We start from the raw sequence: 144,179 nt of genomic DNA on the forward strand, positions 1-144,179 counted from the left end.
TCAAGTAGTAAGAACCAACAGAGCACTGCTGCTCATTCATTGTCCCTTAAATGTTTCATATATAATCCCTAGGTACATGGGTACATTTTAAAATGTTAATCATTATATTCAACTGTGAATTCAAGAACTGCTGTATAATATAAATTTTTCTCTTAAAATACCTTTATTTAGGAAGAAAAAGTGAGTTAATTTAAAGAGAAAATTAAATAATAGAATAGGTGGATAAGCAAATCCTGAAGATGGCATGTGAATGACTGAAGTTTGGGAAACACTAGACCAGAGGCACAAGAGATCAGAGGCAGAGGACTGGTCAATAGCCATTGGATTGACCGTCTTTGCAGTCAGCTAGATCATGACCAGTATTTGTGACCTGTGGCATAACAAGTGTGTAGTACTGAGCCCATCCAACATTTACATTTTTAACCTTTAACCTTTTTACTTTACTGTGCATGAAAAGCTCTATTCAACTTAAAGGGATTTCTAAAAAATCATATACAAAAGCTTGCTAAGCCTGTAATTCTACTTCTGTAAATATTTTGAGCATTTCCTTCTAGACTTCTCTCCACTTACCCATGCATATATTTGATAAAGTTGGGATCATACTTTGTAAACTGTTTTGTATCTTCTTTGGCCATCTATGATAGTTTCATGAGCATTATCCCACGTTACTCTATATTCCCTCAAAAAAGATTTTTTCCATTTGGAGGAATGTACCATGATTTAATCATTCCTAATGTTAGACTTTTAGGTTGTACCCAGTTGTTTGGACAGATAACAAAGTTGTTAGAAACAGTCTCTTTATGGCCATCGTCAAAAAAATGTACAAATAGGGGCTTCCCTGGTGGCGCAGTGGTTAAGAATCTGCCTGCCAATGCAGGGGACACGGGTTCGAGCCCTGGTCTGGGAGGATTCCCGCATGCCTTGGAGCACCTAAGCCCGTGCGCCACAGCTACTGAAGCCCGCGTGCCCAGAGCCCGTGCTCCACAACAAGAGAAGCCACCACAATGAGAGGCCACCGCAATGAGAGGCTCGTGCACCACAGTGAGGGGTGGCCCCTGCTCACCGCAACTAGAGAGAGCCCGCGCAGCAACAAAGATCCAACGCAGCCAAAAATAAATAAATTTATTAAAAAAAAAAGTACAAATAATAAGTGCTGGCGAGGGTGTGGAGAAAAGGGAACCCTCCTACACTGCTGGTGGGAATGTAAATTCATAAAGCCACTGTGACGAACAGTATGGAGGTTTCTCAAAAAACTGAAAATAGAGCTACCATATGATCCTGCAGTCCCACTCCTGGGCATATATCTGGAAAAGACAAAAGTTCTAATTTAAAAAGATACATGCACCCCAGTGTTCACAGCAGTACTATTTACAATAGCCATGACATGGAAACAAACTAAGTGTCCATCAACAGATGAATGAATAAAGATGATGTGGTGTATATATATATATATATATATATCACTCAGCCATAAAAAAGAATGAAATCTTGTCATTTGCAGCAACATGGATGGACCTAGAGATTATCATACTAAGTGTAGTAAGTCAGATAAAGAAAGACAAATATTATATGATATCACTTATATATGGAATCTAAAAAAATGATACAAATGAACTTATTCACAAAACAGAAACAGGCTCAAAGACATAGAAAACAAACTTATGGTTAACAAAGGGGAAAAGGCAGAGGAGGGATAAATTGAGAATATGGGATTAACAGATGCATATTACTATATATAAAATAGATAAACAACAGGACCTACTGTCTAGCACAGGGAGCTATATTCAATATCTTGTAATAAAATATAATGGAAAAGAATCCCAAAAAAGAATATAGATATATACATATATATGTATAACTGAATCATTTTGCTGTACACCTGAAACTAACACAATATGGGAAATCAACTATACTTCAATAAAAAAGAAATAGCCTCTCCTTCTTAAAATGTACAATTAGAGTTTTTTTTTAGTATAGTCACAAAATAGTCCAACCATCAACATTCATTCCACAACATTTACATCACCCCAGAAAAAGACCCCATAACCCATTAGTGGTCACTCCCATTTCCTCCCTCCCCCACACCAGCCCCTGGCAATCACAAATCTACATTCTGTCTCTATAGATTTACCTGTTCTGGACTCTTCATATAAATAGAAGCATATAATACGTGGCCTTTTATGACCAGCTTCTTTCACTTAGTATAATGTTTTCAAGGTTCATCCACACTGTAGCATATATTAAGAAAGCATTAAAAATCCACTTATCTTCCTTATTTAAAACACAACAAAACTTCTAGTTAGCTTCTAACAGAAAGGTGTCTCCTCTCCTCTCCCCTCCTCTCTTTTTCTTTCCCCATTCCTCTTTCTCTCATTTATATTCTCTCTCTCTCTCTCTCTCTCTCTCTGTCTTATGAAAAATAATTGTCTGCCTGCTCTGGGTTCTCCTGATTTTAGCACATCTTAACTATGATGTCCTTCACCTCTTTCCCCTTTTCTGCTCCAGTCTCCATTTCTTCCAGGCTAATTTAAAGAAACAAGAAGGAACAACCTCTTCTTTTAGCTACAGCTTTCTCATCTGTATCTGCTGACTGATCATAAGGAAACTTACCTTATTCTGGGAATGATGGTAGAGGACTTCCTTTCCGGACAATGTTGTATGAAGAGCAGGCAAGCACTATTTTGCAGCATTTTCTTAACCTAGAACACGCATTTACTCAGTGCATGGCACAACAGGGGATGCTCTGCGGCCTATGAAGGTGGGAAAACCAAAGACCTGCTTTAGGTAGCTTGTATTCTAAGAAGGGATCTAAGACGTTCTTGATAATTCTGCTTCATAGTCATCCACTGGACTACACTCCTTCATGGGTTGGACCCACGTTCTGGTTCCAGAACACCTGCAGTGCTTTGCACAAAGCAGCCCTTATTTTTGTTAGGATGTCTTAAAAGAGATACACATAAAGTGCTGAGAAAGGTCAGGTGAGGTAGGGGTTAATTCTGGCTGGAGAGACCTAAGTAGGCTTCATGGAGAAAACGGTTTCTGTGGAAGGCAGTGAAGGAGAAGTAGGAGTCAGGCCTGTAGAGCTGGAAAGAGAATTCTAGGAAAAGAGGAAATGTGCAGAGGTGAAGTGGTGTGAGGCATGCAAAGGGAACCATGAGTCAAGTTAATGAGGAGTTAAGTTTGAAATAAACAAGAAGGGGGCGTCCCTGGTGGCGCAGTGGTTGAGAGTCCGCCTGCCGATGCAGGGGACACGGGTTCGTGCCCTGGTCCGGGAAGATCCCACATGCCTCGGAGCAGCTGGGCGCGTGAGCCATGGCCACTGAGCCTGCACGTCCAGCGCCTGTCCTCTGCAACGGGAGAGGCCACAGCAGTGAGAGGCCCGCGTACCGCAAAAAAAAAAAAAAAAAAAAAAAAAAAAGAAGGAAGTTCAGAAGCTCACATCAGATGTCTCAAACTTCCAAGTAAGGAAAAAAGCAAGAATGTCTTCAAAACATGAAAGGAATGGGGGTAGAATTTGGGTCCAAAGGAGTGTGGAAAAGGGTCTGTCTGTAGGATGTGGGTTGGAAACTCAAATAGACACAAGACATGAGATCTTGAGGTGTTTGTGGGTCATACGTATGGAGATATCTACAAATATTGAACCATCTAGATCATAATTCAACCAGTATCTTAAATATATTGGTGCACATATTTTACATTTTAATAATTTACTTTCTATTAAAAATTAAAGTATAACATACATTCATTTATTCATCATCTAGCAACAAATGTTACTAAACACTGTTTTAGACTCTGGGGACATAGCAGTGAACAAGATAGACAAGATTCCTGCCTTTTTGAACATTTACATTCTAGTGGGGAGTGGGGAGACAGCAAAAACAAAACAAAGCAAGTAACAGAAAGGTGTATAATAATAACAGAGACAAGCATAGTTAAACATCATTAATTCAAAATGATTTATTCAAAATAATACACAAACATTAAAAGGCTGTTTCCTAGCTAACTAATACCATTTCTTAATATAAATATTAGAAAATCCAAACATGGTTCATTTACGTGTATTTTCTCAAACACTTCATATGTCAAATTCACAGGGTTTTATTGTACCAAAGCAAAAAAGTTATTCAGCACAATATGAAAGGCAATTTGAAAATGTCTGGGACATTTCAACACAGGGTATATCTGTAATTAATATCCAGAAAATCATGCTAAGAGTTATAACATCTTGATAACAATAGATAACACTAAGTTTTTCCTCTTGAATGTATTTATGTACATATTTAGATGCATAAGATGCAAAGATACATAAGATACCATTCCTACTTTCAAAGAGCTCCTAGTCTGGAGGAGGAAAGAATCCATTAGAAAGCTAACAAAATACACTGTAAATAACTGGTCCAAGTCCCCCAAGGGAGGCAAGATGGGCCTTCCCTTGAACCTTCACTAACATCACAACCTGGCCTTGAAGGATTCGGGGAGGGGGTGGGAAAGGTCTGCTTAGGTAGAAAGAACTGCATTAACAAAGGTGAGGAAGAAGCAGGTGTAGAAAAAAGGAACTAATATTTATTGAGTTCTCAGCTCAACCTTAGGTACATAGTAGACACTCTCTAAATGTTTGTTTAGTGCCCAGGCATCTTTGTTGAAAAAGGATCATTAGAGCCATTTTGGAGATAAAGACACTGAGCGTCAGAGAGCTGAGATCATATTTCTAAAGTCACATAGCTAGAAGTTGGGAGATTTACTTATTGACCCCCAGGCTGTCTGCCTAACAAACTTCTGTTCTTTGCCCTGTCCAGATGGGTGGCTAAAGTCTAGGGTGTGTAGTGAGGGAGCAGAGTGGGCATTGTAGCCTGAGGGGAACTTAGACACACAAGTTGGGACTGGACTGCAGCCATCCCTAAATGACATTCTAAGGAATATATGCTGTTCCTAGTGGGAAGCCACCAAAGATCTTAAGGTATGAGAATAATGTCATCAGTCTTTATTTTAGGAACAAAGTAAGTGTGATAGAGTGGAAGTTAGGGGGTGGGAATGGGGACAGTGGCTATGAAAGTAGACTGATAGACAAGTTAAGAAACGCTATTGTACAGAGCTGATGAGGATGAGTAGATCTGAGACTGAACAGGGGCCGTGGAAATGGAGACCCAGGGGAAAGAGGCCTGGAAACATGTCACCACTATTCACTGACCAGACGGATCTGAGGGACGGGAAGGGATGCACGATGGTGCTGGGATATCCAGTTTCGGTTTGGATGATGTCATTAACTAAAACAGGGTAAATAAGAAAAGGAATGCAGTTGGTGGGCAGAAGATAATATTTTGGACATTTTGAGTAGAGCCATCCAACGAAAGATGTATAATGGACGGCAGGAAATATGAGATGAGCACAAAGGAGACTGGCTGGAACAAGAAAGTGTTGGAAACCACTGGTCTCTAAGAGACAGGGCCAGATGATGGGAGAGCCAAGGAGAGGTGTAGAAGGAGAAGAGAAGAGAGGAGAGGGGCAAGGCAGAGGAGGGGAAGTCAGCAATGGAGGCTAAGGAAGGAAGGCAGAGAGGTACCAGGAGACCCAGAGAAGGCTTATGGAGGCCAAGGGAAGAGTCTGGGGGGAGATGGAGTTGGCTGATTGAAGGTTTTCAGTGACCTCACTGAGATCAGCTGCCAGAGAACGGATGGGGCAGAAGCCAGGGTGAGGAGTGAAGAGTGAGTGAATGATTAGGAAAAGACAGTACAGTCGATTCTTTCAGAGTTTCACAGCAATGAGACGAGAGACTGTATAACTTGAGGGGAGTACAGAGTAGAGAGAAATCTTAGTGTGGTCCTGTGGGAAGTTTGTGAAGTGGCATCTGCCTTCGTCAGTCACCAGAGGAGAAAAGTGGGTGAAGCACAGTTCTCTCTCTTCCACTCGTGGGCAATGCAGCTTTCCTAACATGGAGCGGAGAATCCAACTTAGTAGCAGCATCCTTTCTACCACTTTTAAAAGACCGGAGTATTGCAACATTGCTGTTCTTGGGGTATGTCCTACTGATCGCTTTATAATGATGTTCTCTTCGGGAGGGAGAAAGATAGGCCTGGACTTGTAGCAAAAGGCTGTAGCAGGTGGCCAAGTGCCTCAATTCTGAGCCAGGCTGCTGAGACTCAAAGCCCACCTCTGTCATTTGCTGTGCAACCTTAGTCAGTGGTTTAACCTCTCTGTGGCCCAGTTTCCTCATCTGAAAACAAGAGTAGTAATAGTGCTACAATAGTGATGGATTGTTGTGAGCATTACCTGAGTTAATAAGACAATATGAAGAACTTGGTATAATGCCTGGCATAGAGTCAGCCCCATGGAGGTATTAGCTGTTATTGTGAATAGTTACGCCAAGGATCTTGGGCATCAGTGTTGGAAAGGACCCTGGGGTTTAACTAACCATGACCTTTCCACCTGCCACCAGCCCGTGTTACTGCTATGATTGCTTTGTCTGTTCTTCACCAACATGAAATTCTTTTAATTTTGCATGAAACAGACCTGCAAATTAATATTTGCTTTTTCAAGATTAGAAGAGGCAGTTCTTAAGTAGAAAAACAATGGACTCTCCTGCAAGGTAATAAGGAAGAAGACACTCTTTAGGAGAAACTCATTTTGGTGTAGTAAAATTCTGAAGCACAGTGCTCATAACAGTATAACCAAATAAATAATTATAATACTGGGGATGGAGGGGTGTCTTCATGCAATTAATTATCTGGCTCTTTTGATTTATTTTAACTGTATAGGGAAGCTATGTTTATGCTTCACATCTTTCTTAAAACATTTGTCCTCTAAAATATTCCAAAGCACCAAAGTAAAACCTCTGGCCCCAGGCAGTATGCAAAAATAACCTTTTATTTTGTTGTTAGCTTTGATGGCAATGCAGTCTGTTATTTGGAATTGCTCTACTTCACTGTCCCCTGCTGGTCAAGGCCCAGGACAACCCACAGCTCCATGACCACACCGGTCAGCTTCAGATTTTGTGCTCCCCAAAGGCTGCAAAAAGATAGCCCAATTTCTTCTAATTAAGAAAATACATTGCTATTTTAACTTACATCCTGGCCAAGTCCTGGTTTTGTGCGACCTGTAACTTATTCAGTTTGGGGGACCCTCTTTAAGATGAAAGAATAAAAAATTAGAAACACAAAATCAGATATGGAAGAGAATATCTGTTTTTGAATGAGAAAAGAAATAACAGGTTACAAATTTCAAAATGCTGACACCACATAATCCAGGAAACTAAAATATTTTTTATTAACTAGCTCTCTCACACACCTCCCTAACAATCTTTTTCCCTGCATTAAAAAATTCTTTGTCTCTTAGTAAAAAAACCGATTTTGTAATATTTTCTATGGTGGGAATAGAAAGATAATTCAGATTTTCCTTGACCATGGTTCATCAAATTTTTTTACTGTTGATAGTTGAGAAGAATTTCTTTCAACTTCACAATCCATTTGTAGTGTTGTGTGCATTTTAGGCTGGTGGTCAAATTTGGGGAAATTTCTATGATCCATGTATGAGATTTCAGGACATTTTCTAACTTTCTTGTATAATGTGTAATCTTGAGTACTCTTTGAAACTGATAGCACTTATTAACCAGTTTATCTCTATGTCCCCCTTGTAGTGGTATGATTTCTGTTATTTTTTTTTTTTTAGATGGCAGCACTTCATGTCAAATTGGCATGATATCTAAATATTGTTCCAATTAAAGGTATTTTCGCTTCCCTCCCTTAATGGGATCATCAAACAATCCAAAAACCTATTTATTACTTCTATTTGAAATTCGTCTCTTCCTCTTGATGAATTACTGCTTTTGGTATGATCTGAAATTTTTTGGTCACAATTTGCTTTTCAATGTCAGACTAATTTCTCTTGGTTTCATTCTTCATAGTAACCACTTTTGTTCCACTAATTTTTTAATCCGAATTTTCTTTCAAAGTGGTAACTATGTGAGGTGATGGGTGTGTTAGCAAACTTTATTGTGATAATCATTTCACAGTAGATATGTATATTACATCACCATGTTGTACACCTTAAATTTATACAGCTTGGTCAATTGTACCTCAATAACGTTGGAAAAAAATCTTTTCTTTCAGTTCTTTAATAAAATAAATGACAAATCAAATGATGTTTGTCACTTCTCATTTGTTTTACTGAAACTTTGGAAAACAACTTGCAAAACTGCAGCTGATACATTCCCCACCCTCCCCAATTTCTCCTCAGCAGGAACCATAACTGCCTGCAGTCACTCTAATGCCTTCGATATGAGGGAAATGTGATAGACACGAAGTTGGAGTGGAAAGGGACAGCTATCTAAAGCAACTGTGGTTAAAACATCTTACTTTTGAAAATTTTGTGTAAATGGATGATCACGTGAGCACAGTGCTGGGGCCCCTTGCAGGGGTCCTTAGCTGCATGGAGACTCTTCCACATCTCACTGTAATCCCTTCTGTTTCCAGGAGGTGCCAGAGTTTGGGGACAACTCTGTATTACTTATTGATTCCTTTCTGCTGTTCCTGTCCATGCAGAAAAGTGTTTTAATTTAGATCAGGTTGATGGAAAGTCAGTCTAAAAGAGAGAAAATTCAGAATTAGGAAATATTTTTAAATGTACATTAAAAAAAGTAGATCCACAATTATATTTGATGATTTCACCTCTCTCAATAATTGATAGAGCAAGTAGACAGTCAGTAAGGATATAGTAAACTTGAACAACATTGTGAATAAACTTGTCCTAATTGATATTTATAGAGCACTGCATACTTGAAAGTGTACATTTTAAGGCATGAACTAGAAATCAAGAGACTGGTCTAGTTTTGTCCGTGCAATAACTTGACCTTGGGTATGTCACTTACTCATTTGTAAAATGAGAGAACTGGGGGAGCTGCCTAACTAAATAACTGGATCCCTTGGGTTTCTAAGATCCCTTTTAATTCTAAAACTCCATGAACTTGATATACATATGGAACAGACACTAGGCTGATTGCATGAAGAAGGCAAATCAGACCTTTTTTTTTTTTTTTTTGCTGTACGCGGGCCTCTCACTGTTGTGGCCTCTCCCGTTGTGGAGCACAGGCTCCGGACGCACAGGCTCAGCGGCCATGGCTCACGGGCCCAGCCGCTCCGCGGCATGTGGGATCTTCCTGGGCTGGGGCATGAACCCACGTCCCCTGCATTGGCAGGCGGACTCTCAACCACTGCGCCACCAGGGAAGCCCCAGACCTTTTTTGTTATTTTATTTATTACTTTTTGGCATATGAAAATTTATTACTATTGTGCTTTCACCATCAAAATTTATGAGCTTGGTCTTTCCTTCTTGCCTTTGTATAGGGCCAAAAGAGAGATGTCGGCTACTTTGACAACCTTAAAGTGGACTCTAGGAATGTCAACAACAGCATGACCTTTGCGACCAAATCCAGCAACTGAAACGTCATCATTTTCCTCGATAAAATTCAAGCAACCATCATTGGGTACAAAGGCTGTGATTTTTTTTGCCATTCTTGATGAGCTGAACCATGACTTCCTGATGGTAGAAATTGGCTGTTTGGCTTCAACCATTACGTTTTCAAGTGCAATTCCCTTGGCGTGAGAAGCGCCTCCAAAAGGGTTGGGCTTCAGGGCTGTGTCAAAATGGGCTTTCTTGTACTGTTTATCATGCCACTCCTGGTCTTTTCGGTGGCTACAGAGCTTCCTGACAGTACAGAAACCACGACACTTGACCATCCTGCCGGCACCACGGGTCTGAGTGAAAGAGATGCAGCACAGGAAGGAGCCACAAGCCACCTCGAGCCCAGACCTTTTTTTTTTTTTTTTTTTTGCGGTACGCGGGCCTCTCACTGTTGTGGCCTCTCCCGTTGCGGAGCACAGGCTCTGGACTCGCAGGCTCGGCGGCCATGGCTCACGGGCCCAGCCGCTCCGCGGCACGTGGGATCCTCCCGGACCGGGGCACACACCCGTGTCCCCTGCATCGGCAGGCGGACTCTCAACCACTGCACCACCAGGGAAGCCCGAGCCCAGACCTTTTTTACGTGTAATTAGTGTGATTATTTCTTGTGTGCTGTTAGGCTTGAAAACTTTGGTTTTAATAAATGGGCTAAGCGTTTGCTCTCTCTATATTATTATATATATTATATATTATTAATTGGCTTAGAATCCCACATTCTTCTGTTATAGTATACAATTTACTTACAGCCCAGTTCTATAGTGATTACCACTGATTTAATATTGTCAAATTAATATTTATGTATATATTTCTAGACAGATCATTCGGTCGTTAGACTTTTTATTGTTGAAAATGTGCCACCTTCTAGGGAAAAAGTAGTTTTAAAAATAATTTAAATAAAAAATAAAAGTCTTGTTGCTATAATCTGCTTTGTATTCTCAAATTTTATTGTCTCTTGGAAAGATCGATGCTATTTCCATCTGACCAGCCAGTTTGCAAGTCTGAAAACAGGTATTGAGGCCCAAAGTATTGGGTCCCAGATTCATTCTCTCCCAGGAGGCCCTGGGCTCCTTATGAGAATTCCTTCCATCCCTCCCTGGCAACCTACTTTACATCCTAGAGACCTCCAGGAGGAACAGTGCCAGAATTCCTTCTGATACACCCTCTGCCCTCCTCCAATGTCTCCTGGACAATGCATCTATCTCATAAGTAAGAGGGACTGATCAACTGATCTTTTCCAGGACAGACGTTACGCTGCAGTTTCCACCACTGGACACAGGACCAGCTGGAACGAACATCTTTGCTCAGTGGGCCTCTTGTTTCAAGTTGGCCTTAGCAAGGTCCCCATCACATAGACCACCCAGTGCACACATGGTTAGTAATGCCACGTATGGCACAGACGTCTTGGCCTCTAGGGACACGTTTTAAGATAACACACCTGTCCTCTCATGCCACCTTACTCCAATTACCCCCCAGGAGATGCTGGTGGTTTGGGAAGGAGTTGTTGGCATACAACCCTCAGGTCCTCCTCCTTTTCTCTCTGGGATCGCTGCAGAAAGCACGTGTCATGTCCTGCAACTGACCACCCAGTAAAAACTCAGCCTGGTGGGGTGAGGCCTGTGGTTTTCTAGGCCTGCCTGTGGCTGACTCCCTCAGATCTTACACTATGTGCCAAGACACGGGAACTAAGCTAATCAAGACACGGTTCCTTCCCAGGACATCTAGCAACTATGAAGATGTAAAAATTAATACAAACTTGCGTATTGTATTACACACCCAAATTAATACAAAAATTAATACACACCCAAAACTGGGCGATCCCAACACTTTCCCAATTTATCTACCCGCATAAATTATTCCACCTTTGGAGAGTCATCCCACAGGAATACTCCTGACTTAATTGCATATAATGGAGTGGGTAGTACTGCAGAATGTTTTCTGTTTGCCTATTGGAATGGGAGAGAATAGACAGGGAGGTGAGGAAAGAGGAGGAGGGAGCAAACTGGAAACATTTCAAGCAGACTCCGGTGCTGAACTCGTTTTAACTTGCCAGGACACTGTAGAGTACATCATCACACATGCCTCGTCCTGTTTGTGTTAAGTCAGTAAGGTTCACTTGAGCGTGTCCTAAGTGGCAGGTACATTTCACATTCTTTGTCCTTGGTTTCAAGGTCCCTTCATTAGGCCGCACTGGTATGTTTGGGGAAACTTCTGTTTTAGACCAAATGATTACTCCCTGAACCCTAAATACAACTGCACTTTTCCTGACTTTGTTCCTTTTCTAGATGTCACTGCATTTACCTGGAATGGCCTTCCCCCAATTCCTGCCCTTTGTAATCTTCTGCATCCTCCCAAGCCCACCTGCCTTGGTCACCTTAGCAGATGTGAGCTTTTGCTCTGTGTAAGAAAGACCCATCCTTTGCTGTTTCTGAATCTGTTTCCTTAGTGAGCTCCCTGCAGAATTTTATTTTTTTCTCCAGTTTTCTCTAGTGGGGACCCTGAATTGGTTTCTCACAGTTCTGTCATGGCTGGAGTCTAACATATAATGACTTCACAGACACAGAAGCAATTTCTCATACTTCTCAAAAAAGACACACGTATGGATATCTACTTGATTCATTTGTTCATGTGTCTTGTTTCAGTTCAGATTATATACTTTTGGAAGGATGTATGTTTTGTATCTTCTAAGATACTTATTTAACAACCGATGTTCAGTTAATGGCAGAAGAGAAGGAACACATTCCCCCTGAATTCTGGAAGACATAAATCAAAGAAGTCTACCATGAGCCCCCAAAGCTTTACCCTAAAACTTTGTATGCATTTTACAATCCTGTCTGTAACATACCCCTGTTTGTTTTAACATGAAAATGTTATGAACTGCTTATACTAGGTAAACTTAATGCTTTGAAAAGATCTGCCATGTTGAATTTCTGAGCCTATATATCCTCTGATCCACCGCTGCTCACCCCTGCTGTGTATTCCAGTTAAAAAAGCATGGCGGCTAGAAGTTAAATCAATGTTTACGGGATGAATAAACGAATAAAAAAATCTGATAACACTAATGGAAATTTTGTATTTAGGCAACTCCTTCCAGAAATTTATATATTGGGTCACAGTCTTCCAAGGGTGTTAACTCACCAGCAGGAGTATGATCTGTGTTTCTTTCAAGTCCGGCCAGCTAGTGCACAGATGCAATCATTCCTTACTATAATTAGCTTCACTTTACAGGTGGGAAAGTGGAGGCTTAGGCAGATAAACAAGCACCACAGTAGCCGTGAGTAAATAGACCATAACACCCCTGTCTCTCAGGGCACCCAGGCCAGCCCCCTCCTGCAGGGGCCCCAAGCGCCCCCAGTTCAGGCCTTCACGTAGCACTTTTCATGCTGGGTTGAGATTACTTGAGCACTTCAGACTCCACCCGTGGGCCAAGAGCTCCTCCTTGCTGGGACTATGTCTTGATCATCTCTGTGCACTCAGCTTCCCACACGGAGGGCTCCTAGGAAGTGTGAGAATGAATCAATAAAAATATATAAAACCAAAAAACTGCTGAATGATCCTTGATTTTCCAGGCCTGTCTTCTAAGTAGGCCCTTGTGTTTTTAACTTGTGCTAAGAGTACAAGTCTAAATGAAAAAGAACCTAATGCTTACGTTAGAACACGAACTCAATGTTTCTCAAGACTTTCTTATTCTATTTTTACTGTATTGAAAATGTTCACTCAAGCATATCTTCTTTACTCTGGATTGATTCCCTTTCAACTCTTCGGGAAACCCTAGTGGACCAGGCCACAGCGATTGTTTTTGTCTCTGAGAACAGGCACTCCCTGCTCTGCTGCTGCAGGAACACAGCTTGGTTGTCTTCTGTGGGGATGACATGAACAGTCTTGGTCACCACTCTTACAGGACCCTGAGTTAAATTGACTTCAGACAGATACAAGGAAAATTCCTTGTTAACTATTTTATAGGTACAGATGGCAAATCTACAACTTGTAATGTTTTTTTTTTTTTTTTTCGGTACGCAGGCCTCTCACTGTTGTTGCCTCTCCCATTGCGGAGCACAGGCTCCAGACGCGCAGGCTTAGTGGCCATGGCTCACGGGCCCAGCCGCTCCGCGGCATGTGGGATCTTCCCGGAACTGGGCACGAACCCGTGTCCCCTGCATCGGCAGGCGGACTCTCAAACACTGCGCCACCAAGGAAGCCCTATCTGACTTTTTTGATTATAGCCATCTTAGTGAGTGTGAAGTAGTATCTCATTGTGGTTTTGATTTGTATTTCCCTAATGAAATGATATTGAATATATTTTCCTGAATATACTTTGCTTATTGGCTACTTGTAGATGTTCTTTGGAAAAAGGCCTATCAAATCCTTTGTTCATCTTTAAAGTGAGTATTACTGAGTTATAATTTTATTTTATTTTTTTTAAAAAATAATTTTTATTTATTAATTTTTGGCTGCATTGGGTCTTTGTTGCCGTGCACGGGCTTTCTCTAGTTGTGGCGAGTGGGGGCTACTCTTTGTTGAGGTGTGTGGGCTTCTCATTGCGGTGGCCTCTCTTGTTGAGGAGCACAGGCTCTAGGCGTGTGGGCTTTAGTAGTTGTGGCTCACAGGCTCTAGAGCACAGGCTCAGTAGCTGTGGTGCACAGGTTTTGTTGCTCCACGGCATGTGGGATCTTCTTGGACCAGGGCTCGAACACGTGTCCCCTGCATTGGCAGGCAGATTCTTAACCACTGTGCCACCAGGGAAGTCCCTGAGTTGTAATTTTTAAAAATATATATTCCAGATACCAGTTCCTTACCAGATGTATAATTATAAAATATTTTCTCCCATCCTGTACATTGTCTTTTCACTTTCTTGGACTGTGTCCTTTGAAGCACAAAAGCTTTTAGTTTTGATGAAGTCCAATTTATTTATTACTTCTTTTGTCATTTGTGCTTTTGCTGTTGTATTTAAAAATCCATAGTCTAACTAAAGATCATGAAGAGTTACTCCTATGTTTTAAGATTTTTATAGTTTCATCTCTTACATTTAAGTCTTTGATCCATTTTGAGTTAATTTTTGTATATGGTATGAGATTTGGGGGGGGTGTCCGATTTACCCTTTTTCCTGTGGAATTTCAATTGTTCTAAATCCATTTGTTGAGAAGACCACCCCTTCCCTCATGTAATTGTTTTGGCAAGCTTGTTGAAAATCATTTGTGCCTAAATGAGAGGGTTTATTTCAGGACTCTCAATTCTATTCAATTGATCTCTATCTGGTGACAATGAGTACTAGTAAGTAATTAAGCGATTTGGAACTCTTTGCTCAAAACTGCTCTTAACTGTTTTACACTTTTACACTTAGGCAATCCATCATTGTTTGTTTAATTTCAGAGCAAACCTTCCGAAAGTGGTAAATGACAAACTGTTCCAAAAAAATTAAAGCGAATTAAAATAAATTGTTTGAGAAGGTTCTAAAAAACTCAAAACATCCTGGGGTGTGGTAATATTTGAATGAGAAATAACTGGCCTAGTTCACTCGCTCCATTGTTAGAACGTCTCTCCCTTTCTCCTCAGGGACGGGCACTCTCAAAGATCATTATCCATAAAGTGGAGGAAGGCAGAACTTCCACTGCCATCACTGGTTTTCTCTCCCCTGAGCAAGTGTTGCGACGTCTCTAAAAGCCATAGAAAATTCTGTAATCTCTAGAATTTTTCAACCGCCTTCCCAGAATGCGATTTGTTTACTACCAAAGCTGAGAAGGAGAAGCGCACACCTGGCCATCGCAGGTGCCCGCTCGCCCGAGAGCGTCTCCCAGGCCTTAGGAACGCCAAGGTCCTGTTCGCACCTGCTCGCCGGAGGCGCTAGAGCCCCTGGCAGCTCAGGCTCCCCACCTGCGTCTAAGCCTTCCCCTCGTAACGCGCCCCTGGGCCTCGTTTAAAGGGCACCGCGGGTGCAGAGTTGCAATGATGCAGTCCTCTTGGGCGCTCGCAGCGCGCCATCCCCGGGGCCGCTCTGCCGGCGAGCCCGGCCACCTGGTTTCTTCTGGGCGGCAGGTCGGAGGCCCCCGGGTCCCGCTCGCTGCGCGGTGGCGTCGGCGGAGGCGGTGGCGCCGGCAGAGGCGGTGGCGCGGGACCGCGGGCCGCGCAGAGGCGGTGGGGCCGGGAGGGCGGCGCTGGATGGGACGGGGCGGGGGCAGCGGGCCCCACCCTCGCGTGGGCGCGGCTTGCGGGTGGGCGGGCGGCTGGGCGGCCGGCGGCAGACTTGACGGGAGCCTGAGGCGTGGATGGCGACCCCGGAGAACTCAGCGGCCGGCGCAGTGCGGCGGGTGTGCGGGCCGCGCGGCTTCCCTCGGCGGCGCCGCTCCGGGCCTCGGCCATGCCCTCGCTGTGGAGAGAAGTGCTCCTGGAGAGCCTTCTGGGTAAGCCGAGGCCGCCCGCCGCGCATTCGCCGGTCCGCTCCCCCGGCCCTGCCCGGAGCCGCGGTACTCCGCCGGGTTGGCTGAGCTCCTGGAGGGAGGAACGCGCGCTTGGTGCCCGGAATAGAGATGCTTATCGTCCCCTGGCAACTTCTGCTGCTGGAGGAGTTGAGAGAGAGAGAGAGCTCCCACGCCACCCTGGTGTTGCGCCCAAGGGGCCCGACTTCTTCACCTGTCGGCCTTGAACCGCGAAGCTGGTACCAACCCCGAGTCCCCTCACCCGTGATCTTTAAGTTTAACTGAATAAATTTCAGCACCGAACTTTACCTTTCAGAAGGAAAGGGGCACCCGTTTCCCCCGGTAGCTGTAGGTGAGCACTCAGCGTGGTGGCTACCGCGTGGGTTGACCCCTCACAAGTGGCCTTGGGTAGTGGCTGCACATTTGAGTATTTGGCGGAAAACGTCGAACTGGAGCCCCATGTGCTCACTTAGCAGCTTTGCAAAAAGTCCCAAGAACAATTATTGTTGTAATATTGTCGGAGTTGTATGGTTGAAATCAGAATTCCCAGACAAACGTTCGGGAGATTGCTAGCATCTCGCTGTTCACGATGAAGGGGAGGGGTGCCTTCCTAAGAACTTGATTTTCTGGGAGCTGGTAATGCTCGGGCTGGGGGGCGGGGCTCATTTTTTGGCCCAGTCTGTATCTCACAAGTACGCGATGTAAAGCGAATTACATTCAGTGAGTACCTAGGGTACTAGGTACTGTGTGTACTTAATCTTTTTTAATCTTAATAACTGCGAGGTGGTTAAAAGTACTGCTTTCGGTGGTTAAGGATGGTTTGGAACCAGACCGCTCGCTTTTAAGTTCACTCTGCCATTTGCCACTTTTGTGACCTTAGGCAATTACTTAACTTTCTGTGTCTAAGGAGTTTTTGTTGTTTGATTTTGCATTTGTAAGAGGGGAGTAGAAATAGTGTCAATTTCATAGGATGCAGAAGAAGAGAGAGGATCAGGGTGAATACTTAGCACAGAGCCTAGTGCATGGTAACTGCCCATTGGTTAATTATCATCATTGTAGAAGATTGCACAGTCAGTAGTTGGCAGCTGTGAAAGTAATGTCAAATCTGCGTTTTCCACTACTCTACACTGTCTCCTAAGGGTTAGGTTTAAAATAGTTTGCTCACAAGAAAATGGTTATTTCCTAACTAATGTGCCTTTGGCTGTAGTCTGGAGTGGGAGGAAGGAGTTCTGCCGTTTGTTACTCTTTTTGATTTTCACGATATTTCTCATAAAAGAAGGGTCGATTTAGTTAAGGAAATTTTATCAATCAGGGTCCTGACAGGAAACCAGATTTAACCTAGATGGTCCAAATGAAGAGCCTTTAATAAAGGGACTACCTACCTACGGGAGGTATGAACGAGGTTAAAGGGACAAGCAAGGGATGTTGAGCCATTCTCATTCTGGGCCTGACAGGAAAGGGGAGGAATTCTGTTACTGGAACCCAGTTAAGGCCAGGGTCATGAAGGAGGGCGGCCGGCCGGAGGAGTTTTAGTGGAGGGAAGGGCTACTGTTTGAAACAATGAGAAAGTTATACTTTCTCTCTCTCTTAAAAACTTTTGTTTTCCCTAGGATATGTTTCTTGGTCTCTCGGCGATGGCCTGGGACCGATGATCTATTACTTTCCCCTGCAAACACTAGAACTCACTGGGCTTGAAGCTTTTGCCATAGCATTTCTTTCTCCATTATTCCTCACAATTCCTCCTGTCTGGAAACTGGTTAACAAGAAGTGGATGGTAGCCCTGCTGTGGATAATTACCGTTGGTAAGATTTAAAAGTGATTCCTTAAGTTTTTTGGTTTTTTTATTTTTAGCTAAAAATGAAATGAAAGTGAAAATATGTAGACTGTTCTTTGAATGCTAAATGATTAAATAAAAAATAAAAGATTTCTCTGTCTCTTACTACTACCTTGAAGAGTTTTAGTAGAATTGGAAGTCTAGACCAAGAGTCAGCATATTTACGTGTTTAACTTTTCCGTCAGTTTGGAAGAGCTTAAGGATCACTGAGATGAAGAGGGGAAAGATACCTTGGAGAACAGCTTAACTCTTGAACATATTTTTGTTCTTTTTTCCAACTATGACATGAAACTCCAAAGCCATTAAAAAGTTGTTAAATGATACTGCCTAAAAATATGAAAATTATGCATGATGAACACCGTGTTAAGCAAAGGCAATCAACAGGTTAGGACAGCTGTTGCAGCTCTTCCAGTCAGAGGGCTAATTTCATTAATATATGGAGTTCTTACAAATCAATAATAAAAAGGGACCAATAGTTCAACAGAAGAGAAAGCAAAGGATATGATCAGTTTACTGGAAAGGAAATATAACTGGTTCTTAAAAAGATACTAAAATGTATAGAATACAAATCATACACACACACATATATGCATAGACAGTCTCACATATCAGGTTGGCAAAGAACAAACTCTGACAACACTGTTGTAAGCGTGGGAAAGCAGGCACTTACGCATTGCTGGCAGAGCTGTAAAGTGTCACAACTTCTGCAAAGGATCAGTTAGCATTGTTTATCAAAAGGACAAATATGTATCTTTCACTCAGCAATCCCCCTTCTGGGAGTATATCCTATAGATAAACTCACATATGTGTAAAATGATAAAAATAAAAGGTTATTTAATCATTGCAGCAATGTTTATAATAATAATGTTAGAAACAACCTATATGTCATTTGTATGGGATCGGTTAGGTTAAATAAGTTATGGTTCTAAAACTTGGAGTACTATAGAATACTATGCAGCTATATTAAAGAATGAGAACATTTCTGTAAGGAAATGGAATGTTCTTCAAAATATGTTGTTAAGTGGGAAAAAAGAAGCGCTAAACAGTATGTGCAGAATACTAGCATTTGTGTAAAATAGGTTAGATGAAAATATATTTAATAGTTAATTGGACATGCATTAAATAGGTCTAGAAGTATTTTTTAAAAACCTGATACCATTTTAGTTGCTTCCAAGGTGAAAAATTTGGTACCTAGACACAGGTATGAAAGGGAAACTTTGCACTGTATACCTTTTGTAGTTTTCGAATTCTGAAGTTCAGTACGTCACATTGCCAAAACCCAGCAATTAGAAAATGTACACTTACTATCACAGACACTTGAGGTTATTAACATTAATAAATATTGAGAGACCTTGGAGAAGTACTGGTAGTAAAAAAAAAGTAAGGTGAGGTCATGGAGAAAAGGTTTTAAAAAACAAAAACACCAGACTCCAGTCTGGTGGAATCTGTAGCTGAAAAGTCTGCCTGTCTTGCCCTTCTGCTATTACACAGTTGGTTTCTCTGAGTTTTCCAAGGGGCATTTGTTCTTGAGCCACGCTGTGTATATCTTCTGTCTAGGAACAGTCACTTGACTTTTTTCAGAAACAGTGACAGGAATCACTAGGGAATTGCCTTCTATTTTTCTGTGCATCAGTCCCTGAAGAAGGCAGAACGTGGTTAGTGAGTGTAGTGAGTTATGTGGTTACCCACAAAGGTCTAGAGCTCAGAAATAGCTGTGGTCAAGACCACTGGAAAATGCATCCTTTTAAAAGATGATGTCTATAGGAATGAAATAACCATGAAATTTTCAGCTCTAGAAATAATAGAAATGAAACTTTCTTCTTTTTGAGCATGTATAGTAACTGAGTTAAGCTGGCCTTGGCTTACAGAATCCTTCTATGAATGACGATGGCCTCATCACACTCCTTGGTTGGCTTTACGAGAGGAATCTGCTCAGTGGCCCTTTTTCGCTGCCTTTGCTCAATGCTGCCTGTGGCAGCTTTACCTACAAAGCCACCCACCGAACAGTTACTGGGACAGTTTTGTATTTTTGAGTCCAGTTCTGGCCCAGGAACTTCTGGAGGCTATAATGTAATAGGAAATAACTTCGACAGGGGGTATGGGATTTGAGATGCTTCTTGTTGCTCCCCTTTCATCTGCTTCTTCCCTGAAAACCCATCACCTTGAGTAGAGGTAGAATTGTATTTGAGAAAGGGCAGTGGGTAGGAAAGTGACTCAGAGTTGAGGATGAAGAAACCAGTTTTTTTTTTTTAACACCTTTATTGGGGTATAATTGCTTTACAGTGGTGTGTTAGTTTCTGCTTTATAACAAAGTGAATCAGTTATACATATACATATGTTCCCATATCTCTTCCCTCTTGCGTCTCCCTCCCTCCCGCCCTCCCTATCCCACCCCTCCAGGCGGTTACAAAGCACCGAGCTGATCTCCCTGTGCTATGCGGCTGCTTCCCACTAGCTATCTACCTTACGTTTGGTAGTGTATATATGTCCATGCCTCTCTCTCTCTTTGTCACAGCTTACCCTTCCCCCTCCCCGTATCCTCAAGTCCATTCTCCAGTAGGTCTGTGTCTTTATTCCTGTCTTACCCCTAGGTTCTTCATGACATTTTTTTTTTCTTAAATTCCATATATATGTGTTAGCATACGGTATTTGTCTTTCTCTTTCTGACTTACTTCACTCTGTATGACAGACTCTAGGTCTATCCACCTCATTACAAATAGCTCAATTTCGTTTCTTTTTATGGCTGAGTAGTATTCCATTGTATATATGTGCCACATCTTCTTTATCTATTCATCCGATGATGGGCACTTAGGTTGTTTCCATCTCCGGGCTATTGTGAAGAGAGCTGCAATGAACATTTTGGTACATGACTCTTTTTGAATTATGGTTTTCTCAGGGTATATGCCCAATAGTGGGATTGCTGGGTTATATGGTAGTTCTATTTGTAGTTTTTTAAGGAACCTCCATACTGTTCTCCATAGTGGCTGTACCAATTCACATTCCCACCAGCAGTGCAGGAGTGTTCCCTTTTCTCCACACCCTCTCCAGCATTTATTGTTTCTAGATTTTTTGATGATGGCCATTCTGACCGGTGTGAGATGATATCTCATTGTAGTTTTGATTTGCATTTCCCTAATAAGCTTAAAATGGATTAAAGACCTAAATGTAAGGCCAGACACTGTAAAACTCTTAGAGGAAAACATAGGCAGAACACTCTATGACATAAATCACAGCAAGATCCTTTCTGACCCACCTCCTAGAGAAATGGAAATTAAAACAAAAATAAACAAATGGGACCTAATGAAACTTAAAAGCTTTTGCACAGCAAAGGAAACCATAAACAAGACCAAAAGACAACCCTCAGAATGGGAGAAAATATTTGCAAATGAAGCAACTGACAAAGGTTTAATTTCCAAAATTTACAAGCAGCTCATGCAGCTCAATAACAAAAAAACAAACAACCCAATCCAAAAATGGGCAGAAGACCTAAATAGACATTTCTCCAAAGAAGATATACAGACTGCCAACAAACACATGAAAGAAACCAGTTTTTGTCAGATGCTCTTCCAGGTGGCCATTGAGCTTTGTTGATGCTAAAGAGAGGCTGAAGTAAGCCATGATTTGCCTTAAAACTCCCTTTTCAGATGCTTCTTAAGGAAACAAAACAACTTTGTTTTTACAGAGTCCTAAGGCATTCTTACATAACTACAAAGAAGATCTGAGTGTTCTGTGCTATCTCATCGCTGACACCTCAGATATTTTAGGTTGATTACTATGTAGTTAACTATTAAACTAGTTCATACTACCAGTGATTTAGGTTATTTTTGACCTTAAATATCTTGACCCACTAAAATGGCTATGTTCAAAATCATAGACAATAAGTGTTGACAAGGGTATGAAGATATTGAAACCCTCACACACTGCTGGTGGAAATGTAAAATGGTGCAGCTGATTTGGAAAACAGCTTGGCAGTTCCTCAAGATGTTAAACATAGTTGTCATATGACCCAACACCTCCACTCCTTGGTATAGACCCAAGAAAAATGGAAACATATGTTCACATAAGACCTGGTACACAAATGTTCCTAACATCATTATTCATAGTAGCCAAAAAGTAGAAACAACCCAGATGCCCATCAACTGATGAATGGATTAAAAAAAGGCAGTATATCCATGCCATGGGATATTATTTAGCCATAAAAAGGAATGAAACTGATACATGGTACTACATGCATGGACCTTTTTTAAAAAAGATTAAAAAAAATTTTTTTTTGCGGTACGCGGGCCTCTCACTGCCGTGGCCTCTCCCGTTGCGGAGCACAGGCTCCGGACGCGCAGGCTCAGCGGCCATGGCTCACGGGCCCAGCCGCTTCGCAGCATGTGGGATCTTCCCGGACCGGGGCACGAACCCACGTCCCCTGCATCGGCAGGTGGACTGTCAACCACTGCGCCACCAGGGAAGCCCCTAAAAAAGATTTTATTGAAGTTTAATTGGTTTACAATGTCATGTTAGTTTCAGGTATACAGACAGTGATTCCGTTTTGTATATCATATAATATAATATATTTTTCAGGTTCTTTTTCCCTATAGGTTATTACAAAATACTGAGAATAGTTCCCTGTGCTATACAGTAGGTCCTTGTTGGTTATCTATTTTAAATATAGTAATGTGTATATGTTAATCCCAACCTCCTAATTGTCCCCCTCGCTTACTTTTCCCATCAGTAACCATAAGTTTGTTTTCTATGTCTGTGAATCTCTTTCTCTTTTGCAAATAAGTTCATTTGTATCTTTTTTTTTTTTTGGTAAGATTCCACATGTAAGTGCTATCATATATTTGTCTTTCTCCATTTGGCTTACTTCACTTAGTATGATAGTCTCTAGGCCCATCAACGTGGATGAACCTTGAAAACATTATGCTAAGTGAAAAAAACCAGTCACAGAAGGCTGTGTATTTTATGATTTCATTTATATGAAATGTCCAGAATAGGAAAAATCCATACAGATAGGAAGTAGAGAAGTGATTGTGGGGGCCTGGGGGTCGGGGTTGGGGGGAAGAGGAGGAAAGGGAGGGGCTGCTAATGGGCACAGGTTTCTTCCTGGGGTGATGAAAATGTTCTGGAATTAGATGGTGGTAAGAGTTGCACAACTTTGTGAATGTATTAAGAACCATTGAATCATACACTTTAGCAGAGTGAATTTATGGTACGAATGATATCTCAATAAAAATTTTCAAAAAGATTTATGCACTCAGATAATTATATATTAATTCTACCTTCCCGAGTGTAACCATGGTATCAGACACAGCAGTTATCAAATGCAGATCATTGAATACCAATGCATGATTGCCAGAAATGTTTAATTCTCCTTCATTTGCAGGCAGCATAGCCTCCTTCCAGGCTCCAAATGCCAAACTTCAGCTCGTGGTTCTCGCGCTCGGTCTGTCTTCCTCACTGGTAGTGCAAGCCGTGGCATGGTGGACAGGAAGTGGTTTGCAAAGGTATGTTCATATCTTGTGCCTACAGACAAACAAATGTGGTCAATTACCAAAGGGAAGGTTGGGACTAGGAGCTGCAAGATATAGTCTTTACCTTGCATAAGGCCTTGTAGAAGTCTCACTTTTCACAAAATCGGGATGTGAATATTTGCCATCAGTCTCAATAACGTTGTGAGAATGAAGGCATTATAACAAGTTGCCTAGGTAACGGCTATACAAAGGCTAAGTCATGTGCCAACGAGGCTAAGTCATGTAGATTACCAACAAGACTACCTCATATACTCCTTCTATGACACTGTGAAATTCACAATGGACATAGTACATTGAAACCACATAAAAAGTTGTTAAAGGGCTTCCCTGGTGGCGCAGCGGTTGAGAGTCCGCCTGCCGATGCAGGGGACACAGGTTCGTGCCCCGGTCCGGGAAGATCCCACATGCCGCGGAGCGGCTGGGCCTGTGAGCCATGGCCGCTGAGCCTGCACGTCCGGAGCCTGTGCTCTGCAATGGGAGAGGCCACAACAGTGAGAGTGCCCGCGTACTGCAAAAAAAAAAAAAAAAAAAAAAAAAAAAAAAAAGTTGTTAAAAATACTTCTGTACTTACAGGTACTTCGGAATCTGGGGATTCATTTTAGGACAGATTCTTCTTCTTGTTCTCCACATTTGGTACACTTCACTGAACCCAGTCTGGACTTATCAGATGTCCAACAGAGTGATACTGACATTAAGTACCATCGCCACACTCGATTGCATTTACACAGGTAAGTGTAGGCCCAGTTTATTTAGGGATTTTCTCTTTCTTATCTGAATGTAACACACCTTGGAAAGATAAAACTAGTCTTTCTGCATCTATCTCCATTTCTACTTTTTCTCCCTCTGCAAGAGTAGCCGGCGCAGGTAGTGGACTGTTATCTAAGCAGAAGGCACCTTTTCCTCGCCAGCATAGAGGGTGACGATAGCAATGCGTCTCTGGCTTGTCTCAGCGTGGAGTGCGAGAGTAGACCCAGGCCTCATACTCCCTGCTGGCTTTCAGCTCTGTCTACCTCCTCTTTCCCTCTGGACAGGACTTTCCAGGACGAGGACTGTGGGAACTGCATGGGTTTGTTTGGTTTCTTTTGGTTTGTTTGTTTTTTGCTTTTGTTCCCGCCCCGCCCCGGGCCCAACTCTGAAGATATTTAAGCTCCAAATATGAAATTTAAAAAGAAAGGAAATCCTACATATTCATACCACCTTTCAGATCACCTGTCTGGAGCTGACAAACAAACTTGGACATTTGCTTCACATGCTAACTCGAGACTCTTCTGAAAAGAAGGAACAAGTGTTACTAGATTCTACATAACTTGCTCCTGGCTTTGTGTGTAACTCTCAGTGAGTCGCTGTTCTTTTGTAAATACAAGGAGAAATCTCACAGGTTAATGGAAGTTTAGAGGGTTTGGCTCACCGTGAACAAAGGGCTTGTATAATTCCCCCTTGGCCCCAATTTTGGCATGAAGTGGGGTTAGTGAGAACAAGGGAACATCATGCACGTAAATTGGTCGAGGGACATTGATATTAATTAGAACATTTAGAACTCGGTCTAGTGCCCTAGTATATGTCTTCTATTTCATAAATCGCTAACATGAAGTAGAAACTCAGGCAGCAGATTTCACAGGTACAGCCTGATAAGGATATTCAGGGTATCGCTTACATTTCCCGACTGGAGTTTTCTTCTTTCTCACCTCTGTTTTAAATTTATGTGACCCAGTTGTTGGTCCCTTCCTGTTTTTGCACTGTGCCCCATTTACAAAACTTGACTCCCCACCAGCTTCCCCAGGATGTCTGATCATCCCAGGCATTTTTGGGGGTTGCTTTGTTGAAGATTTGCTGGGTCTTGGGGGAGGGTCACCCACCATAGTATGAAGCAGTGTTAATCAGCAAATTCAGCTTAGGCTTCTCTCTTCTCCAAAGACTGTCTCCTAGCCTCCAGGCCCTGGCCTCCTTCCGTCTTCACATCTTCTCTCCCTCATCCCTGTAGCTTTCAGCTCTGCTTCTCCTTCCCCTCACTCCTTTATTGGCAGAATGGCTTTCTTCCTCTTTGTGAAATCGGCCTGTCATCCTCACAGGCAGACCCGAAGTTTTCTTTCTATCCTGGAGAGGGCTTCTCAGTGTCATGAAGCATCTACCCAGCAGGTTCTCTGTTCCTACAAAGAAATTCTCCTGCCAGCATTTTCTCCAGTAGTTACATTTCTGTATGTGAAGTCATTAATGCAACACACTGAGACCTTGTGGTTAAACAGTCCCGGGAAGTATAGTATAGTGAAGTGCACAGGTGCTGCCTAAGTTCTCTTTACCAGCTGTATGATCTTGGGCAAGTTACTTGTTTTCTCTGAGCCTCAGTTTTTTAATCTGTGAAATGGGATTAGTAATAGAGCCTACCTCGTAAAGTGGTTGTGAAAATTAAATGAGTTCATGTAAAGGGCTGGGCATAGGGCCTGGCCCATGGTAACTGCTCAGGCGATGCCCTGTTATCACTCCGGGGACACAGAGGGTTAGATGAGAGCCCTGTTCTTCTGGGGAGAAGCAGCCTGGTATTCTGAAAGTGTTCCACTCAAGGTGGACTGCATTTGTTCCCTGAACATACCTTTCACTTTTCGTACATATATTTTAGCTCATACTCTTAATTTCACTTTAATGAAGTAAATAAATTTCTGCATTTTCAGTTGTCAAATTCCAAAATGATGGGTTCTCCCTAAATCGTTCCCGATCTAGCCTGCCTGAAATAACCCCTCCCACTGACTACCTCCCAGCACATTCTGCTTTGGACTGGGTCTCATCTCCTCTTCTGAAGTCAGCTCCTTGAGGCCAGGTACCATTCTGTTAAATACAGAGGGTAAATTTCCATGTAACGGATCCTTTTCCATTTTTCATTCTAGATGGTGCCTGCTGTAGACCTGAGGGGAAGAAGTCTGAGGAGGCAGCCAGGGTGATGGCTTCTAGACCGAACTGGTTGTTGGCAGGGGGCTGCCTTTGGCAGTCTCATGTTCCTTACCCACTGGATTTTTGGAGAAGTCTCTCTTGTTTCCAGATGGGCAGTGAGTGGGCATCCCCATCCAGGGCCAGATCCTAACCCATTTGGGTGAGTTTGGGTGTGGAAGCAATCCAGCAATTGGCTAGTATTGTTGAAGAAATTCCTCCTCTGTTTGAGCAGGTAGACCTGCACCAGCCCGATGTTTCGTATTCCTCTTTCCCTAGATGTCAGAAACATTGCAGGACGTTACTGCAGTAGGACAGTACTGGATCCACTCTGGAGATGACGGAGCTGGAGGGGTATTTGCCCCAGTGCTGAAGGATTGCTGGGAGGTAGATGAGGGAGGACTAAGGATTGTGCACGGCTAAGTGAGAGGTCCTGGGAGCTCCTGCGTGGGCACGCTGAGGAATTCCTGCCAAGAAGAGCATTCTCAGTGGCAGGGAAAGCATGGCATTTCCTCCAGATCCCCCTATTACAGTTTTGGGCACTGGGTAGGACGAGACAAGAGGGCCTTGGTGAGAGAGCGGGTTGGCAGCAAGGCAGAGAGCTATAATCTCTGCAAAGGAGGGAAGCCTAGGGGAGCTCTGCATCCTCTGTACTTTGGGACTTGTTCCAGCCATGGGGCTCCCAAGGAGTTAGCAGTCTTGAGCTTAAGTGCTGGTTCCTGTGCTTGGTCCTCACTGACCCTCTCTCTACTCTTCCTGACACCTCTTTTCTCCCATGGTCAGGTCCAGCCTTTCACATAAAAAGATGGGAGGAACCCTTAAAACATCTGCCGCAGATATCTGTTTTCTCCTAAAGCGCTGAAATTCCCACATATGGAGACACACTGGCTCTTTCCCCAGAGGATGTCTGGGCACATCCCACAGTTGTCTCACATGCAGTGTGTCCAAGTCTGGCTCAGTAGTTTTCACTACCCAGACATGTCCTTCCTCCTCTGGGCCTTGGTTTACTCTGTCTGTCCCTCTACCGTCTAAGCTGGAAACCAGGAATCATCTTCGAATTGTGTGTCTTCCTCATTTTCTGCATCTCACTTGGTATTAAGTCCAGTCGATTCTACTACTTCTCTTAAAGCACCTATCCCTCCCTCGCCATCCCCCACCATATCTCCTTAGTGGATCCTCCCATCTTTCATCAGGCTACTGCTCTGGTCTTCTAATGGCCTCTGTGCAGTGTGGCCATCTCCACACTGAGAGTGCGATCTCTAAAATGTACACCTGACCCCATCACTCTTTTGCTTAAAACCTTTCAGCAGTTTTTCTCCCCCAAACCAGGTCATATGAGACAGGATCTGCACCCTCAGCCTCACTTAATGTTTTAAAGATGCTCCCTGCCTTATCCCCAGGCTTCACCTGGGCTGAAATCACTTTCAGTTCCCTAGACGTGCCAGATTGTCCCAGCCCCCCATGTGTATGTACGTGCTCTTCCCTGTGTCTGGGCTACCTTCTCTGCCTTGATGTCTCGGCAAGCTCTCACTCACCCTTCAAAACCCAGGTCATGCATCTCCTCTGTGAAGTCTTCTCTGATTATCCCACAAACTACCTTGAATGCCCATCCCACCCCCACCCCCTTGTACATCTCTTATTATTATTCTGTATTACAAATTGTTTATACTACAGTTATTTTATGTCCTTCATCCTTTCTAGACGCTAAACTCTTTGAGGGCCGGGAATGGGAAAAGGAACTAATACTTATGAGTTCCTCTGTATCCGGCCCTGAGCTAGGAAGTGTACATATGTGATCTCATCCAGAGTCTATATCTTTTTGATCTTGGATGCTCTGGCATATTTGGGAGGAGGAGAGAGAAGGAAGAAAGGCACAGAAGAGAGGGGGAGGGAAGGAGTTTATTCTTATGTGTTAAAGCTTCATTTCCAAAGCTCCCATGAAAACAAGCATAAGATGTGAGGAAGAGCGACAGGAGAACTGGACCAGGAATCCGAGGCCAGTCTTGAGGGTTGGAGTCCTGGTTGGCCGACAGCAATTCACCATTCAACTTTGGACCAGTCGCCTAACGTCCCTGGCCTTGTTTTACTCACCTTTAAAATGAGGGTTTTCATTTTATGATTTTGTGTGCTGGAGTGACACATTGAAGATGGAGATGCACCGCCTGAGACCAGCATTTCCCAAATCGTGTTGTGTGGAACACTGGTTTCTTGAGATGTTAATGGGTAATCTGAGAGAAAAAACAAGCAAAACCAAAACCTCGTTTAGATCAAGTAGGTTTTGGAAACACTGTACTTCATCTTCCTTTGTGATTCACAAGGCACATTAGCATCACAGAGTCACTCGGGAGTTTCTCCAACTTACTCGAACATGGAATTCCTTTGTTAGAACACCTATCAACATATCATAAAATTGGTGTTTCTCAGAACCCTGTCTGAGAAGTGTTGCATTAGATCATCATCACCTATGACCGTCATAGTAGGAATTGCTCTCTAAAATTCTCTAGTTTCTACTTAAGGGGATGGGTCATAAATCTATTTTGATGGGCTGAAGATGTGGGAGATGGGAGGAAGCTGAGAGAGAGGCACAGATGGTGCTGAGGGGACTTTGGGAAACCAGAGGATCAGTGCAGACCACAGAGCCTGGGAGGATGAGGGAGCAGGACACTTTCTTAGCCACATGTTCCAGCTTCCCATTAGCCCACCCCAGCACTCCTGACCCCCAAACTCTCCCTCTTTAGTGTCTTCTACCTTCTAATATCCTGTGCTATTTTCTAACTGTGTTTATTGTCTGGCCCTCTCCGCCACTGGAATGTGAGCGCATGAAGGAAAGGGATCTTTGTTCACTGACGCATCCCAAGCCCCTAGAACAGAGCCTGGCACACAGTAGGTCCTCATAAACATTTGTGGTTGACTTGGGGATAGACAGTGATCCACAGTGTCCTCGCCAGCCTTTTCTCTCTTCTGTAGACCCAGGACCACCCTTAACCTTAGAAGGTGGGGATAGGCAGGAGAGCGGCTGAGAGCCTCACTCCAGAGCTGGAGGGCCTTTTTTGGATTCTTAGTCCTACGTGGGCGACTGTGTACAATCTGTGGCAGGTTTCTTAGTGCTCTTTCCTGCAGTGTCCTCCTCTGCAAAATGGGGATAATTATCGCATTTACCACAGACTTGTGAGTGTTAGATGAGCTAATATATGTAAAAATCTTCAAACAGTGCCTGGTATGTAGTAAGTACTATGTTTTTTAGTTTATTTATATTACAGCTATTTTACTGAGTGCCATGTTGTAGCTTTTATTGCTGCTGGATTTTCCCCTAAAGTTTAAATTCTTTTTTTTTCTCCTCCTCCAAGTTTTTGCCAAAGTAGCAACAGAATGAAATAGTTTGTGGTTGTTTTTAAAAACACACAACTATTAATTATTTACCAAACTCACATCAGTCCCAGGAAGGCAGAGACTTTTTTTTTTTTTTTTTTTGCTGTACGCGGGCCTCTCATTGTTGTGGCCTCTCCGTCGCGGAGCACAGGCTCCGGACACACAGGCTCAGCGGCCATAGCTCACGGGCCCAGCCGCTCCGCGGCATGTGGGATCTTCCCGGACCGGGGCACGAACCCGTGTCCCCTGCGTCGGCAGGCGGACTCTCAACCACTGCGCCACCAGGGAAGCCCAGGCAGAGACTATTGATAAAAGCAGTACTGAGGTTGAGAAAAGAGTGAAAAGAGGCACACTAAATAGAAACTATTCCCAGTGTCTTTTTCTTTTTATCTTTGGCAGAGTCATTTAAAATGTCACTTGGCCAGTATGAACTATAATTTAATAGTCTGAGAAAACTCAATTACTGTGTTTACACTGACCATGAAAGACTGCAGATATCGTTTATCTCAAGTCAGAGGTGCTTTTATGTCAATGTTCTGAATGTATATAATATTGGTTCCCAGTGGGCTTTCATTATCTCACTGGTTGTTTCACACTCATACTATCTCTTGGATGTGCCTAGAGGTAGTAGATACATATCTGTTTTATATTTGGGACAATGGAGTAGTAACAATGTCAGATGTCCTATAACGTATCATTTTTTTACAGAGGTGCAGTTCTGCTGGGCTTGGCGAGTGGATTGATGCTTTCGCCTTGTTCATGGTTTCCTGGTTCCAGTTTAACCTGGTGGATGACAGGTGTGTGGTTTCCCTACAGAAATGCTTCGTTGTCCAATTTACTTGCAGTTGTCCAATTTACTCCATGTGCCCCTGGAGTGGAAGGAGATGACCATATAACATGTGCTGTTGCCCGGTGGGATAGTCTCACCAAGTGCAGCCACTAAAACCCAGATATCACCACGGTTACCAGTGACTACTGGTTCCAGTTCCCTGCTTTCTCCTCCTTCACTTTCCCTCTCCTCCTTAGCTGTCTTATCCCCTGACTGTGCTGATATACTCTCCCCTGCCTCCTAAATGACTTATCCAGGCACAGATGTCAGGAACAGTTTTACTGACAGTCTGCGGAGATGGAGGGTCAGACATTGCCACTTTGCCAGACCTCTTCCCCTCTCCAAGCGCTTCTCTGTTTTCAGGAATACCTTCCTTTGGGACTCGACAATGAAGCTCACTTTCCCTTTCTCTTTTGTGTGTAACAGTTTTGGCCCTCCTCTACCCAGCCTTGGGGTCCACGTTTGCTTATTCAAAGGCTTGGACCCTCTCTGCCCATTCACACCCTTCAGGAATATAGAATATCAATGGAGACTATCATACTTCTGGAGCAATCTACTTATTTTTATGATTATGACCATTTCATTACTGTGACTGAAACTGAATTATGCCACTCTGTTCCTTTCCCCTTAAAAGGCAGGAATGGTGAGAGTCAGTTTTAGTGTTAAATAAAAGAATTCCCGCTCTGTGACAGGGCAAATAGTGTGTTTGGTTTCTGTGAGATGTCCTTATACATTTTAATTAAGCAGGTGATTCAGAGTTTTGTACTAGAGGCTGGCGTGGGTTTCTGAGACTACACGTAACGGTAATGGAAGATGAGGGTTAAATAACCTCGTAGGTACGTTTCTGTGCACCCTCAGTGCCATCATCCTTGCATGAAGACGTGTATGTCATCCAAATAGGCTGCTTAATTCCTAAGGTTAACCAGGTCGTCATCCTCCTGGAGCTGTGTGAGCAAACGGTTGCGGTCATGTTGAGCTGTTTTTACTTGCTTGTGTATTTTCGGGTAGACATTCCATATGGGGATGCTTGTGTGAATATAATGTAGGAGGAACTTTTCTTCTCATCAGAGAAATGCCTCCTGAGATTCCGCACAAAAATGGCCAGGTAACTTTGTAAATGCGGAGTGTGCAGTGAGCATATATAGCTTCTTAATCTCTATGCAATTAGGAAAATGAACATGAAATACATTGAAAGTTGTGCAGCATTTATATCATGTCTTTTCTTACGGACTAGGAGCAGAAGGCTTATTGGGCAGGTAATTAGCAGCTTCATTTCAAACATGGGAACACTGAGGTCCACAGAAACATAAACTTAAAGAACAGAAAAGCTGTGAACTTGTTGTTTTATGCTCATGCTTATTTCCCCAGATAAGTAAACATAGCCTCCAGAGTTAAAGCTAATTTAGTTTGACTGTCTCTCTGAAGTGTGAAATAAAAGGCCCTCGGGGCAAGCAGATTCCGGGCTTCTAATGGGCTGTTTGCAGTAGAGAGGAAAGCAGGGCCGTAATTAGTGAGCTCCATCTCCCTCTCTGATGGTCTCCTCACCTGAATTAAGTAGGAGCTCACAATTATCTAGAGATGGTGCCCACTTTTCACTGTGATTCGTCTCTGGAAAACACCTCATAAAGCAGAATGCAGATAAAGAAATCATATTTTTTTCATTGTACAGTTAAAGTCCCAACTGGGTCCCAGTATGAAATTAATTATGGAAGTGACCAATAGAATTTCCCAAATGCAAAGATACAGGAACTTTAGATCTTGATGGCGATTAAATTAGTAAAATCAAAGTTCTATTTAAAAAGACATAAATGTACTCAATGCACTGGTAGGACCCCAGTGTGCTATACAGTGTGCTTACAGTTTTATTGTATAAGAAACTTGATCTGTTTAAAGTGAACGTGTTAGTTACTATAAATATCATTGGAATATTCAATTACCATGAATTCTGCTTGGTGTCTTAGATGTTATAAAGATCTGTGGGGGGATTATTTGGGAGGACTCAGTCTCAAACAAAAAATAGTTAAGCTGTATAGTTAAGAGAAAAAGGTAAAGTAACAGTGTATCATATGCTACCACTGGTGTTCAAAAAGGGAAATGCACACACATGCCTTTTTCTTCCTGTGCACAGACTATCTCTGGGAGGATGCAGAAGAAAATGCTAACATTGTTGGCCTTCGCTAGGGGAACTAATAGGTGACAGGGGACAGAGGGACTCTTTTTTACCTTTCAGAGTTTGGATTGAATTTATAGTCTATTTAAAAGGACAATTTTAGGGGCTTCCCTGGTGGCGCAGTGGTTAAGAATCCACCTGCCAATGCAGGGGACGTGGGTTCGAGCCCTGGTCGGGGAAGATCCCACATGCCACGGAGCAACTAAGCCTGTGCACCACAACTACTGAGCCTGTGCTCTAGATCCTGCGAGCCACAACTACTGAGCCCACACGCCACAACTACTGAAGCCCACGCGCCTACAGCCTGTGCCCCACAACAAGAGAAGCCACCGCGATGAGAAGCCCGTGCACCTCACCGAAGAGTAGCCACCGCTCGTGGCAACTAGAGAAAGCCCGTGTGCAGCAACGAAGACCCAACGCAGCCAAAAATAAATAAATAAAATAAATAAAAAAAATAAAAGTACAGTTTTAGTGGACTTAAAAATATGTAGCCTGTTTAAAAATAGAAACTAAATTAAAAATGAAAGTGGTAACAGTCGAGGGAAATTTGAAGAGATGTTTTCTTTCCCTTCAGATAATTCTTTGTAGTAAGACAGACACAACAAAGTCATTTTGATATCTTTAGATTAAAATATCAAACTAGGACTCATTCTTTAGAAAAATAGGCATTATAAGCTGGTAAACAGGAAAAATTCCCTCTCCCTAATAATCAAATAAATGAAAATCAAAATATGCTATGACTTAATCATTAATTTCGTAAAGATTTTTAAAAAGAAATGGTTTTGGCAGGGTCCAAAAGGCTCACCTTTTGGACTTCTGGCAGGGTTTCTGGAGGAAGTGAGAACTGGTATAACCTCCCGGGAAAGCAGTTGACCACAAGTATTGACTCTTTAAAATGCTTTCGCCTCTTGACATAGTAGTTGTACGTCTAAGAATCTTTTTAAGAATTATTTTAAGGAAATAATCAGAGGTGTAGTAAGAGATTAATTGACAAAGAAAGATGTTCCTCACAGGGTCAGAAGCTTCCTAAATGGCCAAGAATAGGAAAATGGTTGCTTATTTTTGTGTGTATTTATCCAGTGCAAGAGTGTACGTACATAAACATGTTTTAGAAGAAAAACATTAATAACACGAAAAACATGTTCTTGATATAATGTCCCACAAAAAGCAGAATAGAATCCTCACTATGTGGTACGATTCCATTTATGTAAAAATACTTCTTCATATACACAGAAAAAGACATAGGGGAAATACATAGGAGTATTAGCTGGGATCATCTCATCTCAGTCCTAGGCGATCCTTAATTGCTTGTTCACAGCTCTGTATTTTTAAAATTTCTGCAGTGAATAGGCATTATGTTTGTTCATTTCAAAATGAAAAAAAACTTTTGTCATTAAAATAATTGTTGTTGGATCTAAGATTTTGAAGGTCTAACTATGGAGTTAAAATCTGTGGGTTGTTTTTGAAGTGGGGAGGAATAGGCAGTCACATGGCATTGTCCTGTGATGGTGCAAGTAGAACTTACTGACGGGTGAGCGCCATGGGGCACTAAGAAGCTGGCTGGATCCTCTTCCCGGGGTTCTTGCCGCAAGCAGTGAGGAGGCTGCTGTAGACATACTTGAAGGGCGGCTCACTGTTATACAACATTGACTGAAATGTCCAATGTCTAGAGGATGTCATATTCTCTGCAAAGGTGTTATACTGATGGCTCCAAAATGGGGTGCTGTAAGCCCCTGCTGTGCTGCTGTCTCACAGCGGATTTCATAGGACTATGGAGAAATGTTATATTCCCTCAGATTTGGCTCAACGAATTAGCAGACATTTACTAAGTGCCTGCTGCGGACCAGGCAGATTGCACAGCCCCCAGCACCTCCGAGGCTGTTGTGTGAATGAATGAACTGCCTGCAGAACTGTAAACTAGTGAGTCTACAAATGCAGTCTCAGTCACAGCTTCTTTGGGGGGGGGCTATGGGGTTGGTAAAGCCAACTTATATATTGTGGGACGAGGGGCAGCATTTAAACTCCTTTAGAAAGTTTCTTAACAAAAATGTTCTACAAACATGACTCTCCATGTTTCCTAATGTCCTAGATCTGGCTGGTTAAATTAAATTAACAAATTTTGGTATTACAGGTAATTTCCTTTTTTTTTTTTTTTTTGCTATGTTTGCTATGAAGATCTTAACACAAATAAACTAAAAATGCCTTCTTCTCTCCTGCTGTTCTTCCTGAAGAAATAGCACTGGACTGAGATTTACTGGACCCACATTCCACCTCTAGTTGTGCAAGTAACTAGCTGCATGACCTTGAGCAAAGCATATTAACCTTGCCAAGACCTTAGTTTCTCACCAGTCTAGAAACTGAACTAGAATGGCCCTGAGGTCCCTTCTGGCTCTAAATAGCTATAAATCGGTCATCCTATATAAGTTTATTATTCCTTTTTTTTTTAAGAAAACGGAAGAAACTATTACTACTTTCCTGTCTGATTGTTTTTCTTTCTCTCTCTCACAAACAGGAGTGACCTCGGCTGTGGGTCTCCTTTACCTGCCCACGTGGGCAGCCGCTCTCTCTGGCTGTGTGCTCGCCCTCTTCACGGCGTCCATGTGGCCTCAAGTGCTTGGACACCTTATCAGCTCAGGGTCAGGCCCTGGGAAAGCCATGACCACTGCCATGATATTTCATCTTCTAGAAATATTTTTCTGTGCACGGTGCACAGCTTTTAAATTTGTCCCAGGAGGTGTGTACGCTAGAGAAAGATCTGATGTGCTTTTGGGTGAGTACATGTGAAAGGTCTGGATTCAAGTAACTACTCAAAAATCCCCTTCAGGACTGACTAGGATTTAGCACTTTACATGACTGATTAAGATAAATAGGATGGGGCTTCCCTGGTGGCGCAGTGGTTGAGAGTCCGCCTGCCGATGCAGGGGACATGGGTTCGTGCCCCAGTCCAGGAAGATCCCACATGCCGTGGAGCGGCTGGGCCCATGAGCCATGGCCGTTGAGCCTGCGCCTCCGGAGCCTGTGCTCTGCAACAGGAGAGGCCACAACAGTGAGAGGCCTGCGTACCGCAAAAAAAAAAAAAAAAAGATAAATTGGATGATCTTGCCTTTCTTATTGAAATAGACTCTCTTGGTTAAATAAAAACAACCTGGAGAAATGTCTAAATTACTATTTAAAAAGAAATTTCTTAATTCATTAATGAGTTTCAGTAATATTTATTACTGCAAAGGCCTTGGAAGTGAATAGCTGTGAAAAAAACAAGTTTAATCCATAATAAGTTATAAAAGAGGTCCCCGTAACCCCATATTATATGATATGTAAGGAAAAAATACGATCATGGTGCTCACATTGCTATTTTGGTGGTAGGCTTGTAGATATATATAGGAAGTGTGATTTTTTTTGGTTCCCTTGAATTTTATGTATGGTTGTTTGTTTTTTTGTTTGTTTGTTTTTGCTGTACGCGGGCCTCTCACTGTTGTGGCCTCCCCCGTTGTGGAGCACAGTCTCCGGACACGCAGGCTCAGCGGCCATGGCTCACGGGCCAGCTGCTCTGCAGCATGTAGGACCTTCCCGGACCAGGGCACGAACCCATGTCCCCTGCATCGGCAGGCGGACTCTCAACCGCTGCGCCACCAGGGAAGCCCCTATGTATGGTTTTTATTTACCCTCTTTTTACCAAAAGATCTTTTCATATGTGAATCTTAGTGTAAATGGTAAATTCTCAAATCATAGAGTACATATCTTCCATTTCAGTGGTTATGAACTTATGTACCAAAATTCAAATAGCATAAACTTAGTTCAGTTTAATATTTCAGAAATTGTCTTCTGGCAATAGTGAAATTCCTGATGTGTACCAAGTAGACACAGATCAAATATTGCCTGTCATTTTAGTATAAGTAAAACATGTCCAAAGCCTCCAGGATAAAATCTTTGAAAAACTGAGGAGACAAAACATGTTAATAGGGGATTCAGTTTTTGTTTGCTCAGACATTTTTCCATTTGTTCACTTACTCATTAAAAAATTATTGACCTACTATGGTCCAGGTGCAGTGCCAGGTGTAGGGGATTTTTTTTTTTTTTTTTTTAGGTATAGGGGATTTAAGAGACATAGGGTCCTACCCACCTGGAGCTTCTGTGTAGTGGGGGAGATACCACACATCAGATTAGACAAATTCTTAGGGGGTTATAGCTGGGGTAAGTGCTGCACAAAAGTCTGGGCTTCTACTTATGTTCGTCTGCAGTTCCCCCTTGTGCCCTTGGAATATATCCAATCACCCTGTACAGTTTCACATAAACTTTTCTCCTCTATGAGCTAGACATCTGTTAGGACAGGCTGATTTGGAAGAGGTATTTTTCAATTATGTGAGATATTTTTAAAAACTTTTGAGGATTTGCTATTTCTGGTGGGACATCCAGGCTGTCAGCTGATCAGAGACATACATCGCTGCATTTCCTCTGTGATAATCTCGGCTTTGCGACCTTTGTATTTCTTCTGATTTCTTTCAGGTGTGTGTGTACTCTCTCCTGCTCTATCTTCCTATCCAATGCCCTGCTTTTTTCTTACTCCAGCTTGTTTGGGGGTCTGCCATGTGGAGCAAACGAATGAAAGTAAGAGCCATTCTAAGCATATATTTCTTTCTTTAGAATGTTATGAATGAAGGGTGTTTTTAGTTCCTTCTCGCTACTTAATGGAATTGCAGAAATCGTGCTTTATTCCAGCTTCAAACAACTAAGAATTCTTTTTAGTAAGAGTGACATTATGTCGATAAGGCCACAAAAACTAAGGAACATTAGTAATGTTCAGAGTAGCTTTGAATAATGATTGAAAAGAATCTGTATTAGATCAGAAACTAGATATAAATGTATTGTCTAGGTTTCTCCTGCTATTTCCTGGAAATTGCACATAACTCTTTTTTTTTAGCCTTCCACCTAAGCATAACTTTTACTTGACATTCTCTAATTTATATATTGTTCAACCATACCTCTGTTTCCATTCTCATTATATACAATGTTAGAAGTCTGTAGACTTCACGTGTAAGCTACATTGGAATGCACCCCAGTTAAGCTCATCTTTCTTGGCCCAGTGTGAGTTCCAGTATGTATCCTCTGTGTGGACCCACAATCCAGGCCAGAACTGTTGCCACAAACACTGCTGTATCAAGAACCTACAAATCCTCCTCTTGTGCTCCTCAACTCGGTGCCTGTGGTCCCTTCAGTGGAGAAGACTGAGTCCGTAAGGCAGTCCAGAAGGCTGCTTTCTCTTCTCCCCACCCTTCCCTGCATGACCAACAGTCAGTGACTGACATTATTACCAACCTAACAACTAGGAAACACTCAGGAAATTCAAAGAAACCCCTCATCAGAAAAAGTACGGGTTTTTTTAATGTAAAGCGTAATTTCTAGAACCCTACCTGATTTCTTATGATCATCCTAATTATCAAAAGTAACACTGGAGTAATTAATTAGGTACTGAGATAACTCAATAACTGATTTTTCAGGATATGTCCATTTAAATGAAATCGAGGCTCCTGGAATTTACCATTAGAAGGATTTTTGGATTAGAATGTAATATATTCATCTTTCTTTTTTTTAACAGTGACAGTGATGCTAATTATTGGACTGAATATGCTATTTGGTCCCAAGAAAAGCCTTGATTTTCATCTTCAAACAAAAAACAGTCCTAAAATGCTTTTCAGAGAGAGTGGAAAATACATGAAACTTGGTGAGTATAGTTTTGCTTCCTTTTTAAAACCATTTTATTATCATATATGGCCTTTATTATGTTGAGGTTCCTGGACTTCAGACTATACTACAAAGCTACAGTAATCAAGACAGTATGGGGACTTCCCTGGTGACGCAGTGGTTAAGAATCCGCCTGCCAATGCAGGGGACACGGGTTCGAGCCCTGGTCTGGGAAGATCCCACATGCCACGGAGCAACTAAGCCCGTGCGCCACAACTACTGAGCCTGCACTCTAGAGCCTGAGAGCCACAACTACTAAGCCTGCATGCCACAACTACTGACGCCCACGCGCCTAGAGCCCATGGTCTGCAACGAGAATCCACCGCGATGAGAAACCTGTGCACCGCAACAAAGAGTAGCCCCAGCTTCGCAACTAGAGAAAACCCGCACACAGCAACAAAGACCAGTGCAGCCCAAAACAAATAAATAAAAATTGAAAACAAAACCAAATAAAACTCTAAAAAAAATAAAGACAGTATAGTACTGGCACACACACAAAAATATAGATCAATGGAACAGGATAGAAAGCTCAGAGATAAACCCATGCACATATGGTCACCTTATCTTTGATAAAGGAGGCAAGAGTATACAATGGAGAAAAGACAGCCTCTTCAATAAGTGGTGCTGGGAAAACTGGACAGCTACATGTAAAAGAATGAAATTAGAACACTTCCTAACACCATACACAAAAATAAACTCAAAATGGATTAAAGACCTAAATGTAAGGCCAGACACTATAAAACGCTTAGAGGAAAACATAGGCAGAAGACTCTGACATAAATCACAGCAAGATGCTTTTTGACCCACCTCCTAGAGAAATGGAAATAAAAACAAAAATAAACAAATGGGACCTAATGAAACTTAAAAGCTTTTGCACAGCAAAGGAAGTCATAAAAAAGATGAAAAGACAACCTTCAGAATGGGAGAAAATATTTGCAAATGAAGCAACTGACAAAGGATTAAGCTCCAAAATGTACAAGCAGCTCATACAGCTCAATATCAAACAACCAAACAACCCAATCCAAAAATGGGCAGAAGACCTAAATAGACATTTCTCCAACAAACACATGAAAAGATGCTCAACATCACAAATCATTAGAGAAAAGCAAAGCAAAACTACAATGAGATATCACCTCACACCAGTCAGAATGGCCATCATCAAAAAATCTACAGACAATAAATGCTGGAGAGGGTGTGGAGAAAAGGGAACCCTCTTGCACTGTTGGTGGGAATGTAAGTAAAAGAAGCGAAATTGAGTTATTTGTAGTGAGGTGGATGGACCTAGAGTCTGTCATAAAGAGTGAAGTAAGTGAGAAAAAGAAAAACAAATACTGTATGCTAACACATATATATGGAATCTAAAAAAAAAAAAAAAGGTTCTGATGAACCTAAGGGCAGAACAGGAATAAAGACACAGATGTACAGAATGGACTTGAGGACATGGAGTGGGGAAGTGTAAGCTGGGACGAAGAGAGAGTGGCATTGACATATATACACTACCAAATGTAAAATAGATAGCTAGTGGGAAGCAGCTGCATAGCACAGGGAGATCAGCTTGATGCTTTGTGACCACCTAGAGGGGTGGGATAGATAGGGTGGGAGGGAGACGCAAGAGGGAGGGGATATGGGGATATACATATGCAGATAGCTGATTCACTTTGTTATTCAGCAGAAACTAATACAACACTGTAAAGCAATTATACTCCAATAAAGATGTTTAAAAAAAAGCATTTTATTATGAAACATAAATTTTCAGACATATGAGATTAAAGAGTATGATGAACTCTCATGTACCCTTAAACCAGTTCCAACAATTATTAACATTTGCTAATGTTGTTAATACCTATCTTACATTTTTTGGTAAAATACTTTAAAGCAAATCTCTGATATTGTGTTTTTTCAACCATAAATACTCTGTATTAGTTTTGTTTCACTTCTAATGTAGATTTAACAGGTAGGATTTCCAAAATATTTTGTTGTAATAGTTGAGACCATTTATTTCATTTCTTGTTCTTTTTTGGAAGATTTAATATGTTAATGTTTGGAATATTGATGAGCTGGAAACTCAGGCATGAAATTAGTTTGCTATTCAGTCTGACTCATCTCAAAATATACTAGATTAAATAAAAATGTTTATTGAATGTTTAACATTTGCAGATAGAGTATTAGGATACAACATACTGCATAACTCCATAGCATTATGTAGAATACAAAGATATATAAAATCTGGTCTCTACCGTCAATGACCTGATGCTTTACTAGAGAAGACAGAATCTTATGGTGTAAAGAGCTAAAACACAATTAAGAAGCTAAATAAAATTTTAATATATTTCTAAAGGAAATGTCATGAAGCAGTAAGGTCATTATATAAACACTTTCATATATGTTCCATCATAATTTGAAAAAGATATTAAAATTTAGGGGGAAAATTTAAATTTAGGTGTTTTTTTGTTTTTTGTTTGTATGTATTCTTATACTTTAGGTCTGTCCCTTGAAATCAGGATCTGGCAGCTTTTGTTTGTTTGTTTTTAGTCCTGATAATCTTTGTCTTTATTATTACTATTATTATTAAATTATTTAATTCATTCATCAAATTGAGGCACTTGAAACAACTTATTCACAAAGTTGTTTAGATAGCTTTGTATGATTTTCCAAAACAAGCTTTATTTTTTGGGCCCATTTTTGGTTCACAGCAGAATTGAGCAGAAAGTACAGAGATTTCCCGTAGGACCCTCTGAGCCCACTTATACACAGCCTTCCCTGCTAGTGACATGCCCTACCACAACTGATGAACCTACAACGAAACAGGACTATCACCCAAAGCCCTTTGTTTACATTAGGACTCATTCTTTTTTTTTTTGCCGTACGCGGGCCTCTCACTGTTGTGGCCTCTCCCGTTGCGGAGCACAGGCTCGGGACGCGCAGGCTCAGCGGCCGTGGCTCACGGGCCCAGCCGCTCCCTGGCATGTGGGATCTTCCCGGACCAGGGCACGAACCCTGCGTCCCCTGCATCGGCAAGCGGACTCCCAACCACTGCGCCACCAGGGAAGCCCAGGACTCATTCTTGATGTTGTACATTCTGTAGTTTTTGATGAATGTATAATGATATATATCCACCATTGTAATATCATATGGCATAGTGTCACTGCCTTAAAATCCTCTGTGCTCTGCCTGTTCATCCCTCCCTCCCCTGCCAATTGCAATGACTGTCTGCTTTTTAAAAAAAAAATAATAGATTTTATTTTTCAGAGCAGTTTTAGGTTTACAGACAAATTGAGCAGAAAGTGTGGAGTTCCCATATATCGGCTCACACTCCCACCTCCTCAGTTTCCCTCATTATTAACATCTTGCATTATTGTGGTGCATTTGTTACAATTGATGAGCCAATATTGATACATTATTATTCACTAAAGTCCACAGTTTAGAGTTCACTCTTTTTTTATATGTGTTCTTTGGGTTTTGACAAATGTATAATGACATTTATCCACTATACAGTGTCATACAGAATAGTTTCACTGTTGTAAACATGGTAATGTGCTCAACCAATTCATCCTTCCCTCCTTCCTCCAGACCCTGGCAACCACTGACCTCCTTACTGTCTCCATTGTTTGCTTTTACTAGAATGTCAATCTTTGTCTTTTAACTTGAAATGTAATTTATTTTTGTCGTGATTTCCCTTGTGTTATGATTTATTTCCATACTCTTACTTTGCTTTTTCTACTTTCTCTAGGTGTATTTTTCCTCTTTTTTCTTCTTGCTTTTGCATTGACTGAGTTTTCTTTTTCCTTTTTTCTTATCCTTCTCCTCTCCACTTCTGTTTCTAGGTTGGAAATTATACCTTCGATTTCTTTTTTTCAGTAGTTGGTTATTTTTTTCTCAGAACATTAAAGATAGTATTCCCCTATCGTCTGACTTCCATTTTTTGCTTTTGAGAAGTCAGCCATCAGTGTAATCTTTGCTCTTTTGAAGATACAGTGGCTTTTCTCTCTGGCAGCATTTAAGATTTTTCTTTGTTTTGGTGTTCTGAGTTTCACTGTAATACATCTGGATGTGGATCCAGCCCCTCCCTTACTTGTGAGTGTTTGGGCTTTTTGAATCTGAAGAGTCATTTTTTTTATCAATTCTGGAAAATTCTCAGCATTATTTCTGCAAATATTACCTCTTTCCCTTCTCTCCTTTTTTGACTCCAGTTAGATATGTGTTGGATCTTCTTATTCTCTTCTTCATGTCCCTTAACCTCTTTCATATTCTCTACCTTTTAAGGTTTTTAAAAAGGTTTTTAAACCTTTTTAAGGTTTTTAAAAAACCTTTTTAAGGTTTTTAAAAAACCTTTAAACCTTTTAAGGTTTTTAAAAAACCTTTTAAGGTTTTTAAGCTGCCCCTTGTACTAATTCTCCATTAAGTTTTGTCTAATCTGCTTTTTATCTTGTCCATTGAGTTTCTAATTTTAATTGTTATAATTATCATATAATTTTATTTCTAGAAGTCTAATTTCTTTACAAATTTTCTTGCCCATTAATTTAATCTCATATTTCTTAGTTATCCCATTGAATATCCTCTTTTATTTTTCTAAACATGTTAAGCATGCTTATTTTATATTCGATTCTAAAATTTTTAATATCTGAAGTATTTTGGGTTTGATTCAGCAGGGTGTTTTTGCTGTGATTCCTGCTCATGGAGACTTGCTTTCTTGTATATTATTTCTTGTATATATTTGTGATTTATTTTTATTTTAGTTCATGGTTCTTGGAACGTTTTTAGGGAAGCTTCTTTGAAACCTGAGTTTAAAGTATGGGTTATATATGCATGTCACACATGAAAATTAACCCAGGAACTAGACATTGCCCCTTTACATACAATCTTGGCCAATAAATTCAATATTTTCATAAAGTTATTTTTTTAAAAAAGAAACTTAGTTTCTTCTAAACAATTATTTCAGTTTCTGTTTAGTTTTGTGGCTGCTTGTCAGTGTGAAGTTGTTGGGACTAGGACTACGGCATAAAACCTATGAGAAGAAATTGGGAAGAGGGGTAAGTCATTAAAAGTTTTGATATAGAATTTTATATGATATATGGCCTACAGAGCACAGAAAGGAGTTCTGACTTTATTTTTCTTGCAGTGGAAGCCACCAGAATATTTCAAGCAGGAGCAGGAAGAAATAGGATATATATTAACTTGGCTGCTCTGTGAAGAATGGATTGTAGAGTAGAAGCAGGGAGATAAGTTATGAGGCTTTTTCAGTTGTCCAGGAGAGAGACCCTGGAAGTTTGGATGGGAGCCGTGGCCCTGGAGTTGGAGAGGAGTGGATAGACTTAGAATATATTTTGAAAGTAAAGCTGATAGAAGTTGCTGATGGATTAGATGACACTGAATGAGAAGAAGGAAAGAATCAAGGATGACTTCTATGTTTTGGCTTGAGCAACTGGATGGAGGGTGGTGGCATTTACTGACGTGGGAATAACAGGTTTTGGAGTGATGAGAGCCAGAGTTAATCATAGGTATGTAGTTACGTGAAAAGCTATAACTTGATGAATATAATCATGCCTCTCAAAGTCTCTCTTGATGGTTCTGTTCTCTTTATAGGACATTCAGTAAACTGAGTAATATTTCTTGCATAGAGATGCGATTCACACCTCACTGCTGTAGCACAATGAGCTGTTTAGGTTAAGTGGTGGCCCTCCTATGCAAAGAGGTGGTGCTTACCCTTCTCTCAGCTTGAACTTGTATGTTCCACTTTGAGTTGTTTTTTTCAGTTGTGGTGATAGAGTTGGTCTAATGTGGCCATACTCTTTCACAGGATCCCTGTTGTTGATCCGTTGGTATTAGTTTGAAATAGATGGTTAGTGTTGGGCACTGCATTCTCTGACTGGACCCATGGGCTCAAAAGAGGACTCTTCAGAGGGTGCTGTGCTCCTGAACCTTGGCCTTGCCAGCGCAGTGGGGAGCAACACCACGTATAACGCAGAGTTGGCAGACCACTCTGTAAATATGATAAAGGACTCTATGTATCCCTCTGTGGTCTCATTCTCTGATATAAGGGTAACCCCTTCCTGCATATGCTTGTTATCATATTCATGCATTTCTTTATATTGTTATTACACATGACACACCTCTATACAATATTGTATTTTTCCATGTTTTTAACTTTATCTAAATAACATCTGACATATATATTTTGTAACTTAATTTTTTTTTTTTTTTTTTTTTTTGTGGTATGTGGGCCTCTCACTGTTGTGGCCTCTCCTGTTGCGGAGCACAAGCTCCGGACGCGCAGGCTCAGCGGCCATGGCTCACGGGCCCAGCCGCTCCTTGGCATGTGGGATCTTCCCAGACCAGGGTACGAACCCGTGTCCCCTGCATCGGCAGGCGGACTCTCAACCACTTGCGCCACCAGGGAAGCCCTGCAACTTAATTTTTTATTTAAAATAATCCTGGTGAGATTCATCCATATGGAAATATGTAGCCCTAATTCATTTATTAGGGCTGTGTAGTATTCCATTTTATGTATGATCGTTTTTTTATTCATTTTCCTATTGAAACAACAGCCAGGTTGTTTCTAATTTTTTGCTATTATAAACAGTGCTTATCAGAAATATCACTTTCTAAACATTCTTCCTAACTTCCAAGCCTAAGCTAGAAATTCACAGATTATAAAATACCTACTAGCAAATATCTCCTTATTATTATGCATTAGCTGTGGGCAGATGCCTAAAAAATATCCTTTGCTGAAATATGAATTTTGGTGGAGAGAGGTGGAGAAGAGTGGATCACTGAAACTGCCATTGTTCATTCATCCTAAATTATCATTAAAACAATTCCTCAGGCACCAGCCACAGAGGTCTTTGCCGCCATCTGGCCTTTCAGGTTTGGCTTTGACAGTGAAGGATGGTCTAATTTAGAAAGATCAGCTCAACTGCTCAGTCAAACAGGTAAGTCTTACTGAAATTATTTCCAGGTTTTGAGAAACTCCTACTGTTACGTTTATTTTGAGCAAGATCATAAGTAATAGGAGGAGGGTTTGCTGGGTCACAAACTAATCTCTTAAAAGGGCTTTACTTTGGTGGGCGGCTACAGGAGGATTAAGCTTCTGTAACCACATCTGTGTTTGCTTGAGAGCAATTAATTCAGTTGATTCTGAACAAAGTCTCCTACTGGGTATCTGCAGGAGAATCTTGTCATGCCTTTGCTCTTGGAAATGCCCCTGCTAGTGGCTCCTGTCACTTGGGAACCCACTGTTGGGGACCAGAAAATTGTCAGATGAAAAGGCAGAATGGGTTGGAGTGATACTCATTTGCAAAGCAAATTGCTTTCTAGAGCCTGAGGGCCAATTTTATTTGTTTCCGTGCCCTGGGGTACTCATCTTTGGATGAAACATCCTTTAAAATATGTGGGTGTTTTGTTCTTAGATCAACTACATGGAGAATGGAGCAAGAGACTTAAAGGGCTAAACTGTTCTAGTTATTCCTAATGATAAGCATGTCTCCTGAGAAATAGCTGAGGGTCTGTATGATTCTAATGCCATTAAGAAATTTCTCTGGCCCTTAGTCCTTTAGTCCTGATTACAGGCCTCTGGGGCACATCTGACCAGGGTATCTGAATAAACTGACTTCTGTGTCAATACGATGGAGGTGTTTGCCCAGGAATAAAACACTACTGTATACTCTATTGTTTCTGAACATAAATTGGATATTTGAAAAAGGTATTAAGCTTATTTGAAATTTGGGGAATGATGTTAATATTTGAAAATTTAGAAAAGTTATGTTTTTATCCTTTCCTACTTTTCCTCAAGGTGTCCCATGTTTTAATTACATTCAAAATATGGTAAAAAAAATTTTACAGCCCAGATTTGAAACAGTTCACTTTAGTAACTCATTAGGAATTACTTTGGTTTTTGATTTACGAGTAAAGGCAGGGGATTAAAGAATCAAGTTTTGCTAATTGTTTTTACATTGCTATGGTTAATCACCATGTGCATTTTTTTTTTCTGAACAGGTGCAGATCTCATAACAATTTTGGAGAGCGATGCTTCTAAGCTCTATATTGGGAACAATGACCTGACCATGTGGTTAGGGGAGAAGCTGGGTTTCTATACCGACTTTGGTCCAAGCGCAAGGGATCACACTTGGGGGTGAGTGTCCCTTCGGAGTTAATCCCAAACATATCCCTGAAAGACTAGGCAGCGTGGGCTTGGAGTGGAAAGTTGATATTGTTATACCTTAGTCCTATGAATATGTCCCAGTGATGCTTCTTGGAGGATGAGGAGGTGCTGAAGATATACATATTCCATCCTGTTTTAATGGCTTCCCTTTTGCTGGATACTTTCAATTCTTCACTCTTATAAACCATTTAGTGTAGGAGCTGAGCACTAAACGTGTCTGTCCTGGACGCTGTCCTCATGGAGTTACATTATAGTGTGAAGAGACGGAAACTAATCATGGACACACAGAAATAAATAATTTAAGACAATGGTAAGTGCTGTGTAGAAAAGGAGAGCGGCTGGGTGGGCAGGGCAGCAGGGGATGCTGCTGTAGGTAGCGTGGTCAGGAAGGTCTCTCTGCCGACCTCATGATGGAGAGGACCCAGGACCCACTGTGGGAGGAGCCAGTGTAAAGACTTGAGGCCAGGTCAGTCTTGGTGTGCCGGAGCACAGGGTTTGAGGGGGAACAAGTAAGAAAGGAGGTCAGAGGTGGGCCCCTGATCTTACAGGGCCCCATAAGCCATGCTTAGCACTGATTTAATTCAGTTTTTTAAAAAAATACATTTATTTATTTAATTTTATTTATTTATGGCTGTGTCGGGTCCTTGTGGCTGCACGCGGGCTTTTCTCTAGTTGGGGTGAGCTGGGGCTACTCTTCGTTGTGGTGCGTGGGCTTCTCATTGCAGTGGCTTCTCTGGCTGCTGAGCACGGGCTCTAGGCACGCGGGCTTCAGTAGTTGTGGCTCACGGGCTCTAGTTGTGGCTCACAGGCTCTAGAGCGCAGGCTCAGTAGTTGTGGCACACCAGCTTAGTTGCTCCACGGCACATGGGATCTTCCCGGACCAGGGCTCGAACCCATGTCCCCTGCATTGGCAGGCGGATTCTTAACCACCGCACCACCACGGAAGCCCTTTAATTCAGTTTTGATAGGAAACCACTGGAGGATTGAAAACACGGGAGCAATCTGATCTGATTTACATTTTTGAAAGATCATTCCGGCTGTTCCTAGAAAAACAGATTGTCAGGGGCAGGAGTGGGAGCAGGGAGACAGGTGATGAGGTAGAGGCATTAGCACAGGTGAGAAATGACAGTGGGAGGCGTGGAGATGGAGAGAAGGGGTCAAACTCAGGAGCTATCTTGGAGCAGGGCTGACAGGACTTCCTGATGGTTTAAATATCGGGGCTGGAAGTGACAAGGATAGCACCAGCGTGTTTTACCTGAGTCCCTGATAGGAGATGATGCCCTTTAATGGGACAGGAATGACCAGGTGAGCATCAGGATTGTGCTAAACTGAAGATGCCCCTGGACGGTCAAGTGACGTCCATAGGTGCTTGTGTGCAGCCTGGAGGGCCGAGTGGGACAGCACAGGCTGGGCCTGTGCATTCAGGGATCATCACTGTGGGCGTGGTTCTGTCAGAGGAACTTCGGGAGGAGGCCAGACAGTGCGCCCAGCCTGAGGTCTGATCATATGTAGTTCTTTGACTTAGAGTGAGGCGGAACCGGTTTTCCTATCTTTATCGGACCATTTGTAATTTCTAATTTTGTAAATTGTTGCACTGTGTCCTGGCTGGCAAGGTCATACATTCTCAAATGCGTTGATTAATATTAGAATTGTTTATGCAGATAAGTTGCCAGAGTAACAGTGCTAGTAAAATGGAGTTTGTGTATCCTAATTCTGCTCTTTTCATGTTTCCATAGCACTTATTATTTTTTTATTAATTAATTAATTTATTTTTGCTGTGCTGGGTCTTCATTTCTGTGCGAGGGCTTTCTCTGGTTGAGGCAAGCGGGGGCCGCTCTTCATCACGGTGCGTGGTCCTCTCACTACCACGGCCTCTCTTGTTGCGGAGCACAGGCTCCAGACGTGCAGGCTCAGTAATTGTGGCTCACAGGCCCAGTTGCTCCACGGCATGTGGGATCCTCCCAGACCAGGGCTCGAACCCATGTCCCCTGCATTGGCAGGCAGACCCTCAACCACTGCGCCACCAGGGAAGCCCTCCATACCACTTATTAAACAGAGTTGATAGTGTTGTTCTTGGTGACACAGTGAGACGTGCTGAATAGCCCAGATGCAATGAACAGTCCGGCAGACTGCCCCATACCTCTCCGCCACATTAGTGCTCTCAGTGCCCCTCAGTGGGATGCTTGAAGTGTGCACATCCCTCTTGAACACATATTCTTAGTCCCGTTTGCATGATATGGTGGGACCAATAGTGACGCACGTGTTTCTTTCCATTGGAATACAGGATTATGGTTTTGTCAAGATACCGCATTGTGAAATCAGAGCATCACCTTCTTCCGTCACCAGAGGGCGAGATTGCACCAGCCATCACTCTGACTGTTAACATTTCTGACAAACTGGTGGTTTTTGTTGTGACCCACTTTGGGAATCACGAGTGGGTTTCTTTTGTCTTTCTCGAACTACACAAATGCCAAGAAATATTATTAACACATTACTTTGACTTCCATGCCTTGACCTTTCTTACTTTCTTCTTCATTTTTTTTTTTCTCAAAGTATTTTTCTCTGTGTTGCTGGTTTTAAAAATCAGGCATAGAGGGAGTTCCCTGGTGGCCTAGTGGTTAGAACTCTGGGCTTTCACTGCCGGGGCCCGGGTTCAATCCCTGGTCCAGGAACTGAGATCCCACAAGCTGTGTGGCGTGGCCCAAAAAAAAAAAGAAAAGGAAAAAAAAATCAGGCATAGAAACCTTTGAGATGCAGGCAGTCCTTAACGATGGCACAAGGCAGCATGATGGCCATGTTAGCCAGCAGTTACTGAGCAGGTGCTGTGCTAACTGCATTATTGTATTTAATCTTCATTTCGTATAACGTTATTACTATTATAGCTCCATTTTACAGATAAATAAACTAGACTGAAGGTTAGAAGACTTGTCCAACCTGGGTCACACAGCTAGGAATTAAGTAGACCCAACTCAGAGCCTGCAAGTGCTTGAAACCACATGGTAAACCAGACTACGGAAAGATGAAATTCCCTTTTCCTACAGGATTATTCCAGTTGGAAGTACTGCTGGGATTTGAGAGTACTAAATAACGTTTCTTTTTCCCTCATGTTTTCAATCAACTGAGAGATAGGCAGAGGAATCTGGCAGGAAGATCAAAATAGCTCTTTTGATTCTGATAAACGTATTTGGACAACGTGGCTTAAGTGTGTCCACATGGACCTGCTAGTACATTCGCCCAACAATACATGATGCTGGCTCCCCCAAAGCAGCTGGCCTACCTGGCAGGGGCAGAGTCTGCCCTGTCAAACTCTTCCCTTAGTGGAGAAGATAACACAAGGGAACACCCTTTCTGCAAACCGGCAGATTCCGGGAGAAGAATGAGGAAGTGTTTGAGACAAGCATGCCCAGTTTATTCTTACAAACTTAATTAATTATAAAAATCCTCCCAAGAAGTAAAGGGTGAGAGGGAGAGAGGCCAGAGATGATTTTCTGAGTCGGTTCCCCTCCAAGGAGACATGAAGAATGGGGAATGAATTTTATCCCCAAAGAATAACATTCACAACCAGTGACTTAGTACTGAATAAATCACGAATAATGCCAGCAATATGTTGTTAAAGCAAAGATAAAAGTATATAATTTATACTCTACCATACTAAACATTCTCTAATAGTAATTGAAAACACAAATGCAAAGTGCTTAGCGTTATAAAATACAGCATATGGGCCCTGTCCACATTAATGATACAAGAGGCCACAGAGCTTTACAGTGACATACAGAACATTAGAAAAACAACAAACAAAATACGGGTAGCAGACATATTCGTTTTGTTTAGGTGAAACTTACAGTATGACAGAACCCAACATTGTTGTACTGTAAGTTTCACATAAGCAAAATGCGTATGTCTGCTACCCATATTTTCCTATTACTTCCCTTTTTCTCGCAGTATTACATGGATCTGTGAAAGCGTACTTGACTGTTTTCTGAAATAAGTCAGAGCATAAGGAATATAACCCAACCATTCAAATGTAATTAATGTGAACTGTTTGCTAATCAGACTCTTGCTGGTCTTCTTAGAAGTGGGAAGGGTGTTTGGAGGACGGATGGTATAGACAGTCCACATCTCTGTAAAAAGATGTTTGAAGAAATGCTTTCTGTTTCTCCCAGCAATTTTCAGGTTGCAAGTATAGACATTCAGAAATCATTCTGCTGAGCTTAAATTGCACTTGAATTGGGTTTATCTTTTTAAAAATAGGCACTTTTGTGTTTAAAGGTTGCAAGGTCTCAACCTAAGAAACAGTTGAGTATACTCCATCCTGTTTTCCTTTGCTTTTTTTCCCCTGCCCCCTTTAACTCCCTCTGACCTCTAAAATGTGAAGAAGAGACTTGTGAGGGAAGAGAAGACTAAAAGATAGCCCTCAAATTGTTTGGAAAAGAGGAGGGAAGGATTACCTTTCCTAACTTTCTATTAACCACATATTTAAAGCCCTGTAGCTAACAACATACCCTTTGCTTACTACCTTCCTCACTTGATTTAATAATAATTATGACAACCACAACAGTAATGATAATAGCTAGCACCTGTCGAGGAGATGTGACTGTAAGGGAAGAGAAGGGAAGCAGTATAGTTTAATGGCTAAGCGCGTGAAACTCCAGAACCTGGAATCAGACAATCTGGTTTGAATCCTAAGTCAAGGTGTATCCTTCACCAAATTATTTAACTATCTTGAGCCTCAGTTTTCCCATCTGCAAATCAGGAGCGATAATCCTACTTAAAGGATTCTTGAGGGAATTAAATAAGATATATTATCTCATGCAAAGTATGTGTAACTGCTCAATTAATACTGGCCATTATTATTAAAGCAAATCAGACACCTCTAAGTGTGAAGCGCATTGAGTAGCTTTAAAAAAAAGTCATTCATCAAACACGAATCAAGCATCTATTGTGTTCCAAGCACAATGCCAGGTGCAGCCTTTTCCCTTAGAGCCTTAGCTCTTGTCTCACTCTTTAGAAGCCCTGTCCACTCCCAACAAGTGACATGAGAAAGTTCATGCTTCAAATAACTTGTGAAGCCGTCACTACGTATTTTTGCTTGCCTTTGTTTTTATAATACTAGATAAAAAATTCTTACTCTGAAAAAATATTTAGTGATTTCATTTTCTAGTGATTATGGCATATAAACATAAAATCATATTAGGAATGAATGCTTATGCATGTTATTAGCTGATTCAACGGGATTTCTAAAATTACTGACGACACAAATATCTCTTTACAACCAATAAACAGAAAATAGCAGCATTCCTTAGAAGTTACTTAGGTATACACTGTAACTAAAATTGGTATTATTTTAGGTAATTAACTGAGCCACCAGTTACTTACAGTGTTTGTTTCTTAAAACATGCATAAATGTACAAAAAAGAAAGAGCACAGAACCTGTAGTCTGTAGTTACAGTTTTGGTTCTGTTGTAAGATAAACTCAGTGAGCTCCAGTTCCCTTGTCTCTGAAAATCAGATAAAATTATTTTTTCTAACCCACATCATAGGGCTATTGGGCTGATCAAATATCAACAGATAAGAACGTAAAACGTGTTCAATCTCTCTCTTTCTCCCTGTCTCCTAATTCCTCCCCCTCCTTTCTTTATACCCATACATACATATAGGTTTTATTTTTATTATTATCACTGGATAAAATTTATCTCCTGAGAAAATGTAAAGCCAAATTCACAGATTATTTTCCGATAATATATTGCTAAAACCTATTTGAATGAAAGCTCTATCTGTGGTGCAGTGACTTTGACATTCTCTAGATTGGATTTGAATCCCAGTTGTGTGTCAGAAGGAATAGAATTCACTGCAGACTTAATGAAGGGACTACTTACCACGATGTTGGAAGGGTCAGAGGAACAGATAAGAGATGCTGAGGTACTCAGACACTAGTAATGGTGGGGAACCAGTACCATCCTTAGGGCTGAAGGGACAGGTAGAGGAAACAGTGTTCCCAGAGCCCCGTTTGATCTGGAACCAGAAGAGGGGCCACCAGGCATGAGGAATGCAGCTCGAAGAAATACTCCAATTTCTCTCTCTTCCTACCCAAACCTCACTGGAAATTAGTAGACAAGGAAGCCCAGGAGATGAAATTTGCAGAGACCAGCCTCCAGGGCATAGAGAAGGGCTGGGAATGGATCTAGGCAAAGATGTTTAGCAAATGGTCATCCTTTTCACTCTTCTGTTTCTTGAGACATCTTTTAATAGCGCTCAGATGTCTATACGTAAGAATGGATAAGCTTAGTCCTGTCTTCTGATCCTACCTCAATGAGGTTTCTCCAGTCTTCTCAGCTCTTGGTGATCTCCCTCTATCTTCTTTTGTCATTGATTTTTCTTAACAGTCATTTATTAGCTGTCTTACTCCGTAAGTGCCTGTGTTGGTCTGCTGCCTATTTGCCTTTGGATCCATTCCCGGGTTCAGCTCCCTTCCAGCTACAGATTGCAGGAAACCACATTTCCCAGAGTCTGTTGTCTTCTGGCTTCTGGGTAGGTTTAGCCAATGGGACGCACTAATGCAAGGCTGGAGGGCTGGAGGAGGGGAGGAGACAGAGTACTTCTCATTCGCTCTCTCTTCCTTCTCTGTTGTCTCTGGCAGCAGCTAAGTCTCTTCTGTGGCTCCAACTCCTCCTTCAATGGCCCTGGATCCTTCTGAGTAGCTTCCTCCATAGTACCATTTCCCACCAGTTAGGACTGGCTTGTGGACTCTGGGAATATCACCTCTTCCTGTTGTCCCTCTAGCCCTAGAGGTGGTAGAGGTTTCTCACTGCTACTAAACTCTAGTTGCTTCACTGATTCCTGTTTGGCTTCCTATCACCTAGTAGCCAATCCCTTGAATTAAATTCACTTTGTTTAAAACACCTAGAGTGGTTTCAGTTTTTCTTGCTGGGTCATGCAGATATGATGTCCCTATTTTTCCCCAGACAGACTGACTATAAACCCCTCAGAGCCTTGATGTACCTGCCTGATTGTCTCAGTTACACACTTATAGTGCTTAATATGATAAAAGCAGCACACTTAGCCAGTATTTGACCAGGAGAGCCAGGGAGGCTTTCAGAAACTGTTTAGTTGAAGGAGCTGAGTAGGTTAACAAACCTGGTGTGTTCTGTGAATGTTAGGATTCTCCCTCTTACCGGTACTCCTTGCTTTTTTTTTTTTTTTTGAACTACTAATCTTTAGCTGTAATACTGATGACCAGGTCTTAGATTATTGTTATAATTTCTTCTGATGAAAAGTTGAGCAATTGCTGTTTTTAGATATTTCTATCCACTGGACTCCAAATGATTTGTGGGGAAAGGTCATGTTGTTCTTGGTCAAGTCTGTCAGCCTGCTCAGTTGAAGCACTATAGCTGTCTTGCTCATTTGCATAACATTAAGTCAGTGTGTCCCAGTAGGAATTATTCTGGGTTTGTGCAGTGTTTGAAGATATTCTTTGGGAACTTAGTTAGGTACCTAATTTTTTTTTTTTTTTTTGCGGTACGCGGGCCTCTCACTGTTGTGGCCTCTCCCATTGCGGAGCACAGGCTCTGGACGCACAGGCTCAGCAGCCATGGCTCACCAGCCCAGCCGCTCCACGGAATGTGGGATCTTCCCGGACCTGGGCACGAACCCGTGTCCCCTGCATCGGCAGGCAGACTCTCAACCACTGCGCCACCAGGGAAGCCCAGGTACCTAATATTTTTAAAAAATTGTTTTGCAAATACAGTAAAGAGGTATATTTTTGCATTTTTTCAGAGATGACCTCGATAGGAAACTTCAAGCTATTGCTGTTTCAAAACTACTGAAAAATAGCTCTGAGCAAGTGATATTTCTGGGATATATCACTTCAGCACCTGGTTCCAGAGATTATCTACAGCTCATTGAACGTGGCAATGTGAAGGTAACACAATCTTAATAGGATTTCTGATTTCTTAAATAAAGTGTTTCTTCTTCATGTTTTGGAAAACCTAACCCAACATTGTAATATGTATCCTGATTATCTACTGCTGCATGGAAAACTACCAAAAAACAAAAAACATACTGGCTTTAAGTAGCATTCATCTCTTTGCTCATCAATCTGCAATTTGGACAGGACTTCGTGGGGATAGCTCATCTCTGCTCCACACAGCTAGGCGGCTCACCTGGGGACCGGAGGAGCCACTTTGCAGATGACACATAAGTGGCAAGTTGGTGGGGCTGTTGACTAGGAGCTCAGCTGGGGCTTTGGCCTCAGGGTCCTGCTTCCTCTCCGTGGGCTGCTTAGGCTTCTTTCCTGCGTGATGGCTGGGTTCTAAGGGTGAGTGTCCTAAGAGAACCAGGAAGAAGTTGTATTGCCTTGTATGACCTAGCCTTGTAAGTCATATAACGTGATTTCTGCTGTCATCACAAGCCTGCTCACATTCAAGTGGAAGAAACATAAACCCCATCTCTTGATGAGAGGAGTATCAAAGTCACATTATAAGAATGCCATATGGAAAGTGGATTATTGTAGCCGTGTTTAGAAAATACAATCTGCCACATTGTACAAGTTAATCATGATGAGAGTAAAAGATAAAATGGCATACAGAGAGGCTGGCTGATCAGGGCCTCACTAAATGACACTGAATTTGTCCTTACCTGTCCAGGTCCAAAACAGTTGAATTTCTCAGTGTATCCAGATATAATCATACTCTGGGAAACTGACAGACAAATCAAATCCTTGATACATATATACACTAGAAGGTTAAATGCATTCGTTTATAATGAGAAATACAATTATTATATTTAGTTAAGCCCTATGTAGATTTCTTGGTCCTTTACATGTCTTTTTTTTTTACTTCATTGTCTTGAGATAATATCTGCAAACAAAAAATCTTAACCATTTTATCAAGTGCTTGGAAAGACAGGTGAGAGAGAACGTTGTACGATGAAGGTATTCTGTATGTGACAGAAAACACAAAACGACAGTGGCTTAAATAAGAGAAGTATAGCTCTTTATGTAAAAGTCTGGGCAGGTGATTCACCACTAGTACGGCACTTTGTGGTATCAGGAGTGTGCTCCTTCTATCTTGTGGCTCCACATTAAAAGGCTTCCACTCCCAAGTTTGCCTCATGGTCCAAGATGGCAGCATCCTTGTTCTAGTTAGCAAGAGGGAGGAAGGGATACAGAGGGGCCCAAGAGCATGTGCAACTTATCTCTAAGGCAAATTCCAGGAAACTGACCTCTTCTACCTACATTTCATTGACTGGAATTTAGTCATTGGCCATACCTCACTGTACGGGAAGTTGAGAGATGCAATATTTAATCTTGATACCCTTATACCTAGCTAAAAATCCTACAACTTTGGAAGAGGGGCAAGGCAGATATTAGGGAGATGAGTTAATCTCTGCCCTGGTGGATAAGGCAGAAGTGGGGTCAAGATGGACTCCTAATTTTGGCTTTGGTCAGAGGGTTTATGATGGTGACCCTTATTATTATAGAGAATACATAAGGAAGAAGAGTTTTGCAAAGAAGATGAGTTCAGCTTTAGGCTGAGTTGAGGCATCTGTGGGATACTAGTGGAGCTGTCCATTAGGCAGCTGGACATATGGATCTGGAACTGAGAAGGGCTGTCAGGACTAGAGATACAGATTAAGGGGTTGCCACCATCTAGGTGATCATTAAAACCATGGAAGGGAATGATATTGCTTATGGAGTTAGAGATTGCAAGAGGAAGACCAAAGAAAACTCCTGATAGAGTCACATTTAGTGTGGCTATCATGGGGGTGATGGGTGAGGGAAGAGGAGGGAGATTATCTCAGAAGAGAGATTAAGGAGAAGTCAGAAGAGTAAGAGGAAAATCTGGAGAGTGGAATCACAGGGGTTGCATTAGTTATTTATTAGTGCATCACTGTGTAAGCTACAAACCTTAGTGGCTTAAAAAGAACAATGGTCCAATATCCTCATGACTGTGGGGGTCTACCGAGTGGTTTTCTGTTCTTGCCTGCGTTCATTCGTGGAGTCAGCTGGTGGCTGTGGCTGGGGAGGTCTGACATGTCCCCCACTCACTGGTCTGGGGCCTCGGTGCTGGTTGTTGGCTGGACCTCTCTCTCCATGTAGTCTCTCATCACTAGCCTACCTGGTGCCACATTTACCAGCTTTGTGACCTTGAGGCAAGTTATTTAACCTTTCTGGGCCTCAATGTCCACATCTATAAAGAGGGGATAGTAATACCTATTGTATCATAGGGTTGTTGTGAGGATGAAAATAAAGTAATGCCTGAAAAGCCCTAAGCCTTGCATGTAGGAGGCACTTAATAGGTGGTAGCTACATGTTTGTATTATGTATGTCTGGCTGTATGTATCAAATCACATTAGATAAATGTGTAAGTATATGGTCTATAAAGTATAGAAGACTACTATACAAGATGATATTTGGCAAATTTAAGAAAAAATTGATTGTATCCTAATAAGAGAGAATTTGTGTGTGTGTGTGTGTGTGTAAGAGGAATTTTATTTGATTTTTATTTAATACTCTGTTGGGTTCCACTGTCACAGTCAAAAGTTGTGTCAAGATTGGCAGTGGACAGACACTGTAAAACTCTTAGAGGAAAACATAGGCAGAAGACTCTATGACATAAATCACAGCAAGATCCTTTTTGACCCACCTCCTAGAGAAATGGAGATAAAAATAAACAAATGGGACCTAATGAAACTTAAAAGCTTTTGCGCAGCAAAGGAAACCATAAACAAGACCAAAAGACAACCCTCAGAATGGGAGAAAATATTTGCAAATGAAGCAACTGACAAAGGATTAATCTCCAAAATTTACAAGCAGCTCATGCAGCTCAATATCAAAAAAACCAGCCCAGTCCAAAAATGGGCAGAAGACCTAAATAGACATTTCTCCAACAAACACATGAAAAGATGCTCAACATCACGAATCATTAGAGAAATGCAAATCAGAAGTACAATGAGATATCACCTCACACCAGTCAGAATGGCCATCATCAAAAAACCTACAAACAATAAATGCTGGAGGGAGTGTGGAGAAAAGGGAACCCTGTTGTACCGTTGGTGGGAATGTAAATGGATACAGCCACTATGGGGAACAGTATGAAGGTTCCTTAAAAAACTAAAAATAGAACTACCATACGACCCAGCAATCCCACTACTGGGCATATACCCTGAGAAAACCATAATTCAAAAAGAGTCATGTACCAAAATGTTCATTGCAGCTCTCTTCACAATAGCCAGGACATGGAAGCAACCTGAGTGTCCATCGACAGATGAATGGATAAAGAAGATGTGGCACATATATACAATGGAATATTACTCAGCCATAAAAAGAAAGGAAATTGATTTACTTGTAGTGAGGTGGATGGACCTAGAGTCTGTCATACAGAGTGAAGTAAGTCAGAAAGAGAAAAACAAATACCGTATGCTAACACATATATATGGAATCTAAAAAAAAAAAAAAGGTTCTGAAGAACCTAGGGGCAGGACAGGAATAAAGACGCAGATGTAGAGAATGGACTTGAGGACATGGGGAGGGGGAAGGATAAGCTGGGACGAAGTGAGAGAGTGGCATGGACTTATACATACTACCAAATGTAAAATAGGTAGCTAGTGGGAAGCAGCCACATAGCACAGGGAGATCAGCTCGGTGCTTTGTGACCACCTGGAGGGGTGGGATAGGGAGGGTGGGAGGGAGATGCAAGAGGGAGGAGATATGAGGATATATGTATATGTACAGCTGATTCACTTGGTTATAAAGCAGAAAGTAGCACACCATTGTAAAGCAATTTTACTCCAATAAAGATGATAAAAAAAAAAAAGATTTGCAGTGGATTCTTTTTTTTTTTTTGTGGTACGTGGGCCTCTCACTGTTGTGGCCTCTCCTGTTGCAGAGCACAGGCTCCGGATGTGCAGGCTCAGCGGCCATGGCTCATGGGCCCAGCCACTCCGCGGCGTGTGGGATCCTCCCGGGGCACAAACTCGTGTCCCCTGCATCGGCAGGTGGACTCTCAACCACTGCGCCACCAGGGAAGCCCTAAAAATATTTTTTAAATTAAATTTTAATAGTCAAATTTAGTCAACATAGTCAAAAGTCAGGTATATTTTTTAAAAGAAGAACATGAATATTTCTTTAGTATAAAAGCTCCATATTTAGAATTTTGCCAACACATTATAGAAAAAAAATGTTTATGTTCTGATTTTCTGATGAAAAGTAACGCTAGTCTCAAGCTTTCAACGTCAAATAGACTCATGATTACTTCTGAAACGTGTGTTGCCAGTGACTCAATTTAACAAACAGACTGAGCTCCTGACAAATGCCAGCCTTCATGCTGGGAACCAGGGAGCCTAGGTGATTGAGTCTTTCTGCTCAGGAAGGGGAGAGTGGAGACATCTAAACAATTAACTATACAGAGTGGTGTAGCTGGTGCGCGTAAAGGACTACACAGGATGACCGATGAGCATGCAGTCAGTTCTGCTTGGGATGAGAGACTTGGAAAACTGTGCGGAGCCAGTACCGTGTTGTGATTGCTGCCTAACTCTCTCTCTAGATCACCTTCATGTTTTACTCCCAGCATCTCATACTGGGGCTAGATGAGCATATGGTAGGTGCTCCAAAAATATCTATAGAATGAATAAATGATTTTGACCTTAAAAAATCAGTAGGAATTAGGCAGAGAAAATAGCATGCACAAAAGAAAGGCATATTTATTACTGTAGCTCACGCATTTTCTTGGCAATTCAGAATACAGCACCGTTTTGAATGCTTTAAACATTCTCTTCTCTCTTCATTATTAGGATATTGACAGCACAGATCAAGACAGATGGTGTGAATATATTATGTATCGAGGGCTGATCAAGTAAGCATAGGTGTTTTTTGTTTTTTTTTCTTTTTCTTTTTTTTTTGGATTGTTGTTTTTCTTAATCTACTGTTATTGTGATCTTTTGGGTCTATCCTGGAAGGAAAAACTTTCTGGAAGCAATTAGTTAATTGTGTTACTTTTCATAGACATTGATTTGACTAGTTACCCAGTTTAACATTTTTTTTCAATGTATAGCCTAATGAGTTAAGAAGGAGTAAATGGTTAAGCAAATTAAGTTTAATTATACAAAGAAGATACTGTGTGAGTTATTAAGCCTGATCATTATGTAACTGTCAGTACATGTTAGCAATGGCACCATATTTTTTTTTTTTTTGCGGTACGCGGGCCTCTCACTGCTGTGGTCTCTCCCGTTGCGGAGCACAGGCTCCGGACGCACAGGCTCAGCGGCCATGGCTCACGGGCCCAGCCGCTCCGCGGCATGTGGGATCTTCCCGGACCGGGGCATGAACCCATGAACCCATGACCCCTGCATCGGCAGAGTAATATATCAAGTTAATTCTAGTGATATACAGAGTAGAGTTAGAAATGGGAAATTGGCTTAATAATGAAGGTGTTATCTATAATACTAGATCTCATCAGATTTCTGTATGATAATAATATCTTTACAAACCATTTGTTTCTGCCACAGATTGGGTTATGCAAGAATCTCCCATGCTGAGCTGAGTGACTCTGAAATTCAGATGGCCAAATTTAGGATCCCTGATGATCCCGTTAATTATAGAGACAACCAGAAAGTGGTCACAGACCCCAGGGAAGTTCCCGAGAAAATTCACTTCAATCCCAGGTGAGTGAGTTCCTTTATGTCGTGAACTACAGCTATGAGATTGTCCATCCCCTCTAGGGACCTAAATATTACCTCACAATGAGCTACAAATTAGATTCGGTTCTAGAGGTTTATTCATGTTAAGGGAGCTCCTGGTAAAGATTATGACATCCTACTTGGGTTGAAGTTACGATCCCTGCTTTCTGGGATAGAGAAACGTGTTGAAGTCCCAACCTCTGGCAAAAAAGATCAATGGCACCATCACCATCATAATAGCTAATATTAAAGTGTTTTTGTGTCCTAGACCCTGTTCTAGATGTGTCATGTGTTGTCTCGATTAATCCACATTGGATTAGTCCTCTTGTTATCCCCATTTTAGAGGTAAGGAAGCTTAGGCTGAGGAACATAACTTCATCAGGGTTACGTGGCTGGTCAGTGACAGAGCCAACAAGTGGGAAGGAAGCCTGTTAGCATCATTGGGTTGCTGTGATTCTCAGTGCTGGCTGCACTTAGACTCACCCGGAGAGCTTTTAAAAACTCCCTCTGCCTGGGTCCCACCCCAGACCAATTCATCAGAACCTCTTGGTGATACATGGGCTTTGGGTTAAAAAATAATCTTTTCAGGCTATTCTGATGTGCAGTAAGAATTGAGACTACGGAGAGTGGATTATTTATTTCCATCACAGATACTCTACCCTCTGAAATATGTTGGGTGTTGTTTAGTTTTAAAGAGAGGTTATCTGAGAAATCTGTTTGCAGCAAGACATGTGATTTGGAGTAGTTGCTCTTTTTTCTTCCCATGACTGGATAAGGAGAGGAAATGTCTGCCTGAAACCAGACCCAGAACATGTCATATACCTTGTTAGTATTATTTGACATTTCTACTCCTTTTACCAGCTAGTAGCTATAGAAACTTCTCAGATGTCATTTTGTTTGGGGGGGAAATGACATTTATCCATTCTCTTTTTCTTCCTTGTCTCTCCCTACAAGAAAAAACTGTATCAAAGTGTAGGCAGCAAACGTAAGGAGAGCTATAGCCAAGTCTTGATTGGCTTCAGTCACTGTATTTGATCTTGCCCTTTGTAACTGCAACGTGGCTATGAAGAGCATAGGCTCTGGGGAAAAGCTGCCCAGTTCAGACCTTCACTTTTTGCCAGTGAACAGCTGCGCAACTGTGAGCAAGTTGCTTAACCTCTCTAAGCTTCAAATCTCATCTGCAAAATGGGAAAAATAGTAGTGCCTGACTCCTAAGTTTTTTCAAGGTTTGAATGACACACAAAGTTCTTAAAATACTGCATGGTAAATCCTCCAGAGCCAGTAGCTGCAATAGCAGCAACAGTATTTTTACAATGCAGTGAGAAATTCTATCAATTTATAACATATATTGCCAAATACAAGCATTTCTCCAAATTGTTTTTCTTAAATATTTGATAAAAAATAGAATGTGGGGTAACCTAAGAAAGTTTTACTATGAGAGAGAAAATAACAAAAATGTCTTACCTTTTTTTTTTTTTTTTTTTGGTGGTACGTGGGCCTTTCACTGTTGTGGCCTCTCCCATTGCGGAGCACAGGCTCCAGACGTGCAGGCTCAGCGGCCATGGCTCACGGGCCCAGCCACTCCGCGGCATGTGGGATCTTCCCGGACCGGGGCATGAACCCATGACCCCTGCATCGGCAGGCGGACTCTCAACCACTGCGCCACCAGGGAAGCCCATGTCTTACCTTTTTAATGCTTAAAAATAGGGAATGGATTTTTTGACAAGCTGGAAGGATCACTTACAGAAATCAAGCAGCCTTACATCCCTCTTGGAACAAAGCAGGGGAAAAAAATGTTTCAAGATTAAGTCTAATTGTTAGAAGAATAATGGGTACATATAACTGTTGTTGACTCAGCAGCTGCAGCACGCCCATTGCCATCCTTCCCTGAGCTCTGAAAGCATCGTGTCTCTTCTCTGGGTTTGCATCACTCCCTGGCTGTACAGGACACGCTCTGTTGATGTCTCCAGTCAATCAGGCGACCAGTTGTCAGGGAACATACCTCTGCACACAGAGGGGTTCCACAGAGAGAATTCTTCCCTAGAACCAAGCAGGTAGGTGATGGGGAGAATTCAGCCCAAAAGCATTATCTCTGTGAGGAATAGTGGCTTGAATGTTGTTCAGGGGGCCACACATTACGTCTTTGAGCTAGAAGGGCCCTGAATGTTGTTTGATCTCTTGGGGCAGAGATAAAAATTCTAAAAGAATTTCCAAAGGTTTTATGTCACAATCTAAGGAGGTTCCTGGGATCTATTTAATAAAAACGTGTTGAGCACATCACCATCTGCAAAACACGATGTCATACTGTGGTGGTTTTAAATATGTCCACAAGTGATTTGGCACTTCCTTCAAAAGGTGGGGCCTGGGGCTTCCCTGGTGGCGCAGTGGTTGAGAGTCCGCCTGCCGATGCAGGGGACACGGGTTCGTGCCCCGGTCCGGGAAGATCCCACATGCCGCGGAGTGGCTGGGCCCGTGAACCATGGCCGCTGAGCCTGCGCGTCCGGAGCCTGTGCTCCGCAACGGGAGAGGCCACAACAGTGAGAGGCCCACGTACCACACACACACAAAAAAAGGTGGGGCCTGACTGGTCTCTTTCTGAGTGTGGGCTAGACTTAGTGACTCACTTTTGATGAAGAGAATAATGTGAAAGAGAGGGCATGTGACTTCTAAGCTTGGGTTTTGAAAGATTGTGGCTTCTTCTGCCTCAGTCTCATCCTCTTGGATCTGAGAGAAGCCAGGTGCCACATCATGAGCCGCCCTGTGGAAAGGTGGGGAGGGACTGAGGCCTCTTGCCAACAGCCACGGGAGTGAGCTTCCTTAGATGCGGAACCTCCAGCCTCAGCCAAGCTTCAGATTGTACTTCAGCCCTAGCTCACATCTTGACTGCCACTCATGAGAGACCCAAGTCCAACCACCTGGCTTAGCTGCTCCTAAATCCTTAACAGATAATAACTGTTGTTTTAAGCCATCTGTGTTCAAATCTTCCTCAACTTATGATGGAGTTATGTCCTGAAAAACCCATGTAAATTGAAAATATTGTAAGTTGAAAACGCATTTAATACATCTAACCTACCAAACATCATAGCTTAGCCTAGCCTACCTTAAAGGTGCTCAGAACACTTACATTAGCTACAGTTGTGCAAAATCATCTAACACAAAGCCTATTTTATAAAGAGTGCTGAAAATCTCATGTAATTTACGGAATACTGTACTGAAAGTGAAAAACAGAATGGTCATCTGGGTACAGAGTGGTTGTAAGTGTGGATTACCCTGTGATCGTGTGGTTGACTGGGAGCTGTGGCTTACTGCCCTGCCCAGCATCACAAGAGAGTATTTGTACTGCATATCACTAGCCTGGGAAAAGATCAAAATCCAAAATTCCAAGTGTGGTTTCTACTGAATGCATATTGCTTTTGAATCATTGTAAAGTCAAAAAATCCTAAGTGGAGACATGGTAAGTCGGGGACCATCTGTATTTGGGTAATTTGCTCTGCATCAGTAGATAACTAACACATTTAGGGAACTCTGGGAACCTGGCAACAACAAACATATTTACTTAGTATCTATTATATCCATAGTACGGCACTGGGCACGTGATGGTGATAGGAGGTATCACTTAAGTGAAAAAGACACTGCCCTTTTCTCTGGTTCCTCATCACCAAGTTTGGGAAACAAAAAGATACAGAGACATCTTGAATGGTAACTATTGACTGTTGACTCTCTATTGAGCCAAGTGCTTTACCAACATTATCTCCTAACAACAATACTGCAAGGTCATGTAATCCAGATGACAGCTGGGGTCACTTTACCTTTTAGCTCTGGATAAGATGGACAGAACCCTCATACCACTCCCTCCAGAAGACAGTGTCCTCTCCCAAACTTCTGTCAGTTGTGGGAAGTTAAGGGGCAAGTGACATTTTTGTGATCACCCCTCACACAGATCTCCTACTGTCATAGTTCAGTTCATAGATGGTCTTGCGCTTGCATTTCTAACACTTTGATGATGCTGCAGTACAAGGAGAGGATGCACTTAATGCACCGAGCGGTGCCTGGCCCTCAGCAGGTGCTCAGAATTTCCCAGAGTTCTGGGGAGGCACATACACAGAGGCAAGGGCCGCTTCTGACTGTGCCAAGCCAACGGAGGACTCTGTTCTTTCCTTGAGTTCCTCAAAACAAACCAAGTAAAGCAAAACTACTCTCACCATGTGTTTTAGTGGTAGCATAAGATTTGGAAAGACAGAAGGGTTTAAGTTATAAAAACTCAAAACCTCTTCAAGTAGAATTAGATATTCCCTTGTTTTACAAATCTTTTGTCTCTTCCACATCATGAAGTTTAGGAATCTCCCTCTCATCTTCTCTGGTTTCCCACAGCTCCCCCAAATTTCTGTTCATTTCTAATGAAAAGTAGACACTAGCTCTTTTTCTCAGTCTCTCGCTTGTTCATCAAGCGCTCAGGACCTTACTTTCCATCTCACATGGCTTATCTGAGGTGGAGATTTCGATACACCTCTCTCAGTAAATGACAGAGCAAGCAGAAAGTTTAATGAGTGTCCCAAGTAACTTCAAATTACCCATTCAAGTGTACATGGGACATTTACCAAAACTGACCATATGCTGGAGCAAAAAGCAAGATTTAACAAACGTCAGTTATTGAATTAATACAGAGTATATTCTCTAGTGACAATGAAACTAAGCTTAAATAACAAAAAGATAATGAGAAATCCCTAAATATTGGAATTGGATAATAAATTTCTAAGTAGTCCATGAGTCAAAGAAGAGATCAACATAAAAATTAGAAAACATTTTGAACTAAATATTAATGAAAATATGACATCAAGAGAAATAGAACCAATAGGAGATATGTATCTATATATAGATATATATGCACACACATATATGGATATATATACATCTATATATCTATCGGCTGTATATATAGAACCAATAGGAGATGGATATATATGTACATATATATCTCTGTATCCATATATATCCACATGTATGTATGTGTATGTGTGTATATATATATATATATATATATATATATATATATATATATCCATCTCCTATTGGTTCTGTTTCTCTGTAGAGACAGGCTTTATATGATATCAAAACTGAAAAGAATGTTAAATGGAAAATCATAGGCCAATCTTGATCATGTACATAGATAGAAAATTCCTAAGCAAAATATTGGTAAATCAAATCCAGCATTGTATAGAAAGATAATATATTATGACAAGTTAGGTTTATTCCAGGAATTCAAGGTTAGTTTGACATGTGAAAATAAACCAATATAATTCAGAATATAAAACCAGAAGTACCACAACAATGTATAAATGTAAAGACATATACAAAAAAGCATTTGATAAAACTTAAATACCCATTTATTATTTAAAAAAAATAACCTCTTAGCGAAGTAGAAGAAAAGTTTCTTGATCCAATGAAGTGTATGTACAAAATCTTACAGTGACCAGAACAACAGTGAATTATTGAATGCTGTCTTCTTGAGATGGGGCATGAGGCATGAATGCCTGCTATGATCACTGTTTTTGATACCAGAGGTCCTAGCCAGTGCAATAAGGCTAGAAAGACAAATAAAGGGTATAAGAATTTAAAAAGAAAAATAAAATTGTCATTATTTCAGACTACATGATTGTTTTTGTGAGAAAAACCCATCAGAATCTACAGGTAAACTTTTAGAATTACTGGAAGCATAGATCAAGTGGAAAACACACACATTAGGATGAACTGGAAAAAACTAGCATTGAGAAGAACTGCAAGCCTGCTTCAGATCATCTAAGTCCTGTTTCTTCAAGTGTGGCCCATGGACCATCGGCACTGGATTAGTCCGGCTTCCCCAGAGAAACAGAACCAGTAGGATATATGTATATAGGAAGAGATGTATTATATGAAATTGGCTCATGCAATTATGGAGGCTGAGAAGTCCTGCAATCTGCTGTCTGTAAGCTTGAGACCCAGCAAAGTTGGTGGTGTAATTCAGTCCAAGTCCCAAGGCCTGAACCAGGGAAACCAATGTTGTAGATTCCAGACTGGGTCTGAAGGCGCTAGAACCAGGAGTGCTGAGTGCAGGAAAAGGTCAATGTCCCAGCTCAAGCAATCAGGCAGGAAAAAAACGGTGAATTCCTCCTTCCTCCACATTTTGTTCTATTTAGGCTCTCAACGGATTGTATGATGACCACCCATACTGGGGAGGGCCATCTACTTTACTGAGTCCACGGATTCAAATGCTAATCTCATCCAGAAAACCCTCATAGGCACATCCAGAAATTATGTAATCTGGGTACCTTGTGGCCAGTCAACACTTAAAATTAACCATCACGCTGACATCACCTGGGTTTTCTTTTTCTTTTTTTTTATTTAAAAAATTTTTTTTTTGTGGTATGAAGGCCTCTCACTGCCGTGGCCCCTCCCGCCGTGGAACACAGGCTCCAGACGTGCAGGCCCAGCGGCCATGGCTCACGGGCCCAGCCGCTCCGCGGCATGCGGGATCCTCCCGGATCGGGGCACGAACCCGCGTCCCCTGCATCAGCAGGTGGACTCCCAACCACTGTGCCACCAGGGAAGCCCTGGGTTTTCTTTTTAAATTGTGGAGTCTCAAGGCTTGCCCAAATTCTACTAAATCAGAATCTTCACTTTAACAAGATCCACAGGTGGTATGTGTGGACATTAAAGTTTGAGAAGCCCTGATTTTAGTTGTCCCTAAAATCTCAAGCCCTGAACTGAAATGAAGGTGATTCTGGATGGCTCGTGTCCCTAGACACCTGGCAAAATAAGTAAATAACATAAAATAAAATACAATTAACAATCCTCTTATGAGGAAGATAACAGATCTCAAATCATTTTTGTAAATAATTCTTTCATATACAATGTCCAGTCCACAATCAAAGATGACAGAGCACACAAGGAGATAAGACACCCATAAACCACAATCAGCAGAAACAACAGACAAGGGAAACAGACTTACTGAGGCTTTAGGTATGGGAGTTATCAGATATAGACTATAAAACAGCTATGCTTGCTGTGTTCAAGGGCCTAAAAGCCAAACTGGAACGTTCCAGCAGGAAAATTACACTTTTGTAAAACTATACAAAGTGACACAGCAGATTTGAAAAAAAAAAAGAAAAATTCTAGAACTCTCAAAAATACTATAATTGAAATTAAGAATTCAGTGAACTGCTTTAACATCAGAATAGACAAATAACTGACGAACTGGAGGATAGGTCAGAAGACACTCTGGTCCACAGGTGGAACAGGGCTAGGGAATAGGTCCCAAGGAATAGGGGTAAGGGGAAAATTCAAATGCATCTGTTTAATATTTGCAAAGACACTATCCTTGTTCTCCATATAAATAAACACATATTTAATAATCCCTTTATACCTTCATACAGTAGTGTGCTTTGTTCAAGTCAAAGTATACACCTTTCACTAGTTTTAACAGAAAGTTCACAGAGCCCTGGTATTATGTAATCCCCTTTAACTGGATGATGATTATTCCAATTCAAGTCCAGGAACTCAGAGCACCTCTAACCAGCCCAGCCTTGCAGATGCTTGCTGTTGCCGAATCCTGGAGTAAAATAAAGGCCCTGATGTTTTGGGTGGGGTGAGGGTGTGGCTGACCACAGTTTCTCTGATTGCTGGGCCCTTCTGAGAAGACTTGCCTTGGAGTAGGAGGCTGATATCAGCCTGCTGTAAATTGCTAGGAGGGAAGGTTGCCATCCTGGGAATCAACGAGACTGCTTTGGAGACTGATAATGTGGCTGCACTTGAAATGATTGGTAAACTGGTATAATCTGTCAACCCAGCAAAATACAGTATGTTCTTAGCTCTCCTTTTAAGGTTTCTGAGGAGATCTATAGACCTAATTCCTCTTCAATTCCAGCTTACTTTGTAGAGAAGTAATGTATGCAGATTCCTTATGTTTGCACTGCTGCCTAGCAGAGTAAAACACTATATAAAAGTTTCTTTTTTTTTTAATTTGTTTTTTTGCAATAACAGAAACTCTCAAAGAGTATCTTTTTAAACATTTTCTAACATTTCTGGCAGTTTTCCACTTAGATTTTTTTTTTTTCTTTTAAAAACTGAGCTAGCAAGCAAGATATCAAATATGCTTTTCTTTCCCCCCAGATTCCTTTTAAATTTAAGATGAGAATACACTTATTTCTTGAATACACCCTTAGTGGGACAGGTATTATGGATTGAATGTTTTTGTCTCCCCCAAATTCATATGTTGAAATCCTAACCCCTGATGTAATGGTATTAGGAGGTGGAGTCTTTAAGAGGTAATTAGGTCCTGCAGGTGGAGCCCCCATGAATGGGATTAGTGCCCGTATAAGAAGAGACAAAAGAGCTTTCTCTCTCTCTGGCATCCACCATGTGAGGATACAAGGAGAAAAAGGCCATCTGCAAATCAGGAAGAGGGCTTTCACCAGACACTGGATCTGCTGGCACCTTCATCTTGTACTTCCCAGTCTCCAGAACTGTGAGAAACGTTTGTTGTTTAAGCCACCCAGTCCATAGTAATTTGTTATAGCATCATGAACTGACGAAGAGAACAGATCTGATCATCCACTGAGTCTCAACCTGGGGTGGGGGTGGTCTGTAGATTGAAGAAGGCAGAGTCCCATGGGGGAAATGGAAACATCCAAATCTCTCCCCCTACTTTATAGTGGACATATTCTTTTTTTTTTTTTGAGTTTTATTTTATTTATTTATTTATTTTTACATCTTTATTGGAGTATAATTGCTTTACAATGGTGTGTTAGTTTCTGCTTTATAACAAAGTGAATCAGTTATACATATACATATGTACCCATATCTCTTCCCTCTTGCGTCTCCCCCTCCATTCCACCCCTCCAGGCGGTCACAAAGCACTGAGCTGATCTCCCTGTGCTATGCAGCTGCTTCCCACTAGCTATCTACCTTATGTTTGGTAGTGTATATATGTCCATGCCTCTCTCTTGCTTTGTCACAGCTTACTGTTCCCCCTCCCCATATCCTCAAGTCCATTCTCTAGTAGGTCTGTGTCTTTATTCCTGTCTTACTCCTAGGTTCTTCATGACATTTTTTTCCTTAAATTCCATATATATGTGTTAGCATACGGTATTTGTCTTTCTCTTTCTGACTTACTTCACTCTGTATGACAGACTCTAGGTCTATCCACCTCATTACAAATAGCTCAATTTCGTTTCTTTTTATGGCTGAGTAATATTCCATTGTATATATGTGCCACATCTTCTTTATCCATTCATTTGATGATGGACACTTAGGTTGTTTCCATCTCCGGGCTATTGTAAATAGAGCTGCAGTGAACATTTTGGTGCATGACTCTTTTTGAATTATGGTTTTCTTAGGGTATATGCCCAGTAGTGGGATTGCTGGGTTATATGGTAGTTCTATTTTTAGTTTTTTAAGGAACCTCCATACTGTTCTCCACAGTGGCTGTATCAATTTACATTCCCACCAACAGTGCAAGAGGGTTCCCTTTTCTTATAGTGGACATATTCTTAACAGCCAATGTCTCCTCCATTCTGGAGACCAGGCTCTCCTTTCTTCCCTGCTTGCTCTCCAACCAATTTTCTACTTAGTGGAATCTGACAATTCAGAGATGTGTCCTCTTGATTTCCATTCATTTCTCATTTGTTGTTTGAATACTAGTACACTTTAAAAATTATATGGATTCTGGGGACAATGGAAGAGACAAGAAAAAAGGAGAGTGCTGATCTGCTGTATTGTGGAGTGGTGAATTTATCTTATTTTATACAGTTGGGTCAGTAGTTATTTTTCTTTTTTTTTTTTGGTCAGTAGTTATTTTGATTTCAGTGTATTTGGGAAGCATCTGATTATTTTAGCCATAGCTTCTTATGAGCTAATAATACAATCTCTCTCCCACTTTCTCTCTTAGTTAGATCACTTTAATCCGTACCAAGAAGCTCTGAGTTAATGCCATGAGCTGCCTTCATTACGTGAGCAGCTAGTAGGAGCAGAAACATAGTCAAGTAATTTCAGAGTAAAGACATTAAAGAAGACTCTAGAATGGGAACCACCTAGTCAAGCATTGATTGATAATGCAAATAACCAGACACCCTTAATAAACTATAGCTTTTCTCTGCACTCAATGTGTAGGCATAAGAGGCAATTCCTCAGAGAATATGCCCCTTTCAGAATCCTGAAATTCATAATCACAGGGCTGGAAGGGAATCTAGAGATCATGTAAATTAGCTCTCTTGTTCTGCAGATGACAAAATGAATTCAGAAGCTAGGTGCCTACACAAGGACGTAGCTGAATAACAGAAAAGCTGAAACAAGAACACAGTTTTCTTGACTCCCTGGTCCAGAATTCTACATTCCCTACAGTATTGCCTCATAAAATTTGGCAGGGTGGGTGGGTGGGAAACATTTCCAGGGTATATCATGAGGATCTGATGCAGTCATGCTTCTACACCATAAAAACTGATGCTCCAAATTGAGTTATGTCTGTCTGTCTTACACACGTCTCTAATCACAGATGGTGCCCCAGCCCTGGACTCACTCACCACCCTATAGGGGCAGACGCTGAACCTCTACTTCTGCTTCTCCTTCCTTTCCCCCTTCCCCACGGCACCAGTAGAGGGCCCTTATCTCCGGTGGAGGAGATTGCTTTCCGAACCACCTTTTTGACCTCATTTCTTCCCTTTACTTTGTTCACCCTGCTGTCAGCAGCTCCGTGGAAACTCTGCTTCCTCCCATTTTGTGAGATGCTTGGACCAAAGGGACCCCAAGCCCACTCGCTGGCTAACTTTGTCACTGATGCTTTGCCTGGCTGACTGGTTGGCTGTTAGAGTTCTTCCCTTCCTCTCCTCTCCCTCCCTCTCCTACTCCTCCAAGGTCATTCCCTTCATAAGGAGGCAGGCCCTTTGTCTTCGCTGGAGGCTGGAAGATAGAGACTCAAGATCCTTCTTGTCATCAAGGACATTTAGCTCCCTCTGCTCACGGCTGGGCTCCTTCTTTGAGGCAAATGTCCACCTCTGCCCGGCTTCAGGTCCAGTGACTTATCTGCCCCGCTTCAGATCCAGTGACTTATCTGCCCCGCTTCAGATCCAATGACTTACTTGCCCCGCTTCAGATCCAATGACTTATTTGCCCCGCTTCAGATCCAGTGACTTATCTGCCCCGCTTCAGATCCAGTGACTTATTTGAAGAATTAGGTCAATGCTCTCCGAATGTTTTGATGTACGCAGCCCTAACAGTAAAAAAATAAATAAATAAAAAAAAATGAGCATGCACTGTCAACATAGTTACTTATAACTGACATACATGTACTACTATTAACCCATATGTTAAATGTAAGTAAAGCTTAATTTATCTCCAATATCTTGGGGGTAAGAAGAAATATAAATTGTCACAAATTCTCTTTGTACATCCTCCTCCCTGCCCCCGCACACCCCAGAACTGCCGAATTGGGCAGTAGATGCTCTGGGAGCCACACATGGAATAAGTCTGGGTTCAGTAACAGTAATAATGATTGCTGCCACGTTTTGAGCCCTAACTGTGTATCAGGCATGATACCATGTCTTTACATAAAATGTTCCACTGAAGTTTTGTAGGAGCTCCATGTGGTAGGCACTCTTGATTCTTATTTTATTGTTGAAGAACTGAGGCTCAGAGATGCTAAGCTTTGCCCACAGTTGCCACTAGCAAGAAGCAGGGCAGAATCAAAGCCAGGTCTCTTCTGACTTGAAGCACGTCTTAGTCACTGTGCTGTGCTGCTTCGGGGATGACAGCAAGCAATTGAGGACTAAGCACTGTGCTGAGACCTGGACACACACAGAGAACAGGGACGCAGCCTCTGCCCTTGTAAGACTGCCATCCTACTGGGCTCTGATGTCCTGGGGAGCTCCCTAGATCTGACTGAAAAGGGTTTGATCAGGTTGAGTATATCTTCTGAGGCTTTAAAAAAAAAAGTTCACAGCATGGAATTGTTGTAGGAATTGTTTTAAACCTTAAAATGTATAATTATGCAGTATTGTAACACATTTGGAATTCTGTTAGCTCTGAGTCTTGGAATCTTATCATTTATAGCATTATTTCAACGGGAAAATGCATTCTAAGTTTCAAACACTCAACTTATAAACTAACTTTTTAATAAATTAACTTTTCACAATTTCTTCAAGAGTTTGGATTTCCCGAACAACATACTTAAACAAAGTTATGATAGCATTTTAGAAAGATCAACAAGAAGCACTGATGAAATTTTCAGGTAATTAGAGTACCATGTTCTTTGAATATTCTGGTTAACTGAGATTACTGCTTCAAAATACTCTCAGGTGAATAGAGTCATAGGAAAAGAAATCATTTCCCCAAATTCCTTAATGAAATAAATAACTTCAAACCTGATGACATACTCTTTCCCAGCTGGAGATAACATTAATATCCCTTACTCACAAAGCCCTGGAGCCCATCACAGTAAAGAACTAGAAGTTAAATGTATTTCTGTTCATTTCTATCACAGATTCCTGATGGCAAGTGACTTTGCATCCCTAAACAGTAATGGCAAATGTCACAAAAATTAATCATTGTAAACACCTGTGTTCAGAGACTATCTGTTCTTTAATATTGACAAAACATGTTGCTTTGTAGTCTGCAAGTCCTTTTGCATTTACAATTTCTTTTTGATCATCATAGTCATCTTTTTTAGCTGATGTCCTGATTATCTATTATTGTATAATAAACATGTCTCATGATTTTGTGGTGTTGACCTAAAACAAATAGACTGCCAGATATTTCTCCAGCAAAGATGGGTTTATTCTGGATTAGCAGAGGATTGCAGTTTGGTGTCTGTGACCACGACAAGCCACGTGCAAGTCCCAATAAGGCACGGGAAGGAGACCACTTGTATAGCAGAGAAAAGGAACTTGGGAGGGCTACAGTAAACAAAGAGTCCAAGGCTGAGTCCTTGCCAGGAAAGAAGAGGAGTCCTTCTTCTTCCTGTTGGGCTCTGCTATCATCACGGGGTGTGACAGCTCTCCCTTCTGGTCTCCTGACTTTATTTAATTGAGGTTTGTTTATTAATTTTTTACAGTGGGCTAGAAATTTGGGCAGCACTCGGCGGGGCAATCCTTCTGTTCCATGTGGCATTGCCTGGGTCACTTGCTGGCATGTGGATGGTGGCTGGGTGGACCAGAGGGTCCTAGCTGGCTTTACCCATGTGACTGTGTCTTGATGAGGAAGGCTGGAGAGGAGGACTCATCTGAGTCCCTTAGCTGTCTTCTCTATGCTGTTGGGTAGCTAGACTTTGTATATGGTGGCTCAGGGCTCCCAAGTGAGTATTCCAGGAGTTAGAATTCCAGGAGTTAGAATATGGAAGCTTCCAGAAGACTAAGACATAGGCTCAGATGGAACAGTCAGAATATGGAAGCGTCCAGAAGACTAAGACATAGGCTCAGATGGAACAGTCACTTCTGCCGTATCCTATCCATCAAAGTAGTTGCTCAATTCAAGGACAGGGGACCAGGTCCCCACCTCTCAATAGGACAGGTATCGAAACGTATGTGACCATCTTTAGTCTGCCACAGCTAGATTTCAGGAGGTGTTCTTTGCATTTTCTAGATGAGGAAACTAATACTCAGGCTAATTGAGTTGACTTGCCCAGAAGGGCATATCTAGTAGGTGGGAAAGGTGGGACACTGCCCAGGACTGCTGATTCTGAGGCCAGTATACCTACATTGCTGGAGACCTTGCTGGGCTCAAATAAACATCTTCTGAAGAACATAATATGCAACAGTGCTTCTTCTCCTCCCCCTCCCCTCCCCTCCCCTCCCCTCCCCCTCCCCCTCCCCTCCCCCTCCCCCTCCCCTCCCCCTCCCCTCCCCCTCCCCTCCCCTCCCCTCCCCTCCCCTCCCCTCCCCTCCCCTCCCCTCCCCTCCCCCTCCCCTCCCCTCCCCTCCCCTCCCCTCCCCCTCCCCCCTGCCCTCCCCTCCCCTCCCCTCCCCCTCCCCTCCCCCTCCCCTCCCCCTCCCCCTCCCCCTCCCCCCTCCCTCTTCTTCTGGCTTCTTAGCTTTTAAAATTTATTGGGGGAATTCAGGGCATTTGAGGGCTCAGAAAAGCCCTTAAGTGTCTGTGTTTCTGATGGTACCTGTGCCCAGTGGCTCTTTTTTCCCATTTGACCTGTTTTCTTCCCGAGGCAGGAATGAGGCAAGGGCCAAGAGGGAAAAGGTGGAAGTTTTTCTGTAAGAAATGGGGGTCGGGATAATTCTATTTAGTAGCGCCAGATGCTGCCCTTAGCATTGGCTGCTGGTTCCATTACCTTGAGTTCTCAGCAAGCAAGGGGCTTCACTCATGCAAGAAGCACCATTTATCTGAGATTAATGTGGGTGGGAAATTAGGAAACAAATAGCTGGGGGACAAGGAAATAAGTATGAGCTATTTCATTGACCATTAAGAATCAGTCCCCTGGGGCTTCCCTGGTGGTGCAGTGGTTGAGAGTCCGCCTGCCAATGCAGGGGACACGGGTTCGTGCCCCGGTTCGGGAAGATCCCACATGCCGCAGAGCGGCTGGGCCCGTGAGCCATGGCCGCTGAGCCTGCGCGTCCGGAGCCTGTGCTCTGCAACGGGAGAGGCCACAACAGTGAGAGGCCCGCGTACCGCAAAAAAAAAAAAAAAAAAAAAAATCAGCCCTCTGGAATCTGGCTTTAAATCGAGACATTGCTTAACAAAAGCCAGAGCATGCTTCACAGCAGTTTTCGTGTACAGTATAAATGGCTTTTTTGAAAAGCACCGCCCAGTACATGACATTTGCTCTATTGCTCAGATTTGGTCACAGGAAATCCTGGGGTTCTCTCTGGTAGAAGGCACTTTGTCTTTACTAATAAGCTATGCTTTCACTTTGCTTTACCTTAAAATGTCAAAAGATGCTTCTTTTCCTCTCTCAGTGAAGCAATGGCTATACTAACCCTCTCCTTTTTTTCTTATTATAGCAGAGCCTATTGTTATATTATCCAATATTATTTTATATTATTAATTATGTAATATTTTATTTATAATTATAGCCTATTGCTATGGCTACTATAGCCTACTGCTATAGGATCCTTTAGATTTAAATTTGTGCACCAAGTCTTTGCAAATACCTCCTCTCTCCTCTTCCAAAGTACTGGAATTCGTTTTATTTACTGAAAAGAAACCTGCCCTATTTTTTACCAGACAGCAAAAGCACTAAAGAAATCTACAAAAGCACTTTGGAAATCTACATCAGATGTAAGCAGGGAAAAATTCCCTTCCAAGTACACCTGAATGTAACCCTGCTGAACAGCGTATTGCATACCCGTAGCCCAGGACTTCAAAGTAACAGCAAAATTAAAGTTCAATCAAAGCATCCTTCACTCGGAACATTTTTGCTTTGTGGATATCAAGTACCACATGTACTTGCAGTGGCTAGAATTTCCATAAAAGGAACAACAGGAGAGCTAGATTGCATTACCTAAAAGCAATGGTGGCTGTTATCACAAAGGAAAAAAAAATTAAAGCAGAGGAAAGATGATAGGAGTAGAGTTAGCTGAAAATGAAAGGCAGAGTGCTTGAGCACTACCTGGGAATATTAGTGGGACCATGAGCTGTGCCCATCTGATGTGTGCCTTTATTATATCCTTTATCCACAATGTCTGAGGCTTGGGAAATTTCTGTGATTTATGAAGTACCACCAAGCTTGCCTCTCTGGCAAGGAAAGCCACTGTGGCTCAGATGAGTGCCGTGGTTTGCAAAATGGGATCTTTCGCTCCTGGGGTGCAGGAAAAATATTAATTAGAATTACTATTTTATTCCATAGTATTCTAGTGTTTTAAACCTTGATTTGGAGGATATGTTTATAGCAATGCTATTGAAAGTGAGGTCCAGCACAGGCAGCATCGCTGTCACCTGGAAGCCTGTCAGAAATACAAATCCTTGGGTCCCATCTCAAACCTACTGAATCTCTGCTGCTCTGGGGTTGGGACCCCGTGGGCTGTGCTTGAAAAAGCTCTCTAGGTGGTTCTGATAACCAGGAGACTTTGAAGAGCAAACTGGTTTTTAGTGTATATGTTTATAAATAAATACACATGGGAGATGCACTCAGGCATTTTTACTGATGGGATGCTCAAATAAAAATGCTGGAAGATGATGCAGTGATGGAAACCTGCTGACTCAAGAACATACTCTTCCCTTTTTTTTCTATTTTGCTAATTAACCCTGGGATCGGGGGGAGGTATCATTTAGCCTCTTATTGTACTTTCTAGGTGAATTTAAACAGGTTACTTAATCACTCTGGAAAATGAGATGTTTTATCTCACAGGACTGTTGAAGAGGGTTAAGTAAGCTCGTGTATACCAGAAGCATGTAGTGAACCTTGAGCACAAAATAGATGCTTGGTTCCTCTTTTCCCATATAGCTGTGGATGCCACAGCATCAGCAGTGTAAGTCTTCTTCCTGCTCTGGTAGATCTATTAGTCCCCAAACACATCAGCATATGTATGGAAGCTAAAAAAAAAATCTCTTACGGTCTACAGACTATAAGCTTGTATATTACACTTTGTGACACCGTGCCAATACAGACAGATGGAGAGGGCAGTAAATGAGTTTATTCAACAGAGTTACCCTTTCCGAGAGCTGTATGTAATTTTCCATTGACATTCCAAGCTGCAAAGAATAGCAGTGTCAGTGATGCTACAGACCGTAGCAGTTCAACATCGTGCTGTTGTGAGGAACAGCTAGTAAAACCCATTACTGATTATCCTCTAGAGCGAGTAGCCTCTGACTCAAGCTGTGCATGCTTCAGCCTGGCAGCCAGACACAGCTGGGTTAGTTTGTGGGAGATGATGAAAAGTATTAGCCAAAGGTTTTCTCTGCAAGACCCGGGAAATGTGCCGAACCTTTTGTGTTCGTAAGAATCACCTGGAGAGCTTGTGCAATTGGCCCATTTCTGGGCCTCATCCCCAGAGATTTTTATTCTATCGGTTTGAGGCAGGCCTAAGAATCTGTATTGTTAACAAGCTTCCCACGTGATTCTATTGCAAGGGGTCCACGCACAGTAGATTTTATATGCCCTGAATCGCAGAGGTTTTAGAGCTGATTAGCACTTTAGAGCTCATTTGCTGTAATATGTCTTAACCTTTTTCCCTTCATGAAAGCCAAGATGATTGCCATTAAGATAAATGCATGACACTTGCTCATTAATATAGTCACATTTGACAAAACCACAAAGGTTGGGAAAGACTAAAACATGCCACAACTATTAGCAGCCGTAATTCACAGCAGACCGAGGCATTGATAAGACTGTGTTTTACTCAATTCCCTACTGTGGAATTTAACAGTACCTCTCAAGAAAACTTATCAAAATATGAGGGAGAGAGAAAAAGTGTTAATGCAGAGATGATCTTGAATCTACTCCCGTTTTAGAAATAAGTCATTAGTAATTTTGAGTACTTTATCAGTGACAGATTTCCTGGTGATACAGATCACAGTTGAGACACGCCCTTGTGGCAGGGTCTGCTAGTTGTGTCCTGATACTTCTTTTCCTCTGTGCTCTGTAAGAACCGCCACATTTTAGCCAGGCACATGGACATTGAGGAAGAAATGGCTACATTTCCCAATCTCTCTTGCAGCTATGAATAATCATGGGCCTAAGTTTCTGGCAATAGGATATAAGAGGAATTAGTGTGTGAGACTTCCAGGCAGTGTCCTTAAAGGGAGGGCATGCCTCTTCTCCTTTCTGTGGCTGGAATGGGAGGTGAAAGTTAAAGCAGCCGTCTTGGACGGTGATGACGAAAGTATGTGTTGAAGGTGGCAGAGGAAAGAACCAACTAGAGGGGAAGAAATAATCAAAGAAATAATAGAAAAAATGTCCAAGGCTGAGAAAAGGTGGAATCTTCTGACTGAACATATCCTCCAAATCCTGAACAGGATGAAGGAGGCGAAATCAATATCAAGAGACACACGGGCACCATTTCAGAAACCACAGCCCTTGTTGCCGCGGGATCCAGAGAGGTTTCAAATGGCTTAAGACTGTGGGATTGTGAGTTGTTGCTTCAGCACCTTGAATCTTGAAATAACTGCCCCTATACTGTTGCCAAGGTATAGAGCAGCCCTCAGTGAGCCCCAGGAGAAGTCCCTGTCAGCACCAGGCTCTGGCTACAGCCCCACCCACCAAGGTGGTGACCCCCAACATGCCCCAGGAGAAGCCTTGTCCTGTGCCCACTTGAGGTCCAGCCCTCCCATCAAAGCCACTGGCACATTCAATCTGCAAAGGGACGTTCCTACACAAGGACATGCCTTTAAGACTGGCAGAGGTAACTGTTTTGCTTAATTCATAGAGACAAACACAGAAAGTCAAACCAAATGAGAAGACAGAGGAATACGTTCCAAATGAAAGAACAAGATGAAACCACAGGAAAAAACCCTAATGAAATGGAAAATGAGTAATTTACCTGATAAAGAGTTCAAAGCAACAGTCATAAAAATGCTCAACAAACTCCAGAGACGAATAGAGGAACACAGTGATAACGTCAACAAAGAATTACAAAATAGAAAAAAGAACCAATCAGAGCTGAAGAATACAATAACCGAAATGAAAAACGCACTAGAGGGAATCAACAGCAGACTAGGTGATATAGAAGAATGCATAACACAGAATAGTGGAAATCACCCAATCAGAAGAGAAAAAAGAATTTAAAAAAACAAGGATAGTTTAAGGGACCTCTAGGACAACATCAAGCACACTAACATTCACATTATAGGGGTCCCAGAAGGAGAAGAAAGAAAGAGGGTGGCAGAAAATGTATCTGATTAAATAATGGCTAAAAAATTCCCAAACCTGTGGAAAGAAGCAGATATTCAGGTCCAGAAAGCACAGAGAGTCCCAAACAAATTGAGGACAAAGAGGTCCACATCAGGACATATCATAATTAAAATGGCACAAGTTAAAGAGAAAATTTTAAGAAAGCAAGAGAAAAGCAAAGAGTCACATACAAGGGAACTCCCATAAGATTTTTTCAGCAGAAACTTTTGTAGGCCAGAAGGGAGTAGCATGATATATTTAAAGTACTGAAAGGAAAAAATCTACAACCAAGGATACTCTACCCAACAAGGTTATCATTCAGAACTGAAGGAGAGATAAAGAGTTTCCTAGGCCAGCAAACAAGAAAACAGTCCATCACTGCTAAACTGACCTTATAAGAAATGTTAAAGGGCCATCTTTAAGTGAAAAAGGAAAGGCCATAACAAGAAATAAGAAAATATATGAAGGAAAAAAAAAAATCTCACTGGTAAAGGCAAGTTTATAGTACAGGCAGTGGATCAACAACTTAAAAAGCTACTATCAAGGTTAAAAGTTGTAAAATCAACTATAGTTACGATAAATAGTTAAGAGAGACACAAAAAGATGTAAAATATGACATCAAAAATGTAAAATGAGGTGGGGGGAGATGAAAAATATAGAGCTTTTAGAATGTCTTAAACAACTATCATCTTAAAACAAATTTATCTATCTACCTACCTATCCATCTATCTATCTCATGGTAACAATAAACCAAAAACCTACAATAGATACACAAAAAGCAAAAGAGGAACCTAAACATAACACTAAAGAAAATCATCAAACTACAAGGGAAGAGACCAAAAGAAGAAAAGAACAGAAAAGAACCACAAAAACAAACAGAAAGCAAGTAACAAAATGGCATTAAGTATGTACCTATCAGTAATCACTTTAAATGAAAATGTACTGAACGCCCCAATCAAAAGACAGAGTGGCTGAATGGATTAAAAAAACAAGACTCATCTATACATGGCCTACAAGAGACTCACTTCAGAGTGAAAGACACAGAGAGATTGAAAGTGAAGGGATGGAAAGATATTCCACGCAAACAGAAACTAAAAGAAAGCCGAGCTAGCAATACTCACATCAGATAAAATTGATTTTAAAACAAAGTCTATAACAAAAGACAAAGAAGGGCACTGCAATAATGATAAAGGGGTCAATCCAAGAAGAGGGTGTAACACTCATAAACATATACACACCTAACACAGAAGCACCTAAATATCTAAAGAAAATATTAACAGGCATGAAGGGAGAAACTGACAGTAATACAATAATAGTAGGGGACTTTAATACCCCACTTACATCAATGGATAGATCATCCAGACAGAAAATCAATAAAGAAACACTGGCCTTAAATGACACATTAGATCAGATGGACTTAATACCTACAGAACTTTCCATCCCCAAAGAGTAGAATACACATTCTTTACAAATGCACATGAAATATTCTCCAGGATAGATCACATGCTAGGCCACAAAACAAACCTCAATAAATTAAAAAAAAAGAAAAAGAGGAAAATGTCAGAAACATTATACACTTAGATTCTAGGAATAGCGTCACATACAACAGAATGCAAAATAACAGTAAGGTAGGTAAACAGTCATTCATAGAGCAAAATAACTTTTATATCTGTACCTGCTGTTGAAGTCCCACAGAAAGTGCACCAGGGAAACTTGCTGCTTATACAAGCTGAGTCTACTGCAATTGCAGAGCAAGGAAAACAACCTTTTCTGGAGTCTTGGTAGGGTGTCCAAAGGGGGAAGTTAGGGAAGGGTACTTGTAGAGTTTGGAGGGCTGGAATTAGTCATAGGGTGGTTTAGGTCAGGGATTGACAAAATTTGTAAATCTGGAAAGTTGCTAGAACTGTCCGTGGTCTGTGGAACACATAAGTCCATGTGGAGTTATTGTTACTGTGGTCTTATATTGGGATATATGGGTCCGAATAAGCAGGTGTTAAAATAATTTGAAGTTAGATAGTTTATGTTACACACGATATTCTGGCATAGTTAATCTATTTTGCAAATCACAACGCAGGTTGTTTTTTGTTTTTTTGCAAACTGTGGTTTCCATTTCTTTTCTCACTGTAGTATCTCGCATAGTGCCCTCGTGGGCACTCAGTAAATGTTTGTTTGAATGAATTAGTAAATTAATTATTAAAGGTAAATCGAGAACAAAACTAATGGTCCAAGTATCTACACACAAAAGCATCTGGCAGTGGTGCTTAATAAAAATGCAGATTCCTGGGGTCACCCCCCAGATAGTGTGATTAAGTAGGTCTGGATTTGGGGCTAGGTGATTCTGATGCAAATGGTCCACAGATTTCACTTTTGGGAAACACTAACATAGTGGCATGGTGATAAATAAAGTGAGCTTGAGATGTTAACATGTGGAAGGAAATAAGACCGTATAGGTATCTTTGAGACTTGGTTAAACAGGATTGATAATTGAACTAAAGAAATCAAGAGTTATGTCCCCTTCAAAATAAGCCAGCTGATAGAAAAGGAAGCACAATGAACTGTATAAGTACATACCTACCTAAAAATCTATGCATTTTTTTAATGAATAACAATCCTTTGATTTATTTACTACACATTTTTGTTACCAAGAGCTAACCTCTTTCAACTTCTTTTTATTTTTTCTATTTTCTTTTTTAACATCTTTATTGGAGTCTAATTGCTTTACAAAGGTGTGTTAGTTTCTGCTTTATAACAAAGTGAATCAGCTATGCATATACGTATATCGCCATGTCTCTTCCCTCTTGCGTCTCCCTCCTTCCCACCAAAATCTATGGATTTTTATGTGATACACAATGGTGAACACTTGGTTGAGAATTAAAGAAAACAGAAATAGAAGCGATATTGTCATGGTAGAGCATGTCAGATTACAGTGTCTTGACAAAGCTGTGTTACTAGGTTATTTCTTATTGATAATAAAATGCCTAAATTAGAATGCTTTATTATGCTTTTCATTGAGGTGAAATTAACATAACATTAAATTAAACATTTTAGAGTGAACGATTCAGCAGCATTCAGTTCATTCACAGCGTTGTGCAACCACCGCCTCTCTCTAGTTCTGAAACATTTTCATCACCCAACAGTAAAACCATGTATCCGTTAAGCAGTTATTCCCCAATCCCTCCACCCACCCCCGCCCCACCCCTCTCCAGCTCCTGGCAAATGCAGATCTACTCTGTCTCTATAGATTTACCTGTTCTGGGTGTTTTGCATAAATGGAATCATGCAATATGTGGCCTTTTTGTGTCTGGCTTTTTTCACTTAGCATAACGTGTCCAAGATTCATCCATGTGGTAGCAGGTATCAGTACTTCATTCCTTTTAATGGCTAAGAATATTCCACTGTATGCATATACCCCGGTTTGTTTATTCATTCATCTGTCCATGGACATCTGGGTTGTTGTTTCCACCTTTTTGCTACCGTGAATAGTGCTGCTGTTTGTGTACAAGTATACCTGCTTATTTTAGGTATATGCGTAGGAGTGGAATTGTTGGTTCACGTGATAATTCTATGTTTAGACTTTTGAGGAACTGCCAAACTATTTCCTGCCATGGCTGAACCATTTTACACCTCCACCAGAAAAAGGTGAGGGTTCCAATTTCCCCACATCATCACCCACAGTTTTTATTTATTTATTTTTTGCTACAGCCATCCTAGTGGATATAAAGTGATATATCATGGTGGCTTTGATTTGCATTTCCCTAATGACGAATGATGTGGAGCATCTCTTCATGCACTTGTTAGTCATTTGCATATCTTATTTGGAAAAACATCTATTCAAATTCTTTGCCCATTTTAAAATTTGGTTGATTGCTTTTTTGTTGTTGAGTTATAAGAGTTTTTAAAAATATACTCTGGATACCAAGCTCTTATCAGATGTGTGATTCAAAAATCTCTCTCCATTCTGTAGGCTGTATTGTTTTTTAAAAAGATTAGTTGAATTGACTAACAGTTATCTTTATACTAACATAAGTTTCCTTCCCTTGTGTTCTGATGTGCTTTCTTGAGTGGAAGACCTAGTTAGGACCATGTGAATACATATAAATCTGTGGTATATATTGCCTCGCTCCTAATCTTAATAAGTTTGTGGGAACAAGTTGCTCATGGGAACATATTTTTCAGGAATATCATGGCAAAAAAAAAAAAAAAGATTGAAAATTGCTTTTTTAGACCAAGGGTCCAGATTCGAGAATAGGATGATGTATTCCTGATTCCTGCATACCAAAAACTGGTTCAGAGGTGTGAAACAAAAGCACCAACTAACGTGACATATATGAAGTCTCCTCAGCCACACCAACCTTGCCGTTCCTCAACCCTTGGATCTTGAGACAGAGTGACGAAAAAGCAAGATAATTCCATGATTCTTATTCCCAACGTTGGCTCATTCAGCAACCTCCATAGAACAGAGTGCAGCTCAAGCCATTAGAATTTGACTTATTAAAAGGGGACATGAGTCTCACAAAGCCTCAAATACCAGCTTTTTATTTAAAAAAAAAACCATAACTAATAGCAGCAGCAGCATGAGATGTAGCATGAAGCTGAAATTGTTCAGATCCTGGAGTTGGAAGGGAAGGATATGCACCAAGGAGTGATTGCCCTTAATTTAGGGATAATACAAAGACCAAGTGGGAAAGCAGACTGTTCCCGGCTGATTAAACCATGGAGGATTTCAAGTTTCCCGACACCTCTAGACAGGGCCCTAGCAAATATTAAGCACAGAGTGAAAACCATCTTTAACATTCGGCTATAGACTTTCAGATCTGGACTGTGCTTCATCTTAAAGGTGGCCCACTGGCATGTAGCACGCAGAGACAGAATAAAAGCCGTTGATTCTTCCTTGTGAAATCAATCCCGCTGGCTACCTACAGCCAAATTCTAGACAAATCAGAGCCATCTAGTAACATAAGTATAAACTGGAGACTGTGTATGCTCAGGGCCAGCAGAAACCATGGAGGAACTTGGTGGGTGATGCGAAAAGTACAGAAATCTACTCTGCCCTCTAATACTTCGCCGCTTCTTCTAGTCCCAGCGGACACAACGATCACCAGCAGATGAAATGTTTACTGAGTTTTTGTTACATGCTGGAGACAGCGCTAGATCATTAAAGACAAAGCTCCTGTTCTGAAGGTAAGGCGGCCATACAGAGCAGAGGTTTCTCACACAGGAGGGTGGGGCCTGGCAGAGTGGGGAGGCCCACTGGACTTGGGAGGAAGGAGAGCTGGATCAGCTTAGCTCTGAGCCAGGACTCTCCTGGTTGCAAGTGATAGAAACCTAATTTGAATTACAAAGAGGGAATGTATTGTCCCCTGGAATGGAGAGGATCTGCCAGGCTTCAGAAGCAATTGGGACTAGATAGCCATCAAGACAAGGTCACTGCACTGGCTATGTCTGGAGAGCTCTTCCCTCCCACTTAGTTTATCAGCTACTCATTATTCTTGTGTCCAGTCACTTCCTCAGGAAAGCCTCCCCTCCCCTGACTCAGCTCCCTGACTGAATCTCACCCAGAGACCTGGCTGGTCTCTTCAAGCCTTTGGGGCAAATTAGAAAAAGGTGACCCTTTTGCATGGACAGCGTCAGGGTGTGAAGAATAGGGTCCCCCTTCCTCTGGGCACACACAGCTTCACACCAGGCCTCATGGCTTGGTGAGAAGACTCTAGATGGGATTTCAGCCCACTTGTCCCCTTGGCTGTGCTGCTTTGCACAGTGTACACACTGGCTTATCAGCTGTGGACCCTGCAGTTCTCAGCTAGCCTGAATGGCTCTTGGAGACCCTAGTCTTTCTGTTGAGCCTCTCCTCAGAGCCTGTGCCCGTCTCAGTGAGGGACCACACAGTGGCAGGCGAGAGACTGAATTTGCATTGTCGAAGAGAGAAGTTGGGAAACCAAAGAAATAAAGTGATGTGGTGCTCACAAAAAAAACCCTGTAGTCTATTGTATATTCTCAGAAGACTACCTTTTCTCACTACTTGTCAAAATAGGAGTTTTACTTTGCTTGCATGTTTATTTAAGGAATGTCTCCCCTGCAAACTTGTAAGCCCCACAAGGACAGCAGTTGCGCCTGTTTTTGCCCAACATGTTATTCCTAGGGCCCAGAAGTGTCTTGCACATGGAAAGCCCTTACTAAGTAGTGTGTTTCGTGAATAAATGAATGAGCAAACAAATGAGTGTGTGTTTATTCCTCTGAGACTGGCTTTTTTAATGAGGGGGGAGCCATGGCTGAGGGCAGCTTATAAGCCCACAGACAGAGAAGGCTGCTTCTTCTTAATTCTGATTTTTAAAATTCCAGGGAAGGATGCTAAGTGGCCCATTTGAGATCATATGTCCACTGGGAGTGGTAGGCACCCTGACTGGCAATTCCTATCAAAGCTCTTTTTGGTGAATGGTAGGGTGAGCAGTACCCCCAAAGAAGAGGAGACTCTTCCTGGCGAAAGAGGGGAAGGCTGGGCAGAAACAACTCTGATGGCCCCCATACTGCCATTGGCTTGCCGTGGGCTGGCCACTTCTGTCTTTGTTTCCTCACCTGTGAAACGAGGGAATGAGCTGGGCTCATCTCTGAGATCATCTAGCCCAATGTTCTCTTCCTTTTGTTCTGCTTCTGGTTTTGGTTCTGTTTCCTCCTGCCAGATTCTGTTCTAGTGCTGCGTGTGTCAAGTGGAAAAAAACATGACTGTGGGCAGCCTCGGTCAAGGAAGGCTTAATGGAGGTGAGCTTTACGCTGAGTGGGAAGGGCAGGGGAGTTGTATATGGAGAGACAGGGAGGAGGGGAGGTTTTTCAGGGTGAGAGGCTGGCTGGGAGAAGCCTGTTAGGGACTGGTGTTGAGCCATTTGTTTGCTAGAAGTCTTTTTTTTTTTTAAGAGTAAATATCTTTGTAAGGGGTACCATGTTATCTCAACTATATTTTCTCCTGAATTAGCTTATCCAAGAACAGCAAGCCGGTCATCCCCAAGGATCTGAGGGAATGAGACATTGAACAGGTAAGTTTTTTTTTTTTTGCAGTACGCGGGCCTCTCCCTGTTGTGGCCTCCTGCTATTGTGGCCTCTCGTGTTGCGGAGCACAGGCCCCGGACGCGCAGGCTCAGCGGCCATGGCCCACGGGCCCACGGGCCCAGCCGCTCCGCGGCATGTGGGATCTTCCCAGACCGGGGCACGAACCCGTGTCCCCTGCATCAGCAGGCGGACTCTCAATCACTGCGCCACCAGGGAAGCCCCGAACAGGTAAGTTTTGATCATCAAAATAGGTCCTGAGTACAAGCATTTCTCATGTGTATGAATTAGGCTGATCACTGTGGGGTCGATGTATACAGTTGACCCTTGAACAACATGGTTTGAACTACACGGGTCCATTTTTATGTGGTTTTCAATAGATATACAAAAATATACGTGTAGAATATTGTGTGCAAGACTTGTATTGAAGTGGACAGCCTATCCTTACACAGGCACGAGGTGAGTGATAGTATAAAATTCATAATGTGTGGGGCTTCCCTGGTGGCACAGTGGTTGGGAGTCCGCCTGCCGATGCAGGGGACACGGGTTCGTGCCCCGGTCCGGGAAGATCCCACATGCCGCGGAGCGGCTGGGCCCGTGAGCCATGGCCGCTGAGCCTGTGCGTCCGGAGCCTGTGCTCCGCAATGGGAGAGGCCACAACAGTGAGAGGCCCGCGTACCGCAAAAAAAAAAAAAAAAAAAAATTCATAATGTGTTAGTTTTCTTACTGTTTTATAACTCTGCTCTCAAAGAATTACATTACTGTACAGTATGCTTCTCTCTCTCATAATTGGAGACACTAGGTATCAGCCTATCATCACAGGTAAGTGGTTTTTAAAAAACATGTAACAATGTTTCCAGCACTGTGTTATGAATATGACACCATATGCCATAAAAATTTTACAATGATTCATTCATTAGTGCATAGGCTAGGCTACTGGGAAGCCATCGTATCAATTACACTAGGCTACCATAAAGCAATCATAATGCTGCTTCTTCATTATCAATGCATGAATCATTATACCTGTAAATATATACAAACTTCTTTTTCACATTATCTCTTCATTTTTGATGCCTAGTGTTAGTAATACACATAACATCTACAGTGTTTTGTATTATATGACAATATTGACATAGGTGCTGACAGACGACTCATAAACAGATGGTGTAAACTTATAGTATAGATAAATACAGTACTGTAAATGTATTTTCTCGTCCTTATGATTTTCTAAATAACATTTTCCTTTCTCTAGCTTACTTTATTGTAAGAATACAGTATATGTTACATATAATATGCAATATATGTTAGCCAACTGTTTATCAGTAAGGCTTCCAGTCAACAGTAGGCTATTAGCAACTAAGTTTTGGGGGAGTCAAAAGTTATATGCAAATTTTTGGTGCCCCCAACCGACCCCACCCCCAGTAGTTCAAAGGATAACTGTGCTTTGTACGTGTGCTGGTTGGGGGTGGAGGATAGCTTTGCTCCAATAGTGGGAGAGGGGACTCGGGGGGCAGGAAGGAAAGAAGTGTCCCCCTTTCATGAAGCTTAAAATGCATGAGGCTCTTACATACACAACTAGCCCTAAACGCTTCCCATGATCATTAAGTACAATGATCTCGGTGCCTGTCTGTTCCCCTTCTAGTTTTTCAAGCAACCCCTCTGGTTTTCCTTAAGGATACTGTTTAAGCTCACTTCAATCTTTGTCAATCTTGTTCCTATTGGGGAACAGCGAGGTTTGCCTTCACTCCCTAAGAATGGGCCTTGTCCTGAAAGTGGGAGCAGTCTGTCCAAGAGGACCATCCACCAGGCACCACAATGGAAGCTCTGGGAACCTGGGAGCGGGGCTGCAAGAGGGAGAGAAGGCTTCCAAGGGGATATGGCAAGAGGGGGGACAAGTGGCACAGTTTGGAGCTGGGTTCAGTGACAATCCTATAACAACACTCTGCTACTTTGGGCCCTGCTCTCACACACCCCAACACATAGTCCTGTTGCCGTACCCTTGGATCTGTTTCACAAGTAAGAGAATAAAATTCCATACCCTGGAACTGGGGAAACTGTGTTTCATGTTACCACTTAATGAAGGACAGAGAGAACACAGGACATTGCCTGGACCCCTAGAACTATGCAAGATGTGACTGCCTACTGGTACTAGAAAAATCGGTCCAGCTTCCACATTAGAGGCCCTGGAGTGTGTGTCAGGGGAGGGGAACGGGTGGGTAAGCAGCCCTCTGTAAAATGCTCTACAAAGATGCAATACAGCAGTGACTGAAAATACAGATCCGAAGCCAGTCTGCGAGGGTTTAAGTCTCCTGGTCCTGCCTCTCACTAGCCGTAAGACTTTGGGCAAGTTACTTTCCCTACTTGTGCCTCTGTGCCCTCATCTGTAAAATGAGTTTAACACAAGTTTCTACCTTGTGGCATTGTTGGGAGGGTTAAATGAGTTCATACAGGTGCTAGAACAGTACCTGGTGCCAAGTGAGTGGTACGTAAGTGTTTGCCAGTATTTATAGTCCCCCCAAAATTGTCTGTGGGTTTGAAATGTTTCCCAAAGCTGAAGTTATAAACTTTGAATGGAGGTTTAGAACAGACTAAGGTTGTGGTGATGGAGCTTGGAAGCCAGAAAAAGTGATTGTGAGGATGGAGGCATGGAGAATAAAATGGAAGCCGTTGCAAGGGCTCGAGGCTGGACTTTCAGGGTAAACCCACCAGACCGTGCGGGGCGGGGGCGGGGGGAGGCAGGGCGGCTGGGAGGCCTAGAGCTCAGCAGGGGCTGATGGGGGCCTGGGGTCCGGGGGGAGGGGAAGAAACAATTAAAGGAGAGACAAGGCACTGGATGATTGTGGGCAGGGTAGGGCCCAGGGTCTGGGTGTGGCTGGCTGCAGAAAGAGCAGTTTTGACTGCAACCAGTTTGGAACTGGAGGTGAGCAAAATCTGGAAAGAAAGGAAGTTTATTTTTGGCATCTCCTCTGCAGAGAACACTGCTCGTCTTTTGCTCTATGTCTGATACCTCCACATTGCCTTGAAAATGCTGCCCTCCAGAGCCAAGCCTCCCCCGTCCCCACCTGAAACTGCTCCCCTCCCCCTCCACTGCCCTCACAAACCTCCCATTATTTGAGCGCAGGCTCCCAAGTCAGCCTGCCTCGAGGAAAGCTAAGAGTGGAACTAGTCTCTCACTAACAAAATTACTGATAGCCACGGACTAGTCCCTAAGGTGCCTTGATTTTAAAAAGTTTAAACTCGTAAACTAAAACGAATTTCTAATCTAGGAATTCGTAATTTAGGGGGTGATAGGGTGGGCGTTGGTAGGTTTCTGGCCTTTGACAGACAAGTCATCATTTTCAATGATTCTTAAAGGGAGTCTGTGATTCCCCAAATGTTAAAGGCATTTGCTTTGACCTATTTTGGCTGAGGCAGAGGAATAAAGTAAAACGTAAGCATTCAGCTTAGTGGGAAGAAAACAGTTTTCAATTCTGTAAGTTAGTGGTGTGTGTGTGTGTTGTGTGTGCGCACACGTGTGTCTCCAAATGCTTTTCTGTTTCTGTTTTGGAACCATAGATGTTTTCCTTAAATGCTTGGATTCACTGCTTTCCTCCCACCAACGTGGCTCCGGGGGTAGCTTCAACTGGGGTTCAGGCGCGACTGTTGGGAGGTATGGGGTAGCTGAGGCAGGTGTAACTAGGTTGTAGGGCCTGGAATCGGCTTAGTCACGGGTTTTCGACATCCTACATCATCTTCCTTTCTAAAACAGGAAGTTCATACTTCCACAGCATGCTGTCATCACCAAGGAAGTGGGCATATATTTCCGCAGCGCGCGTGCCCCTCTTCCCTCCCCCATTTCCTATTGCTGTCTGCCGCTCCACCCACTCTCCCAGAATGCTTCCCTTTGCCATAATGAGATGCTCGGCAGCCAAGACGTCTGGAGATGGATGGGGCCTCCTGTACTGCCCTGAGAGGGATGTTAAAGATACTGTATTCATGGAAGCAGGCTAGAAAAGGCGAGGAGAAATGAAGAGCCTCATTTCAACAACACACAGGAGCCGATGCTGGAGTAAAATGGTTTTTCCTTCTGTCTGTGCCCTGCTAGCTGGGGTAACTGAAGCAATGCTGTACTTATGAAAGTCACTCTAAAGGTCATGGATTGTTTAGATTCTATTGGAAAATTATACCTTCTGAGATTGAATTTAATGTGACATCATTAGGACTTGATTAGCTCAGTGCAGTTAAGGTGGAAACACCCAATTCAGAGAAGAACATGTGGTAATGAATGAATACATTTCAATTCAAATATTCTGTTAAATCCCTAGACAGGTGTGATTTCCATAAAATAAAAGGCCCTGGATAAAAAAGAGAGGTGTCGGTTTAGGCATCTTATAGTTGTGCTGGAGAAAAGATTAGTTAAAAAAAAAAAAAGGCTTATTAATGCTACCCTAATAGTCATGTGTCAAGAAATCTTGAAGGTTAGAAATAGTTTCAAAAATAAATGAAATTTTCTCTACATCTAGGAGAGGCAAAAAAAAAAATCATTGCTAAATGAAACTGAAATTTAAACACTGATGTCAAATCTCAGTGTAACTGAAAAATTCTTAGCTTTTCTGAGAGATCCCTAAGATGGCTGCTTCATAAAGGAAGAAACTAGGATCTTCTAGGTATTTAAACATACAGACTCATTTTTACCCGAAATAGTCCCAAGCATAAAAATTAGCCTACTGCATCTCACAAGATTGCATTAGGTTCACACAGAAATATGTGATGCCATCACATAATTGGTGCTCAAGCAGTCATTCCTGCTCCCCTCCTACTTTTATAAATGCTTTTATATATTTTATCTTATTTATCCCTTGAAGGTATTACTCCCATTTTTTTATAGATGAAGGAACTGAGGGCCCAGACAAGTTTAATGCCGGTTCTAGGGTTTAAGTGTAGATAAGGCTTGAGTCTTAATTCAGGCTGGTCCAGTATAGCAGATTTAAAATCTTTTATACCAGTAACTGTGGCTTTCAGGGTATTACATCAAAGTACAAGGAAGAGAAATTATTCATTATGGGAACACAATATGTGTCTATTCAGGTAGAATCCCCTGTAATTTATTACGACCTGTTTACTCGTCTGGGATACCATCTTTCTATAGTCGCAAGAATTTCCTATATCCATTTGAACTTCCAGTATCAATTTTCATTAAGCAAGTTTTTAAAGAGGTTGAATGGCGGGCATTGATATTGGGTACTCATTTTTTTTTTTAATGTATAAAGTCTCACATGTCGGTTCCAAACTAGACTAATTTCACACTGGTGGCATGTCCTAGTGAAGGACGCTCTTGTATGCTAATTCAGTGTTCACCGTAAACTCTAGAAGGGAGGAAAGAAGCCTAGCTAACAGAACATAGCGACTGCGGAGTCAGGGACTAGCTCAGAGGAAAAGACAGATTTGGGATGACAAGCTGACTGCGAGGGGGAAGAGTATATTCCAGAATGTGCTGAGTCCCAGAGAGTGTCACACAGACCACAGCAGCTATCATTTATTTTATTTTTTATTTATTTTATTTTTTATTTTTTTGCGGTGTATGGGCCTCTCACTGTTGGGGCCTCTCCCGTTGTGGAGCACAGGCTCCGGACGCACAGGCTCAGCGGCCATGGCTCACGGGCCTAGCCGCTCTGCGGCATGTGGGATCCTTCCGGACTGGGGCACGAACCCGCGTCCCCTGCATCGGCAGGCGGACTCTCAACCACTGCGCCACCAGGGAAGCCCAGCTATCATTTATTGAGCATTACTATGTGCCAGGCACTTTTAAGAGCTTTACTTGTATTTACTCATTCATTTAATCCTCACAACATTCCTATGAAGTAGGTCCTACTATTTTCACTATTTTGTTGATGAGGAACCAATACGATTTTAATCCAGGCCATCTAGCTCCAGAAAGCCTAAATTCTGCTTCAGAAAAAAATGGCAAAAGTGCTCCAAGGCTAAAAAATGTCCGGTGTAGAGGTGGTTCCAGAAAGTTCCATCTGTTAAGGCTTTTTTGTACTGGGACACACGTTAGAGCCCCAGTGGAGGCAGATGAAAAAAATGGAAGTCTCTTGAATGTGCATTATAAGCCCACATGACAGAAGCATATCAATTTTATGAAGTAACCAGTAGTGACTGTTACTTGTTTAATAGTCAGTGTTCTGACCTCTAGTGTAAGAGCAGAGATTGTCCTTTTTGGTAACAATGAGGAAAATGTCTACTTCTATGCTTTTTCCTTTAACCTGATAATTGGAACCTGACTATATGCAGGTGTTGAGAAATGAAACCAACATTTTTATTACCCTAGCAGCATCTGGCAAGTGGCTATTTGCAAAACTGTTCTATGTATATATGTGAAAAGCAACATATGTTATAGTGACATATGTAATTAAATTAAGAGCTGAAACTGGTTCCCAATAACACAGGCCTCAGTGGTTAAAAGGTTAATTCCAGTAGGCTGAAGAGGCTGCCCCCTCTCACTGATATATATTTATTACATTTAGTAGGACCTCATTAGATACTCTGGATAAATAACCTCAATAATAATATACCATGAAGTAGACAGCTGCTTCTGAAATAAGATCAAAAGGATAAAATAGATAAGAAAGGTGAAGTAACCTGGAAATAATCTTTCTGACTCATATTTTTCATAATATATATCTACAAAGACAGCTTGAGTGGCTAGATATTCAACTCCAGAAAAAGGCCAGGTTTCACACACTATCTTTTAAAAGCACATTCATATCCATATTATTATATCCTTATAAATAAATCTCTCACGTATGTAGGGCATATATTAACCTGATTACGAAGAGTGAGAACTGAAGCCCAGCATGAGGACACTATATAACACAGGGAGTTTGGCTACTTAGGGGGGGCACTATTACTTACTAGGTGAGTGGCAAGTTATTGAAGTTCTCTAAGCCTCAGTTAACTTATCTGTAATTTGAGGATAATATTAGTACTCCATTGGGGGTGTTGTGAAGTTAGGTGGAATAATTAACAAGCAAAGCACTGTAAGAGTAGAGCTTATCACACTGGAAACATTAAAAAAAGCCGTCATCCTTTGGGTCAGCAAATTGTCAGTTGGTTATGAGTTTGGAGAAATAAAGCATCCTGATCTCTATGGATATATTTACTCCTCCCCCCACCCCCCATATCCTGGAAACCCACTTAGCTGGACTTTTTGTAACTAGTGGAGTTCTACACACTCTCTCACTGTAATCTGAGGCTGAATTAATTCCTTCCTGCAGTTTGTTTTCTCATTCTCTTCACATCTCCACGGGGCACATTTATCTATTTGTCTGAGCAGGCCCAACTTTATTTCAGTCTTAAGGACTGTGCCATTCTCCATTCTGTAACCCCAACCCTAATACATGCAGGAAAAGCAAGCTATAATGGAATTTGTGGAATTTGGGGAAAAGTTCTAAAATTTTATTAAAGAGCACTGCTATTCTTTCTCACTAGACTCTTCCATATCAAATTTCAATCTAGGCTTAAGGTATTTAAAAATACATGATTAAAATTAATGTTGGGCAACACATAATATGGAAAGATTCCAATTAAATTAGGTATCGGTTGACACAAAGTAACTTGCTTTAATATTACCTTAAAGCAGCAACTGGGTGAAGCAAAATGGCATAGAGACTGCATTCCCAAATATCTCTACCCACCACAGTCCCAAGACAATTATTAACTTTTTTCTCCAAGGATATGAATATAAGTGCACAGAAGCGTAACATTATTATCTCAGTAGACATCCCCACAGGGATCGAGTGATTTGGGAATGCTACCAATGAGAAAAAATAGAAATGTATTATATATTAAAAAAATTCCGTACTGAACTTCATAATAAAGAAGGCAATATTCCAGCTCTGAAGTACAGAATTTGAAGTAGATTGATATAATAACTTTCAAATGGAAAGGGAGAGTTGTTTCCCCACCTTTGGAATTTGAAGCCTTGCTAATTGGACAGTGCGGTGCAGGGGAAAGACCTGGTCTAGGAGTTGGGATACTTGAGTTTAATTAATGCTTTGCTATTAACTAGCTGAGTGACTTCGACTACATGTTTAACTCTTTTGGACCTCAAGTTTCATATTCCTAAAATGAGGAAGTTGGATTTGATAATCTCCAAAGTTCCTTCGAGATTTAAAATTACACCTTACAGTCAACATTCAGTTCACTTTGAGGAAGAGTTAACTAGTGCCTACTATTTGAAAGCACTGTACTAGGTGCTAGGGACATGAAGATAAATACAACAAGCTTCCTACTCTCAAAGGTTTATAATCTTATAGATTATTAAAATGACAGGGTAATATTTGCAGAATATTATGCAGTCATTTAATTATACCTGTTTTATTACTCATAACACATGTGGGGCAGGGAGGCTTAGCAGACTATGAGCTTTGCCTCTCAATCCTCAGGCTATAGCCAACTCACTAGAAAGATCTGAGTAAATTACTTTCTACATCGGTTTTTCTCTTTGAAAATAATCATACTGACCCTGAAAGTGATGCTGGAAAATAACAAAAGTTGTATATTCTATACATTTTTATGGACCACATGGGCCAGAGGAGTGTTGGGTGCTGGGGCAAAACATCTGGCAGGTACCTCATGTAGATTAACCATTATATACATTATTATACAGTTTGCTGCAAATAAATCAATATAGCAAATGACTACCTAAAATTAATTGTGGTCTTATTTTAATTTAGAGGTCTCAAGAAACAAGTCCATTTCTGTGCAAAATAATGTGTCTCAGCCCTTGAAGTACCATGATAAGCTGTAAAAAGCCATACAAATATTACATATGCAAAATATTATAAACTTGTATAAACTATAAATGTTTCCTAGATGTAGAATAGGTTGAAAACACAAATGGGGTAAAGAATGCAGGAGCAGTTTTTCTGCTCAGACTAAGGACAGACATGCTGACAATTAGATCTGCCCCAAAAGATCTAATTTGTTTTTTTCGAAAGAAAAGGGGTGGAGGGGGGAATCAATGGGCCTCTCTTTTATTTGGCGACAAGCAAGTGCAAGAAAGTTCATCTGTAATTTGTTCAGTTGTCTATCTTTTGCGTATCTGTGTTCTGGCCGGAAGGGGCTTTGAGGTTTTTCTGCAGCACATGAGCATCAGCGAGCTCTATCCTCTTATAGTAGTTCTTCTTTGTCTCAGTAATCTCAAAGCCAAACTTTCTGTAGAAGTCAATTGCAGACTCATTGCTGATCTGGACATGCAGATAGATGTTGTCAAAAGTGCCATCTTTTTCACAGATGTTTAAGACATGATTTAACATTTTAGTTCCTATTCCTAGCCTTCGGTAAGGTGCCGGACATCCTAGTGTCATGATGTAAAGTATCTTCTGATTCTGTGAATGATCCACCCTTCAGCATACTGCACCTACTGCAATATCATTGAAACAGGCAAGTATTTCAGAGTCCAGAGGCACCTACCCACCTCTGCAGGGCCCAGCTGACGCTCTGTCAGGTTAAAGGTCACCAATGATGAGATGAGATTTTTGTCTTGTCTGAACTAAACCTGAAGTGGATAAATCAGGTTCAATTCTGAGAATCTATGATTTGATGAAGTGATCCATAAGTGTTTGAATGACAGAAACATGATAGATATAAAATTATAAGGATGTAACTTATTAATGAGACATTAGGGATTAAGAGGGATGGAGTATATTACAAGGGGAGTGGTGTGGGACAGAGGAACTGGTTTCATCTTGTTCTTTCAAATATGTTGCTTTTAGCCGTAATATTTATGCCCTGATTTGAAACTTAAATTTCAGAACCCTGCAAGTCAAAAGCCTTGGCTGTATAAGTCTAAAACAAAAACGACTGTTTTGTTACTGGTCGTTCTTAGTGTCATCCATCCTCTGAGGCAGGAGGGTGGATTGGCCCCGCTGCAGGATGGCGCAGGGCTTCTGCATATAGAGAAGCGGTGTTTGTGTGTTGTGGCTGGGATAGGAGGGGGACAGTCCTCCGTTAATATCTCAAAATATCATTCCGCTACAATAATATGGTTGAGTGTGATGAGTTGGTTTGAAAGCCGTAAGAAAAACTGGTCGGAACTCATGAAAATGGTGCGAATTCTTGACTTAGGAAACTCAAATGGTCAGAAGTCACCTAAATTAACGCCTTCCTCTGCCAAATAACAGCCAGTTTTGTTTTCTGGACAGTTTCTTGTCGTTACTGACTTATGCGCTTACGCTAATTGTCCTTTGAGGGCTGGTTACTTGGCCCCTGGACTCGCCGACGTGCCAGACTGAGCCCGAAGCTCAGAGGGTGGCCCTGGGTTTCCTGCACGCTGTCTGGGGGAGCGCACATTGTGTATCACCGACAACGCAGCATTTGAAGCCTTTAGAACAGCCCATTTGTGATGAAGGAGGAAAAAATGTGCTGTCTCCGGAAAAGTGCATTTCGAAAACGAGGAGAGGATGGGCTGTTGTACAAGAAAGAATTTGTTCCTCACCAGAGAGTTTGCTGGAAATGAAGACGCGGCGATGCTTTATCCAGTTTCTAGCTGTACGAAACGGCTAGCAAGAGAAGTCCCAGTCCAAGTTCGGCGCGGACTGGGCTCCTTCAGAGAGCCGCTCGGAGGCGTGGAGACAAGCAGGAGACTCCGACGCGTCGCGCCAGGCGCGAGGGAAGAGCTGATTCCCCTACTCTGTGCAGCGGGATGCAAGCCGCCCCAACTGCTCTTCCCCTCTTCGGTTCTTCGGGAAACACTTCGCGTGCTTTGTTTCAGACGCCAACCCATCTTTCTCGGTTGGTCTACAGCTCCACCAATCCCGCCCGCCCAGGGCGGGGCCTCAGGGTCAAGGTGGACCAATTCCCCAGCCTCGCCCGTACACGCGCTTTCGGATCCCCGGGGCTGAGTGACAGTGGTCGGGTCCAACCTGCTCTCCCAGAACGTGGCCTCCGCCAGGGGCGTTAGGGAACGAGGCGCCGGAACCAATCGCATTGGACCTAGGGGGGCGGGGCCTCTTTGCCAGCTCCAGACCGGCGCTCTCCGCACTCCCTTTGCCAAATGAGAGATGAGGAGGGGCGGTCGTTCAGTCAAGGTTCAGCCACTGGAGGAGGAGAGGTGGGCGGGTCGGGAGTGCCTGGCGGCGGGTCCTCAGCTCCCAGCCGAGGTGCGGCGAGCCGGTGGGGGGACCGCGAGGCGAGCGCGGGAGCCTGGGCGGCGAGCGCGGTGTGAGCTACCCGAAAATGCACTCGGATGCCGCCGCTGTCAGTGAGTAACAGAGAGCTAGCCGGCCGGGAGCGGGCGGCTGCCAACACTCTCTGCTCATCTCCCACAGTCCCCGCTCTGCGCCTCCAGTCCCAAAACGCACCGGGAGACCCTGCCCGGGAGCCACCCCTTCCCCTCCCGGGGCCAGGGCGGGCGGTGACGCTGCGGGCGGCGCGGGGCGGGGGCGGGCGTGGGGGGAAGGGGCCGGCCTGCCGGGGGAGGGCGGAGGTGAGGGGGGTGGGGACTGGCTCCATTTCAGTGTTGGGGGAAGGGGGGGCGGGACGTGCGATGAAGGGCCGGGACCAGAGTGTCCCGGGTGAATGGAGGTGGAGGCGGCGGCGGGCGCTAGCGAGCAGGGCTGGGGGTTGGCACCGGCGGCGGAGGAGAGAGAGGGAGCGAGCGAGCGGGGCGCAGGGGTGAGGATTTCCTAGGGGCCGAGCGGTGCGGGCGGCTCCGTGAGAAAGGCGGGTGAGTGCTAGGGGAGCGCGGGGGCGGGGACAATGGGAAGAAGGGCTGGATGGCGGGGGTGGGGGGGGAACAATGGGGTGGGGGATTGGGGGCAGCGGCCGTGCGGGGCAGGAGGGCGGGCGAGGAGATGAGGGCTGATGTAATGGGAAAGCGAATGGTGGGAGGGATTGGGGTGTGATGGGATAGTTGGGGAGTCCGGCGGGCGGTAGGGCCTTAGGAAGCGTGGAGGGGTAACTGGGAGTGGTGAGAGGAGGCAGACGTCGGGGTAATAGGATGGAGCAGGTGTTGGGAAGGTAGGGTAATTGGGAGTGGAGAGGAAGAAGGTGGGGAGGGTGTGGGGTGACGGGTTGGAGGTAGGGGTAGAGGAGGTGCAGTGGGGGTGAAGAGCTGGTTGGGAGGGAAGGGAGGTTGGGAGGGGCCGGGGCAGGGGTAAAACTGTCTTGTCCAGATTCGGTCCGCGTGGGGCTGGGGGGAAGGTGTCAGACTACGCGTTTGGGGGAGGTGTATCTTCCCCCGGATTAGGGCCGGGTTCCTTGAGGGGGAGCTCTGAGGTTTGGGGTGCTTGGAAAGGAGGGGGCGGGGCTGAGGTGGAGGGGGCGGGGGAGGTGCCCAGAGGTTGGCGCTGGCCGCGGTTTCCCCCGAGCGGCGGGAAGCGAGGTCAGCGCTGGCGCGGGCTCTGGCTGCGGGAGTGGGAGGCGGGGCAGGGGAGCGGGCTGCGGGTTTTCCGTGGCGGGAGACGGAGGGGTCGGCCCTGGAGGCCAGGAGCGTGGGGCGGAGGGTGGTCCCTGGCGGTCCGTGGATTTGGCAGTCTGTGACGCAGTTGTCTAATTTCTGGTCGTCAGGTGTGGAGGCTGGTGCCTCGGGACCCGCTTCCCTGTCGGGAGGGTCGGACTACAGGCCCCGCGCAGCGCCCGCGGGGCGCGACCTCTCCCAGCCTTGCGGAGAAGGCGCTTTAGGGGTTTCCCTTAGGGTCTGGCTCCAGTCGCCGGGTGTGAGGCGAAAGGCAGTCCCGCGGAAAGGGGAAAAGCAGTCCTGCGGCATTCTGGGACTTGTAGTCCGGGCCGCGGTTGGGTTGGGTGCACGTGGGTAACTGTGGAAACGAGTCCCAGAATGCAGCGCGCCCCTCAGAGCTTCCCAGCTCTGCTAACTCGTGCTTTATTCCCCGCGGACTCGAGCGCGTTGTAGGGCGGTGCTCCTGTCCCTTGGGACCTTCTCCCTGTGTCAGCGGCTGGGGGAGAGAACCAAGCCAGACGCAGTCCTTTCGCACTTAGGTTTTTGATCCCCGAGTTGACTATTTCCCTCTGCGTTTGGTGGCCTTACTTATAGAATAAATGCTTGGTTTTGAACCATCTAGTCCATAGGTTGTGGAAAAACGTTCAAGATGCAACACAATCTAAAGCAGCGTTTAGGATGGTGTATATTTGTGGCATCCAGTGTATATAAACACTAGGTTAAAATGTTCCATCTTAGACAAATCTGGGAATGCAGTGGAGACACATGTAAACCTTGTGAAGATAGTATAAATTATGTGTTTGTAGTTCTTGGGCTGTTTGGATTGCCAAAGGAGAAGGGGACTTCTGGAAAAAGGATGGGCTTGAAATGAATGACTGTTGGAGACGGCTTAATGGAATTGAGGGTGGACATGGTCCCATTCATTTAAGCCAGCGTGAAAATGTGAAGATGAGGCAAGGGTATATTTGATGTCTTCAGTTTTCAAAGAAGCATGGGAAGCAAATGAGACTAGAGGAAGGTAAACTCAGTGCAGGACCTTAAGAGGTTTCCATGTTTTTTCGTTTCTGTTCTTTAATATTAGAAACCATCCATTTAGACCGTAGACTCTCCAAACATCACATCCTTTGCCAAGTTTTCTTTACCATTTATATGCGATGACTCCAAAACCTGTAATGATTAACTCAGAGATGACAGAGTATTTTTATGTGTTGTATAGGGTATTTTGAAACTGTTGGTAGCATGGTCACTAGAAGAGTATTATGATGACCCTAATGATAAAAATTTTACCAAGAAGTCCAAAGATTTGGAAACTGGTATGGTTACAAATGAACTGAACTTGAGTACTTGTGTGATTTTATCAGGAAAAGATTTATATCTATTTTATATTTTACTTAAGCTTATGGTGAAATACCCAGGAAATCCTTTGTGATATGTAACATGGTCATGTTTGTTTGTTTGTTTTAATGTGCATGTATCACTGGAATTTGCTCTTGTAAAGGGTGAAGTGTATGAGGTTGAAAACAAGAGCTGTACAAGATGGTGTTTTTAAAGAAAATATTAGGCTAGTCATTTTTTTCCCTTTTCTTTTTTTTCAATTTCATCCCAAAGGGCAGGTGCCCTATACACACACAACACTCCCTCTCCCCCAGCCCCCAAACCCTGGGTTCCTGTACATAATCACCTTATACTTTCTGCTCTGGTTTTTAGGTTCTTCTTTGATTTTTGGCCTTTGGGGAGGTTCTGTGTTTTCTTATGAACAAAATTTTTTGACTGTTTTAAACAGATGGTTCCAACTTAATGATGGTTCGACTTTACACTGGTGCTAAAGCAATATGCATTTGATAAAAGCTGTACCTCGAATTTTGGATTTTGATCTTTTCCCAGACTGGTGATGTATGATAACTCTCTTGATGCTGGGCAGCAGGCGGCATCCCGTCAGACACAGCAGCTCCCAGTCAGACACAATACGCTTATTACCATTTTGTACCCAGACAGCCCTCCTGTTTTTCACTTTCAATACAGTTTTCAATAAATTACCTGAGATATTCAACATTTTATTATAAAATAGGCTTTGAGTGAGATGATTTTACCCAAGTATATGCTAAGGTAATAAGAGTTCTGGTCATGTTTAAGATAGGGTAGGCTAAGCGGTTATCTGTAGGTTAGGCATATTAAATGCATTTTCGACCTAGGATATTTTCAGTTTGCAGTGGTCTTACTCAGGGTAAGTGGAGGAGGATCTGTACTGGTAAGAATTTTCAGGTTATCTTGTCAATAACGTTGCCAGGAAAGAAAGCCCCTCATTTTCTCCACTTCAGAGGATTTCTGTACTTGTACTCTTTTCTTCCTCAGTTCTTGCCTCCAAGAATTACCCCTATTAACACTTGATCACATTTTTTTCAAATATTATTTATCATTATATCCTTTTCTCTTTTCATCTTTAACTGCTCTCAGAAGCTCTTATTAGCTTATTGCTTGCTTCCTGACAATAATATATGCTTGCATTTTTCTCATCTTGATAATAACAGTCTTGCTTAGCAGTGTAAAAATCATGGTTTCAGAAACTGACCTCATGATGACTTTTGTTGTATCAGTTAGGATGCCTCTGGCAAATAACAATATTCAATCAAACATGGCTTAAGTAGTAGAACTTATTATTGTTAGCAAGAAGTTTAGTGATAGATGGTTCTAAGGCTGGTGCAGAGTCCTAATGATGTCTTAAGAATCTAGGCTCTTTGTATACTTTTTTCCTCTCTTAGTATTTGGTTTATCAAGAGCCTCAGGCTCATTGCCTCATGTGTGCAATATGGTTGCTGCAGCACCAGACATCATGCCTATGTAAGAAAAGGAGGGAAGGAACATACTTCCTTACAGTTCCCTCTTAACAGAGTGGAGTCTTTTTCTCACCTTGGTGACTTCCTCTTTAGTCTCACTGGGTAGAATTGACCTCATGCCACTGCTAGTTGTGAGGGAGGTGGAGAAAGTGAAAGTCTGGCATTTTCAGCTTCTGTTGTGGGATGTGGACTTTGCTAGGGTGGAAGAAGGGTGAGGAGAATGCTCTGGGTTAGTAGCCTGCAGTTATTTCCCTGAATCAGCTACTTTGTCCAGTTGTCTCTGGCTTAGACTCAGTTTTTTTAATCTGTTGATTTATTTTCTGTTTCATTCTAAAATAGAGGTGACTTACTAAATATAGATAAAATTCTGTCGAGAGAAAAATACAGATTTACAGGCTACACATAAATGCTTGCCGTATGTTAGAAATGGGCCATATATTTGGTTCTGAGCTTCCTAGTAGCCAAAATAAAGAGGAAAACAAGACCAATTAATTTTATTCATTTGGTTAATGAAACTGCAGTTCATTTAATAACCCAAGCTGGAAGCTTAGACATTTCTCATCCTCTTTCCCTGGTCAGTAGCGAGAGAGAGGCTGTATCTCTTCCCATGCCTGTCCTTTCTTTTCCATACCTATTGCCATTGCCCTAGGTCTGATCCATTCTTTCTTATGTTGTAATAACCAGTAATCCTTTTGCCAGGCTCAGCCTCCTTTTTATCCTCTCCATCACCAGTTGAATATCTTTGTCCTTACGATCCCCCTACTCCAAAACCTCAGAGGCTCCTAGTTGCTTGCTGAAATAAGACTCCTCAGAAGCTGGGGTTGAACCTGTTCTGTAGTTTAAGCTCAGTTTTGAATTCCCCCAGCACTGCTCCCTCCCCACTGCCTTCAGTGCTACTTCAGTGGGAGTTTTGTGTTCCTTGTTCCCTCTCTTGAAGGCTCTCTCCTTCCATTGAATCTCCAAAGACTGTTTACTTCTGTTCTCAGTTTTATCTTATTTAACAGTAGCTGCTTGTTCACTTATTTGTCCCCTCCCCAATTAGATGATAAGCCCCCTGAGATCTGGGACTGTGTCTTACTTAGTAACCACTTTATGGTCCAGCAGAATACCTCGCTTAGGACCTCAGATATGTAATGAATTGAACTTAAATGGTCAACTCTTGAGCAGTTGGTGAACTATCTGGAAAATTTTAATGTTTCCTCCTGCTATCCTGCATACCTCCGAGGTGTCTTTCATTGTCTTTAGATTTATCTTCCAGGCATACAAACTTATGCTTATTCATTCTATGCCCTTTTTTGACAAAGTTGTCCTGTGCAAACCAATTTAAGTAATATATATGTTTAAATACATGCAGATACCAGTTTTGAAGAATGTCTGTGGCATGGAGCAGTTCTCAGAGAGGGAGCGGAGTGCTGGTGATATGCTGAGGGGCCGAGAGCGTGCGTGTGAGAGTACGCGCGTCTGCTTCTGACCTGGTGTGTAACAGGCCGCCGAGGTGGGGAAGGCTTGGGCAGGGCTTGGACGGCCTGGATGTGTCTGTTTTTCCCCTCTTCCTGTTTTATGACCAGATTCTGGTCCAAAGGGCTTATTTCTTAATGTTAACAATACATTGAGGCTCACTAAAGGCTTGCTTTCTTTAGAAAGTGAACTATGTTAGTTGGAGGTGAAGTTTCTGAGCCTCTGATGTTAATGCTAACATCTCTTCGTAAGTGGTCAGCTTAAATTAGAGTTAATAGCTTTCCACAGCTTATTCTTTTTTCTTATTCTGAGATTCAAGTTAGGAGAAGTACCTCTTGAGGGTTATTCTGTTAAGCAGAATGTACATTTAAAAATATTTGTGGCTATAAAAGAGGCTATAATTTGTGGCTTATGTTTTAAATAGAAAAAGTATTGAAAATTTAAATAGAATCATATATTTTAGCAATTGTTGCATGACTGTTTCAGATCTAAGGATCTTTTTTCTATCATGTTCAGTATTCTAGTAGACAAAGTAACTGCTGCTTTAGATTTTAATTGTTTTTCTTTTAATCAGAAGATGCCGTTAATGAGTTATTTTCCATCTAGGAAGGTAGGCTTGTAGTTTTTGAAACTACTAATTAATATATTGAGTAAAACACTAAATGATGCAGAAGAAGATCCCCACCCTCCCCAAATAACATTACCTCTGGGTATGATTTTTTTTAGTTCCATCTTTAAAGATATTTTCCTTGTGAATATTTTTTGAAAACCTTTCATTACTTGCTGGCTGTATCAGTAGTACTTGCAGAGATGGTGTGTCATCCATCTGTGTCCATGATGGCCTTTGCCAGTCTTCGGGGCCCAGGCTCTTCCTCTGATTGGGGAATTCTTACCATCAAAGGCAGAGCTGCCCAGATACACCCACACCAGGGTGTGAATCTGAAGCTGAAGGCAAGACATGGGAAGAAATTGGAAGTGCCTGGGGGCCATTTAAAGAGGATGGACAGTGGTGACCGCTGTTTCTAGAGGCCGTGGGAGCTGCAGTCCAGGCAGGTCCAGGCTGTGTCAATGGTGCACTCTGCAGTATGCCCTTAGGCATTATTTTGGTTGTACAGCTGATGTGCTTGGTCCTCTGGTTTTCCTAGAGATTCTGTGAACTACCCAATAACCTTTAAAAAAAAAAAACCACTGTTCATATAGCTAGTTGGTTTCCGATGCGCACAACTAAGAACTCGGACAAATCCAACATCCAGACCCGTCTTGGGTTGGTACTTGGCCGAGGCCCTTGTGGAGAAGAGCAGTGGTCTGCCTTTCCACCCTGGTTGGTCTCTGTTCAGAGTCCAAGAGTACTGGCTCGAGGTGACCCAAAAGGCTAAAGGGGGACACAGGCAGTGTCAGTCGGAGCTGCCTTTGCCAGTGGTCAGGCAGGACTCTGAGGCACGCATCAGTCACCCCACCGATCGCACTCTATGGAGCTCTTACTGCTGTCTTTGCCTGATTCCATCTTTGTCCCCCCACCCCCTCCCCAAAATTCTTGAGAATATTAGGTATGGAAATAATATTGGTAGAATATTTATTTTGTTTATCCAAAATTATATCTGACAGTCTTAATTGCTTTTTAATTGACTTTATTGAGTATAATTTACATTCTATAAAATTGTACCCATTTGATAAATACGTGTGTGTGTAACCACTACTGTAATTAAGATATAGAATGGTTTCCTATCTCCTTAAAGTTCCCTTGTATCCCCTTGCAGTCTGTACTTCTCTGCCTCCCACCACAGTTTTTTTAAAGATTTTTTTGATGTGGACCATTTTTTTTTTTAAAGTCTTTATGGAATTTGTTACAGTATTGCTTCTGTTTTATGTTTTGGTTTTTTGGCCACAGAGGCATGTGGGATCTTAGCTCCCCAACCAGGGATCGAACCCGCACCCCCTGCATTGGAAGGTGAAGTCTCAACCCCTGGACCGCCAGGGAAGTCCCCCACCACAATATTTGGCTTTTAATATATATCATCTTAGGCCTCCTCTGTGTTAGTTGATGATTTGTCATTTTGCTGTTCATGGGGATAGTACAGTATAAAAAGGTGTAATAATCTCTCTCTGTCTTTTTACTGAACTGTTAAATCCAAAGAAAAACTATCAGTGCTATATAAATTATAAATCTGGTAATTAATACTTTACCACATAGAATGGGCTTGAATTAGATGACTTGTTCCCTTGAAAGATTTTCTGGTGGATGGCTTTTCTTGCTTCTCTGTGGGCCAAAGGCATACAATGCTAGGATTTGCTCCTTGGATACCACGATTTCTTTTAGTTGTTATCTGGGTCGGGCTGAGAAGCAGGAAAGCATAGTAGTTAAGCGTGGGCCCTGGTTCTAGGTTCTGCCTCTGTTAGTTGTGTGACCGTGGGTAAATTACTCAACTACTCTGTATAAGCTTCAGATTCCTCATGCATAAAGAATACCTCCTGTATGGTATGGAGTTGTTCAGTCAACAGTGTTTATTGAACACCTACTACGTACCAGGCCGTCGTCTTCATCTGTTATGAAGTTCCCCTTCCAGTGTGGGGGAAGATGCAGATAACAAGCAGGTAAATCATGTAGTATGTCAGATGGTGAGCGGTTCATTTGAGAAAACTCAAGCAGGGAAGGGCAGTGCACAGGTGCCCCTGTGTGTGCAGGGGGCAGAGGAGCAAGAGCAGGGACGTTGTAGTTGTACGAGGCTCAGTCAGGGAAGGCCTCACTAAGAGGGTTGTCGGGCAAGCGCTGGTGGAGGTGAGGGGGCATTCCAGGGAGAGAGGACACAAATTCAGAGACTGAGGAGGGGAGCAAGGCTGTAAATGAGGAACAGCAAAGAGGCTGGTGTGCTAGGAGTAGAGTTGGGGACTGGGCAGAGAGAAAGAAGTAGGAGGCAAGATCAGAAGTGATCCTGAGCATTAAATTAGATAGAACATAAAGTATTTAGAGAAACGCTTGGCCCTTTTCTAATGATTACTGTGTAATGACAATTCCTTCATTAGGCTTTAAAAGGAGACCCTTGAGAGGAAAACAGGTTATAAGAAAGAAAAGAAGCAAGTGAAGCGTTCCCTCACTTAGTCACTCACCAAACCTTTTTTCTTGCTGCTGGGTGCTGCTGTAACAGCATGACTGAGCCTGGTCCTCGTGTTTAAGAAGCTTCCTTCCAGCAGGCTTAGTGGTGGATGCAGAGAGGTCCTGCACAGTTGAAGTATGGGGCAGGGCAAGGTTATCTGGATGCCCAGGGTGCTTTGGGAACAAATAGGGAGTCATTAAAATTATACTTCAGGGAAGGGTTAGCTATTGTCATGTGGGTTTAGCTTTTGAAGTTTTATTATGTGAAGAAAAAGATGGGTGTGTGCCTGAGGGGTGAGGTGGGAGGGTGCTTTCCAAGCAGAGGGAACAGCCTGGCAATAGCATGGGTTTTGGATAGGCCAGAGCGAAGGGAGGCGAGGTGGAGGGATGGTCAGGAGCCATGGGGGAAGGGCTGAAAAGAGGCACCAGGGAGGGCTTATGAGTGGAAAGGAAGTGAGGGGAGAGAGAGAAGTTAGAGGAGGTGGGGCGTGGGGAGAGAAGAGGAACAAAGTGGGATGGGGAGGGGAGGGAGTGACACGTGTTTATATGCAGTGATTATTCTTGGGCTGCTCCAGCTGCCGTGCCTGCCTTAACTCATGTGATCCTCACCACAGCGCTCTGAAGTACGTTACGTAGGTACTGTTATCATCCCCACTTTCCAGATGAGGAAGCTGAGGTACAGAAAGGTTAACTAGCCTTCTCAAGGTCACACAGCTGATAGGTGGTGAACTGAGATTCTAACTCAGGCATTCTGACTCCGGGGTTTAGGTTCCCTCCACTGCCTATGAAATAATACTCACTGTTTTATCTGTGCTTTTCATTTAATCCTGTGGTAACCTGGCAGGTATATTGGAATTCCATATTTTGTCACTGTTATCTTTGTTTTGCAGTTGGTTCTTTTCTTCTTGGAATGGGTCCCAACAGAATAAGGTGTAGGATGAATTCCTCCCTTCCCACTGCTCTTCTTCCCCTCATTTCTGCCATCTCACAGTGACAGTGGGCGTTTAAAAATGGATTCTCGCTGGGCAACTGATTGTGGCAAAGAAGAGTATTTCCATACTTTTTTCTTTACTCACTAATGAAATAGTCATTTTTAGTCTTAGATTTTATTTTAAACAGACGTTTGTATTAAGCACTTTTTAAACACATAATTTTTATATATAGGAGATACCTAACAAGATTGCAGAAAAGCCAGAAAGCTTCTTTCAGTAGAGCTACTAATGTAGTTTTTGCGTAACATCTTTGAAATGATTCTCTTTCCTTTTCCTGTAGTTGAGGGTGAGTTTAAGTCTTTTTCCCCTTTAAGATCTCTTTGTACAGATTCCATTCCCAAAATTATTAGACCGCAGATTACTTGTTCTTAATTAAACAGGAAACTGAGAAGGAGTGTTGTACATTCAAGTCCAGGCAACTGGCTATTGAAGTGAGAGTTTTAAAGACCTGTCCTCTTGTCATCCCTTCTGCCCCGTCTTTACTCTTTGATCTTCTGGGTTCAGTCTGTCTTAGTCTCTTCTATGTTGAATAATAATAGGGATTAAAATAATAAACCTTCATTAGTGCACAGGATGGGCCAGCACTGTGCTGAGGGCTTGGCATGCACCGTCTCAGGAGTCCTCACAAGCCCTTGTGAGGAGGGGCCTGCTGTTCTGGTCTAGTGAGGTTGGGTTATAGGCAGGGCCCTCAGCTAGGACGCCGCAGAGCAGGGACTCTAACCCAGGGCTTTCCGAGGCCAGAGCTGCACTCTTTACCGTAAATCTGGCCTCTTCTGACATTAGTGAGGTGAGAGGGTGATTTTTACTCTGAGCGATGGAGTGGACGGATCTCTGTTCTTCCGTGGGTAGGGTAGGGTGAAGAGAGTGAATCTAGGGCCCTGTGTACCTTGTTACGGTGGGAGAGCAGCCAGACCGGCTGTCCTGGAGTGGCCGACTCCGTTGAGATGACACCACCAGCAGGCACAGGCTGTGCAGTGGATGACGGGTGCTAGGTGGCACGCCGCCTGTCTTGGGCGGGTGGCTTCTCTCCCAGCCGCTTCTACAGGTCCTGTGAGAGTTAGGAGGAAAAAGCCAGCAGCAGTGGTGTGCTTGGTTGGTTTTAACTTCAGATCTTGTGTTCCGTGAAAGCGCCGAGTCACCTGTGATGACCTGCTCCCTTTCCTTGTCAGTTTTCCCCTTTCCATGCTCACCTTTTTGGCTTTGTGCCTTATAAATAGCAAATATTTATTGATGAGGAGAATGATATTAACACCTTCCTCACTGCTACTTTGCTTCATTTGGTTTTCACCTAGCTTTTCGACCGTGAAAAGCCTGGATCTTGATCTTTTTTTCTCACTGCAGGGCTTGCGGTGAATGAGTTGAACTCCCCTCTGGCCCGTGCTGAGATTGTGATGTGGGTATGGATTGGCTGCGGCAGGCTGGGGGTCGAGGCGAGGGTGGGGACGGAACTCTCCTCTCTGGTTGCACGGTAGAGGCACCTGGACTGCTTGAGAAGCCTTTGACAACCCCACTCCTGTTTTTATTTAGTTGGTCTGGATTGGGGCCCGGGCCCTGGCAGGTATTCGCACTGCCCAGGTGACTCTGATGTGCAGCGACTGGATTAATGCTCGGGAGCTTCCTGGGTGCTTGGGGTTTGGTTTGGGCTGGGGGTCAGAGGACTCCAAAGCTGCGGCTGCCCCCCTCGGGCCCTGCCCTGGGCGGAGAGCACAGGCCACCCCGCTCGCTGTGCAAGTGAAGCAGAGTGCCGCGGAGCTGCCGCTCAGGTGGCGCCTGCCGTGTGCCAGGCACCGTGCTGGGCACCTTGCGGCACGGGTTAGTTTGATCCTCACAGCGTCCTTAGGAGGCAAGCACTATTACCATCCATTTTATAGACCAAGAAATTCCTACTTCTGACAAGTTAGACAGGCGTGTGGTATGAAGCTGACCCACAGCCTGGCTTTTGGTTTTTTCCTAGCTGTGGAAAACTCGTTTCGGATCTTTGTGTTTTAATAATTTGGCCTCACATGTGAATATGTTTGTTTTAACGAGTGAGATGTGTACTTGTGCCATCTCACATGGCTAAATGACGATCAGTTGGTATGCAGAAGTGTAAAGTGGTGTCTGTAATCCCAGTTGAAAATACTACTTTTTACAGCGTCAGAAGTAGACTTCATTTTATGGTAGATTTTGTCTGTCAAGTTATTTTGAGATAAAACTCATTTCTAATGACCTTTTTTACTTAAAATTGCATTTTGTACTTGTCTTGTAAAATGACTTATACTCTGTATGCTTGAGCTCGTGTATAGATCCTCCCTGACTTGTAAGCTGACCCCCTCTTTACACTGGCTTCTGTAACCTTCCAGGGTACTAAGCAAATCGAATCTCAGCATTTTAAACGTGCTCCAGTCTCGCCATCGTAAAGCCCAAACTCAGCAGTCCCTCAGTCCCCCACCCGCACCCCAAAAGCCATCACTGATTTAGTTCTTCATTTTCATTGTCATCAGAATGTATTTATTAGTACATATCTGTGCATAGTGCTTATTAAAAATTTTTATACCCGAGAGCATTGCTCACTGATTGGCCACCTGGAGTTTAGCTAATAATAAACTACTTTTGTGAATCTTTAGGGACAAGAGGAAAGAGGTGTACTTAATAGAAATAATATAGGCGTTGTGTATCTTTTCTGCACCATCTTTTCTCCAAAAAGGAAAAAAAGAAGTTGGTAGGTTGTTTTAGATTTTACCAGCTTTAGTATCTTTTTATTTAATATTAAAGTTCTCTAACTTTGTGTGCTTGCTTATTAACAACCTTGGGTGGGAAATGCTTTTTACCCCAGATGGAGTGTGAAGATACATGGACACTTGCTCCCATCAGAAATAAGCTAGAATGGAGGAAGGGGCTTTGGATTGGGAATTAGAAGATGTGAATTATCCCCAGCTTGGCCACAACTAGTTACCTGACCCTGCTTGGGCTAATTTTCGTAGCTCAAGGAGAATTTTTGAGACTTGGACAAAAGGACATGAAATGTTGAGCTTCCCTCTCAGCACCTAAAAGCAATCTTGTTGGTTTTCCTCCCAGTACCATCACATTTTGTGTAGAGGTTAGTTCTAAAGTCCACATGTAAGGTGAAAATCACCTGTATTAAAAATATCACTGGAAATACTTTCAGAAGGTGCCCCTCCTCAGAGGTTGTCTCCAACACAGCAGTTCTTTCCTCTAGCGTTAGGACAGGTCGCAGGCTCTTCAGCTGAGCACAGTTGCAGCAGCTGGCTTATGTTTAGGGACTGTGTTTTATGAAGAATACATTTCTTTAAATACTTGACTCATACAAGGTTGTGAGATCCACGTGGAAACTGAGCCGACCCAGTGACCTTCAGATTCCTGTTGCCCAGCTCCCACTCATTAAGTAGAGGCCTTGAGGGCAGTTACTGGGACAATTGACTTTTCTTCTCTCTCCCTCTTCATTTTGCCAAGCAATTGAGTTGAATTTGTGTGAGTTGAATGTGGATGTCCTGCAATCCCGTTGTACTCGGGATGTCTTCCCTCCACTTTTGCTGCCACAGTCTACCTTAAGACCCTAATCATTTCCCACCTCAGCCACTTCCAGTAGCCTTCATGAAAGGCCGCTCTAAATCCAGGCCACACACCCGCCGTAGGGAAATTTATCTAAAAAACTGATTAAAACACTTTCACAGCACCCAGGCTCACAGCAGTGCTTCTCAGACTTCTCCGCCAGCGTTCTGCTATGGCAGAATTAAGGACTCTCTGGATTCTGGGAGCGTAACTTGGTCTGGTGAAATTTCTTTCAAATTTTGTGCCATAGTCATTTTTTTGTTTTCATGTGAAACACTTGTACATGTGAAACACTTGTACATGTGAAACACTTGTGCTTGGATTACCTTTGAGTAGGACTGATGCTGCTTGAATGTGCCATGTTTATCTGTTACATTTGCGTACCCTCTGATGGTCCAATTGGAAATACAAGTCCTTAGGAGATTAAACTCTCAAGCAGGATTCAGAGCTGCCTTTTTCTGACCTTGCCTGCCTTTTGAGTCTCCTGATACCATGCTGCTTCTCACATATGAAGATCTAATGGTGTGAATGCACTGAAATACCCTGAACATATTGAATTTAAGTCTTGATGCCTCTGTACCTGCATTCATTTATTTCTTGAGTATTTATTGAGCACCTGATGTTTCCCAGGTATTGCTTTAGGTACGAGGGATACAGCAGTGGACAAGAGCAAGCACGTTCTGGCCTTTGTGAAGCTTACATTCTAATGCAAGAGGAAGATGACACACAAATATGACATATATGACGAGGTACTAATGCCATAAAGAGAAGTAAAGCATGGTAAAGTGATAGTGAAGAAGGGGTCCTGTTTGTTGGGTCTGGCAAGGTTCTGTAAGAAGGTGATATTTTAGTGGCAACCTGATTAAGTGTGAGAGCAAGCCATGTTATTATTAGAGGAAAGAGTGTTCAATGCAACGAGAATAGCACGTGCAAAGGCCCTGAGGTAGGAGCATGTTTGGAGTGTTCACAGAATAGCAGGAAGCTCACTGCAACTGAGAAGAGTGAGCAAGGGGAAGATGAGTAAGAGACGAGATTGGGTACATGGGTAGAGGCGGAATGTGCAGAGAGAGCCCTGAGTCCATGATACGGAGGACTTTTCTTTTGCTTTGGATGCCTTCCCCTTCCATGCTTTGGGTGAGGTTGAAATTAATTTTAATTTGTTCCACATGTTAGTTGGTTGCCGCTCAGTTTGCTAAATAATTATCTCTTGCCCATTGGTTTGAAAAAAAAAAGGCAAAAGATTTATTCGATCTGAAGAGAAACCAGAGTATTACATTGATTTGAAATGCCAGTTAATCATATTAATTATGTGTTTATACATACTTACAAACATACAGACATATGTTTATTAGCTCTCTTCTGTTGATTTGTATTATAATTATAATTACCTCTATACCAGGCATTGGCAAACTACAGCCCATGGCCCCAGTCAGGCCCACCACCAAGTTTTTATAAATAAAGTTTTATAAATAAAGTTTTATTGGAACACAGCCACACTCATTTGCTTGTGTATTGTTTATGGCTGCTTTTGAGCTACAATGGCAGGGTAGTTATAACAGAGGTCAGATGGCCCACAAAACCTAAAATATTGAAGATTTGGCTCTCTGCAGAGAATTTACCAACCTCTGCTTTATATTATGTATTGTCTGATAGGGCAAGTTCTTCCTCATTCTTCTTTTTCAACAATTTCTTGGCAAGTCAAGCACGTTTGTTCTTTTCAGATGAACTTTAGAATCAATCTGCCAAGCTTGCCTGACTCCCTTCCTTTTTCCCCACCTCTTTTTTGGGGTAGGGAAGTGGGAGGCAGGGAGAATAGGAATTTGACTGCATTTAATTAATACTTTAGAAAAGGGTGAAGTGATCGCCTTACAATACTGGGTCTTTCCATTCCAGGAATATAATATCTCTGCATTTTTGTCTTTCAGGAAACTTTCATTGTTTCTTCATTCGGTTGTTGCATGTTTAAGTTTATTCTTATGTGTATTATTGCTTTTCATTGCTGTTGTAATTAAGATCACCTCCCAGCTATATTTAACAAGTGACTATTTATGTCGTAAAAGAAAGGTTTGGATTTTTATGTATTTAAATTGTTTCTGACCCTCTTATGGAAGTAAACTCCTCTTAGGACTGTTAATTCTGAAATTTGATTCTTTTGGTTGATGGTCATTGTCTGAACTTACCAATAATTGTTTTATTCCTAATATTTATGTCTCTGCCTATGTTGTGGGATTATATACCAAGAGTAGTTTGGGGGAAGTGAATTTTGACTCTCATTGACGTTCACTTTCTTCCATTATGTAGGTCACAGCAAATGGTAATTATGTAAAAACCCAAACCAACCAACCAAAAAAAAAACCCCCCGGAAAACTTTATGCCCAGTCAGCATTTGTTGATCATTTTTAAGAATGCCCAGAAGATAATTTAGGCAGACCATTTATCAAGCAGGCTATGCCTTTCTGCAGAGCCATTTGTCGCTTTTAATACAGAATGTAGGGTTCGCATGTCACACAGGAGAGTCAAACCCAGTGACTACTGTGGAGGGCCTTTTGATCATGGACTAAAGTTGACTTAACCAAGCATTTATACTTTGGAATTAAAATATGAGCAGAAGGAGATTTTATGAATGAGTTAGTACTTTCCTAAATACGTTCTCTGTAAAGCATTTGATCTTTATCCTTAACAGCTATTCCTAAAGGATGTAAAATCTATTTTAGATTTCAAGGTCTCTTACTTGCCCTGAGCACTGAACAGATGAACCGTAAATTCAATATGTGTTAACCTTCGTGGGTTTATCTTTTAATGCCATTTTGGTCTTTTTTTCCTGAATTTGTGTCTACTCCCCAGCTTCTTACCTTGGTGAAACTAAAGAAGAACTATTCTGTTCATGCTGCTGTTCCTTTTCTTTTTCCCTTTCTTTTTGGTGAAGCGATGATAAGGTGGTTATGGTAGTAGACGCCGGATATGGAAATAGAGAATTGCTGACATATATTATGTGACTTGTGAAATGAACCTTGTTGCTTGTGTTATCTGTAAAGTGAAGCTCATGTATAGAACCTGATCTTAAATGCTTTTGTATATTTTTTTCCACCATCATTATGAACGTCAGTTGGTGGTATATGAATATAGATAGAAATGCCATCATACACAGTAGAGATGTATCAGGCCACATGCCTCAGTCACAGAGGGAGCTCCAACTTTGAGATCTTTGATGTGGGGCTTGACTTGGACCTGCAGAAAGTAGAAACCATTGTAGATAGCTGTGTGGTGTGGAAAATGGTATAATCGAATAGTGTGATAATTGATGTCTTTTATTCGGCACTCACTGTGATCCAGGCATTACATTGGCTGTCTGCCACATCTAGGCATTGTAATCTCACTTCACAACTGAGGACGTTGAAATTTAGGTTAAATAACTGGTAGGCCTGAGATTCAAATTGACTGTTAGACTCCAGAGTCAGGTTGTAAAACTCAGTGAGTGGTGTTTTGGCAGAAACCGTGTATGTGTGTGTGTGTGTGTGTGTGTGCGCGCGTGTGTGTGCGCACGCGCGCGCATGTATATAGAAGGATTTAGCAGCTTTGTTTAGATTCTCCTGTGTGAATCTTGACAGTTGAATTAACATCAGGGTGGTATGGCATGAGTTCTGGAGACCTCATTGCTGCAATGATCTTTGGCAAACCCCTCCTGTGTGGCCTCAGTGAGAGAGAATTTAGACCCTTAAGTTTTCTGGTTTTGTTTTTTTGGGGGGCCCAGGAGCTTAATTAATATTTCAGGATGTTAATGTAGTATATCATTTGTCTTCCAAATTTTAAATTGGGAGAGTACAAAAAGGGGGTTTATGGCTTGGTCGTAGGTGCCAGGGGAGGGGGGCAGTGTAAGATTAAGCTCCCCAAAGCCTTTGCAGGTCAGGAGGAGGCTGTTGCTTCTAGTTTTAGAGCCCCCTACGCAGCTTTATGAAATAGAAGCATAAGTAAATAAATACACACACATATAGACACTCGGATAACCCAAATGGTTTTTAATCCTTTTCTGTGCAGTCGCACTAATTAAGATGGAAAATCAAGGTCTGTGCACATTATGTCATCATTTACCTTAAATATGGCTAAACCATTCAGATGCCAAATAATTAATAATGCAAAAGAGTTAACACATGTCTATATTTGAGGCCCTGCTCTGGTTGCCTCTCAGCCAAGAACTCTGATTCTTTGGACCATTCTCGGTGGCTGTGCCTGCGGCGTGCATGTGCCAGAGCCGTGCATGTGCGCATGTACACGTGCAGCCCGCTGCTCCCGGCAGCGGTGTGTGCATGTTAGGGTCTCTACTGCCTGCTGGCCCCTCTGCCCTCCAGGCCAGCCTAGACCTGGATTCCTGGCACAATTTAGAAAAGAAAGTGAAGCTTTCTAAATGCTGACAAGTCTGCTTGCTTTCCAGATTCGGAGCAGCAGCCCAGAGAGTCCAGCCCCAGCAGAGACAATTCGTGCTGTAGTGTCCGCGCTTTGCATCTGATATGTGTCCCACATAAAATTCCAGTGAAGGGAGATTATTTTCTTTTTTATCTGAACGGCATAACTTGGAAAGTTACAGTATCTTTTCAAGGTTATTTTCAGACTAACCTTTACTAGTCTTTATGATAGTAAAGAAAAGGAACTACTGTAAATCTTGATATTTTATGAAAATACTTCTATTGCTTGTTCAAATATGAAATTATTCAGAGACTTTTAACCCATATTCGCATAGCCTAATATGTAGGCAAGCATACTTAACTTTATAAAAAACATTTGAAATTGGAGATTCAAAAGCCTAACAGTTTAACTTAAAGTTTTATGTTGTGCAGGATTGTATGATGGAGCAACTTAATTCGTCTTGTGTGTGTGATTCATTGTGCAGTTATTAGAGATGACATGTGGAGACAGTCTTTGATTTGGCCATGTTTCTCTGTGAGTGTGAGTTCTGCCTCTGTGTTTCTGGTTCTGTGGCACATTTTACTGTTGCCATGCAGCTAACTATAGACTATACATCCCAGAGCCCTGGCCTTTCGAACTGGGAGCTTGCAGGATAGTCCTTTGATCTGTCTGTGTTTGTTAAATTAGGAAGGGGAGGGGCTTAGATTCCATTTCTGCTCTATGTTATATAAGAGCCAACAAAATAAGTATATTGTAAGAAATGCCGAATGGTTGAGATGCTTTCCTATTATTTTCTTGCCAGGAGCTTGATATTGTGCTAGTAATTCTGGGGAAGAGAAAGAGAAAGTGAACAAGTTTCATTTGAGATCTGTCTTCTATTTTTGTGACTCGTTTAATTTGCTAGCATTATTGATATTTTTCTTTTAAGCTCAAGTTTATTGCTGATAGGCTATTATAACTACTGAAGTATTTTTGTTTTACCTTACAATTCACATGAAAATGTCATGAACTTTATTTTAACATGTGGTTGGGAATTTAATTGTCAGACTTTATTTCTAGCAGATAGGTTGGTAGTTGCATGTTGTATCTTATTTAATAAGTATCAAATTAATGGAGATAGAATTCAGTTGTATCAAAGCATTTGTTTATCTTCACTTCTGAGCTTTCTTTTTTAATAGTCTTTTTGCAATATGAGAAGTAAATGACACTGAATTTTCCCCTTTTCTTTTAAAGACTTTCAGCTGAACTCTCATCTCTCAACACTGGCAAATATTCATAAGATCTACCACACCCTTAATAAGCTAGTAAGTCAATCTTTTAAAGACAAAACTACCAGCCGTTTAAAGTAGTAGTTTTAAGTGGATTTGATAAAATTTAGATTATGGATATTAAGATATCAGCTGTTTATGAAAATATTGAATTTTAAAGCTTGCTGTATGGTATGTGATTTCTTGGTAATGATGAACATATTTCTTGCAGAATCTAACAGAAGACGTTGGCCAAGACGATCACCAAACAGGTATCTAAATGCTAACACTACTTAATTTTAAATAAACTTCCTAATATAAAGTTATAATGCATTCCATTAGCAAGTTGTTACTTGGTTGAGGATTGTTCTTCAGGGTGTATGGAGGTAGCCATCTCACAGCTCCTTCCCTGGAGGACATCTGTTCTAGGGCTCTGGTTTACAGAGTACTTCAGTTCCTTTAAAGGGGCTGGGGAGTCTCCCCAGTGATTTCAAAATAATCATTTCTCTACTGAAGTGTTTAGTTTATACTAAAAAGTTGCTACAGTTGTGCAGTTTGGAAGGTATTGCATAAATATTTGTTGACTTGAGATGTAAAATGAGTTGATAGGTCGGTAGGGGCTTGTGTGTGTATGTGTTGTATAGGTCTTGAGGATTTATGAATGGGAAAACTGAAAGTTGATCATTGTAAACAGTTCTCTAGCCCTGTGGTTCTCAAACTGTAGCTGGCATTATAATCACGGAGGTGGGGGGTAGTTCCAGTGGATTGCTGGGCTCCACCCCCAGAGTTTTTGATTCTGTAGGTTCGGGGTGGGGCCCTAGAGTTTGCATTTCTAACCAGCTCCCAGATGATGCTGATGCAGCTGGTCTGGAGATCACACCTTGAGAACCACTTCTCTAAACTGTAATGATCATAAAGTTCAGAAACTTGCACTTGATCTGTAGTTATGAAAACTTCCAGCAAAAATGATTAAAATATATTTTAAAGTTTTTGAAAATTATCACAGTAATACATGACTGTTAGAGAATTATGAATAGCACAGAAGCAAAGGAAGTAAAAAGCCACAATCCTCCTTCACGTCTCCCAGTCCAGCCTTCCCCCAGTTTGCCGCTTAATGTTTGTTCTTTCAGACATTTTTGTACCTGCATATATTTTTATAGTAGTGTTTTTTTTAATTTATCATTGATGAGCTCATACTCTACATACTATATAGCATCGTTCTTTTTTCATTTAATTTTTTAACTTAATGCTGTATCTTAGAGGTTGTTGGGATTTAGAACTCTCCCCACCCTTCCCCTCCAGATTGGTTCAGGATCAATTGAAAATTAGGCACAAGATGGAGATTGAAGTAACAGTTGTGTTGGAAAGCACAGCTTAGAAGAGCAACAAAAATGCAGAGGCTTTTCAGTATTTCAACTTAATTAGATAGCCTTACACGCAATCACTGCCACAGCTAGTTAAGCACAGCACACCTCCCGGCCCCTCTCTAACCCACCATTATGGTGGAAGGGTATCAGCTTCTGCTGGCAGGTTGATCTGAAAGGGAGTTTAGAAGGGGCTGGGCCCCTCTGCTCAGTTCCTCCCTGCCCCAATCACCAGTTAGATCAGACATTCCTTCTTCCAGAGGAAGGAATGAGAGAAGGGGGAATGTATTCTAGAAGGCCAGGCCACGGAGCGTCCCTTCACCTGATCTTTCTGTTTTAGTAAATATAGGTCAACTCAAGGCAGTCAAAAACAGTTTGCTTAATAATTTTATTTATTGATTGATTATAGCTCCTTAATTTTAGAAGCAGTGTATGCACATGGTTTTAAAAGAAATGTCAGAAAGGTGTAAAGAAGCGAAGGTTGCTGGCCCATTTTATGAGCCCTAGCTCCCATCCCCACTAGTACTACACCCTTGACTCTCCAGAGATAACTCTTATATTCTTGTATTTGTTTCCCAAATGACGATGATATATGTTTTTCCCCAAATGCAAGTATACCTTTGTATGTGCCTCTTGTTTTTGTCACTCAGTATATCTTGGAGATCTTTTCATTGCAGCACATTTATAAAGCTTTATTTTTCAATGACTGCATGATTTTCTGTTTCATGGATATATCATAATATGTTTCTATTGATACACATTTAAGTGTGTTTAACTTTTAGCTAATTTTCAGGGCCAGTTTTAAAAGTTAAAAAAAAAAACACATTTCTCTCTACTGTTCTGGAACAATATATTGGTAGACATCAGAGATTTTTTAAACTTAAGAGTTAGTGTAGTTTTGATTTTTTAAAACTGAATTTTGTGTTTGTAAAGCCTTTAAGTTGTCTTTCCCTTGGCTAAGGTAATAAAACATCTAAGTGCTGAGTCTTGTACATTCTGTAGTTAAAGTTGAACTTTGGATTTGAATGAGTATTGTTACCGTGGTAATTTCACATTTAAATATTTAACCTGAATGTGGCAATTTAATAACTATAAGCTATAATTAAGGAAAACGAAAGTGGAGAGTGTGTTTGGCCTCATGCCTCCTCTTTCGCCCTTGGGGACAGTGGATGTGCCTGATATTTGGTATATGACTTGCTGGTGCAGTTCCTCGTACCTCATACGTGCCAGTCAATGTCAATTAACATTAGTAATTTCTCAGAGTGGTCCATTTCCCCATCTGGTTATAGCATCACTTGTGATTACCATACCTGACAGAGTATACTTTAAAAATTAAGTAACATAAAATCCGTAGTGTTTGGAAACCTGAGAAAGTTAATCACTATAGTGCCTCTTTGTAGTGCCTCCTTGAATTTCTTGGCCCATCAGTAGTCTGAGCCATTTCTATAACAACTGTATATGGAAGAGCCAAACTAAGGGCAAAAGAGGCCTGTATCTTCCTGCTCTGTTTCCTTTAACACTTTCCTTTGGTGCTTTCAGTCTTCCACCAGAAAAAGAAGAAAGAAAAAAAAAAAGGAGAGAGAGTGTGTATTGGAGAAGCAGCACAAAATACTGGGAGTGAATTTAAAAAACCAGAGAGGGGGGCTTCCCTGGTGGCGCAGTGGTTGGGAGTCCGCCTGCCGATGCAGGGGACGCGGGTTCGTGCCCCGGTCCGGGAAGATCCCACATGCCGCGGAGCGGCTGGGCCCGTGAGCCATGGCCATTGGGCCTGCGCGTCCGAAGCCTGTGCTCCGCCACGGGAGAGGCCACAGCAGTGAGAGGCCTGTGTACAGCAAAAAAAAAAAAAAAAAAAAACCAGAGAGGACCCAAAAAAAATGATGGAGGATGGAGGATGGTAGATGTCAAAAGTCAGTATTGTTTAGAGAGAAAGGAAAGGAAATTTTTTGGTCTTAAATAGTAGGATAAAAATTGCGCATTTGGACACTACTAGTTTTACTGAGGCAAGCAAGTAGTTCAATGCTCTGTTCAAGAAAATGAAATAAAATATTTAGGTACTGGTAAGATGTCTTAAAATGCATTCTATTTACCAACTTAAATTTACTATACTTTTGTGACATTATTCAGTGAAAAGTGAGGTGAAATGGCTATATGAAAAGTATTGAAATGGCAGAATGAACATGTAAAATGTTATTAAGTGAGTCAAGGCTATATGATACAACAAACTCATTATAATGAAAATTAGTGAGATTTTTGTATTGGAACATGCATTTATACTAAGTTTGGAAAAGTCAGAAAAATTCTCTAATTGTATAAACCTCTTTGAGGATGACTAGAAACTGGGCACACAATTTAATATGTCTTACAAAAAATGAATCCTGAACAGGACCTTTTTTCACTTGAGGCCCACAGCAGGAAGATTAAATTAAAAAAAAAAAACAGAACAGTGGAGCAGTGATTTAGGTACCATTTATTAAGAATAACATGGTTAGTTAAATTATTATCAAAACAGCCAGCTGCATAGGCATTAAAAGGCCTTTGGTTTGATCCAGGTGAACTTAAATTGCTCTTTAAAATTGATTTTTATGGGACCAAATATTGGAATAGATATGTTAAAAATGTTGGCGGTATTTCTAGTTGTTTAATGTAAGAAGAATAGCTATATTCATTGACCTCCTGATTTATTTGAAAATATGGTCAGTTAATAGAATAATTTGTTTGTTCCTCTTAAAAACTGAACCAAAAAGAAATGACCCTGAGCTCAAATCATAACCTTTGGTTAAAAAATAGAAACAATTTTTATTGCCTTCCTAAGGATCATTTAAACGCTTCAGTTTCAAGAAAGAGCTTCTAACGATGGGAGAGGCAATTTCAGAGTCGCTGTCACAATGTAGAAATATTATAGACTGAACACCAGAATATCTATCACGATAATGTGAAGGAGCCTGAACCATAGTTTGGGATTACTAGTTGAGATTACTCATCTCTTCCTCTTCCAAATTCTTTATTATTATAATAAAAAGGCTTTTTCTCTTTCATAAGTACCTGCCAGATGTTTCTAATGAGATTTAAGATGGATCCTTAAAATCTTTTTCATCACTGTTTTTTCTTGGGTGATTGGCAAATATTGAAAACTTGCAGCTCTGATCATTTCAAATCAGTTTATGGGTTAAGTCGCTTTAATTTGTTAACTATTTATTGAATAGGAACTTTCAGGTGCTCCACTTATTGGCCCGTTGTCTTATCTGTAGAATTGGGGTGGTAATAATACCTCTCAGATTTGTGAAGATAAATTTGAAAGTGATTTGTAGTTACTAATTTAAAACTTCAGCCTTAATATTTTGCCTCTACCTGTAATGTCAGATCGTTTATACCTAAGTAGATACTTGTAGCAGGTTAAAATAGCTAAAGCTTCTTTGAAACATAAACATTCCATAACATTGTTGTTTACAGTATTTGCTTACTGAATTTTCTTTTTACTCTAAAAATAAAGTTTAATTAAGGTAGATAAAGTGATATAAGTTCTAAAGCAGTAAAGTCTAAATTTAATGATACGAGTAAATACAAATTTGTAAAACATTCATTTAGGTTTAAGTGTTTTTATTATAAAAAGACATCACAGTGTTATTTTAAGAAGCAGACATTCTAGAATATTTGTGTTTAAAAAAAAATCCGACCTGCCAGGAAACTTAGAATCAAGTGCTTTTCTTAACTGACAAATGGGAAAGAAAATCTGAAATGGTGGTATATTATCTATTCATAGATGTTTCAAATTTCTGGAAACATACTGATCTCTAAGCAGAATTTGATTTACGCTTGTTTTAGGAACACATTTATTCAACAAATATTTGCGAGTCTACTGTGGGACTCTCAGTACTGTATATACTGTAGTACTACTGTACTAAGATGATATATTAGCTGCTGTGTCTGCACTGGTGAACAAATCAGAACCCTGCAAACCAAGGTGTACTTTAGTGCATGAACCTAAAAACCTGAGTTGTTGCTCTTGCTCAGGTAGGATCCCTGGAGCCATGCGGGGTTGGGGGAGCAGCTTCGGGGCCACGGAGCCGTGAGTTGTGTGCTCTTCGTGTATTTTTGTTGACTTGGTTCATGTTGGCAAATTATTTTAGGTAAACTTGTTTTCCTCAGCGTTAAAAAATTGTTTTTGGGCTTCCCTGGTGGCGCAGTGGTTGAGAGTCCGCCTGCCGATGCAGGGGACACGGGTTTGTGCCCCGGTCCGGGAAGATCCCACATGCCGCGGAGCGGCTGGGCCCGTGAGCCATGGCCGCTGAGCCTGCGCGTCCGGAGCCTGTGCTCCGCAACGGGAGAGGCCACAACAGTGAGAGGCCCGCGTACCGCAAAAAAAAAAAAAAAAAAAAAAATTGCTTTTGAGATAGCCTGGAACTTTTCACTGTCATCATGGGTTCCAGGGTTCTACCTGTAGAGCTGTGCTGCGTCGTGTGAGTTGGACTCGTCCTTCCTGTGAGGTGGGGGTGGGTGGCGAGAGGCTCAGTGAGCCAGTGGGTGCCTGGGCTGTAATGGGCACCGGGGACGAACAGATGCCGTTTCATTGTGAAGGGTGGCCCCTAACAGTCACTCGCTTATGCCGATGATTGGAGCAGAGAGGTCTGAACGAACGCCATGGGAATAAGCGAAAGAACAAAACGCCAAATTTGGGATGCTTTGGGGCTAAAATATGAGTAAGTTTTACACCAGGAGAAGCGATTTGTGGAACTTCAACAGTAAGAAGAAAAATTAAGTTGAAAAAGTTACTTTATGATGTTTGTATGTTTACCAGAAACATGATACTCTTGTCAAGTAGGAATCTGTGAAAGCAAGACATTATGCCAGTGTTTCTATGAAGAGGCAAAATAGTAGAGGAGCCGGTGGATTTATCTTTATTGGTGAATATTGGTGAAGACATTATTTTAAATGGTGTTCATCTTCCCACGTGCTGAGGAGATGAGTGCATTTCCTCTGTGTTCTGCAAACGCTGGTGGGAGGGAGAGGTTCCTCCCGGAACAGATGCTCAGAACCCGCCCATGACCAGTACCAGGAGACAGTGTCTTTCCTTCAGACGTGCACGTCCGAGGTGGGAGAAGCAAGCCTCGAAGTTGAAGGCAGACTCGTTTCTGAGCAGCGTGGCAGGCTTTCCGGCAAGGCGGGACCCACTTTTTCATTCTGCAGGCTCCACCCCGAGGCATTAACGGACAAGAATAAATCTTGACCGTTGGCAGTCTGCAAAAGCTTGGGTCTCCGTGCACCTCTTCAGACCTTTCTGCATGCTTCAGTGTAAAACAGGACTGCCGTTTCACCAGGAGGACGAGCGGGGCGTGTGTGGTGGGCAGCACGTTTTCTGGCTCTTTCTCTTCCTGATTTTGCTGCTGTTGTGGGGAGAGAGATATGGGCGTGCCTTGTGTCTCTGAAGAACCTCCTACTCCCTCCGTTGTTGGGCTCTGGGAAGGGTGGTTGAGGATCGTTGTCTTTTCAGCCTGGTGGGCGCTGCCTCTGGCTGAAGGAGCAGGCAGGGTCCAGTACCCGGCGCTGGGCCCACGCCTTGTTCGTGCTGTTGTCCTGTTTTGTGGCAGAAGAGGTGGTTTCGGCTGTTCTGTTCCTGAAGCGCATCGCCCGGGAACTTAGCGTGGTGGTGGAAGCCTGAGTATGTCCTGAGATTGAGGTTCCAGTCCCGACCATTGCGCTTACCAGGTTGGGACTGTTAGCTACTGACAGCTCTCTCCCTGCCTTCTGAACAGCTTTCTAGAGAGAACTGTCCACATTCACTGAGATCACACCCTCCGCTCACGTCCTTCCCCAGCCTGTTGCAGCCCTGTCCCCAGCCTCTTGCTTCTGCATCTGACTGCTGCCACTGCCCTGTGCACTCTTCCTGCTTTGGCTTCCTGGAGTGTACACTCGCCCAGGTTTTCTCCCCACCCAGGTCTTCACCCTCTTTTCCCAGCCCCCGAATATCCACACTCCCTGGGCTCTGGCCTTAGTCCCCAGCTTCTCAGTCTCTGCTGCTGAGGCTGCGTGGAGGCGGCAGTGAGTGGTGGTGGGGAGCTTGGCCTCGTCGCCGAGCTGCTTGGGTTCCATCCTCGACTTCACCTGCTGCCTTCCAGCTGCTGCTTCATCTCTCTGCCTGTTTCCTCATTCGTAAGAATGGGGTGGTTGTGAGGATTGGGTCAACGTGGAGGTCCAGCCTGAGCACGCACCTCCCTGGTGGCACTCAGATCCCAACATCTGTCTACTCGCAACACTTGGCCACGTGAGCACGTGTTGAATGGATATTTTTCCCTCATAAAACTCTGGAGAGGTAGATCTCACAGTTCTCATTCTTCAGATGATGAACCAGAGACCCAGAATAGGTCACTGACTGACTGAGCCACATGACTAGGTGAGGAGCTGGAGCTCATCCACTGAATGCAGAGCACTCAGACCCCATCACCCGGTGCTGCCTTGTCCCAGAGGCTCACTGAGGGCCCTGGGCCCTCCCACCACGGCACCAGTGCAAGGAGGAGGACATGCAGTCCAGATTTCACCACTTAGCACTTCTGAGACCTTGGAAAATCTCTTGAATGCCTAAGCCTTACTTTTTACCATCAGTCAGTAGAGATAATTAACTCTGCCCTGCCTGTCGTTCAGGGTTATTGTGGGAACCAAATGACATAATATCTCTGATAGTACTTGTGCCAAGATGGGTATTTTAATTATGTTATAATTGTCTAGAAATTTATAATGGTTTAAAACAGTCTGAAGTGAGACTTGTCTGGGTTTGAATTCCAATTTTGCCCCTTACCTGACCCTCTCTGCCTCCGTTTTCTTATCTGCATAAGCAGTAATGATTATTCTTTTTTCGTAAGCTTGTTGTGATGTTAAGTGAGGTGTCGTACATGTAAGTGTTAAGAGCAGGGCCTGGCTCACCATAAGGTTTCCATAGGTGTTCCATGTTGTTGTTACATTTTAATATCTTTTACCAAATGAAAGTTAATGCTTCCAAAAACCCTGACTGAAAGTGGCAGAAACAAATTAAAAATATTTATGGAAGTTTTGCTCAAGATCATGTCAGGCTTTTGCCCCAAAAATCCAAATTCTGTTTTGTTTTGTTTTTTTTAATCAGATATTCCTTGAAGCTTAAGAGTGTTTGGACTGATGTACTTGTATGTATTTTAGACCCAAGGTCACCAGTCGAGCTGGCCTTGCCTAATGAAGTACAGAAATGAGATAGCAGTGCAGTTCCTTCTGAAGGAACATTGACGTGTAAAGGAAGCTGGAAGCTTAGATGATTTATATTAGTATTTTTGGAGAGTAAACTGAAGTTATGATAACTTCATTTCTGGTGTGTGTTTTGGGGGGACTATTAACTAATTTGTGTCATTGCTAGGTTTATTTCTTGACTCTAACATTTTCTCAAAGAAGAACTGAAAACCAGTTTTTCACTTTTCATTTTTTCATGTTTACAGAGAACATCTAAACCCTTTGCGGTGTAAGTTGTGAAAGCTCTTCATTTAGCGCTGATATTCTTTGGAATGGTTTCAATGTGGCATTCCTTACTTTTGTGCTCTTCACTCTGTTTTGTAGGAAGTCTGCGGTCTTGCAGTTCTTCGGACTGCTTTAGTAAAGTGATGCCGCCGAGGAAAAAGAGAAGACCTGCCTCTGGAGATGATTTATCTGCCAAGAAAAGTAGACACGATAGGTACGTCGCAGAGACAGTGGAACCACATTGATGGCATATGTGTTGAAGAGGCACCTTTCTACCCAAGCCCAGTGTGGGTCTTCTAAGCGTACAAATGCCAACCAGAATATTGTTTTGGTTCTGCCAGGAAAACTTCAAAGTGTAATTTTTTGTGATACTTACTTAACGTGTGGGCTCATGAAACAAAAACAAGTTAGGTAACCTGAGTTCATAGAAATTCAAATTTTATCTCAGTCCATTGATCCACCAGAACTGGTGTAGTGTTTCTTTCTTTGCTTTTAAGAGCTTGCCCTCTGTGCCTGTTGAGGACCTCAGGATTGGTACTTATCTCTTCTTTAAGGGGGTCTCACTCACTACCTACAACCACAGGAATCCTGTAGCTGCCTTTGCCAGGACCTGGGTTGCGTGGCTGGAGAGAGCTGCCTGCACCAAGTGCTCTAAGCCTGCCTGGAATATTAGCTGAGCTGACATTTCTACTCAAAAGAGTGAGCATTTGTTAGAAACCATGAAAAACAAGACTGTTGAAACCACTTCTCTTTCAGACAAGTGAACTGTTAATTTTGGTAACTCCCAAGGTCCATTAGACTTGCTTATTTTAGGCATCTTTACTATTTCAACCAGATTTTATTAGACATCTTTTGGTTCTTTCTCTTTCTCTTTTTTTTTTAAAAAAAGACAATGAATAAACATCATAGTTTTAATCTTTTCTGCCTTTTCCCATCTGCCTCCATTCTGGCTCTGTAGGTCACTTCACTTCACTTATGTGGCCTGAATTGCCACATCGATAAATCAAGGGAATTAGATGAGATTTTTCTGCTTCTTTCTTTTTTGTAAAAATAAATTTATTTATTTTTGGCTGCGTTGGGTCTTTGTTGCTGCGCGGGCTTTTCTCTAGTTGCTGCGAGTGGGGGCTACTCTTCGTTGTGGTGCGTGGGCTTCTCATTGCGGTGGCTTCTCTTGTTGTGGAGCACGGGCTCTAGGCGGGCGGGCTTCAGTAGCTGTGGCACGCGGGCTCAGTAGTTGTGGCCCGCGGGCTCTAGATCGCAGGCTCAGAAGCTGTGGTGCACGGGCTTAGTTGCTCCGCGGCATGTGGGATCTTCCCGGACCAGGGCTCGAACCCGTGGCGGATTCTTAACCACTGCGCCACCAGGGAAGCCCTGAAGCCAGTTTAAAAACTGGTAATTGAGTTGCAGAAGGGTGTGAGTTACTCTCATGAATAGCATTTCATCGGTCACCTAGGGGATGGGGAGCTGTAACGTTATCCGAGTTTCATTCTTGGTCTTTTTTGAAAAACAACTTCATTTACATATCACAATGTATGCGATTTTAAGTGTACAGTTCAGTGATCATTACGGAGTTGTTGGAGCTGTGCAGCCATCACTGCAAACCAATGTTAGAAGATTCCCATCACCCCAGTTGGAGCCTTGACACCCATTCACAGTCCATCCCTGTGCTTATTCCCAGCCCCAGGAAACCACAGATTCACTTTCTGTCCCTACGATTTGCCTTTTCTGAACAGTTCACGTCAATGGTCTTTTTGTGCCTTGCTTCTTTCACTTAGCATAATTGTTTTGAGGTTCATCCATGTAATAGCATGTATTGGTATCTTTTTTTTTTTGGTAATGTTATTCCATTGTCCTTTTTTAGGTAGAGTATTTTTAAGTGATTCAGTCATTACAGTGTCATATAGAGGTCTCCAGGATATTGACTAGTTACAGACTTTGAGCTGAGATAGGATGTCCAGGCCCAGGGTTGGAGTAAATCTGTTTGAACCCCTGGACAGTATCCACCTTTGTTTCCAGGTGGGATGGCTACTTTTTATAGAAGAAATACAAAAGTGGTGGTTTGCGGTTTCAGTATCTTAATACTTTATAACCATGTTTTGGGGGTTTTCTGGGTATTGAAACCCAGAATCTCTGATCAGCGGTATATACAGATATTCTGGTGAAAGTCTTGATCATGAATAAATGCTCTTTTAAAAAGAATTATACATGATTTTATATTATATGCTATGTAAATAAAAACTGTATTCATAAATGTTTATATAACTATTTAGACAATTTATATATAAATACTCATAATTTTTCTATCAAAATCACTATTTTAAAAGTACTGCTGCTTCTCCCCTCCCCAAGTAGGGCCTGTCTTGGTTCTCATCCCCGTGTCATCATGAAATAAGGAATCGCTGCCAAGGGTCACAGTGTTGGCAGGAGGAGGCTGCTGTGCTTGCGGACTCAGTTCTCCAGCTTATGTGTCTGTCTCCACAATGCTAGGGCATGATAGGAGAAGGGCAGAAGCCAAGGATTCTCTGTACTTCGTTTTCCTGAGATTCTTTTCCTGGAGGCTTGGGCATAATTTGATGTTTCTTTTTATTTGCTTGACAAATTCCTTGGAGGTGTCTAATACTGCCAGGTTCTTCCTTAGACCATGTGTCGCCCAACCTGACTCGTACGGCACGGGAGTCAGGAGAACTTGATGCAGAGACATGAGCGAGTCCTAGGGTCACCAGTTGAAGAAACACCATCCACATTTCTTGCTGTATCACTAGTGTTCTGTAGTTAGTTCTGGCTAGAGAGGTAGAAAGGAGTATATTAAATACTTGTTCTCTTCAGTTTTTACTGATTATTTGTTCATCAGAGAAAAACCTGTATTAAGTGCTTACCATTTAATTTTATACTGGGTGTGACTGTGTTTAAAACTATAGTTATAACAGCTGAAGCTTCCAAATGCAAGAAGTGAAATATTTTAAATATACATGAAATACTGACTGAATAGATGTTTGGTTGGGTAAAAGAATAAAAACTATTTGCTACTTAAAAAAACTCAGTATCTTTACTTTAAATAACTTAAAACCCCTTTCTTGATTTCTAGCATGTATAGAAAATATGATACAACTAGAATAAAGACTGAAGAAGAAGCCTTTTCAAGTAAGAGGTGCTTAGAATGGTTCTATGAATATGCAGGTAGGTAATCATTTATATCATCTAAGACTGAGCCTCATAAAAATAAGGAGTGCCTTAGAGGAGATTAAAGAATTAAAAAGGAGTACTTTTCGAATTTGTGTGTGTGTGTGTGTGTGTGTGTGTGTGTGTGTGTGTGTGTGTGTCCGTCTCCCTGTTTTCGGGAGGGAACACTGTTGAAACAAATCACCAAATGTCCTATTTATAGCCAGCAGCTAAGCCAAAGAATTCAGAACACTAGAAGGGAACTGAAAAGATGAAATGTACTTGGGAGAAATACTTTGGATTGCTAGGAAACCTCTTGAGAATGCTGGTAATGGGTGACTTTTTGGTTTATGCATCCAAGTTAAAATAAGCTTTGCTGCTTTGAACCTTTATGTAGCGCAATGGAATTTCTTATATTGTGTCTCTAGTTTGAAAGATCATTTGGCAGACAGTGTTTGTTTTGTCATTTAAAATGTCTTAAATCCAATCCCATTTTTGCAACTTATTATAATTGGTTGGATAATGTAATACTGAAATAAAGGGTTTGTTTGTGTTTGTGGCTGTGTATGTGTAAAAAAGGGGGAAAGAAAAATTTTCAGACAAGTTTGAACTGAAGGCTCTTTTACCTTTCCTCTTCCCCACCATATTTCTGGCCCTATCATAACTTATCAACTTGACATTTCCAGTGACCTTCAAACTCATTTTCTTGACATCAGTCTCTACTCCCAGTCAGGTTCTATGTGTTTCCTGTTGTATTATTTGAAAAAAAAATAAAATAAACGGAACAGATCATACATGTCATTCCCTAACAATCCGCTGCACCCTTGCCCCCCACTTAAAAATCCCTGCTACCTACAGGATAAAAGACAACTAACTCAGTGCCATCCCTTTGCCTGGAGTGTTTTTCTCCACTTTTCCATATGACAAGCTGCTATGCATCTCTTAGCTTACTTAGCTTAATAGCCTTCGTTGTACTCTTAAAGGAAGGACATCGTTCATAACTGTTTTTCTTTTTTGCGGCACGCGGGCCTCTCATTGTTGTGGCCTCTCCCGCCGCGGAGCAACAGGCTCCGGACACGCAGGCTCAGCGGCCGTGGCTCACGGGCGCAGCCGCTCCGCGGCATGTGGGATCCTCCTGGACCCGGGCACGAACCCGCGTCCCCTGCATCGGCAGGCGGACTCCCAACCACTGCGCCACCAGGGAAGCCCCATAGCTGGTTTTGATACCCTTTTATTGGGTATCAAAATGAGGATTCCTCCTGGGGCCAGTGTTTTCCTCCTACCCCTACCTTACGCTTTTTCTGATAAAAATCTTGCCCCTTTGGCCACAGAGATTGTTCCAGGGGCTGCCAGGTAACCCAGGTCAGGACAATCAGATAAAATTTCCTAGGGTTTTCAGACTGAAGCTGGGAGAAGAGCATCTTTCTCTTCCGGTGGTAGACTTGAAAGGATGTGATCCTGATTCCTGTAGTTTTTTGGATTTTTGTGAGCTACCCCAATATCCTTCTAGTGAATTCTCTTTCATTATTTGAACTAGTTTGAGCTGGATTTTGTTTGCAGGGCACAGACACATGGTACAGACACTTCTGTAGTATTAGAATTTATCTGTTTTTAGGTCTTGAGAACATGAATCTCTTGAAGACGTTTTATGAAAGTGGTTAGCACGTTTCCAGGTGTTCAGTACTTGGGTCTGAATGATGGAACGTTTTCTCATGTTCATATCACTTTGATTATGAAGATCTCTTGCTTTCTCATATTGGTTCACATTTATTGTTATGAAATATATTATAAAAAGGAAAGTTTAAACAGAAAAAGTATACTTAATCCCACCACCATAGCACAGCTATTTTGATATTCTTTGTGTCTTCCTTTATAAGCAAATATGAATTTTTCCATAGTAAAAGCCACACTTCTGTTTTCTTTTAAAAGGAAGCAAGGTACAGTTTTCCTACTTGTTTGCTTTTCTCTGGCTCAGAAAGGTGACATTTGGGATAAAGATTAAGCCACATTCTTTAGGTTCCTTGAGGCCCCTGCCAGGTGGTTCCTTGGGATTTCATCACTGCGAGAAGTTTATGTGGGTGTGGCTACACCTATTTTTATTAATGCCCCCCCTTTTAGTTTTTGCTTTTTTTGTATTTTATCAGGGAAAATAGCTTGAAATTGAGAACAACTGGCACCTGCTTTCTTTTTTGTTAAATTAATTAATTAATTTTTGACTGCATTGGGTCTTCGTTGCTGGGCGTGGGCTTTTCTCTAGCTGCGGTGAGCGGGGGGCTACTCTTTGCGGTGCGCAGGCTTCTCATTGTGGTGGCTTCTCTTTGTTGTGGAGCACTGGCTCTAGGTGTGCAGGCTTCAGTAGCTGTGGCATGCGGGCTGTAGAGCGCAGGCTCAGTAGTTGTGATGCACGGGCTTAGTTGCTCCGCGACATGTGGGATCTTCCCGGACCAGAACTCGAACCTGTGTCTCCTGCAGTGACAGGCGGATTCTTAACCACTGCGCCACCAGGGAAGTCCTCATTTTTTAATATCCCAACTACATGAATAAAAACTGAAGATAAGTATTATTCAAGAAAAATGCATGGCGAGAAGTCCCTGGAAGGTTGTGCTCTGGCAAGTCTGTGGGAGCAGACAGTGAGGCCGTGGGCCCCCTGTGCTAGAGTGAGGGCCTGTCCCCCCTCACTGTGCTCCTGTTCCCTCGGAGAGAGCCATCTGCTTTTGGTTGACTCCCTGCACTGAATCCGGAGTGCAGTGGAGGGTGGTAGGGGCCTTGGTGCTGCAGTTGTGCTACACAGATGGACCTTAGTTCTTCCCAGAGTCCTCAGTTCCACGCTTGCCCTGTCCTCTGCACTCCTTTAGCCTGAGCCCAGCTCCTCCCAGATCCTGCCTGGCCAGTTAGTCCCAGCCCTCTTTTGCACATCCTGTGCTGCAGCCTCTCACCTTTTTAAATCCCTGTCAACTCAGTTTCTGATTCTCAGAGATTTAATAAATGAAATGCTCTCCACTGGGGCTCTTGTCCTGTTCTCTGTGGTTATAGGCTTACTCCCTTTTGTACTTTGGTACTTGAGTCCTCTGTGACTTTAGAAAGGATTGCTGGGGGTAAGATTGGGGGACTGTCTTATTTAGACCTCCGTCTGAAACTGGAATCCCATTTCTTTTCATTAAAATAACCAGTTTTACATAAATGATTTGTCTGATAACTTCCACTTTCTGAGATATATCTAAGAGTAAGAGATGAGACCAGATACACAAGTGCCAGCATTTCAGAGTCACACTGAAGCTCACACACGTAGGTCATAAAAGTTCTACAAATCCTGACTGTAGGCCCTTCATCTCTACTTTCGATTAGGTTCTATAGCAGAATTGTTTCTTGGTTTACCAAAGTGAGATTTGGGACCAGGAGTAGGTGCTAAGTGACAAAGGAGACAAAAGTTTTGCTGACAAGGTTTTTTGGCAAAGGAGACAGCGTGGCCCCGTTTGCCCCAGAGATGCAGCATGGTGTGATTATGGAAACTCTGCCATGAGCATCTTGGGCTCTCATGAAAGGGTTTAGTTAGTATAAAGTATATTTAGTTAGGGGCCCCTGCTTAAAATGGCAGTGAAAGTGGGAGGACCACTTTTTTCTAGATTATTGTCAGTACATCCGCCTTGTAAATGTATCTCTAGTATCTTTCACCAGGGCGTTCTATAGCTTGTAAACCATCTCCCTCAAACCCACTTTTAATCCACTTTGTGTTAACCATTGGCCTATTTATTAGATTAAGATTGTTCAGTTCTACAGGTAAAATGATACATCTAGTGTAAATATACCCATAATCCTAATGAACAATGTGATTACAAATAGATCTAAATGTGTACAAGGGAATGATAATGAGAAAAAGGAAAGTTGTTGTAGATATCAGGATTATGGGTAGCCTTTAAGTAATGTTGACTGATAAGCTATATTTAATATTTTTAGGATAAAATATTAAGGTAACATGAGTCATGCCGTTGCAGATCATATTGTTAAAACCTTGCTCTTTTCAAATACACAGGTGCATGTGTATATAAGTAACCTGACAATGGCATTGCATAAAATGTGGAAAAAAGAAAAAAGCATGGCTAACTTAATGTTTACCACTGCCCAGTGTACCTCAGCCAACCTTTGCGGGCCTGCTACATGCCAGGCTCTGGTGTGTGGATGACAGAAGCACTGTACTCAGAGCTTATTTTCTGGTGTGACAAACAGACAAACAAATGAGAAGCATCGTCATTGTAATGAGCACTGACAGGGAGAGGAGGCCAGGTTGGAGGGGGTGTGAGTGGGACAGCCAGCTGGGAGACCCCAGGGCCCTGTGCACAGGCAGGGGAAGGGCAGGTGACTTGCCAGGCTCAAGAATAGGTTGCAGTAAAAGAGCTTTTTTAAATCACGAAGAATAGAAGCCAAAGACAAAAATTTTTTTAAGATTATAAGTACCTTTTTTTTTTTCTCAGCTCTGTGCAACCAACTGCCAATGAGTTCCATCAGTAGATACCAAAGAGTCATCTGTTCCTACAACCAAACCTCTTAGCAAAATAGTAATAGATGGATACTTCCATATGAGAATAATTACTTTTTAATGTCACAGCCTAAATACTTTACAGTAGTGGAATGAGGAAAAGAACGATGAAACATGGTATACACACACACACAGTCACCTACAGGGGGGTAATGTAAAGTATGTCAGCTAGGTGCTCTCACAGGAAAATTATCAGACACAGTTGGTGAAAAAAGCAAGGTGTAGAATTTATAGGTACAGTATGAACCCAAGTGTATAGATAAACAAATTCAGGGGTACATTTCACCGTATATTTGCACATACATAAAAACACAGCAAAAAGGTCTGGGAGGATACATGCCTGTCTTGTAAGGAAAGGAAGAAGGCAGGCTTTCTCTTTTTACTCTATTTTCTTGGGCTTCTTTATTTGAACATTTCATCGGGTGAATGTCTTCATATATCGTTTGTGTGTAATATACGCATGAGTGCCCACATGCGGGACTGTGCACACTCAAACCCAAGTGATAAAATGCTAACTGTATTTTCATTTGAGTCAGGAATGAGATAAAGATGCCCACTCTCACTCTTCTTATTTGCCATTGTTTTGGGAGTTATTAACTAATGCTGTTAGGTAAGAGAAAGAAAGAAGGGGCATGAATACAGGAAAGGAGGAGGCAAAAATGATCATTCGTTGAAGGTGAAATGATTGAATTGTTGTGTACCTGGAAAGCCAAAGAGAATTGCCTGAAAAACTAAATAAATATGTATATATATTCTGCAGGTAGAATTTATAAAATGGCTTATTTGGGGAAGGGTTCTTAAAGAAATTCTTTTATTTATTTATGGGCTCTGTAGTTTGCGGCACGTGGGCTATCTGGTTGAGGCGCGTGGGCTCGGTAGTTGTGGCGCGCTGGCTTAGTTGCTCCGCAGCATGTGGGATTTCAGTTCCCTGACCAGGGATCGAACCCGTGTCCCCTGCGTTGGAAAGCGGATTCTTTACCACTGGACCACCAGGGAAGTCCCAGAAATTCTTTAATAAGTGGTCGTCTCTGGGGAGTAGAGAGAAGTTAGGAGGAAACTTCTGCTTTTTTAACATTTTTATTTTCAGTTTTACTTTTAAATGAAATTTTATATCATGTTCATGTATTAATGTTGCCCAAAAAACTAAGTAAACTTTCATTTTCCCTCCATAATCAAGATAAAAAAATTAAGAATTCATAGAAAAACATGTAAAATAAAAGGAGAAAAAAGAAAGTCCCAGAAGAAGGTAACAGATTTGAATATGTGAAATAAAACTCTTTGTAACAAAGTAGCACATTTCTGATTAAAAGGAAAACAACACATGGAGAAAAAGTATTTGCTCTGGCTAGATTATGTGGAAGAGCCTGAGTTTGGACTTCAGGGGGAGCCAAGGATTAGAAGCAGAAAAGTGACACAAGACTGTCCAAGGTGATTTTAATGGTCATCCTTTGTTGAGAACAACCACCTTACACTTTTATTGTGATCTAGTTATTACTGTATTGAAATTACTCTTATGCTTTGTCTCCCTTCCTGGAGGGCAAGGACCATGGATTACTCCTGTTTAGCCACTTCTACAGTGCATCGCTCCAGGGTGTGCCCAGTAGATAATATTTGAATGAAACTGAGACATTTTCAGATGGTGGATCCTGCTGGTCTTGGCAGCTTGCTAGATCTGAAGGCTATGGAAGATTGTAGAGTGATTCTTGTGTGGTCCAGTGGCTAAGACTCTGTGCTCCCAGTGCAGGGGGGCCCAGGTTCGATCCCTGGTCAGGGAACTAGATCCCACATGCCGCAACTAAAGATCCCGCATGCCGCAAGTAAAAGATCCCGTGTGCCACAACTCAGACCCAACGCAGCCAAATAAATAATTTTTTTTTTAAAAGAATAAATAGTTCGTACACTTGAGGAATTTAGAAGGAAAGGTAGATGAGTTAGGACTTAATGCAAATGTGAGAAAAGCATTCCTAGCATTGCACGGGGTCACACAAGACTGCCTGACCCAGCCTGTGCTGCTGGGGGTGGGGAGATTGGGAGGACTGCCTGTATGGTTCCTGTCTTAAAGATTGAAGAAGCTGGTATGGGAAGATGGGGGGAGGGGAGAGGAAGATGGGCTGAGGCCACAAAGAGTTAGTACTGCGTTGGGTATGTGTCAGGATGTGTGTGCATAGCAAACAATGGGTAGGTGTTTCTGGACCTTAATTTTTGTTCATTCAGCAATATCTATTTGATTCTTTTATTTCCAAGAAACTTGATATGAAGGTGGAAAGCTATGAGGCTGAAGAGGAAGGGACGCAGTAGATCATAGAGAACCTTATTTGATATGCCAGAGACTTTGGACTTTATCCGTAGGTAGTAGGGAACTTAAAATCGAAGGAGTTTGTGTTTGAGGTGTGGACCCTCCAGGTGGCTTTGTAAGGGATGGGTCCGAGGGGGATGAGGCTCTGGAATTAGGGAGATCCTGAGGGGACTGCTGTAGTCATCTAAGTGAGAGAATGACATCTGAACAGGTCAGTGCAGTTAAGAAATATTTGGAAAGTAAAATTGGCAGTGCACTTGGTAACTGATTGGCTCTGGAGAATGTAGGAGAAGGGGGGACTCCAGGATGATGCCTCAGTTTCTGTTTCTGGTGGTGCCCCCGTTGAGATGCTACAGGAGGATAATCTCAGCTACCACAGAGAGGCCACATAAAATAAAGATTGCCTGTGTCTACTGGATGTGGCGATTAGGAGTTTATTGGTGACCTTGGCAAGAAGAGTTGCAGTGGAGGGAGATGAGCAAAAACCAGATTGCAGTGGTTGAAGAATGAATGGGGGCTACAGTAGAGCTGGGACATGTGGACAGTTCTTTCAGGAAGAAACAGAGATAACGTGGAATGTGAAGGAAGGGGTTGCCTTGTCTAGAACAAAAAGACTGCTTGCTTTTTTTTTCTGTGTAAAAGAAACAATTATGTTATCTCCCAGTTAATTTTAAAAAGAATATTAGGTGGTTCTTTGCTGTGTTTCCAAAAATTATTGTATGTGTTGAAATTATTACCAAAATAAGAATAGAGATTTAAGCTACTTTAAAGAACAGGAATTGAATGCCTGTAGCCTTATCTTTAGACATAAATTATGTGTCCCTCTAGCCACAGGTTGAAGGACTTGGCCGTAAACTGACTTAAATGTGCAGAACAGAATCCTTTAAAGATAGAACTGAAATTCTAGAACATTTTTCAATATATTCTTGGTGATTTCTTCCTTCAGAAAGGATTTATGGTCTTTAAGTGTTATTTGATCTAAGTTTACTTTAATAATAAGTATTTTAACAGTATACTACTACTATAGTAGTAATAGTGTATGTACATGGTTAGATTTAATTTCTATAAATTGCATTTCATCACAGGTACTGATGATGTTGTAGGTCCCGAAGGCATGGAGAAATTTTGTGAAGACATTGGTGTCGAACCAGAAAATGTAAGTCTAACTTACTAATTTGGGTAGATCAGTTGATCTGATTTTGTCTCTTGGCAAATAAAGCAACAGTGAAGAAGTAAGGGTGCATTAGTTTTTATGAGGCAATCCAAGAAATAAGTTCCAATTCTAAATTGGTTTGTAAGCAAAAGTTTTTTTGCAATTGGTATGGTGTAACTACAGTCAGTCATTTTATTCTCTCATTTAATTTCTTGTTTCTAAAAGGTATAGTAATAAAGTAATTAAACTAGATGTTTAAAAAGTGGTGTGGGCATGTGTGCCTACCATGACGGATAACTGGGGACTGGGGGACTGAGGGCTTTGTGTATCTTTGTCCCCCTCCGTAGTTGTTCCAGCCTAATGTAGAATTTGTCCAGGACTTTGAATAATTAATTATTCATAAGGGTTTTGAATAGGTTATAATTAAAAAGGTTTTTTCACAGCTCCTTCACTTCCAGTTGAATTTAGCTCAGAAAGTGATTGCTTTTTATTGTAAAGCCCCTAAGTATTTCCTTTAAAACATTTAATTAGAAGTTTTTTTATATGCTTCATTATTTTTGCATAATTCTTATCATCATGTTATTTTTGAATATTTTTTCCTATTCTCACATTTGTCTTACTGCAAAATGAAACATACAAATGCTCTGACTCATTAACTATGCAGCTTAATATTACATCAGCCTCCAATTTAACAAATACCTCTTATATCCTAAATGAATTTATGCTCTGGAAGAGCTCTCTAGGGATCATCCCTTTCATTCAGACTGTTGGTGAGATATCTGGTACCCATGCATATCATGCTCTTCGAGACTTCACACTTTTTTCTTTAAAAAAATTTTGTTGGGCTTCCCTGGTGACGCAGTGGTTAAGAATCCACCTGCCAATGCAGGGGACACGGGTTCGACCCCTGGCCCGGGAAGATCCCACATGCCACGGAGCAACTAAGCCCACACGCCACAACTACTGAGCTTGCGCTCTAGAGCCCGCGAGCCACAACTACTGAGCCTGCAAGCCACAACTACTGAAGCCCGTGTGCCTAGAGCCCGTGCTCCGCAGCAAGAGGAGCCCGCGCACCGCAACAAAGAGTAGCCCCCGCTCACCACAACTAGAGAAAGCCCATGCGCAGCAATGAAGACCCAACGCAGCCAAAAATAAAAACAAACAAACAAACAAATTAATTAATTAAAAAAAATTTTTTTTTGTCTCCCCACTCCCCCACCCCCAGTAACACTGTAAATTCTCTAAAGAGCCTTTGGACTGTCTTTAACTTACTACATGTATTTTAGTCTTGTATTTTTATTTTAATGTAATCTAGTTCAAGTGTCTTGATAAATTATTGAGTTTGGTACAGAGGTTTGGGGACAGGTGGGTCAGTAGTATTTTGCCTGATCTAGTCCATAGCCTGGTCATAGACAGAGAAAAACATTTCATGGACTTTAAGAAGGAAGTTTTCTGACAGGGGCTGGGCCAAGGTTGGCAGTGTTTTCTGGACAGTAGTATAAAAGCGGCGAGAGTGAGCTGGGCCTGAGAGGAGATCCAGAGGTTCCACCCAGGGGGCAGTAATCAGCATGTGATCAGAGGGGTGGGTAGCAGGGCCCAGTGGTGGGGAGGCTGGGAGGCATCGGGCCGCCAGTGTGAGAGGGATCAGGTGGGCATCTACTCTCAGGGCCAGAAAGGCCTGTCGGGTGGGAGGAGTGCTGACACCGATTGTAACCGAGAAAACAGGGAGGCCCAGCTCTTTAAAGTTCCTCAGCCCCAAATACCAGTACTCAGTAAAAAATAGCTACTGTTATTATCGTTTTTTGGCAATTATGAGTCTTTAGTTTTCTATTTCTGTAGCAGTAGAAACAGTCTTGAAATGTTGAATCGCATAGAAGATTGAACGACCGAGTTCAGACTATTATTCCAAAGTATTGATTCCTGTACTTCAAGCCTAAGATGCCACTAATAGAATTTTTATTATTTTATTCATCATTAAAAAGGAAAAATGTTGTTAAGTAAATTCTGATAAGCCATCAATTGTGGATACTTCCCAATTTCAGAAATTGTTTGAACAACCAGCACAAAAATAGTTTTTTAGAGGCTTGTCTGCATTGATGAGTGAGCACTTTAAAGTATTTAAAACCCTCACCTTGCCTGATATTTATAGCTTATGAAATTTAAGCAGGCTTGTAAAATTCAGTTCAACTTCCATTTACTAAGGTAACAGAAAAATCCTTTAAGTAGCTAGCTTCCTGATTCGCTGTGCTAGGGAAAGGTCTGTTTGTGTAAAGAAGTGCCCATCGTGAATATCTGCTGTGGCTGTTTGGCCACATTACATGCATACTTCTATGTGTGTTCCTTTACCGTAACCGGTTTTTTTTTTTTTTTAACTTAACAAGTGTTTATGTGGAATTTTTAATCCTTCTAATAGAGGATTGAGTATAGGTAATGTTTGAGAACATACAAAGTTTGAATTAGAAAATATGTAAATAGATACATAGGAGTCAGAATTCCAAGAAACGCTGAGGGATGAGGAGAAAATCCACTAATGTGTGAATAGTTTGAAGAACATGTAACGCCTTCTTTTTGGAAAATCCTTCCTAGTAGGCCCCTGGTCTCTCAAGTCACCATTTTCTGACCAATTTAACAATCATGTTTTATGGTGATGTGCATAATATGTAGAAAAATTGGTTCACTTATTGGTTCTAGTTATCTACCTAGTAATCTAGATTTTTAAAATCTAAAAAACCTAGTGACTTAAAAAAAATGGGTAAGTACTGATTGAATTGATATTTGATTGATAGGTCCTAGAGATTTACTGGGTTCTCACTGATACTAATCTCCAAAGTAGAAAACCATAAAGTCAGCACCAAGAGAAAGCTTTGCATTAATCTTCCAGGTATAAATTAAACAAAGCTGGAGATTTTTAGTCTACAAACGAGCTCATTGGCAGTTGGAAGGACAGACCTTCTGAACCTACTGAATGCAGTTGTTCTGGAGTCCTTCATGTGCCCTTTGGCTCTCAGGGCCTAATTAAATCATCTAAAGTGATGTCTGAGTGGCTGCTTGCCTCATGGTGGGGAGTGTTATGCTTTTATTTTGCCTTTTGTTGTTGTTTGGGATTTTAAAAACTTTGGTTCTATTACAAAAAGTAATATAAGGCAGATGTGAAATCGTATTTTTTGATTCATTTTCAGGGACAACAGCCTAAAAATATGTTGATGCTCTTTTTTTTTTTAATTTTTATTTTATATTGGAGTATAGTTGATTTACAACATTGTGTTAGTTTCAGGTGTACAGCAGAGTGATTCAGTTGTACACATACATGTATCTATTCTTTTTCAGATTCTTTTCCCATGTAGGTTATTACAGAATATTGAGTAGAGTTCCCTGTGCTATACAGTAGGTCCTTGTTGATGATCTATTTTATATATAGTAGTGTGTATATGTTAATCCCAAACTCCTAATTTATCCCTCCCTGCCCCTGCCTTTCCCCTTTGGTAGCCGTAAGTCTGCTCTCTGTGTCTGTGAATCTGTTTCTGCTTCATAGATAGGTTCATTCATGTCATACTTTAGATTCCATATATAAGTGATATCATATAGTATTTGTCTTTCTCTGTCTGACTTACTTCACTTAGTATGATGATCTCCAGGTCCATCCATGTTGCTGCAAAGGGCATTATTTCATTCTTTTTTATGACTGAGTAGTATTCCATTATCTATATGTACCACATCTTCTTTATCCATTCATCTGTCGATGGACATTTAGGTTGCTTCCATGTCTTGGCTTGCCTCAATTTTTCATGTTATGTCACCCGGATTCCTTTCACTGTCACCACCCTCTGACCCATTTGGGCACATGGATTGTAGTTTAATGGTTTGGGGCAGTTCTTCTGTTAGATGAAATGAAGCATTTAGGTCCTGGGTAAAGAAATCAGATTAACTGCCAAATGCAGAGTATGCTAGTCCCCGGCCAACTGTATGCAGGAACATTTATTTCCTTCCCATTGCCTTCTTTTTTTTATTACAACAAATGGACGTATAAGCCATTCAGCAGTGTATGTGTGAGCTCCTCTTTTGTACTCGGGTTCCCTTTTGTGTGAATGACTCTCCAGAGATAGCCAGCCTTGCAGAGTGGCAAAGCTTCCTAGGACGGTCCTAGGAAGGCCCTGTCCCTCTTCTTTACCTCTTTAGGAGTGGCATACTTTCTTTTTTAGTTACCCCTCACCTTGTCTTGGATCTTTGAGGTAGACAGGATGGGAGAGCTTCCTCCTCATCCCCCAGTCCAGGTGACCTCAGCTCTGTCCCTGTGTAAGAGCCCTGGAGAGTTTGCAGTTGGAGGCATCTTGGAAATGTAATTTTGTCTTTTATACCTTTAGGTATTTATTAAACTCACCATCACTGCCTCGGTGCCACCTTTTCTCTAAAGCAGCTGAGTGAAAAAGTGACGAGCGGTGTCAAAAACCCGAGTTGTCACAGTTCCTCATGTCTGCCCAGTTTCAGAAGGTGCACTGAAAGCAAGGATGACGCCCCACTGAGAAGTGATTGAGTGATTGTCCGCTCATCCTGCGCTCATTGCAGGCACAGTGCTATCGAAGTGGAGTGTTGGACTACTTTAAAATCATTTCCCCAGTGTATGTAGTTGAACTCACAAACGTCGAATCCACTGTCCGTGTCCCACCACCTACTGTTTGGGTTTTTAACACTCTGTTCTGCACCTCACTCTTTTCATTTCACTTAATAAATCTTGGGAACTGTTCCGTGTTTGTACCGATGGCTCCACTTCATTTGTCTCAGTGGTGACATAGTGTTCTTTCGTACGGAATGTGTTTAGCAAAGAAGTATTTAAGTAGTCCCTTATTAGTAGATGTTTGGTTGTTTTCAGTCTTCTGCTACTACAACTAGTACTGTAGTCAGTCTTGTTGACTATACAGCTTTGTGTATATGTGCAGGTGTATCTATGAGATAACTTTCCATAGGTGGAACTGCTGGTTTCAGTTTTGATACATACTGCAGAACTGCCCTTGGGAGAGGTTAATGGCTTTACACTTCCACCATCAGGCATAAGAAGTCATGTTTCTCCAAACCCTTGTCAGCAGACTGAATTATCAAACTTTTAGATGTTTGCCAAACTAGAACTCATTTTTGAAGTTACCTTGTTCATATTTCAGTGACTAAACTACTGTGAACCGAAGCATTTGGCTGATGTTAATGTATTTAATTACTGAGGTCTGTCCTCCTTATTTGATTGGTCTTTCTGCTTTGTTTTGTTTTTGTTTTAAACAGGTAGTTATGCTCGTCCTAGCTTGGAAATTGGATGCACAAAACATGGGTTATTTTACTCTACAGGAATGGTTAAAAGGAATGACGTCTCTACAGTAAGTCCTGAGGCTACCCTGGGGCAAGGGTGGGGGGTGGGTGTCCTTGCCCTCCCCTGGCTGCCTGCCTCCCCCCTGGGGTCTCGTGGAGCCTGGCTTGGGTGACTGGAGGACCGCCAGGGGATCTGGGCAGGCTTCACCTGTGCATAGGTATGAAGACCAAGCCCCATTTTCCTATGATGAGGAGGGCTATAATGGATGAATTTTAGAAATTAAAGTTTTTATATAATAGCTCAATAGAAATAGGCCATCCTTTTCTCATATGTGTGAGCCACGTATATAATTAAAAATTTTCTAATACCCACGTTTAAAAAAGTAAAAAGAAACAGGTAAAATTTATTTTAATATATTGTACTTAAAAATCCAGAATATCCAAAATATTGTCATTCCAACATGTAACCAATAGTTTTAAAAGCTGTTTTACCTTCTTTTTCATATTGAATCTTGAAAATCTGGTGTATATTTTACATTTATGGTACATCTCAATCTTCATTAGCTGCATTTCAGGTGCCCAGTAGCCACATGTGTCTAGTGGCTACCGTATTGGACAGCGCAGGTTTAAAATCAAAGTATTAATCATCTGGTTTATAATTAGTGAGAAAAGTTGAGTGAAGTATAACTTGTCAAGTAAAGATATTCAATATCTTTTATTTGATATATTCTGATATTAGCTTTGGGCAAAGTTAGAACTTCATTACTCTAGTGATTAAAAAAATAATAATAATAAAGATTCTGTTTATGTTACCTGGGCCAGAATTGAGGGGAAAAAATCACTGGTTTTATGTGTTCACTTCGTGCTTACATGCATGTGTGTATGTGCGTGTGTGTTTACGTGTGTGTGCTTGCTAAGAGTTTCACTCAAGAAAACAAATTGTCATTCTCTGTTACTCATTAAAAGATACACTTGAGGTGGATGATGAAACATTTCAAATGACATTTGAAGAGGAAGTGCTAATTCTTAATATAGTAACTGATCTAAAGTACTTGAATGGCTTCTCTTTTTCTTTTTCCTTTAACTAGGAATGATAGGCTTAAGTTTTTACTGGATTAAAATTGGAATTGAAATGGTTTTATGGTTTTATTTAAATAATTTCATAATTTGTCAACTTTCAATATCATTGTCCCTTTGTCATTGGTAACAGTGCTTCATTTTCGTTGTGCTTTAGTAGTTTTATGAGGCCTGTTCACTGTTCTTTCATTCGCGCCTCACGGCTACCTAGGCAGATCAGGCTTTATTTACCCTGCACGTTTTACAGATGGGGAAACTGAGGCTTAGAAGGGGTATGTGATTTGTGAAAGAAAGTGGTAGGATGGGAGGAAAACCTAAGACTTCTGATTCTTCAGTCACATTCTGTCTCTGACAACTATTGTCTGATGACAAGTGCGTTTTAGGTAAAAGCCAGATCACCCTTTTACAGCATGCTCCTCTCAGCATGCTCTAGAGTTTTAGGTTTAAGTCTCTGGAATCTCCTAAAATTGTGTATGTCATGTAGGGAAACACCTCCTTACAGTTTTCAGCCTACTAACTCCTGCATTGTTCTCCGTGCTGCCTCCCTTTGTTGCTTTCCGGATAGAGCACGTGATGGCGGCTCCTTTTGAAGTACCCTTGTAATGATGAATGCACAGCCAAAGCAAGATGTTATTCATGGCTTTAGAGGAGGCACCATCAGCACTTCTTCAGGCAGTTTCCTGTGTCTTAAGAGGGTGTAGTATCCAGTTTTGGACAGTTCTAGATTCGTTTTTACATTTCCCTTTACAAAAGAATATTACCCCATGCCAGGCCTTGCCCGTGAGGATTGCGTTGCCTGGGAATTGAAATACACAGTTTCCTGGAAGAGGCCTACGCGTATGTTCATGGGCTGGGGGGCGCTCCACAAGCTCTTTGTGGGGAACTCTGCTCGCCACTTTGTGTGACCCGGGTAGTGGCAGGTGGATTCCCATAGAATGCTGCCACTTGGCCCTTGCAATTTACGGTATAGTAACAGACCTGATCCACTGTAAAGGAATTGAGGAATCTGCTTTCTTCTGTGAGATGAAACTCTGAGGTTAGTTTCCTCATCAGTGAGGTGAAGATGATTACTCACAATAACCTTTAAGGTGCTTTGTAGTTCAAAAATAGTACAATTTCAAGTTTTAAGAACTTCCTCCCCCTTTCCCTCCTGCCTCCCTAGATTCGTCATTTGTTCAGCAAATATTTGAGTGGCAGTGGTGTGCCAAGCACAGAATTCTAGGTCCTGGGGAAACAAAAGCCATGAACAAGACAAAGTCCATTTGGGGCAGGAGCTTGGAAGCAGTGTTCAGGCAAAATATCCAAAAGTAATAAGGTCACTTCTCTTTATGCTACTTGTATTTATAAGGTATTTGCACCCAATAAATAAGAAAACTCAGAGGCTAATCCTTTATATGCTCTAAAGATGGAAAGTAGTCCATCTTTTGAATGATCTATTTTGTCTTCTATTTGGATTTTTTTCTTTTTTTCTCATTTTTGGCTTTATTAAACCTGTCCAGTGAAGTTTTACGGACTCAAGCTGGAATTAAAGTGTATATAACAAAACCTCTTCTAAAAAAATTACAACTGTACAGTGAGCGCATGCTAGCAATAGGAAACCCATGGGATTTGGAACCAGAGAGTTTTGAATCGGTTCTGCCACTTTCTGGGTGTCCCTGGTAATGTCCCTAAAACCAGGAACGTTGAAGTGATGAAATGTGGCTTTCCCCAGGGCACCCAGAAACCAGTCTTCTGTATGCCATCTGGAGTTGTGTGCTTGGCCTCTCCAGGGCCATGTTTTGTGACTCTTGGAAGCAGTGACAGCAGCTGGTAGGGAACATCTATCCCCAAGTTCCCGCAGTCGTTCTCAGAGAAGGCACAGCTCTTGATTGATTGATTTATGTATTTATTTATTGGCCAC

At 42.1% G+C, this 144,179-nt stretch overlaps 3 protein-coding genes and 1 long non-coding RNA gene across 12 annotated transcripts in view; 3 read left to right on the top strand and 1 right to left on the bottom strand.

The window, feature by feature from the left end:
* Positions 1-9,299: 9,299 nt before the first annotated feature.
* On the bottom strand, positions 9,300-9,748 carry LOC101318306 (small ribosomal subunit protein uS12-like). The gene has a single exon (XM_033857470.2). The coding sequence runs from the start codon at positions 9,726-9,728 to the stop codon at positions 9,300-9,302; it is 429 nt and encodes a 142-aa protein (XP_033713361.1). The 5' UTR covers positions 9,729-9,748.
* A 5,944-nt stretch (positions 9,749-15,692) lies between these two features.
* On the top strand, positions 15,693-60,066 carry CWH43 (cell wall biogenesis 43 C-terminal homolog). The gene is given in 16 exon segments (XM_019928192.2): positions 15,693-15,845; positions 17,471-17,662; positions 23,072-23,192; positions 23,793-23,947; positions 26,099-26,178; positions 26,180-26,301; positions 30,216-30,304; positions 35,019-35,276; positions 38,100-38,225; positions 43,196-43,275; positions 45,069-45,174; positions 46,238-46,373; positions 48,688-48,837; positions 54,177-54,321; positions 59,193-59,254; positions 59,907-60,066. Coding segments are annotated over 16 exon segments (2,025 nt in total). The 5' UTR covers positions 15,693-15,802.
* Positions 60,067-75,198: 15,132 nt separating this feature from the next.
* On the top strand, positions 75,199-86,583 carry LOC117312402 (uncharacterized). Its single transcript, XR_004526676.2, has 3 exons — positions 75,199-84,057; positions 85,554-85,632; positions 85,844-86,583. It is a non-coding gene; the product is annotated as an uncharacterized lncRNA (long non-coding RNA).
* Positions 86,584-97,021: 10,438 nt separating this feature from the next.
* DCUN1D4 (defective in cullin neddylation 1 domain containing 4) overlaps positions 97,022-144,179 on the top strand; it is a 68,993-nt gene continuing 21,835 nt past the window's right edge. For 2 of the 9 annotated variants that reach the window (XM_033856988.2, XM_033856989.2), the window contains exons 1-7: positions 97,022-97,159; positions 115,918-115,988; positions 116,164-116,203; positions 124,868-124,982; positions 127,854-127,945; positions 135,843-135,913; positions 141,179-141,270. In XM_033856988.2, coding sequence (XP_033712879.1) covers positions 97,135-97,159; positions 115,918-115,988; positions 116,164-116,203; positions 124,868-124,982; positions 127,854-127,945; positions 135,843-135,913; positions 141,179-141,270 — 506 coding nt within the window. In that variant the 5' untranslated portion in view covers positions 97,022-97,134. Of the gene's footprint in view, positions 97,160-97,476; positions 97,625-102,544; positions 102,666-109,409; positions 109,433-110,913; positions 111,033-115,917; positions 115,989-116,163; positions 116,204-124,867; positions 124,983-127,853; positions 127,946-135,842; positions 135,914-141,178; positions 141,271-144,179 lie in introns of those variants that run through there. The other 7 variants (XM_033856991.2, XM_033856990.2, XM_033856992.2 and 4 more) reach the window with 7 other exon arrangements.

The sequence above is a fragment of the Tursiops truncatus genome, chromosome 5 (genome assembly GCF_011762595.2).
Source record: "Tursiops truncatus isolate mTurTru1 chromosome 5, mTurTru1.mat.Y, whole genome shotgun sequence".
In the NCBI taxonomy this organism is placed as follows: Eukaryota; Metazoa; Chordata; class Mammalia; order Artiodactyla; family Delphinidae; genus Tursiops; species Tursiops truncatus.

Bases quoted from the DNA above. Each gene is read 5' to 3' on its own strand.
- LOC101318306 (XM_033857470.2), bottom strand. From the start codon at position 9,728: ATGGTCAAGTGTCGTGGTTTCTGTACTGTCAGGAAGCTCTGTAGCCAC.